This window comes from Xiphophorus couchianus, chromosome 4 (genome assembly GCF_001444195.1).
Source record: "Xiphophorus couchianus chromosome 4, X_couchianus-1.0, whole genome shotgun sequence".
Lineage (NCBI taxonomy): Eukaryota > Metazoa > Chordata > Actinopteri > Cyprinodontiformes > Poeciliidae > Xiphophorus > Xiphophorus couchianus.
The window spans coordinates 8,716,350-8,838,245 of record NC_040231.1 but is presented as its reverse complement, the minus strand read 5'-3'; the positions used below and the strand labels follow the sequence as shown (position 1 = coordinate 8,838,245).

Below are 121,896 nucleotides of genomic sequence, written 5' to 3'. Positions count from 1 at the left end.
CCCTGTGGCAGTGTTTATACACCTCAACCTTATTTCCATTTCACAACAACAAAGATCAATGAATTTTGTTGAGGGTTTTATCCAACAGACAAACACAAAGTAAGTCAAAAAGTGTCTTTTATGTTCTTTGTCTAACTGGTTGAATTGACACATTTTTTAAAGTTTTTGAGTGATGTGTTTAGAAATTATCTGTTTGTGTCCTGTTGTATCCACCCAGCAGTACCAATTGTTTGTAAAAATCAAAGCTTTGAAAAAAAAAGTCAGCAGTCATACAAAAATACTGAGTAGGTAGACATGTTTTGGATGGGTTCAAAGGGCATTTTCTCATGTTCAAATAGGAAGCAGGTGTTTCCTTGCCTTTGTAAATAGAAATGGTTTTATTACAAGATTTACTTGCTAGGCCATAACCCTGGATATCTCAGAAGCTATAATGAGATAGTTGAATGCAATATGATGGTTGCATTCAACTGCTGAGCGTGACATTGCTGAGGCCCCTTTCTCATCAGATTAAGACCACCACAAAATCTCTTGGAACTCCATGACTATTCAAATGTGATTATATTACAGCCCAACTCCAGTGTAGCAATAATGGCACTAATATGTTCTTAGTACTATAATTAAATTTTTCACTTTTCGCTTTTCTTGCTATACTATCATGATGTTATCCCCAAAACACATAGGCAATTCACACACACTGCACAATTTTCTAACATTTACAAGAATATTCTTGTAAATGTCCACCATCAGTTTCAGCCTTGCTGTAAAAGTGCAATCATCAGCTTATTAGAAGCACATAAACTCAGGTGGATTGGTTTTCTAAAGTTCAATGCATACCAGAGCATATCAGTAGCTCCTTTTAATTTGGTGTAGTATTAAATGTACACAAAATGTAAAATCTTTTGTATTGTTGTATCTTCCCATGCGTATATAGTTTATCTTTAGGTACTTCACAAATAAGCAGGTCATTTTTTGTTTTGAGAGATGGATGAAGATCGTGGTTTGTCTTTGTGATGGACTCACACCCTGCATGAACAACTTTTGAATAGTGGACAGAAGTTGGCAAGACTATGATAATTTATATTGCACAATCCAATTCAGATATTGAATACTGAGATGCAGTTCTAAATTTCTCATAATCCCAACCCTGTCCTATGATTTACAATATCATACAAAATGTCTTGAAAGAGAGAGGTCTACTCAGACTGAGAAGTATGATTTGTCATATTTGAACATTGCGGTTTGACTAGAATATTGCATTAAAGAGATATCAGCCAGTTTTATTTGTGGATTGTGTGGTAGAAACCACCCTGTAAAGAATTAGAATTAAATTTGTTGCTTTACTTTGGAAATGCTATTGCTGTTCTGCAGTTGAGCAGATACAGACATTGTTCTGTGGCTCTGGTTGTGAGCCAGCTCAAAATTGTTTTGTTGCAGTGGAAAAAAAATATTAAAAGCAGTTGCTTTACAACAGTGCTTCTGGCATGTCTGTTTTCACTGACAGCGGGCTGCAATTTTAGACTTGTTTTAACATAACATGTTTTTAGAATAAACATAAAAAGAATACAGAAAAAAACACTGCAAACTAAAAAAGACCTTTGAGTAGTTCCTTTGGGGGCGTGCCCTACTGACAGAAGTTTTTTTTTTTTTTGTAGATCAATTTGTTCTGCAATCATGTTGTGTACTCATGCACTTATTGACATAAAATGCACCTCTTCTAAGAAAGCAACTTAAATAGATTGGAATTTCTCATGAGTGATTTTTACAAAACTGTCTGGAAGTAATATTTTATGTTAGCCCCAAAACAGCTGCCATTGTGTTTTATCTGTGTGATGAAATCTGCAGCCTGCAGATCAAAATAGATAATGCTATTTTCCTAGTACTGGCCAAAAATAAGACTGTCTGACTGAAAATTAAAGGTGTTAAGCTTGAGAATAATAAAATTAAACAGAACTAAAAGGTTTCATGTGATACAATCTCCTTTCACAAAAGGCTGAGACGTCCGTTTGATTTGTTTAAGGGAAATGATCGTATGAATGAATTCAAGACATTGTATTTTTACTCTGAAATCCTAAGCAAGGTAATAGCCATGCTGTAGTGTTAAAAGAGCAGAGTTGTTTCACAGCCTGATTGTAAGATGTGATGATGGCATCTGTTTTTCCAACCAGTTGGCTATGGGATTTGTAAGCATTAACAACCGTCTGTTGTTATGACCAGAATAGAGGATCTTCTTTGGACAATAGTGGAAGATGAGTAGATATTCAGAAACATCTGAATACCTTCCAGTGGGTATGGTAGGTTTAATATGACAGTAGCTTAAAGGCTTGTGGCATAGCTTATGAAGAATCTCTGAAAACACAGGGAAACATTAGGTAGATTGTTAGGAAGCATGTAACTCTGGTTATAGAGATAGATCTCGAATACCACTACAACATAGGACAATCAGGCACTAAAAGCTCATTCTAGCTTAAAGATACTTGTCTGTAAAGTACTATCAAAAATAGCTTTGAGAAAGATGCATGTGGGGTTGGCAACTAATGCTTGTCCAACTGAGAAGTCCCAACTCTTCAACTTTAGTACCATGCATGTCTCAGAGGTCTCAAGTTCCATTGAGTGATAATTAGTCTCATTTAACATAAACATGCCCAAATATCCACTAGCAGCATCTCTTAAGTCACACCTTGGCTGATTCACAAAGAACAGGCTACAGAAAGACTATATTGTCAGTGGTTCAGCTTGAAATGACAAACAGAAGGTTCATAGGAGTTGTGCTGGTCCAAGCTGATAGCAGAGATCACTGCCCTTCCCTGCAGTGGGAGTGACAGGCTGCAATTTTTTTCTCCTCTCTTCATTAGCTATTTACATTAGCACCTAATGTGTGGATCACCATCGCCACTCAACGTGAATCCAACCAGTTCAAAAGGAGAGTTGCTTGGAAGTGTTCACGGCACCCCAGGAGTCGCCGGGTGTTGGACGCCTGCGGGGTGGTGGGTGCTGAGAGCAGGGGCTTGTTTGGATCAGGGACTGAATTTTCCTCTGAAGATGAGGAAACGGTTTATGGCACGCTCCCATGAGAGTGTCTCCTGCTCTTTGAAGCTCCTGTCTTGGTGGCTGCTCTTATCTTTGGGAAGGGATTATTTTATCTCCTCCTGTTTCTTTCTTTTTGTTCCTCTTCCCTTTCTTGCTCTCCAAAAACTCAAATCTGGTCCAAAGACCTCTGTGGAGATCATCTCATTGCCCTTCCCATTTCTTTCCACTCTTTTCCAATTTCTCCTTTACCGTCTAGCCACCGCCACCCCCAGCCTTCTATTGCTTTCTCAGTTGCACCACACATTATTTTTCTTTCCCCCATATATCTCCTGTATTCTGCCCTTCCAATACATGACAGACTGTGTAATTAATGAGCATCATAAACCTCTCTTTCTATTAGCTACCCATTAGTAAACCTGGCAAGCCTGTCATTTTGGACAAAAACACACAGCTCTTTCATTTGATCCCCACATCAAAGGAGAACCCCACTGTTTTCGGCTCAATACACTAATTGTGTCCTCGTTCTGGATGGGGCGACACCCCCACTGCTTCAAAAAAGCAGCCAGTGCTGACGGGAGATAGTAAAGAGGAGTACAGAAGCAGAAATCATTGATTATACAGGCCTAATTTTGGAGGAACCTTTTGTTGTAAAAATTATCAGACATTTAGCAGAAGGCCTAAAAGTCGGAATGCGGACATTTATCTGCACACCACCGAAGAGCTTGCTTTTACTGTGGGCATATTTTAAAAAATAGGACGTGCCAGTGGGCTTCAGGCTCTGTTAGAGGTGTTTTATATGCCGCTGTAAAGATAAAAAGGAATTTATAAGCGGGACGGAATGGATTCCCCTACTTTACACTACAAACAAATAATGCAAAATCACGAATCAGCAGTCTGGTTAAGATATCTTTCATCAAGAAATGCTAAAAAAAAAAAGATTATGGGTGTATATGTTGCTTTTATGAGTCTATATGACCTTTTTCAAAAATTTTAAAAAATATTTTGAAAAAGATTGAGAAATACTAAATCTAGATATTGGGCAAAACACAGCATGCAGAAAAGCAATAACCAACAAGCAGGCTGTTTTTCCTCTTCTTAAAGGCCTGACACATCACACACTGGGCCACCATAATAGCCCGAGTCACTACGATGGCAGGAATCATCACTTTACTTCAGTCACTATTGTCTTCTGCCCTTTGCAAGGCTCATGCCCTTTTGTTCCCTCACATAAAGGCAACAGTCACATGTCTGAGTTTTTTGCGACCTGCAGCTGCTCTTCTCTCTCTCTGCTTCACACTCTCTTCTTCATCTTCAGGAAACACTCTCCTCAGTGGCCTCGGCAGGCATCAGGTCCCTAAAATTGTTAGAAGGAACAACCAAAAATCATTAGATTCCCCCCTGACTCGTGCCTGACTGCCACCATTTATTTTTTCAAAAGAGTATGACAAATTATATGATGGAATGAGTCAGTATTGGCTACGGAGGATTTTCCCTAAGGGCGATCTACGTTAATCAATCAAGGCCACCTACATCAATGAGCAGCTGCTCCCAGTGTTTAGATTTATTCTATGGAGACAAGGGAACACAAAGGAATTAAAAACTTGTCTCTTCTCTGGGTTTGATAAATGACTCAATAAACCGCAGATATTTGTTCTCCGATTTGATAAAGGGCCAGTATAAAATAATTCCATCCCATGATAACGTGGATTGATTGTAGGTTGGGGGTGGGGGGCCAGGGTATCTTCATGTCCTTGGGATGGCTTTAAACCCTTGCCACCTCCGCTTTCACAAGCATCAAAGGCAAGAGCTTGGAAATAGGGCTCGCAAAGCCATCTCTCCGTTGGCCTCTTCAAAGGACAGGAAGTGTGTCAGAGGGACAGGCCTTCTTTCCCAGAAAATTTGGGCAAGTTGCTATAATAACAAGCTCATCTGTGTGTCTATGGCAGTCCAGTTCAAAGGATAGTTAGATTCCTCTTGGTACAACATGTGATGGTGAAGTTAGGACTGCTACTGAGTCGTAAGCATAGAAGGATGATTTATGAACATGATTCCAGTGAATAGACTTAGATATTAAGCTTCTGTATTTATATTGTACCTTTCACCTTTCCTCTAGTTTTACTAACTTTTACAAAATATGTGATGGTGAACAAGGCATGATAAAGTTTTCAATGTAACTTTACTAAAAATCCATCCAGCTCTCATTTACTGTAGTTGAAACTTATATTTTCCATGTGTGTATGAACTGGCTCTTCATCTACTTAGATGTATTTTCTAAGAAGCTTGTTTATCTAACTCATACAACACCAAGTCATCCATGGGAGCTCATGGGAGGTGAGGAGTCTTTATTTATTTGTTTATTTATTTAATCTGCTTAATCAAATAAAGCTAAATCAGTCTGGTTTTGAAGTGCTTTATCTGGAAGTAACATCAATGATCCTCTCTAGCTCATCATTGGAACTTCCTAGCCATTCCCAAAGACAAATATAATCTCTTCTGCATGTTCTGGCTTTGTTCCTGGGTCTCCTTTGTGCAGGGAAGGCCCAGAAAACCTCTGAAGGAAGATGCCCAGAATGCCCCAAGAAGTTAATCTTATTCTGATGTGGCAGAGCAACAACTTTACTTTGAGTCCCCAGTAAACGATGAAGCTCTTACAGAGGATGCTAATTTCAGCCATCATGTCCAGAATATTATTCTTTCTTTTCCATACCTAACGGTCATGGTAAAAGCTTTTTGGATGACCTGCTTCTCTACTCTTCCTAACTGGAGCAGAGCCTGCATTACTGCAGATTAATCCCCAAATCCATTTAGCCAAAAGATGCCGACAGAGCTCTTCAGAATCTTCATAAAGCAATGATTAGACCCTATGGTTCCCTAACAGATACACTCTCCTCTTCATTACTATGTGTTGAAATTCTGATTCCAAAAACAAACATTCACAAGCTAATTTTAGAGCAGTAGTCTTCAAATCCAGACACTGAGGACCAGTGTCTTGCAAGTTTTAGATGCCTTTCTACTTCAACACACCTGAGTGAAATAGAGGTCTGCAGAGACCTTGACTGCTACTGAGGAGATAATTCAGCCATTTGATTCAGGAGTGTTGGATGGTCACTTCTAAAAATTGCAGGGCACTGGTCCTAGAGTAAACTTTTCACAAGAGACTGAGAAGTGTGACACCTTAGTAGTTAGACCAAACTTTCTGTGTCTCTATTTAGATAGACTCACCTTCCACTTGGTGTAAACCTTGGTAATGACTGTCTTAATATGTCCTTTCCCTGGCTAACCTCCTGGCGAATCTTTGCTCAGTCAGACCGCTGTTACCATTGGACTCATTCCTAAGGCAACTGTATTTCCATACATACATTCCATACATTTCCATTTTCACCCTATATGAGCCCTTAAAGAGCCTCGAGTCACCTAGACTCACCTTCCCCTTTGGCTAACCCTCCACAGTTACAGTTTGTCTTGGCTTGATCTCCTCCTGAAGATCCCAAAGAAGTCTGTTCTGCCAGACTCACTGTTGCTCTTAGCAACCTCTCAAAGCTGTGGAAATACCATGCAACTTTCCCAGTCTTGACAGATTTAGAAAAGAGTAGGTATTCACTTTAAGAGACTGGTTCCTGTTCTACAACTGAACAACTGTGGATCACATACTTAACAACTGTGCTTGATGTTGGTTCACGCCAACATGATTTTCAGACCAACTGAAACCTTCTGGACTCTCGTGGAAACTCTTTTTTGGGCAACAGTTTGAAGTTGGAACAGCCATACCAATAGGTGGCGTTACTAGAACATATTTCCAGGATTTACATCGCAGCTGATGTCTTATCCCAACCTCTCTTGATCATTGTCAGTGATGTGTTCACACTACCTGACTGAATTCAGGTCCACATAAAACATTCAAATGTTTGCGACTGAAGTTGGGTCAGTTCAGGTTCCCTCACACACTTGCAGCCACCAGTTTGAAAATAACTGTTTTTTGTTCTGATTAGCTTTGCTGACTGACCACATCTAGAGTAGACTGGCTGATTAGGAATTGGGTGTAAATTGGACCAAAAAAATGGGCAGTGTTGACCCAACTCAATGGGTCTCTGCTTCACCAATCCTACTTGAGACATTGATGAGAATCATTTGTTCTCCATGCTAAGTTCGTGATGTAAGAGGTTGAAAAAGAGTCCATGAGCTGAATTCATGAATTCCATTTATTATACCAAAATACAGCTGGTCAATTCTGACATGCTACCTTTAAGAGCTAACAGTCAAAATGGCAATGAGCAACAGTTGATAACTTCTTTTGTTAGCCTCTGTCTAAGCTACGCCCCAAAGAGGGCGTTCCCTAGTGTGTCATTTCCTCTAAGCAGAGCTCCCCTTTGCATGTCATTTCCTGTAGGTTTAGCTTAGCAACTAGCTATAAGAGATAAACAGAATTGATTTATTCTCACCAACATGAACAACTGTCTCATGGTACAGTTCAAGTTTAAGCATGAACAGAGAGGTCTGAAACTGATTTGTGTGAAACTAAATTATTTGGTTCTTTCAAACTCATAACTAATGCTGAACACATATCCAATTCCATCTAATGACTTATTCTGATCGCTCAATTCACTTATCTTGTCTGACAAGCTATGCTTTATAACACAAAACATGCTAAGATGTGATAGCAGATCATTTCAAGTATTTCAGTGCCTTAATAAAAACTCCTGGGAGCCCAGTGTAATCATGAATAGTTCATTTTTGTAAATGAGCAAATAAAACACTGGCTCATTTAGTTCTGCCTAAGTTTTGCTTTCTATTTGAAGATGTAAAATTAAAGATTAAACAAATCCAGCAGGCTTAAGATAAATTTCTCCAAGGTGCTTTCTGTTTGTTGAATATGCTTTTGTAAAGGATTCTTAAACAAGTCAAATAAATTATTGTATTCCTATTAATGTATACCTTTTGGCATCATTCTTGGTAAAAGTAGAGTAATTCATGCAAAGTTAAATAAGTAATTAAAAGCAATATATTCTTGTTATCTAATTGATCAGATAAAAATTTGCAGTTTTTGCTTTTAAAATGATTTTTTCTTTTGTAAATTGTCCCTTTGATTTAATATAATTCAATCTAATCTATGAAAGATTAATGTAATCTGTTCTGTCTTCTTTATTAGAAAATGTGTTGTAGTTAGAGTTATGATTCAAAGTATTTTAGAGGAAAAGGGTGAAAGGAATCGGTCCTTGAATGCAAAACCTTTGAGCATAATTAACATAACTTTTGATCTTCCACAGATACAATTTACAGAAGACTTCTTGGGAGAACATCTGGAACCTTAATGTTTATGGTTGGCAAGGCGAAGCCCACTGTGTGCAATATTACTGTCACACTGAGAGACTGGCAGCCTGGCATGAAATGGCCCAGTAGCTGCTGTCTTTATGCTGTATATCTGAAGACATCAAAAGCATCTTAGCTTGCTTTCATCTGCTGCCTCAGTCCAATAAGACTCTTATTCTCATGTCAGAGACCTCAAACAGAGTGATGAGCGCTGTGCACTAATCCTGATTTGATTCTGACCTCAAGAGGCCCAAATGGGTGCATAATTGTTGACTTGATTTATCTAATTCTAAAAGGGTTATAAATTCAAATGCAATTCAATTGTCATGCAACTTTATCCTCCTTTGTTCTCAGAGCCAGCTAAAGGTTTTATGAGGCCCAACACTGAAGGTGGGTCCTTGTCAAACCCACCGGAAACTGCAAAGAGCCACTGACCTATTTTATATTTTTGTGCAGGGACTATTTTTCCTTTTTCAAATGTTGTTGTATCACACATTAAATAGATTCATAAAAGTTTGGAAGGTGGAGCTTAGACTGACCCCGTGTTTACAAACAGCATTTTGCAGACACATAGAAACAATCAGTCATGTCTTTGTCACTTATCATTATTTGCTGGACTGATCCTAAATTGTGTTTTTCAAATGGTGAACACAATGGATCTATGTTTAATCTGTAAGATATAATTAAACATTTCGAGCATTCATAAATTGTTCACTTTCATGTAATTGAAGCTATTATAAAGAGCTGAGTAGAGCTCTTTGTAATAGTATGTCAATACATAAGAAGTACATTTTGGTGCACTTATGTTTCTAGTCTACAATTAACTCTGACAACAAAAAACGTGACAGGCTGCACGTCCGATTGGGGCCCCGGGTTGTGACCCCTGCCTGGAACGTGACCCTCCTTTTGAGAAAACTAAGACTATAATCAGTGGGTTTACGCTCATTCGCTCACACTCGGGGTTGATATTATAGTCGTACAGTTAAAAATGTAATCGTTTTGATGTCACCTCATCAGCGCTTTAACGAGACTGAAGCGGGGTGAAGCTGCACAAGCGGCATCAAGTTACAATGAGAGACTCAACTGGTTCCGGAATCTGGATGCTTTGGCTTTGTTACCGTCAATTTTGAGATTTTGAGCGTGAGCCCCATTTTTTTAAGGTCAAGTAGGTTAGCTTAAAATAAATTTTAAAGTTTCAGGGGTTATGATTAATATTTATGCCTTCAAAAATAAAAAAAATGAAATGCTGTTAATTCAATTCTGGTTAATCTTAACTTTCCGCTCGGTTATGTGACTGGGTTTATTTTGAACGCGCCGACAGGAAGTTGTTCAGCCTATAATCTTGCTTGTGTCTATTGGCGGCAACGCTTTGGATCAAAGACTCACTCTGCTCCTCGGTCACACGGTCTTCACTCCATGTAGTGCGCTCTCGGTCTCCACGGACGCTCCGCTGTCTGGATATCGCAGCCTGTTGTTATTTCATTGGATTATATTCTTCTGATGGTTTTCAACTCCAACTCGATGTATAGAAATGGGTAAACTGCACTCGAAGCATGGTACGATTTCTTATTCCCGATAGGAAAAAACACAGCAGTAGTTGTTCCAACTGCGCTTTGATACTTTCTAGTAACACATTCATTGTTTTCCATTTTTCTGTCTTTCAAGCCACTATTTGTAAACCGAGGGAGAGTCCAGAAGGTAAGCAGACTTTATTTCTGCCCCCCTTCATAGTGTACTTTTAATATTTTCAGTCAGTTTGTAAATGGAAACGTTACACGTAGAGTTCGTCTCTTAGAGAAGAGAGTCCCGTTTTTCGGAAGAATGAGTTCTGCTTAATAAATTATTGTTTTTAAGCGTCTAACATGTGTTTTTTTGTGTTTCAGGCGACAGCTTTGTTGTGAATGCCTGTTTGGCGAAAAAGGGAGTCGACGACTGGCTCGTGAAGCAGAAATACTACTGCACGAGCTCTCGCCTCGAGCAACAGGACTGTCACCATAAGAGTAACTGCGGACTGACTGCACGGGTGAGTTCCCCTGGCCACCTACGTTCACTTATTTACTGCCAACTTACTCGGAAAATTCGGTATAAGTTGTATCTCCCTTTTCCCACTTGAACATGTCTGAGTAAAAATTTTAGAAACAATGTTTAATGTCGGTTTTTGAAACTGCGATCGAGTTTATCACCGTTTCAGCACGAGGCTGGTTTTCGCTCATACACCGGCTTGCAACAGTATTCACACCCTGATAGGTTTTCCACATTTTTACACGTTAAATTTACTTTACTTTATTGCTTTTATCGGAATTTTGTAACACAAATCAGCACAAAGAAGAGAATAATTGCTAGGGATGGTTTTCATGTTATTTAGACAAATAAAATTAAAGTAAAATAAAAAACGCAGCTTGTATTTATGAAGCCCACCTAAGAGATGGTATTTTGTAGAAACCCCTATATGCTCAGGGCACATCGGCAGACTGACATTTCTGCCCATTCTTCTTTCGAAAATACCTCATTCTCAGTCAGATCAGTGAACATCAATTTTGAAGTCCTGCCACACATTCTCAATTTATTTGAACAAAATCATTTTAGTGTAATAATTAGCGTTTCTGATCTGCTGGAACGATAGACTGTGACTGCACTCTTAGGTATTTTGCAGCCTCTGACAGGTTTTCCTCTAGGTTCCAGGGGTGTCCAAAGTCGGTCCTGGAGGGCCGCCATCCTGTGTGTTTTAGTTCTCTCCCTGGTTTAACGCACCTGGATCCAATGATGGCTCATTAGAGGCCTTAGGAGAACATTGACAAGCTGAGAAGGTTGTTACTACAACCAGGGAGAGAACAAAAACATGCAGGATGCCGGCCCTTGAGGACCGACTTTGGACACGCCTGCATAGTTACCCTGTCTTTAGATTCTCATATCAACTCTGCAGCTCCTCCAGAGTTACCGTGGGCTACTTGACTACTTTTCTGATTGATGCTTTTCTGAACGGTCAGTTTAGGAGGATTGGTTTGTATTTTTCTGAACTCTTCCTATGAGACGTTTAAGCTTTTCCAAGCGTGACCTGTTTGATGTTTTTAACAGACCATTTGTATTTAAACTGAGATCATTAGTTTCTTTTCTCTTTAAAGTTATGTGCAACTTTTTGTTGGCCCATGACATAAAATCCCCACAAAATGCATTTTATGTTTGTGGCTGTAATGTGACAAAATGTGAAAAACTTTAAGCTGCTATGAATACTTTTGCTTAGCACTGTAGTTGTTTTGTACTGCAACAGTGAATGCTTACACTGCTTGCTTGAACTCGCATTTACTCGTGCATGGAACATTGATGATGTCAGACTCTAACTGATCTGAGTCTCTCTCTCAGTCTCTCTCTTGTAATTTAGTTAACAATAGACCCAGGCTGAGTTGAAAGCATTGCTGTGTGACAGTCCAGTGACAAGTATGGATTGTAAAGGCTGGGGAGAAATGTTGGAGATCATGCTTGTTTTGTATTTTGGCAGTGTGGTAAACACTGTGCCGCTGTTGTCAAGTAGGGAGATCCTTTGGAATTGCTTCAGAGGAGCTTTTAAGCCTCTTTGGTTAGAGATGCCTTCCTCAAAGGCATGCATGTTTCAGGAATTGAGACCTGTTAAGTAGAAAAATGGGAAATGAATTCGCCCACCCAGGATCCAGACATTTTCATCATAAATCTGCTAGTTTATTAAACGTAGAGCCAAATCCCGGATCTGTTGCATTCTAAATAGACGACACACTGTTGTTTGATGCTGTATAGCATCATTTAAATTTTTGGGTCATTCCGTAAACATGAACATGTCAGCACCTACTGCTTGATGTAGTAAACTACTTTATTTTACCCTATTTTACTCTTGCATCACTTATGTCCGAACCCACCTTCTGATGCTTGCAGCTCTTCTCAACTTAAGGTAATTTAATGCAATAAAATGCAACTGTATAACAAAGATAGTGAAAACAGCTACTTGTGCAAGGCATTTTGGTGAGCAATTGTTTGCATAAAAATTGAGAATGTGCTAGACAACAAATATAATTTGTAACTATGTACAAAAGTCAGTTCTAAAGTAGAAATACATGAATTAGTTAAGCACAGCTTGAATAAATTGGCACAATTATGCATTTTTCTGTTGGGCACTACATCAAAAAGAAATCTCTAGTATAAAATCATTAATTTGTTTTGTGCTGGAAGCTGCTTTAGCATTACATGTGTTCTTAATCATGAAGTAAAATTGTAGATAGTTTTAGGAGTTTTTTTTTACTGGTGGTGTTGACATTATTAATCGGGATTAGTTATTGAAGCAAGATCAATCTCAAACCTCAGTTTTATGTCTTAGTTTTTGATATATTTTGAAGAAACTTTGTTTTTTTTCTAAAAGCTTGTTGGCAGGAGTACTACTATTCCACATTATTTAAATGACTTGAGGCAATTTGAACATTTTAAACCACAGTATTACCAAGCACAGACAATAAATAATGAGCACAAAAACAAACATCCATTCCTTTGTTCCTCAGCATATTCAGTCGCTTTCTATTTCCAGCAGCACCGCCGTGTAAAAACCTTTGGCCAATAGTGGAGGGGGCGTCGACTGTAAACTTGTTGGCATGGAATCTCTTTCTATAGAAGTTTCCTCTTATTAATTTCCTTTGTTACAGACTGAAATTCTTGTGTCAATCTAGCTTTCTGCTGGGTCTCTCCGATTCACAAGATGATGTAAACTAAATATGTAGATTTAGGATACTTTTTAAAAGTTATTAAATCTATAATACATCAGGTAATCGTTTGTGTTTCTCCCTATCGGATGTCTTAAAAGGTTATTGATTCCTGCATTTCACTACTATGAAATGTATAATTTGCAGGGTCAGTCTTACTTTTATTGATTACTTAATTAAAATTAAATGTAATAATCCGTCAGCCTTTGATTGGTATCTACCAATTTATCCCTTATCATTAAATACCTAAAAACTTAATTTTTTTATTTAAAAATTTATAAAAAAATTTCTAGTTTCTAAAAGAAACTAGATTTTCTAGTTTTTTTTAGATTAAAAACAGTTTGACGGTGCAGTACTTTTATGTGTAAAAATCCTTAAAGAAAAAATCTGAATCAGTCAAATTAAAATCGACAGATAAAACCTCTGAAAAACTGTCAACCAGGAAAGTTTAATCAGTTCACCTGTAAATAAAGTGATTTTAATTGTATTATCTATTCATTAGGGGAAATATATAAAGATAGTTATCAAAAAAACATTTAGCAAAAATATTATTTATTTCCATTTTGTAATGTGTGAAGGATTTATTTTCTTTTTATGTGTAAAAGTCAAATCTAAAAGCGCTGTTAGAAACAGGAGTTGAAATCTCGCTCCAATTGAACGCAAGTCTTCTCTTGGCTTTGAAAGTTGTCGGTGTTTCATGGAATACCTGGTGGGATAGTTATTTATAGCCACTGTTCTTTAAGCTCCCCTCCCAGTTGGACCAGGGTTCAGGAGAATGTGGGTCGGGTGTCACCAGTGGGGTGTCCATGCTTGAAATTCTTCTGAGCCGATCTTTGCCACACTATAATCCCAAAAGGAACAATGCTGACTTTAAAAGAATGTTGAGGTTGAGAGATGTGGCTCACATCAACAGTTTGGCATTGTTGCAAAAGTATTTACACCCCCTTAACAGTGGAACACGGTAGTGGCTTCATCATGCTGTGGAAATGCTTTTCTCTCACAGGGTTTTTAAAATTGAGAGTTGGCAGAAAGAATCAACAAAAAGTGTTTACTGTAAGAGATTGTAAGCCACACTTTTCACATTTTTAACTCTAAAACATTTTCAAAACCTTTTATTACGTTCCAACCACTTTGCAATTATCATCCAGCTTATTTATTGGGATGCCAATAAAACCCCAGTAAGTTTGTACGTTTGTAGATGCAATCAGTCAAAATATAAAAAGCTTAAAGAGGTGTGAGTACTTTCCCATTCATAAAATCCACATAGAGACTTGTTGGGCAGTGAGTGGTGTAAGCAGGTGGATAGTGAACCTCAATAAGATCAGAGTCATGTGAGCCTCAGTGACGTGCAGCACGGTGTCCACATCCATACCCAGCCGTAAATCTGATATTTGAAGCTTGCAGAAGTGTATCGTTAGAGGCGGATAAATAGCTGAGTATTTTCACTTCAGAAAACTTTTCAGCTGGTTCGGTTTGTTGCTTCTTCTGGAAGTAATCGTCAGATGTTCACATGAGAAGCTCTGTTTTAATAAGCCACCCTCTACTATTCTGCTACCTCCCCCTTCCCCACTCCCTTTGGTTCTGCCTTCTTCCCCTCTCTGCCTTCCTATCCTCCATCTGTTTGTTGCGTTTCTCATGTGCCCTGTGTTGGTTGCGGTTGATGACATGCGACTGCATTTGAAGTGGGCCGTGCAGGGAGGTGTTTGTAGTGACACTGATGGCTCCTCCTCTCTGTGAAGCTCCAATCTGTGTGTAGTTTAAAAGAACCCTCCACACTGAGGCTTCCCAGCCTGCTGCTCTTGCAGTTCCAAAAGCTTAGATTTTCCTCTCCAACAGAAGTTTGTGAGCCGTTCAGACAAAGAGCAAAAGGTGCATTTGACAACAGAATGCAATTCAAAAGCGGATAGCATCGGCGCTCTGGCTCCCACCTTCCCTGATTCACAGTTGGTTGCATTGTCTTTGATTTTTTTAGAAGCAATTTTTGTAAAGTAGAAAGACCTTTTGGAAATGCTCCTAAAGATTTTAAGCACATGGCAGGTTTGTGTTGTGCTTTTCCTTTCCAGGTTGTTTTCACAAAGCTGGGGCTCTTGTCTAGAAGCTGAAAGCACCTTTCAGTTTCAGACTCCTCTTCTTCTCCCTCTTCTCTTTTTTCTCCTCTCCCAGTGCATTGCAATTTCTTTTCCCACCGACTGGCCTCCTGTGCATGCTGTGTGACGTATACCCCTCTCCCACCATGCTCTACCCCCTCTGTGGTCCCAAGGGGCCAAGGACCTGTTGTTGCTCTTTGAAGAGGCTGGGAGAAAAGTTTGGAGCCACTCTCTAAAGAGAAGAAAAGCCCAGCCTTTGGGAGGAGGGGTAACACCTGGCCATAGGGGCTATGTGATTTTTTCTTTTCCCATCGTGAGAAGATGTATCTGAGGTCTTGGGTTGACATCAAATTAGCTGGAGGACTGGGAGGGTCCAGGATGTTGAGGTGGCTTTAATGTCACATCAGGCGTTGTATGTCACATAGTTTACTGAAAGCTGAAGGAGTTTCTCTTTCATGACAAAGCAGAGAGGATTACTGTCAGTTGAAAAAAAATCTTATGAAATAATGACATTAGTTTTGTGTAAAATAAAACTGTCCAGACTGCACTAAATGTTTCACTGATGTTTCAGAACCATGTATTTAGAGTTTTTATGCCTGTCAAATTAGTACATTAATGCATTGGAATGGAATTTTATATGAAAGACCAGCACAAAGTACTGCATGAATTTGAAGTGGAAGTACTTTTCAAATCTTTTTTTAAGTAGGAATCTGAAAAGTGTGCTGTACATTTATTTTTATATCCTCTTAGTTTGATACCCCAAAATAAAACCCTGTGCCTAGTTAGTAAATAGTTAGTGAACAGGGTCCATGTGACTCTATTTACACCTAGTTAGTAATTAGAGTCCATGTGAGGGCTCTTGTCAAATGAGACCAAAATTAAATACTATCTTGGATAGAAAATTGATTCTGCACAGATGGGAATTTGTGGTAAAGCTTAAAAATTGTTCTTCATAAAATGCTGTCTATCCCAGGTGATCGGGGTTGAGCAATTTTGCAAAGAAGACTGGAAAAAAATAGCAGATTTTAGATATGCAAAGCTGGTAGAGACACAGTCCCAAAAGAGTGCCAGTTGTGTTTACAGTGAAAGGTGCCTCTACAAAGTGCTGTCTCAGGGGGGCTGAAAACAAATACACCAAAGTTTTAAGGTTTGGAAGAGTAAAAAATGTTCAAATCATTTTCCATGTGCTTCACAAATATGCGATAGTTCGTGTTGGTTCACCACAGAAATTTCTAATAAAATACATTGAATACATTGGTTTCAAAGTGTGAAAAATCTCAAGCAGTATAAATAAAAAAATAAAATATATCAATATTTTTGATGTTGATAGAAAGTGCCATCTTTCAATTATACATTTCAAGCATTAAGAATAGGCTACAGTCATAGACATTTTTGAGGTAAGGTATTTCAAATACAAGCTTGTATAGAAATGTAGACCTGAATCTGTTGAGCTTAGCTATAGAAGTCACTTAATGTACCTCCATTTGTGAAAAAAAAAAATCTTCAGCTGTCACCGAATGTAGCAACCACAAATAAAAGTGCAATTTGGCACATTATCAGTCTGAGACGAATGCTTGTGTTTGTGTATATCTGTTCCTTGCGTGTGCATGCAAGTGTGCGTATGTCTGAAGTCAGCTGTCCGGATGCACTCCAGAGATCAAAGGCTTCTTTGGGAATGCGCTCTGAATCTCAGGGGATTAGCAGCTGAGATTGTGCTTTGTCTCCCCAAATATATGCTCAGTTTGGAGCAACGGATAGCTGTTGATCAAAGTGTCTCCCTAGCTAAAGGATTTTGTTGCACACTTGAGGGTGATGTTTATTTCAAAACCCCTAAAGAACGGATACATTCTGAAGATGTTTTCATTTATTTGGCTGGACTGGATTTTTATTTTATATAATATATTCCTTTGTTGAGTGGAGACAATGGGTTAAAGGAACAGAAAGGGAAGGAAAGTGTAAAACGTTTAATCCAATAGATTTGCTGTTATTTCAGTCAGTATGCCAAAGGGAATTCATACTCCTCAAACTTTCTATTTTCTGCCACATTATAACCACATAGTCCAAGGCGTTTTATTTGATTGACCAACAAAAAGTCATGCAAAACTGTGAACTGGAAGGAAAATAATATCTGTTTTTCATAGAAAGATTTGAAAAGTTTGAAAAGTCAGCTTTTAATTTGAGCTGGACCAATTACTTGCAGGGCTGCAGAGATAAATAGTGTCAACAAACAAATGTGTTAAGAGCTAATAGATATGGATTTAAAAAATCTGGCCTTTTTGCAGTCGTAGCAGTAGCAGTGTGAATGATTTTCTTAGGACTCACTTTACAGTAGAACAGTCAAACAAAAACATACAGCCAGAGCTACAAGGTAAGAGCTTAGATCAAAGCATACTGATGTGTTAGAATGGCCCAGTCAAAGACCAGACTTATGTCCAATTTAGAATCCAGAGCAGGTCTTAAAAATGGCTAATCACAAACTCTTTCTATCACAACTAACAAAGCTTTAGCTATGTAGCAATGACGAATGAGCAATTACTTTTTCTCTTGATGTTCAAAGTTTGTAGAATCAAACGACTTTCAACTTTAAATGCAGCAAAAGGATATTCGGCAATGCATTACTCAGAGAGACTGAATGCAAATACACACCAAACCTTACAGATATTTTTTCCTATTCAGAGCTATGCACTACATTGTGTAAAAATACATGGCAGTTTGTGGTTGTAACATGATAAAGTGTCAAAAAGGTGCAGCAAGGGATCTTTCCAGTTAGGCAAGGCAATGCAGATCAGAAAGACTTTTTGGACCTAGCGTGCCTTTAACACAGAACAAAAAGGCAACACATCCATTTCCATCTGGCTCTTTTCCTCAGTGGGAGGGACCTAAACCTTTATTTCAGTTTCAAAAACTTTCTTAGCTGCCAGAGATATTTATTGGCTCCAGATCTCATTGGTTGTGATGATGACATAAAAAATGCTGATTTTTGCTCCCTTTTGATATGATATTATAGGCTCCATAATAAGGACAATGACTGCTTGCAGTCTGTTGGTAACATCATAGTCTCTCTGTTATTTCATCTATAAAATCCATCATCCGCTTCCAGCTTTCAAGCAATATTTGCTTACCCTTGAGAGATGTGTTTAGCACTCTGAAAAGTTTTATGTTTGAACACTGTTAAAATAGTGTAAGGAGGAAAAGAATCAGTCTTTAATATGTTTTCTTTTAGTAAATGCATTAAATGCTCCGCATAGGTACGTCTTCTATTCTTTGTACTCAGACCTTCAGATATGTATAAGATTTCCTCAAGTAATAGCACACAGATGCATCAGTGTGAGCTTAGGTCATATTACAAGGAGGGAGAGGGTTTTGTTTGTGTGGGTCTGGGAGTCGCTCTAGGTTAGCGGGGCCTTTATGGTAGTTCTGGGCTTTCTTTGGGAGTTCAGTGCTCATTTTAATTAACCACATAAATGGCTCTGTTGAAGTGGATTTTTAAGTGTTTAAATCCTGAATAATTCTCTGCTGTTTGTTTATCTGACTCCCCTGTGGACCGCGCTTAGGCCCATGCGGTAAGTGCTGAATAATTGGACCGAGAACTCAAAAGTGTCTCTCAGATGTGACGAGATGGGCATCTGCATAAAACTGCTATCAAGCTCTCATGAGACTGAGCACATGCAGAGGAGCATGCATGCACAATGAAATCTGGAGGCAGTCCCAAATCTGAATCTGCACATTACCCGTGTGTTTAGCCTAATATGCGAATCCATTTATCACTGCTAACAGAGTCCCAGCATGGATCCTCTCCTTTTGTTTGTTTTACTAACAGGATCTAGGGAAATGCCAGTGATGTGTGCTCCACAGTTTCCATGAGCCCTGGTGTATTCATCCTCCTTGTGTTTGCATGCTTTAGTGACCGGGGCTTTGAGGCCACCTGAGGTGGAGGGAATGGAGGAAGTAAATTTAGGTAAACAGATGTTGGAGAGCATTGTGCCTCTCCCTGACAGAAGTTCAAGTCCGTTTTGGCTCTTCCTGTGGCGCCAAGCTGGGAAGAGGTCTGGATTGTCTTATACGGGATGTTTTTAGCTGAAGGAAAATTAAACAGAAGATTGGCCCTTCTGAAAGGAAAGCTGTCTGTCCCTGGTGGATTTACACCCAGAGGATCTCACTCTCCAGATGAGGTAGAGCAAATCAGTCCACTGCTCCTGAAAGGGTTCTGTGGCCTACCATCAAACTCACCAAAAAATTTAAACATAACTACAAATCCAGGTCTATAGTGGAGCTGGACAATAAATCTATAATAATGCGTATTGTGACAGACATCTGATCAATGTCAATAGATAAAATATCTGAAAGAATATTCAATAAGTCGAGAACTGCACAGTATTATGGGAGATGTAGACAGAGGATAGGCTTTACCCACTCAATCAACCCTCTCAAGGTTGGTGGCATCAACTATCTCACTCACTCTTTGGTTACCTAGCAACAACGTGTTACCTTACCTGCATCATAACTGCTTAAAAATAACAAAAACAAAGGTGTGGAATGAAAATGGTAGGTAAAAAAGGAATGGTCATGCCTTCACTTTGGTAGTATTTTAGATATTTAAAACAAAAAACTCGTCAGTAATTATCAATATCGACTGCAATGGAACGCTTATGTCATTATAGGTTTTTCATTCTTCTCATCTAGTCACTGTCTTAAGACAGATTTTCATTTTTACTGTTTTGGGATCTAACGGACTTTTAAAAATGGTTGAAACCCCAAAAATGTTCACAGCCATTTCTGAAGATTTTGAGTGCAGGTTTGCTTCTGGAACTTTTCTTAAATATCTAAAATTAAAAACAGAAATGTTCTTCCCTCTCTGCTTCACACAGGGAATGTGACAATGTAGCCCATGTCCTGGATACGTCTGTGTGTGGTGGCTTTTAAAGCACTGCCTCCAGCTTTTGGTCACATCTTGAGAGTCTCCACAAACCTTTCAATGGTCATTGCTCATAACCTACTCAAGGTTTTGTTTTTTGTTTTCCATATTGCTTATGCTTTTTTCTGTAGCAGTTTTCCTTCCATTCAACTTTCCAGAGATAGGCTTTTAAACGACACATTTAGCATCACGTGTAAACAGCTTGCAAATTGCTAATTAGGAGGGGTAAAATGACCACATCTGTATTAAAAATCCTTTATGTGTCTTTAGATGTAATATTAAAATTTTTAGTGAAATTGGATTTTGTGTAAGCCATATTCATCAGAATTAACAGCAATAAATGTTTTAATTATTTCACTGTGTGTAAGTAAAATATATGAACTTAGCTTTAAACTATTTTCTAGTGATCTTTTAATTTATTGAGTTGCACCTGTAAGTCTGTTTTAGCTTTCATATTGTCAAACTGCCAAATGCAACTGTGGATGCTCCATGTTCGTTATGGTGAACATTGATTCAAGCCACTAATTCCAGTCAGCTATGAATAGAAACGCATATCTGGCACCCACACACTTGTATATAGAAGTTGATGTGTCTATTTCTGCTGCTATGTTTACTTGCTAACTTAAAACACTCTGTAATTACATAGATTTTAAATCTACAGTTTAAAGGTCAGATGTGAGGGATGTTTTGAGGTGGTGGCTTGTGGCTGGCAGGACGTCTGCTCCAAACATGGTGTGTGTCAGTGCATGACGGGGTGTGTCTGTGTGTGTGCACAGGCAGTAAGGAAGAATGTGGCCACCTTGGTGTGTAGGTTAGTCCCATCTGGCTAGCATGAACACTTCAGAGATTTCATAACTGCTACCTACCACATTGAGCTCTCCAATCTTAATTCAAGTGACAGGGTCTAGCTGCAGCCTTTGTGTAAACTTTACTGTGAACTGTCATCTGGAGCATTTGTAGAACATCTGATTATATCAGTCAGACTTTCTGATCCTCTATTGCTTCTCTTTTTGAAAATCTTATAGTCTTGGTAGTAAGTAGTATAAACTAAGACTTAAAAACTTATATTTTGACAATTTTAGCTATATGCTTAATGTTCTTAATGTCATTACACAAAAAGTGGAAAAGTAATTCCTGTAACTTTGTAATCAGGTGTCTTCCTTTAAAATGGAAAGTTATTGTAGGAAAATCTTAGTTAACCAACAATTGTAACAATATGCACAGAAGACCTTTTAGAAAGACTTATGATGCATGGCCTGACAAATCAAAGAGGTCTGCCATCTAATTTGGTTTTGGGAGAAGGTGCCAGTCACTTTCTTGATGCCCTTGAGATACTTTTCCTTGCTTATGTTCCTCTGACCCTTTACACCAGTTGAATCATTTGCCTGACCCCACCAAAACAAACTGAGAGAACATGGAGATCTTTGACTGATCACCCACAACAACCAGATGTTTTTTAGAATCATAGTCCATGATGTCAGCACTCAAAAACTTGAACTTTTGGACTTCAAATCTGTTCTGTTTTTGTTGGATTTGTGACACACACCTGGACTGGACTGTAAAATTATGGTTTGTACATAATAGCTCCATCAGCGAGTCATGATTCTTTTGTAATTGCCACACTAGCAGAACCTTTTTAGGGGGATAAGATGAGGTTTCATGCAGTAAATACACAGAGCCATAATGCTTCATTGTTGTTAAGTAATAACTGGGTTAGTAGTATTGGATGCTACTAACCCATTTGCTCACTCCTCTCTTTCGTAGTTGTCATCACAATATCCTTTGTATGCTAATCTCTAATTGGCATACAAAGCATGAATGCATTTGTAGTCAGCTACTAGATGTATCCTGATTAATACGATTGTACAGACAAAAAGACTTGTGCAACTATCCAATTTAGTTGTTGTATATCTAGTAACACGTTTTGCATTATTTTTGTCAATGATATTAAAGGACCATTCAACAGAGGGTGTTTTTCTGAGTAACGGTTGCACTGGTAATCACCTGCTTGCAGGCGCATTGTACATTTGAAGTAAAGTAAGTGGATGTTTTATTTAGACTTATTCAAAGTTAGTTAATAATGTATCAGAAACCTACAGTGGAAAACAAAGAGTTGAGTTGGCACACACCGGCAAGAGGCCTTTAGACCTTTGATCTCAAAGGTTCTCTTTTCACCTCTCTGCTGATATAGAGCTTTGATAAAATGCGTTATAAATCTTAACTGCTGTGGTTACATATTTTTCAAAGGCTAATAAAGGCTATTACATTAACTAACAGGTAGGGCTTAGCGCCTCAGGGGTTTCCAGAGCTATAAAAGCGTTTTTGTTGCAGGTGTTAAAGTTTTGTAAATGGGTCGTTAAAGTGTTGGCCAACTTCACACATAGAACACAAAAAAGCAAAAAGGGAGAGAGATTACTTCAAATCAGCATGTTTCTGAAACAGAGAGATGAGTGCTTTAAATCTCTGCTAATATTCCATGGAGCTTTTCAGGAGGCAGCCTTTGATGTGGGTGAGGTAATGTGACCAGGTGTGTTTGCAATGTAAATTCAACGTGGAGAAATGATTAGGGACTGTGCACAATCATTCTGCAAAAGGAAAGGATCCAGTATCAGCTTCTTGTTCATTTTGAAAAAACCCCCAAAACAAAACAAAAACAATCAATTAGGAGAAAAACAGCTCATGTCTTCTAAGTCTCTTTTATGGCAATAACCCAAGCTTAATTTAATTCTTGCTGCAATATGACTGGATGCATTGCAGAGATGACTTCAACAAGAACAACACAGTAGCAAAAAAGACTTTTGCTAATAATACCTCAACTGGTACGAGAAGGAAAGTGTCTAAACTATATACTAAAAGATTGGACAGTTTAACATCTGCTAACAATGTTTTTACAAAGACAATTCATTAGATTTTTTTATTTGACACCAACAGGTGTTTAACCTATTTCTAACTTTTTCTTTAAAAATAAATCAACATCTAGATTTTTAGTGAGGCACATATCACCGTGTATTCATTTTAAAATCATTCCAAACCATTTATAGCAGATTTTCCATGTTGATTTAAATGTTCTGAAAAAGATTTAAGATGTTAAATAAAAGTATGTCCAACATATATATACAGAGTAGCTTCAAAGATCAAAGTTTTACTCTCATGAGTTAAACTAAAGAAATGTGTTCATGATTTAGCCATAGGAAATAGACGAGGTGAAAATGTCACACATCAGAGAGTTTGAAAGTAAAAACTGCTGGTGTTTTTAAAGATGAATTCAACAGCCTTTCTCACTTTTACCAAAAAATATCTTGATGATTCCCAAGACTTTTTTGAAAATGTTCAGCGGACTGATGAGACAAAAGTGGATGGCTTTGGAAGTTGTGGGCACCGTTACATCTGACATCTTGCATTTCACAGAAAGAACATCGTGCTTGCAGTCAAACAAAAGGATAGGAATGTGATGTTATGCAACACCTGCATGTCTACCACTGAATGGCTCCAGAAAGGAAAAAAGGTTTTTGGAGAGGTCTGATTGAGAAGCTGTGTCATGACCCTAAATGGGCTGTTCATCATCAAAATCCCTCCCAAAGCTGCTGAGTTAAAATAATTCCTCAAATTAGAGTGAGTCAAACTCTTCCTCACCAATTTAAAAGACTCGTCCATGGTTGTTTCAAATTCTCAATGGGAATCTTTGCCACTGAGAGTGATACTTAGGCTTAAGGGACATTTACTTTTCACATAGGGCAGCATTGATTTGAATAGCTTTTAATCATTAATATAAACCTCTTCTGGTGTTTACTCAGGCTATCTTAGAGTGGCATTAAAATTTGTTTAATAATCTGAAATATGTACTGTAAATGTGACCAAAAAAAAGGCTAAAACAGAAAGAATCTGAGGGAGCAAATGCTTTTTTTAAACCTTTATAAATTCTATAACATAATATGATTGCATGCATCTGTATTTGTGTGTGTGGGGGGTGTGTGCGTGTGTGTGTGAGGAGCATCCCAGCATGACCTTAACAGGATAAGGCCTCAGGCATGTGTGGACTCCTCAGACCCTTTTAGCTTTGTGTGTTGCTGACCATGTACGCTTTAATCATGGAGCTGCTTACTCCAACCTGCCTGGTGATGGATCCCAACTCCATGGCTATAATTTCCTTCCTGGGGTGCAGGAAGAGAGGCGAGTGTGATGTGACTGAAGGGTGTCAAGCATGGGGCCACCAAGTCTGGAAGGAAAATGTCCCTCTTTGAAGTTGCAACATCAAATCATAATGCTGGATCTTATTATTGGAAGGAAATTGGATAGGTCTATTAATAACGTGCTTGTTTTTCTATTTAGTTTAATTATGGTACTTTACTATGGAACAGCAAACAAGATATATATATATTTTTTTAATCGCCCCCCCAAGGGGTCTTTTTGTGGGCTCTAGTGTCCCTTTTTTCAAAGTAGGCTGACAGGAAATGGGGAAAGAGAGGGAGGAAGACATGCGGTAAACGTCGTCGGGTCCGGGAGTCGAACCCGCGACAGCCGCATCGAGGCCATGTTGCCTCTGAATGTGGGTCGCGCTAACCACTCCGCCACCACGGCATGCCCGCAAACAAGATATTTGAGTGGGAATTTAATCACCTAATTTTGGCAAGTTGCTTCACAATAAAATGATCTATCTTATGTTTTGATCAACTGAAAGATATTCAAGGCACAGCATCAAAACATTTACAATACGTGACCTCTGGAAAGGCTTTGAATTTCTTATCAAAGGCATAAAATTAAACTTTGAAACAGAAAAGATAAAATTAACTTTTACCTGCACACTGCAGATGATATGACTGTTGTGCCTTTTACCAGTTTGTTGTACAATTTTGAGCAGATGTAATGTAATACCTTGCCTCACTGGATCACATGATAATAAGGCTAGAAAAAAATTCTGATTTATATTATGTTGCTGAAGAGAAATGCATAAAGATCAACTTGTCATGGCTGCCACTGTGAAGGTGTTGTCTGAAAATCATCCCAATCTCCTGTTCCACTGTGTCTCGCGTCAGCTTTACTACGCTATATGATTATCTGAGATCTTTATTTCATGTGTGAAAACGAACCCCTTTGAAGCTTCACTCAGAGGCAGTGCGTTGCTTCACCACCTCGCGTCAACACCTTCTATCTTGGCTCCATCTCTGGGCGTCATGTTTTACTGCTACGTGGCACTTTGAGTAAGGCTGTTTAATGTTGCTGGAAGGTGAAGAGTGCTCCAGTTTAAAGAAGTGGGAGAGCAGCCTGGAGCCAGGTCTAAACTGCTGCTTGATGATAACTCTTGGTGCTTTTTTCCCTCTCTCCTTGAGCTACATCAGTACTCTTACCACATTTTGCAGGAGGGGCACCACTCCAGATTCCAAGGGTCGTGTTCCTTTGAAATTACCACTGGTGAATAAGTTTACTCACTTCCTCTCTTGAGGAGTTTTGTGAGATATAGCAAACCTATAATCTAATTTACAGCTGTAAGCATAATAAGAGGTAAGTTTTGTTGCTTTATAGATTTGTGTGCACTTCAACCATACAAAAGTCCACATACAATACAGCTGTTTGTTCTATTAATCAAACAAAATCAATCAGTCATTATATTTGCTAGGTGCAGAAGATTATTATTCTAAGAACAAACACAATGACAACTTCAGGCTACATGGAAGACCATATATCATGATTTTTCAAAATTTCTTTTCACTATGTACCTTCCAGTGGTCATAAAAAAGCACCAGCAAATTAATAAAAAGTTATAACATTATTTTTGGCATGCCAGACTTGAGCATCAATTCATTACACATTGGCCACCCAAGACTAAAGTGCTCAAAGTCTCCAACTTTAATTTGTGTTTATAAAAGGAACAATTTTATGGTCATTTATCTAGTGAGGAAAATAAAGTTATCAAAATGTTAAATAGCAGTAACTTGGAGACATAGCAAACAAATACCCTATGGAGGGATTTAAAAGCATTCTGTTACCAGCCTGTCTGAAATTCCCTGCATGTGGCAAAACCTGTAATTTCTACGTAATTTATGGCACAGTAGTTAGGCTACAGTTCTGACCAGCGTTTTTCCTCTGATGTGCATAGTCATACGTCAGCATGTTGCACATAATAACCCCTCATAAAAATTCATTTTATGTTAGCAAGCAATGCAGTGGTGGTTTTAACTTTTCCTTTTCACACATGATCGGTTTGGTTTTACTCGTGAGGGTTTAACTTAGCAATAATGTATATGTCATTATGTTATTCTAAGCACAGTGTCACACCACCAAAACATTTTAAGTTCAGCTAGAGCACAGATTCTTTGGCTCCAACACTGAAAAAGAAACATTTTAAAATATACTGACAACTAATGCTATAAATAATCTCCAGATTACTGATTACAATAATAAATTTATTGTTTGGAGAGAGAAGTAATCTGGAGATTACACAATCTGTGGACATCAGCAGGTGTTTTGTACTGACAGAAGACAAAAAAAGGAATAAAAAGTGCTGGAAAACATTTTTTTAACAAGTGAAACTTTATGTTCATAAACAAACTGAGGTCAGATGCTTTGGTGAAGCTCAAAATCTGAGGTGTAGCATAAACTGTGTTGCATCTTCTTTCCTCAGTTTAGGTTCCTCCTAAATCCTGTTCTTGTTCTGTGGTTCTAAATGATGATGGCATACATACTTTCACAGACATATGATTCTGGTGTATCATCCTGCACAAATGCATGTATTTGAATTTCATGTTTATCAGGTAAATTTTCAAATGTTATGTTACTGGATGGGATTTAAAACCAGCTTGAAAATAAAATTTCCCTGTTTAATATCTGGCCTGTTTGACGTAATTTCTGTTCATCTTTAACCATTGCTCTGACCGTTGGAATCCCAAAGGTGTATTCCTGCACCGGGTGGAGTACAGGGCAGGAGGCACCAGGCTGCAGCCTTAATGAGATTTTTCCTGGGTTTTTGATGGAGTGCCAGTAGTGCTGCCATTGCTCCGGAGGCCTGCCTCCACTGAGCCCTGGCGAGCGATCAGGGGGAGCTGTCGTCGGCCGCATAAATTGTCAGACTGTGTGGTGGGTCATGGAGGCAGACGGCATAGAGACTGAGAGGCCTTGTGGGACTTTCCCACAATCACACACAAGTACTTATTACTTGCACTTTAATGTACCCTTTTGCTTCAGTGACAGCCTCAGAGAAAAAACTTGGCCCACTGGAACCGTGTCTGCCGACACAAGTAAGGGAGAGCAAGAAAGACGCTAGAAGCAACTTAGTGTCCAAACTCACCAAGTCTGTTTCCTCCCAGCATGTGCTTGCTGTCTGGCTCACTTTCTGTTTTACTCTTGGTCCATACTAAGTGCAGCTTCTCTTTTACACAGAACAGTCCTGTTTAGCTGTTTTTGTTCTGGATGAACTGAGCAGAATTTCTTTCTGATTTATCTTTACACTAGTTAGTGTTGGCAAACTCAAGACTATGCTGTTTTTACCATAAGCTTAAAGAGTTAAGATTTTGTGAAAAAGTAGTGCTATCATATGTTGTCATAGGTCTGCTTAAAAATAGAATCCCTAGTGAAATATGGGAAGTTTTTTCTTTTTTACTTATTCTTTAGTAATGATTTCTTTGTATTATGTTGCAGGTGTCTATATATAAAGTGAGGACTGCAGTATAACATGAAAATTATTTTCAAAGAAGACTGAAAACTTTAAACCTAAGTTCAAATATTATTGTATTCCAGCATGTAGCTGTTAGTCATTCTTATAATTTGATGAGGGGTCAAAGTCTGACTTGGAGAAAACCAGTGTTAACTTTTGCACTCAACTAATTTGTTTTGATTAAAAAAGGCAGTGTTTGATTGCTCACTGTGGTTAGAGATTTGTGTTTTAATATTATGCCATTGCTTAGTTATTTTCACATGGAAGTTTGTTTCTGTAAATCTGTTAAACTCTATCAAACTCTGAGTTATATCATGTTTTATGATTACTGCTTCAGTCAAGCAAAGTCAGGATTATTTTTGATGCTGCTGTTTGTTTTGTTGTTGCTCCTCACTACGAATCTAATCTAATGACTTTCTAATATAGTATCTAGCTGGTACTAAAAAGGGGTGGAAAAATTGTCCTAGATTTAAAAATGAAAGCCACAGCTTTGAAATTTAGTTACTATCAGAAATGTTTTGATGGATTCTTCTTCTGGATTCTTACCAGCTTCTCATTGCTAAAAATTATTCATGATTTGACTTTGTTGTGACTAATATTACTGTAGGAGAAAGGAATGACCCCATCAATGACTTTAATTCAGTCAGTGTTATTACTGCAAAATTTACTTATATGGCTTAACCATATCCATGAAGTGGGTTATTGATGAATTTTAACTCTAGACAGCAAAGCAAACATGTTTTCAGCCCTAATGACAATAGTAGATTGTGGCCTGTGAATGGCACTGATGCACTGATCAGTGAAGAGGTCGAGCAATAAATCACTTCCTTTGAAAGGAATTTAGCTACTTTAAAACACACAGGGGCATTCTTATGAGTCCTAAAAGAAGCTCTGAAGAATCTGGCTGCCATTGAAAGCAAAAGGCTTCACGCTCTGCTTTCCACAGGCCATTAAACGCCATGTCTGGAAAATTGTTTTAGCTGGTCTCATGGGTAGTGAAATTTGTTAGTTTGTGTCCTGAACCAACCCTGCACCTCTGACTCATTGCTGGAGGTCTCATGGACAGATTTATTAAGTTGAAACAAAAAGCAGAAAGAAATGGACACCAAATCATGACCAAATTCAGTTTTTCTTACCAGCGTTGGTCTATGTCATGCATATATGCCTCTGCTGTTGTACTACTACATTTTGAGGTTTGGGTTTTCAGGGCACTGAAACTTCTGTGACCCCTGACTTTCTAAGGGTCCTACAGGAATCTGCAACTAGCTCTTTACTCTTTCCAAAGTAGATTAATGTCTCCTATATGACTGTGTGCAAGAATTATGAATTGGTAGCTACATTTCAAGTCTTGCCTTAGATTCTCAACCAGATTTAGTTTGGACGTTTTTCTTTGGGCTATCATGACATGTAATTATTATTTGGTCCAAACCATTCCTACAATGTTTCACCATATAAGAGCTGTTTAGTGCTCTTGTTAATTTTAAAACTGGACTTTACATACCTTTGTTCTGTAAAGTTTTCAATAAAGGTCAGATTTTTGGAGAACAAACCTAGCTTTAAAAAATTTGGTTACGGTAATTTGTTACAAGTCATATTTTTGTTCTTTTACAGTAAAAGCAGGAATATTAAAAATAATCACGGCTTATTTTTGTGCGGTTTGGCATTTTTTCTCTTCTGGTAAGCCTCTGCAAAAGCTTGAAATACTTGAGCTATGCCTATCAAGTGATATCATGACCTATGATTTTTTTAATTAATAATATTTGTATTTGGTGGTTGAAAATGATTTATTCTAGAAGAACATGTTTGTATGTGTGCATTATAGCATGTGTTTGTGCATGGAAAGTGTAAAAAATGTGATTTATTTTGTTATTAATGACCAATGTGAATCCTGATGTATCCCCAGTTTACTAACATTTGTACATTAGTACATTGATCTTGTCCCTTTTTCTCATGACAGTGTCTAACCTCTTAAAGGCTTTAAAACTTTTAGAAACACAAAAATCAAATTGAAGACGAGAATTTCTTAGATTTTTTTTTTGTGAATCTTCAATTTGAGCTGTCATGCAAGTTTTACATGTTTCCCTGTATTATTTAATTGCTAATATATACTTTTGCCAGGCAAAGGTTGTGATTATTTCTGTTGAATTGGGTGATTGTGAAAGTTAACACAGGTTATCTAGTATGTCAAAGTTTAGAAAGCTAATTGAAAATGTTTAGGTAGTTAGAAGGCTCGGTGTGGTTCACGGTTCCCATCAGAGACTGAGGGGTTTTGTGACGCTGGAGATTTGCTTTACAAAATATGATTTTGTGCAAATATTGGAGTGAATTAAAAATAACATTGAATTAAACCAGTTCCAGACTGACACGCACAGCACTGAGGCTAAAACTTCTATAAGTTAAACCAAATGCAAAGCAAGGCAATCTATTCTACATCTGTATTTGCCTTTCAAACTGAAGCAGATAAACATTAACCATTGCTGAAATTATAATGATATACAATATTTATAAAGAAATAGTAATAGTATTTTAACACTATTCACCACTTATGTTTAGGTCAGTTCTGTTTTAAAATCCTGAGAGACTCATAAAAATCTTGACTTGACATCACAAACAGGAAATACAACATCCCAGCTGCTCGTTTTGGTGCATCAGCCTTTATGTCTTCATTCAGCACTAGTTATTCTCTGACTGTGGCCACCCACAGCGCTACACTCTGGCCACCATCAAACCCAGAAGGTCATAATAATAATATCTGACCTCCTTCCATCCTTGATCTCATACTCTGATATGTAAACCATAATTTATATGAGGACGAAATTGACTTTGAACTTACATGGCCATTCAAGGACACCGTTAACATAGTTAGAGATCACTTTACAAAGCTAGTGATAGAAACCTGTTTTTATTATTAACTGTGTTAATAATAATGATTTCTCAAAATATAACAACAGATGAGTATTTCATTTTGATTGTTATAAAATATTTAGTGTTTATATTTTGATAAACATAAAAATTGCAGATAAACTTACAGGGAATCTCTTTTATTTATTGTAGTTATTGTGGTACCATGTTAGAACTTGAAGTAGTTTTTATTTACATCACTGTTTTAAAAACTTGTAGGCAAATAGATACAGTGTTTGTTGATTAGGGAATAAATGTCTTATTTGTTTATATTCAGATGCAGCATTTTTCCTTAAATAACCTATTTACACGATCTAGTAAAAAGTATCTACGGTAAGCCTTTTGAACTTTTACATGTTGCCTTATGTAACAAATAGAATTTTAAAAACATTTTTGGGTGATTTTATGTGTTAAATAAACAGTCTCCGTTGTATTTGGCCTGCATCCAACAAATGTGTGCTGGAAAAATAATACTTCAAATCAGCCTAAACAAGCCATGGTGGCAGCATCATGCTGCCAAGACCCTTGATCTGTGTTAGCATTGCTGTTGACAAGGAATCCAATTCGAGCAAGAATGGGCAGAAATTCAGTGTTTTGTGTGCAAAATGTATTTATTTCCAGCAAAATGTGTTTAATGCATGGAAGTTTTGCAAATACATGCTTAGGCATTGTTGTTTAACCAGCGATCTGAATCTAGGACTAGCAGACCGATTGTTTACATTAGAAATGTTGCTGGTAGATCTTTGCCTGCGTGTGAATGTTTTGTGGTTGTCAGTATGTGAGTAATGGTTTTCCAGCCAAATGACTGTAGCACCACACGGATACTGAAGCCAGATATTTTCCACAGCTAAGCCTGTGGATCACATGTCCCTCCAGTCTCTGTGGTATGCACCAACAGGCATGGTGTCCCAAGTATGGATAAAAACAACCCGCCTGGACGTATCCTTCGATTATGATAGTGAGTCACAGAAATAGCTTTACTACCGGACCTCTCACTCAGATTCCAGTACAGTCAGATACTGTGATTTAGATGCTTGTTCCGTCATCTGAAATCTAACTGCCAATCTTGTGCTCATTTTGCTGGAGTCCTGCAATTACTGTGCCTTTAAACTTTCCACTGCTGTTTAAGCTCAGCTTGCAGCTGTCAAACTTTGTTCTTATATAGATATGCGAAAGCTGTAATTTAAATGCTGGCATTTTGTTGGTGATGTAAGGGCAACTTTTTGAGAAGACTGATCTTTGCTCTTTGTTTGACATATGTAATGACTTCTTTTACATGAGTGCAAAACATTGATTTTGTATATCTTGTTTTTATTCTGTCTCTGTAGGACTCATTGGTTGATGCGTGTGGTGAGAGGATCATTGATGAACACTATCGTTTAGAAGGTAAGCCTGATTCTCATGTAAAACACCAACCCATTTCATTGATTTTGCTTCAGTTTGCACTGTTAATTATATATGTACATTAGTTTTCAGTTAGCAAATAACAGCAAAGCAAACATCAATATAATATCTCACCAAAGCAAACGTTTTCTCCCCTTTTCTCTCCTGAAAGCAAACTAAAAATAGAGTAAGTTAATAAACAAATGAGCAAGTAACATGATATCAATTTCCACTTTAATTCAGTTTTATTCAGTTCTGTTGTTGATTAAGTTGAATTAGTCTGTCACCCGTTTTCCCAACCCACTCTCTAATGTCTCCTTTAAACTCTTATGTTGCCTTCTTCTCAAACGCCCCCTTCACTTCTTATCTGCCACTCTTCAGCTGCTGTAGGCAGAGTGCTTCAGTTCCTCCATTTTTTTCTCTGATGTGATCCTGGATTAAGTGCTCTGGGAGGAGAAAGTCTCCCTCCCATTTAAAGACAGTGCTGGACGTGAGGTGCAGGCTGATATCTACCATTTAACGAGGCCGGCCCAGAATTTGGAAGAAAAGCAAAATAAATTTGGCCTTTGCTTTAGTTCAGCTTCCCTGGGTTGTACCAGAAAGAGGAGAGATAATGTGTCTTGGTCAAAGCTGTCCTCCCCTGAAGACAGATGTTGCTAATTAGACTACACTGCTCTATTCATCCCATGAGATTAACAGGCAAAGTGAAAATCTGGGAACTTTCCTGTCTTTCTAAAAGTCTCAGTCAATCAATCAACTACACCTTGATGCCTGTTACCAGCCCTTAACCTCCATTGACTTCTTACATAACAAATAATAGTTAACACATAGAGAGAACTATGAAGAACTCCTGCATGATTCACAGATAACTCAGTGATATTAAAAAGTAGAGCAAATTAAAAAAACGGCTATGGAGAAAATACAGAAAGCCAGCACAAAAGAACATCAAGGGGAGAGGAAAGACTTCTTTCTGTAAGGCAGGAAGAAGTACATCCGGAGAAAGTTTTTATGGGGATTAAAAGACAACTTTTCTGCTAAAATTGCGAAGGAAATGAGATGAAATCCGAGATGAAAGAACCCAAAGGATATGTTGCAAAATTACTACCTGGATTCATATGCAAAAGCACAAACAGCCTTTGAAGAACCTCAGTAATTGAAATAAAAGTTATATTTTGAAAGAAGTTCTTCAAATGCTGGACATTTTCGTAGTAATTTACCGCTGTCGGTGTTTATGAGACCCAGTTATGTCTAACACGGCATTTCAAATCAGCCGACTCCTCATGGTACGTGGCAGCTCTCCCAACCTGCCATGGTTTGCATGTGTGTGAAAAATAGTCCTGCACGTGTGTAGAAAGCTTGGCGGGTGCCAGCCTCTGCTGTTTTCGTCTCGCCCCTTGGATCTGATGTGCGGTCAATTCCTTGGCTGCAGTTTCACTTGTAAGGAGCCGGTTTCTGTCTGCGACGGGGAAGGGGTCAGCAAGGGAGGAGGGTGACAGCAGATTACTGTTACTCCTCCCGGAATTTCATTAGCTCCAAGATAAGTATCTCCTCGCCATATTGAGCCTGCTACTGAACAGATTTACCCTTGCACACAATGTTCCCTTTGAGCACCTCAAACGATCAGACAGCAGGACCCCAAGTGTTGCTCCTCTCCAAAAAGTTGGTAAAAGCTCCCTGGGATGAAGCCTTTCATTTCTGGCATTCTCCCCCACCCAGGTCCGCTTTGATCTTCGTTGGATCAGGAGGAAAGAAATTGGTCTGTTGTGTCTGCTCTATTGGCGAACAAACAAACAGCGTTTCAAATTTGACTTGGCTTAATTAATTAATGATTCTGTTTTACATCTGGTCTGATCCTCTTCCAAAAGGTTTGAGAATAGAACTTCAAAGTGCGGCAGGATGAGAGGATGGGGGAGAAGGGCGTGGTCTGTGTGACTTTATGGGTGTGTGCTGCCTCTGTTTACTGTGAACGTACTGCATAGGTTTTTAATCCATGTTAAATGGAGCTCATAAAGCATCCTTGACTGAGACAAACCTATAGAAATCTGCAAGGATCGAGCATGAAAATTCCTGCTTAACTGTAAGTTATGTGGACTTGTGAAGAAACCCACATATAAGTGTAAAAGAAAAATACTTTCACAATTTTAAAGGGGGGCAGCTAATGTTGCTGCTTTAGCTCTGACCCAAGATCCACCATGATAAGACCCTTGAAATATAAAAATCTTTGTAATATTTTGATCCAGCATGACAAATAGGCATCCATGTGACATTGAATTATCCAATAGCATGCCAGTGTGATCTGTCACTTTGGACATTTTAAATCAATCCCTTGTAATGAAGAAAAACAAGGGTTGCACAAATAAATTGGATTATTAACTCCACATTCATATAATCATTCATATAATTCATTGGTTATTGCGCAAAAAATATTTTGATTTTATTCCAGACAGTGCCTTTACTGAGTCTCAAAAGGATTCATTGTTCTATTAGGAATCAGAGAGACAAATATGTTAAGATTCTGGGTTTTTCCTGACATACTGTTCAAATCTTTAACTCAATAATGTGCCTGCTGTGTAAAATGTGACCATCTGATCAGTGTTTTATGACTCTGGGTCTGCCATCCTTCAATGCTGGTTTCCAGTGACACCTCCACCATGGTAGTAATTGGCACCAGCTACATTGGACTGAGTTTGTTAGGGTCATTTGCTGTCACTCTTGTTTCTTTGTTTATGCAGTTTGCTTAACTTCACTGGAAGGCAACAAACATTTAGGTCTGTCATAAAACAAAGAATGAATATATGGGGAAAAAAAAATCTTATGCTCATTGTTAGGTATGATGGAGGATGATGATGCTGAGGGCTTGTGTGTCTTATGCTTTTTAAGTCTGTTAGTTTATGTTATCACAAGGTCATTGAATTACCAGGGCATTTTAAATAGAAATGTTGTAAATTCTGCCTGAAACTGGAAAAGTGGTAATCACTGTAAAAATGTACCTTTGTCTCTTTTAGGTTATAACTAATATAAATTAGTGAGTCATATTTATTGATCCATTTATTATATTTGTAAGTTATCTCATTTACTCTGGAAGCATAAATGTGAATTCAGTGCTGGTAGAGGCACCTGAAGGGAGTTCTAGGCATCACATTTTTGAATCTTTAAAAGTGTTTCAGCCTGACCACACTCTGTCTCAGATCTGTTTTTCTCTGATTGATGACATGAAAACTATTTGAACTGTGAGAGCCAAACTGTGCTTTGATTTCCTGCAGCCTTTGAGCAGGGTCATGAATACTGTAAATAACTATACGTTCTGTGGATCTGAGCATCCCAGAAAAGGAAAAGTAATGATCTCTGATTTAGTTGTTTAGTAATGCAAAAGTCCTCGAACAGCGATTCTGCTTATAAAACATATTATTAATAAAAAAGTTGGAGAAAAAAGTCAGATTTGTGTTGTACATTTTTGCTCTAAGGCAGGCTTTAAGATGTTCTACATCTTAATTTCAGCTGCCAAACGTGGAAGCATGAGCTTACAAGTAAAACTATAAAGGGACGACATGTCCTCAGGTTAAGACTGCACCCACCGTTTTTGTCCGCAGGCTCTCCCTTTTATCTTTGTGCCCGTGCGCTCACTACTGTGTGCGTTTGTGTGTGTTGCCACAGTGGCTCTACCCCCGGAGAAGACAGACAGCTGCTGCGTGGAGGAGAAGATGCAGGAGAGGGACAGCCGGTCTCCCGCGGGGCCACAGAAACAGCTCCAGTTTGAAGTGAGTGTCAACGCGGAGCGGGAGGTTTATCACTTCCCCCTGCGGGTAAAACTGGGCCAGTGGCAGGACTTGCTCTCACATGCGCACTTTCTGAAACTGTTTCAGGAGCTGGAGTGTGCTGTGTCTGTGGAGGAGGACAACAGACAGGAGTGGACCTTTACCCTCTATGATTTTGACAACAATGGCAAAGTTACTCGAGAGGTAATATTTACTTAAAACAGCTAATTGTAGCTCTTTAAAAGGAGGTGAGGAAGTCCACCCCAATGTTTACCACCCGTATTCAGTTTTAGGTTTCAACCACTGCATTACAGAAGCATTTGTTTTATTTAATAAAAAATATCAATATTCAACCTCATCTTGGAGAATAAAAAAATCCATGTTGCGTATTAACGCTTAACCACCCCCAAATAAAACAAAGCCAGAAGAAAGTAGCATTCACTCTAGATTATAGCCAAATCCAGTGAAGGCGCTGCTCAATGTGGCCTGTTTCTGCCGGATAGAGATCTGAGAAAACATCCAGAAAAGCGTTTTTTCAAGAACAACTTGAAACGGTGAAGAGAGACTACAGCACTCTGTGTGGCTGGTTGTGCAGTTTTTTGGCGCTGCCTGTGGCTCTGTGGCTCCTGAGATGGCAGACAGAGACTTGGTAGGGGAGAAAAAGCTTTCTCTTCCACTATGATGCTTTTATTAGTCACTTCACTGAAGAAAAAAGTGAAACACAGGAAGCATTTATTTTATTGTTTATTTTTTTTGTTTACTTGATTTATGTATGAAACCAGAATGGAGCTAGTCCCTGAATAATTTCAGAGTAGTACGCTGAATATAGTTGAGTAATTTGAGTCTTTGTGGGGAAAAGGCTTAATTTTCAGAAGAAGACTGGAAGTAACTTAAGTGTTAAAGCTGTTTCTTCCAAAGTAAAATAGAGAAATGTTACCTTAATTAATAGTTAATTTACCTTATGAATCGTATACAGTTCATAACGTTCATAATTCCTGCATAGAGGAAACACAAAATTGGTGGCAGGCCAAATAAATATGGAAAAAACAAAACAAAAAAAACATAATCACACACTGAAAATATTTGTAAAGTTCATCCTTGAATATAAGATATTATTTTTATTTAAAATCTTTTTCAAAAAGTTTGTGATGCAAAAGATACTTAAAAATATTTCACCTTTCACCTTCTTTTATGTTTCATGATTTCCAGCATGTGAGCATTACTTGATACAAAAACATTACTTGAAAATAATTAAAACAAACAGATACATTTCCATTCAAAAGTATTGAGACTTCTTAATTTTTTTCTAAGTTTTTGTCACGTTGCAATGACAAATTCTAACACATTTCATTCATATATTATGTGTTAGACCGTCACTGATCAGCAAAAGTGTGAGGTGGAAGCAAACTATACCTGAGTTTCCTAAACAAACATCTGAATAGTGTGGTGTGCAAGTGCACTCAAATCTGCCCATGAAAAACATCCAGTGCAAGCAATTGCTTTTAAGCATTATTGAAAAGTTGAAAGCAAGGTGATTATATGAAACAATCTCATACAGTTTGAACATTTCAGGGAGCTGTCCAATGCATTATGTGCAAATGGAAAGCTTATGTTACTGCAAACCTACTGAAACATGAGCATCCACAAAAATGTGTAGCCCAGGAAAGAAGAAGTCGAGAGACAAATGGTGAAACTGCAGAGATCCACAGCTCTGTCGACAGAAAAGCCAACAGTTCCACACTCTAAAAATATTTGGTTTATATAGATAATGTAAAAAAGAAAGTTATAAAATTTCTGTTTCTAGTTTAACCCCGGGCTGCACAGTGGCGCAGTTGGTAGCACTGTTGCCTTGCAGCAAGAAGGTCCTGGGTTCGATTCCCGGCCGGGGTCTTTCTGCATGGAGTTTGCATGTTCTCCCTGTGCATGCGTGGGTTCTCTCCGGGTACTCCGGCTTCCTCCCACAGTCCAAAAACATGACTGTTAGGTTAATTGGTCTATCTAAATTCTCCCTAGGTGTGTGTTTGTGTGTGAATGGTTGTTTGTCCTGTATGTCTTTGTGTTGCCCTGCGACAGACTGGCGACCTGTCCAGGGTGTACCCCGCCTCCCGCCTGGAACGTAGCTGGAGATAGGCACCAGCAACCCTCCCGACCCCATTAGGGACAAGGGTGCACAGAAAATGGATGGATGGATGGATGGATAGTTTAACCCCAGTTGTTTCAGTTTCACTTGCATAATTCACAACAATAGAGGCCATACATACATATATGAACAAAAATGTAGGCCAAGCTTTTCAGGTTTTTATTTGTAAAATAATTTTGAGAATTAGGTATTGTTTTCTTCCACTTTACAATTATGCTGTACTTTGTGGTTGTCTGTTATAAAAATTTACAATAACGTCCATTGAGGTTTGTGAAAAATTAAAAAATGTTTCCAGGCCACTCTCAGATTTAGCCCCTGTTCTTCCCTACAGGACATCACCAGCCTGCTCCACACCATCTACGAGGTGGTGGACGCCTCGGTCAACCACTCTCCTGGCAACAGCAAGACTTTGCGGGTCAAGCTCTCTGTCGCTCCAGACTCAAGCCAGCGGTGGAGGAGCTGTGCTCAGGGTACCACAGGTAAGTGTCACGTTAACTCAGTGTGGGGCAGCTGCTGAGAAAAAAGGCGCCTCTGGAGTTCCATCAGTGGATCTGTGCTGACAGCTCACTCAGAGACTTGTTTGTTGTCATGCAGAAAGGCGGTCGCTTCAGGCCTGTCAGAGCTTTGTTTCCTTGCAGTTTCTGCATCGCTCCATCCCTCCCACTCAATGGGGTTCATTTTTAATGATGGGGGGTGACTGCGTAGAGAGAGAGACAGAGAGAGAGCGCCCCCTCCCCTCCCTTGCCGCCTTCAAATACCCTAAAAGAAACCTTAAGAGATGTGCCAAGTCCTTTTGATAACCACAGCCATTTTTCCTTTTTCCAGTACTCCCCTTTTTTTCCCTTTTCTCCCCCTCTCTTTGTCCTCCTTTCTCAGAGCTGTGGGGAAAATATAGCAGCGTTCGACGTAACTTTCCTCACTGACTACTTGGCAAACAAGTAGTCAGAGGAAAATATCTCAAAAAAGTATATATTCCTGAGTGTTTGCGTCCTATTGTTTTGTCTATAAATATCTGTCAGGAGATTCAGATAGAGGAAGCTTTGAAAAGATTGCCTTCATGCTAATTTCAAATCGCATCAGATCCCACATCCTAATAATACTATTGCTGAAACCAGCCTGGTTTTTATGGTATTCTGCTCCTTATAAGAGGCTGGGAGTTGAAAATAGAATAAACGAAGCACTGTTGTTTTTCCTTATCTATAGATCTTCAAAGTGAAACCCTAAAACAAAGGTTGCTTTCTTTTGAGTTTTGTGTGCCTGGTGTTGTGTGTGGGTGTGTGTGGCTTCTCTGCATTGCTCCCTTTGGTAATAGCCTCTGTGTCTTTGTGCATTCTCAGACATGTCCCACTCTAGGGAGAAAAATGACAAGTGCATCGATGATCTCAAGAGTGCGGACAAGAAGTCTCGAGCGCTCCTCAGGTAAACCCAGCTCCTCGTAAACTCTCGTTCTGGTGCCTCTGGTGTCTCTACAATATAGAAACCTTACATCTGCATCCTTGTAAATCCAAATTTCATCAAAACGTTAATTTATTTGGCTTGCATCTAATGAAACACAACATTTAGTTTATCAGAAATTTAAACATTACATAAGGTCAAAAGATATTTGAATAATTACATAAGACCTGTTAAAGTGATTTATAATAAAAATACCACCACTGAAATATTTATACGCTTCTGTCAATGTGATGAAGTGTAAATCCTGTCATGTCCTGCTAAGCATAACAAAAGGAACAAGTACAAAAAGAAAGTCTGTTACTCTTGGTCTTTGCTGAAGATCATTTGTGCTATTGAACTGAGGAAGAAGTTGTAAGTTTTTAAGGAGACGATGACAGAGGTTGCCTTCCACGGCAACAGCTTGTTATTAAAGTCCACAAGCTGAATCCGACTCCTCCCTGAAACTTTACCAGCCACTTTAACCTGGGTCCAAAGTCTGGTTTATTGGCCAGAGATGACTTACCGCACTGGCAGTGATACAAAACATTAAAACAAAATATTCAATAAAACCTCTATCTCAGATGAGACATTAAAGGTTGCCATAGTATTAAGTGCTCTAAAGAAATCCTGGTAATGGCTGTTCTGACTTTGGACTTGATAACACACAGTGGACCAACACCAGCAGATGACATGGCTCCTCAAATTATCACCATCTATGGAAACTTCATCCTGGACTTCAAGTCCCTTGGATTCTGTTGCTCTCCACTTTTGTTTCAGAGCTGGGGAGCTTTGTATCCAAATCAAATGCTGAATTTAAATTGAAAATATGACTTTAAAACACTGAGCAATTTTCTTTTTAGCAAACTAAAGACACTTCTGATGTTGCATGTGTTTTATGAGTGATTTAACAAAAGATGTGACAGCTGTAGCTGATGTTGATATGTTAAGTTCCCCCAAAACTAGATGTGCAGTTATGCATGTTGCTGATTCACATTTGTTTTTGCCACACTTTTCCTTCCACCAAATTTCATGTTATTGTTCTTGGGAAAAAGATGTTTTGTCATTTACCATGCTCATAAAAAATTCCAGTTACAGCTGTATGACTGTGGAGGCCATAGCATTGCCATCACATAAAAACACACAGAAATAGAACTTATTATGCTTGAAATGAATCACTTTATGCATAATTAATCTAAATAATTTACAAAATTAAATTTTTGATTGAAATTATGAAAATGCTTTTAAGTTATATTCTTATTTATTGTGAAGCACCTGTACATCCTTTTCTTTATGAAGATACAAATGTCCTGTTAGTTAGGAGTTCTAACCTAAATAATTTGTTTGCACAACAAAACTTCTGTTGTTTTTCTTCTGTCCATATTCAGTGACTTGAGATGTAACAGTCCCAGCTCTTTAACAGTTGTCCTGCCTCTACCTGATCACAAGCAATGCTTGTTTATCTTCCCCAAACTGCTTCCTAATGAGAGGTGCCACTCATTTCCACAGGCGCCACCACAGCGACCACCACACCCAGTCTGGCTGCCAGCGCCACTGTGTGGACGAGAACCTGGAACGCAGGAACCACTACTTGGACCTGGCAGGCATTGAAAACTACACGTCCCGCTTTGGAGCTGGTGAGTGCACCGGGGTAAAGACGGGTGGGGAGGGCGGGAGGCAGACCATGGCTCTTTGAAGCCCGTCATTACTGCCGCACCTGCTTAGAGCCATTAGGTGGGACGACCAGCCTTCTGCGCACCTCGCCAGCACAAACATCTGGGCTGAGGCAAGCACAATACATCGAGTGTTTGAGGGGAAAGTCCATCAACAGGATGGGGTGGTGTGAAGGGAAATTTTTAAAGTTGAAAAAGTTTCAGCCTTGATCTGCCAGTCAGTGATGACATGCCATTATTGTGCTGTTGTAGGAAAGTGTTAACAGGAATTCATGTGTCTGGGATCTCCAAAAGGAAAATAGCCTGAAATAAGACTGGAGAGTTTCTGCGTTGAGCTTTACACACCTAATTTGTATCTATCTATTTTGTGTAAATGTAGAGCCAGACGAGGTGTGTTTCCAGAGGCAATGTCTGTTTGTTTGTCTGTGATAAGAATTACACAAAAAGTCCAGGTTAAACTTAAGAACACAGCTAAATTTCTAACATCTGCGACTTTGGTAGACTGTGAAGATGAAGAATAGATATCTGGAAATTCAGATACCTCTTTTTTTAAACCGAAGATCATAAGAAAAATATTTGAGAAGCAACTTAATTTATAATTAATCAAACTAATATCTCTGAGTTTTTTTCTCTTTTAACTACTGCTGAAAGAGGAAGCTTTGTGATTAGGAAACTCAACAAGTAATTATTAAACTGATGAAGCATTTAACATCTACCAAGAGATTTATGGTCTTTTAGGAATCTAAAAAGAGTTCTGATACTTTTATTATTCTAGGACGTATTCTAGGAAGTTGGGATAAAAAAAAAATTAAACCAAGGTTTGGAGCCACTGTTAATGGCTGGCAAGGACATTTCATACTACACAAAAAGTAAAGTGCAGAACTCCCAGGAAGTGTTTTTACGCCTCACACTGCCTCAAAAGACCTTCATATTTGAACACCATGCAAAAAAAGGGTTCTGCTTAGAACAACAATCTGCAAAAACTCTCAAACCAAAACAGAATGTTGTCATTTTGTCTGGGAGTCAATGCAACCAATTTTCCACTTTCACTACATGCTCGTGGAGAATGAATTCAAAGTCAATGTCTCAAAATAATCTGAAATGTATCTGCAAGTTTTTATTGACGGTATGTTATTTTTAAAAGCCAACTCAGTTTACTGTAAGTGTACTTCACTTTTGTGATAAGTGAAGAACTCTCCATAGTTTTGATCTATAAACCCACCAATCAACAGCATGAACTGTGATGCATTAAAGATTTTGGTTTTAAGGTCACTGAAAGCTTTGCAGTTATATTAAAAGTAGAAATTCAGACAGCAAATTATTTTAGTATTCACTAATTCAAAATTGATGTTAAGTCAAACAGAAAGGAGTGAACTTTTCACATGTTGATGCTACAAGTATTTTTTTTAGTTACAAATGATCAAAAATCTAAAGGATCCAAAGGAATGCTATGTTATGGCATTATAGACAAAAATATTTTCTCATTAAAAAATGTATGTATTTGTTTATTTGCATTTCTTAAATGTTTTGTTAATATTGCATAAAAAGGGTGAAGTGATTAAATGAAAAATTTGCATAATGTACTAATTTGTTACCCAATTAATCATCAGGATAATTGAATACTAAAATAATTGTTAGTTTACTTCCCATGGTTTTGACTGCCAACATCAAACAGTTTAGTCAAGAAATAAATGTTTTGTTGAGAGTTGTTTGGAATAATATCATTGTCTCTCTCTCAGGGACAGGTCCTGCTGCAGAACCAACAAAGGTAGAGGCTCAGGCTCGCTCATCCAACCAGGCCCGTTCTCGCTCACATGAACCAGAAAACGGACACCCCCACTCACACCACCGCCGGCTGCAGTCGGCTGTGGACACTCCTGCTGCAGAGAGCCTTCACCCAGCCCGGCCCAGAGGCCAGGACTCCGGGCGGCATGGCATTCGCTCTCCGAAGACTCACAGCCGCACACCCCCTGCACAGAACAGTGGGAGGGTGATGAGGAGTCGAGGCGCCCCGCCTCCGCCGGCTCTGCCCTCCCAGACTACCCCTCATCAGTCAGCAGCCCCCTACCGCAAACACAAACAGCGATCCAAGGAGAGCCAAGGCTACCGGGCCTTAGGCTCTCTTGGCTCTCCGGGACCTATAGTGGAGAAAGAGCAGGTCAGGGACCTCCCAAGTGTGTTGCTGTATGAGGGTGGACTGGCACAAGTGGTGCAGCGGCATGAACATCACCACCACCATGAACACCATCACCACTACCACCACTTTTACCAGTCCTGAAGCTCTGGCCTGCCTGGGATGGCTCAGCGCCCCTGCATTACCACAGAAAACAACCAGGCCAGCAGACTCTGACTGCAGCGCTGCACCTGGCAGCACAGGCACAGGACATGGGGAGGACATGAGGGCGACGGCCAGCGTGTGCCAGGGCTGGAATGTTAAGTAACCAGTGCTATACAGAAATGTTGGTCTGACATACAGAAGCTTTGGTATGCAGTAGGACAGTGAGTAAAAGCCCATGTTGAGTAGCTGGACTGAAAATCACATGAAGGCTCAGGAGGCAACCCGGTTCAGACCCGCTGACCTGTAGATCATCAGACCAGCATCCCAATGCTCCCCAGACCACTAAGTCAAAAGGAAGAGGAGGAACACGACGAGGAAGCTGTGACTGTAATACAAAAATATATGAAGGAATATGGGCGACGAGCAATTTGTGAAAAATTTGTGTCTAAAACAGAATGACGGTGTGCGCACATCTGAGCGTCACAACACTGGTGTGTGTTGGAAACCACTGAAAGTGTGCTCAGAATTTAAAGCAAGCTCCCCAGCATAGTTTTGAAGAAAATAAAATAACCCGTAATACACTGTAGGCATAAAGGGGGAGGAAAACTTTGAAACAGTATAATTTATCCCAGATCCGCTTCTACCTCTGTTTTTTATCCGAATTGTTGTTCTGATAGAAACGTTAAACAAGCATTCATTTTCAAAATCACTTTTAAACTTTGTTGAATGAAGATAAATCATCTCACAAACTGCAGCTCTGAAAACTAGAAAGCCTCCTCTGATTTATGAACTAACATTTGCTGTACATAAGGTATTTATACTGTCATCGATTTTATAAGCTTTATTCATGTATTCATTGTGGAAACTACATTTTTATTATGACCACTAGGAACTTCAGTAAAACATGTAATTGAACCCTGTCTCAGATTTCCATTAATTTCCTCTCTGTTCTAACTTTTACACCTAACTGTAACAGAACGATGTCTATTACTCTAATCCAAAAGCCGGGATGTGGAACCAGTCTTCCAGATCCGTTGCACAGATTTGCTTAAATTGGACTGTGTTTACCGTAATCTTATTCTGTTAGAGGGTGAAGTTTTCATCAGTCCAGGTAAAGTTTGACGTATGTGTCATTCTCTTTTGTCTTCACATATTGTTTTTATTCAGCATGCAGAATGTTGGCACGCTGCATTTTGGCATCCCCCCCTGACGCCGTGTCCCATGATCTCCTAGCTGCTCCCTCTGTTTCCACCCCATCAGCCTGCACCACGGCTGTCAGCAGGTCTTTCGCTGCGCCACCATGTGTCCTCACTGCTCAGCTGACAGAGCTCTGTTTGTGATGTGGCGGGACGATGGCTCTCTCAGCTGTCTCATTCCTCTGGTGCCGATTAACCCTGGAGCCCGGCTTGCAGACTCCACTGAGCCCATAACTCATATCTCACGACTACTGCCATGCTGGCAGTAGGAACGTTCATCCCGTCCCAGTTGCCCTAAAAAGTAGATGTTGAGGGTACCCTCGCTTTCAAAGAATATGTTGCTGTAACTTATTTGTGCATTGATTTTTGCTCTTTTAGGCACATCTGAGTGTCATATTAGCAAAAAAATAAATAATAAAGATAATCACACACTTTTATTTTTTCACATTTTGTCATGCTGCAGACACAAACTTAGGATGTGCTGTAATGAATCAACACACTGTGCAATTGGAAGGTGGAGGGAAAAGGTTAGAGTCTTTACAAACACAGGCCACTGAATCAACTTTTCTAAGCAATCGCCGGAGTACCACAGGAGAACCCACACATTTATTTTTTTACCTTTATATTACCAGGATAAAAAAATCCTACTGAGATTTAAGTTTTAAAACAGTTGCATCTGATGCAAGTTCCTTACCAGTCAGGAAAGCTGGCAGCCATTATTATCAAGCAATAATGGCTGCATATTTTTCATGGTAAAAAGCCCACACATGACATAAAATATAACCACCTGGCTAATAATTTGTTCTTTCCCCCTTTGAGGTGAAAGCACTCCTGGCCCATTGAGGCATGGACTCCTGACCCATGAAGGTGACCTGTTGGTGTCTTGCACCAGGATTTTACAGGTGGAGATCCTGTAAGTTCTGTAAAAGGTCAGGTCAACATTTTTTCAGTTCACCGTTTAAGGCATTTACATACTTGGAGAGTTTTGTCTTGGAGAGTTATAGTTTTTAGATATTTTAAGGTGAGTAACATCGTAATAGCTACATCAAAGTCTTATGTGTTTCACTGATATTGGTCCAAACTAAGTCAGCTGAGAACAGAATAACTTTCAGTCCAGAAGATATTCCAGAACATAATGTGGATTATATTTGGTATATAGTTGTCTTTTGTCACTTTTATGGTTTTTTAGTGCACTTATATTTTTGGAAACTCTTGCTTTTTCAAATGTCAAGTTATGAAAAGCTTGCATACTTCAGCAGTTAAATTAAGAGGGCCGTATTAGGATACATTTTTGCTGTGCCCATGTAAATTGTTATTTTTGTGTTGCTGGAACACAATGCATTATGTTAAACAATGGATTAACTTTGAACTTCCCCACTATAAATATAAAAGCTTAAAAACTAAAATGATAAATAAACAAAGAACACTGTGATATTGACTTTAATGTGGGGAAATGAGAAACTGCCATAATGTGTCCTGTTTGTTTTGTTTCCAGCTGATATGCAGAGAGCTTTGAAGTGTGGATTGGCACAGCAGGGTGTTAGCTTCTGCAAAGGAAGGATGCTAAATGTTAAGGGATCAGGGGGACATGAGATAGTCTCTTACCAATATAGACTGAAAAAGGTTGAAGAAAAAAAAAAAACAAAGCAAATCCAGTGATAAGATACATCTGTTCCAGCGAATTTATGAGCCTTTAATGCTTATTTCCCTCCATGCTGGATAAGTGGCTCCCTTTCTGCAGAGAATCTTAGAACTTCAAAGCAGATTTGCTTTGGATAATGCAAATGATCAGAATACGCTGGTTCCAGCCTACTCAAGAACATGAAAAGGAAGAGTGGGAAAGAGAAAATTAAAACTAATTGCTGTGGCTGCCTTTTATGTGTGGAAAGAAGGGCAGAAATAAAATACTTCAATTATTGTCAAGTTCATACAATTAGGAAATAAGCTGACAAAGTGCTAAATTTCAGTGTTTCTGACCCAGTAGCCGTTTACATTAAATGTTCCTTTGAGCTGCCACTTGGTTCTTGCTTATATCTGATGAAATTATAATTAACAGGATTAAATTCAGCCTATAATCCTCATGCTGATACTGGTGAGACAGACTACTTCTAAATCTGTTTTGGACTATGGCTTGTATTCTCTGATTCATATGCCGTTTAGATGAATTTGCTGAAACTCTCTTTACTTTGTAACTGAATAATGTTTGCTCAGAGATCAAATGGCCCCAAAGACAACCAATTTGTATTTAAAGGTGACCGATGCTTCCTTAAACAAGTTAGGATAGGTCTATGGGGTATACAAAACATATTCATGATATTTTTTGAACAAAATCATTCTTATAGAATTAAATTTTAGCCTGCTCAGTTCTGCCTATTTTGAGCTTTTTTCAGAATTAACTTTTTGGGCCTCTTGCCACTTTAGATCCAAAAGAATTGCTCCTTGCCACGCCCTCCCAACTCAATATTTACTCTTGCATGTGAATATGACTGCAAACAGATGTGCAATTATACAACCGTACATCTTTGAAAAGCAGAAGGAGAGCCTTCCGCACAACCAACAAGAATGAAGCAAGTGCTTTCTGAATAGTGAGTCGACAACAAAATTCTTGTCTTTTCCAGTAACCATTGAACAGTGCATACAGTGGAAAAACTAGCTGATCAAACATGCTGGGGCTCAACTTGGGTTGCTAAGTGATGGACGGAGCTCAGCTTGGGTTGCTAGGTAATGGGCTGGGCTTTGCCGGGTTTGCTAGGTGATGGGCAGAGCCTGCTGATTTGTGACATTACATTCCAGAGGTTCACCAAGAAACATGAACCTATTGCCAAAAATCGGCTGGGTGTTTTATTTTTTCAGCACTTAGCCTGTTTTTAGAAGCAGTATAAACCCTAATGGCAACACAAAAAAGTGCAAAATGTGAATTTTACATCCCCTTTCTAATCCCAAATGACAAATGAGGAAATGGATCAGTACTTTTTTCTTTTGTTATTCTTGAGGTAAGTTGCTTTGTATTTTAAACTCCAGATAGACAAGGTTTATTCCATGGATACATCATAGTAGACTTTACTTCCTGTTCATGCTGGCACTGAAAGTCACTATTCAAATTTGCTACTAGGCAGCTGTTTTCCTTTGCACTCAAGGTGAATAATGGCTAACATTTTAATATTGTTTTAAAATAAGCATTGTAATATTGTAAACTGCTGGATGTTATGTGAATGTTAGGATGTGTTTATGAGGGCTTCATGTACAGAACAAAGGCATTCATGTAAGATTTCTCTGCATTTATATTTTTAATACCTATCAGAATTGCTTTTCAACAGAAAAAAAATGTAGTTATTTATCCAGTAAGATTTGTAAAATTTGGTATTTACAGCTTCAAGTGTTCTGAGGCATGTTCTACCAAGCAAACTAATGTTTCGTCCCTCCCCACCCTGTTAACTGAACATCCTGTGTAAAAATTAATCAAGTGTCAAACCTTCATATAAATCAAAATTCAAACTATATGAATAACTCTTTGAATTTGAATATGGAATAAAATTTCCTGTACAGTAATTTCAAAGAAATCTGCTTTTGCTTTGCTATTTCACACATACTTCACTCCTCAAGCTCTGAGGTAATCCCCTTTAACTGAACAAATGTGGCATTTAATAGGATATTCATGGAAAAAGAAATCTGTACTCCGGGGATATAATGTGCTACTAAACTTTTCTTATTTCGCATTATAAAGCAAAAGCTGCTGTCCAACTTCTTCAAAATCAGAGCCTGTCATGTGGACTTTAAGAAACGGACTCCAGACCTTTAGAGATAGCAAATGAATAAAACAAGGCTTCAAAAAGTTGCATTGGTTTTTAGCAGATCATTGGAGCTCTTTCTTTTTTGCAACATCAAAGGCAGCCACGGCTCTTTGATGTGGCAGCATGCTGTTTAAGGTACAGACTGAATGGAGAGATGTCAAGCTGCAAGGTGCCTCTGTAGTTTATGCTGAGTGCTGCAGAGAGCTGCAGATGAAAGGAGCAAACAGAGTTTGATAATGAATGTCCAACAAGTAGGACCCATCTCAGACAGTGCACGCTCAGCGGGGCGCCCCAGCTAACCTTGAGCGCAGCACCCCAAACCTTGGACAGACGCTGGAGACCAGACTCCTTCAACTTGGCATGCTTCAGCAAAAAGAGAGGCCCTCAGATGTGAGCTTTAATCTTCCTGTCAATTAAATGCTGATTGACACACGCACAGTTACACACAGGCATGGTTACATGGGCTGACCTTAAACAGCCTGCTCTGAAAGAGACGCCATTCATTTCAACAGCCAAGTACCGCTCTCTATTTGGCTCTGACAAGCTTTTTCTAATTATACAACAATCCTTTCCATGTTTGAGTCACTTTGTAGCTTCATCCTGTGCATTTTCCACGGTACTCCTGGATCCTCTTACAGTTAATGTCGTCATTAATCTAATGAGCTAATCCTCTTTTATTTGTTAACCCATTAGCTTTGGGGAATCTGGGATGACTGCCCTCTTTCCCTGTATATCCTGTAGCTTTTTTACTTGAAACCATTGATAAAATGAGACATGGCTTATAAGGACAAACATATTTTATCCATATAATTTTACAGAGACTAGAACTTATTTTTATGTTCAATGGATAACTGGAAAAATAAAATGTTACACTGAAGGTATATCTTCATGGCAGTCTTATCGCAACTCAAAGTCTTTCAAAAAAGTGTGGGTCCTAATATTGTTGTATTCTAACTGCAACAGTCAGCAGTAGGAGGGCTATATAGTTAAAAATATACTTTTTCATCTGTTTGCAATAACTTTAATAAATGTACATGTATCTTTCTTCCTAAATAAAGTCAGTAATTAGAAGCATGGTTGGATATCTTTTACTGATTCAAGAATATCATGCTTCAGGTATAGAGAAGGAATCATTGACTCATTGAATCATTGAAATCTTGTTGTACAAAACAAACTAGGCTCATTTTTACAGATGTCTACCTGTCATAGTTTTACCAAAACTGGAGTAATACTTATCTAATCTCCTTTATTTCTTGTAAACTATGTGGAGACACTCCAGCTCTCTCAAAGAGGGAGAAAAAAATCTGCAAAGTTACTGCCTGAGATAATGTTTGGGATCCAGATGTTTATTGAGTAAATCCAGCATCACTTCTCACATGCCACACTTTTTTACTGGCTGGCAAACGTTGAAATGAAAGGATTCATGGTTTTTCCCTGTCTTATACCATTTCATAATGCATAATTTATGAATATCTATGGTGAGATTTCTTTGAATGCGTTAACTTTATGAATTGTTACTGACATCTGGTGATAGTTTCATGTTAATTGCACCTTTAGAATTATATTTACTTAGAAAAGCACGGATGCATTCAACACTTATCTTACTCACTAACTACAATATTATTATATGTGTAATTTCATAAACACTATCTTACCTTTGTCTGACTTTGTCTATGACTTTTGGCTGACTTTGTGTATTGACATGTGCACACAGATTAGAGCAGGGGTGCTGTGATTGACGGAGTATTGTAATTCAGGATGTAAGGACGCTGTTGCAATTTGTATCCTAAAATGTACATAAAAGACATAAGACATTTGATAAGGTTATTGGTTCTTTCTCAAAATACTTCTAAATCTTTAACTTTGACTTTGATTTGCTACAAGATAATTATTTAATCTGCTGCAATAACTGTTTATATTTCACTATATGGAAAATGTCTTTTTTCAACTATCCTGTATTTATTTTTTTAAATTTCTTCTCCTTTCATATTTTGCATACTGAACAAAGTTTTGTTGTAGGTCATCAGTTTGTCATTAGTGTGACATCCAGCTTAACACTATTTAGCACCAACTGGAAATAAACCAGTTGAACATTTAGAATGTAAATAAGACATTTTGCCACAGAGAAAATATATTGCATATTATTATGTTAATTATTCACACACACAAAATCTGGTTTTAAATGAGTCATTGATCAAGCTGTATTAAAACTAGAAGATTTTTTAAAACTAATTTACTCTAAAATATTTGGACACTGTACACAGTATATTTGAGTAAGACTTGTTGAGTTGTGGTAGCTACTTGCACAATTTAGTCTTTGTTATATAACTGTGTGGGCAGCATTGCCAAAAAATAAGCATGCAGGTTTATTTACCAGGTTATACTGACAAAGAATATAGAGGTAGTTCTGATTACATTGTTATGAAACTACAGTATACAATTGTTCAATCTTATACTCACATCATATGCTCAGAAATGCCTAAAAACCTACTTGAAAAGTTTAAGATGTTCAGTACTTGACCAGATTGTTAGTGTACAATGCAAAAGTGAGCTGAATCTGAAGGACTTGCATGCCTTTTCCATGAACTGGAAAAGGCATGCAAGGAAAAGGCCTTTTCCATGCCTTTTCATGCCATGGAAAAGGCATGAAAAGTTCATCCCTTTTCCATGAACTGGAAAAGGCATGCAAGGCATGGTTTTGTCCAGAAACACTGAACATTATCACATCTCACAGTCCTCTGTAAATTCTCTTAAAGAAGACATATCCTCAGACATCATAATTACAATTTAGCTGATTCCAAATCTGTTCATTAATGATAGATGAGGGCAATTCAAATGGAGAAACCCACATTTTTTGAGCTTTTAAACAATTCTTCAGAATCCAGGCAAGGAAAATTCCGATATTCTTTTTAAGATTATTTATTTATTTACCAAGTGTCAGTTTTTATTCCTCAAATTGCCTCTGGACCCCCTTCTGCCATTCGAATGACAGAATGCCACGTTAAAGGTTTGTGTAGTAAACCTGACAGAAAGCACTCAGCATTACACTCCCTTAGGTGGAGTCGGCTGTTTCTCAGACACAAAGAAGAAAAGAAGCTGCTCTTTGAAAGATTGTGTTTGATTACTCCTGTCCGCATGTATGTGTGAGGATTTTCCCCAACCCCTAACAGAACATAACAGAGGCGAATAATAAACTGATCTCGGTACTCTACGGGGAGCTGCAAAGACCACAAAGAATAAATCAACATTGTTTCTGAGCCTTTTTTGTCCTGAAAGTAAACGGTGAACATTTCCTGATATTACAACCCCAAGGTTCGTTGTGTTTTAAAGGGATTCTACATGCTAGGCCAACATATGGTATTCACACCTTTTTTTTACAATTAAATATAAAAAAAAACAAATGTATTCAAACATCCTTATTTTGAAAACCCTAAATAAAAGACATCTACAACTCAGGTGGAGGAATGTGTTGAATGTCTTGCTCTTCAAAAGTCTGGCCTTGATTGAATAGGGGCAAGATGAAGGTCCTTGTTTGAAATAAGCCTTGATTAGTCTCATTTAAGGTAGGGGACATGGAAAATGTGGAATAAAGTGTTTTGGTCAGATGAAACAAAAAATAAACTATATGGCCTATTGACAAAACACTGTTTGTCGTGGAAAAGCAACACAACACAATCCACCCTCAGGGTGAAACATGTTGGTGGAAACATCATACTGTGATGTCTTCCATTAGCAGGGACAGGATGTTGATGGGAAGGTTGAAGAAGATAAATTAATAGACCAATAAATCATCATTATGTGGATTTTTTTTTTTAGCAGAGACGATGACCTCTTCCTCTTTCCACTTTGTAAATGTGTACAGTGTGTTGATCAATGGAAAAAAAAAGAGAAACTAAGGTTTGTGTTTTCAGTGTAACAAATTGTGGAAAGTTCTAGTTATCTTGCAATGTTCCGTAAACAGAGCAATATGAATTGAAGTCTGTGTTTGCTCATAACTGTCATTTTGTTGGTTTTCTGTGATGAAGTTTTATTCAAACATGCTTATTTTATTCAACTTAGCTGAAATTAAACTGTTTCTATTATAGTATTTGCCGGATCTACCACATCATGTGAACACAGTTTGAATGTGTAAGCACAAACAGGCAGAAAGGAAATTATATAATAGAAAACAGAAACAAGGAAATGTAAAAAGAGGAATTAACAATAAAAAGTCCCAAGATTCTGTGCGTTTTTCTATGCAACACTTCCATCATGTGGCTCCAACCCTAAACTACAACTAGTGTGTATCTCAGACATTCAGTTTGCTCATTTTCTTTTTTGGACAAATCTAAACATCTAGTGTTTTCCCTTTAGCTCCTCCGAAATTACTTCACTATAATTGTGCTGCAAACATCTACAAGAGGATATTGAAATGTCACTACACCGCAACAAGGGGCTTTACCAGGTGGCAAGCTTCCTCTAAATATTATGTAATACTTGCTTCAAAAAAATCATCAGGGAAGTGACATCACCGTGTTGCCTTTCCAGTGACAACTGGTGTTTTAGGGGATGTTTTAGATGCTGTGTTTCACTTGTAACCAATAGTTACTCTCATTCCACTTGACATACATGGCATCAGAGTGAGTTTCGCTTTCACATGTGGAATGAGGAAGGGGCAGGTCTTAAGCTCTTAAACATATCTGCCTAAATAACAGATGGAGAGAAAAGAGGTCAGTTGTTAAAACCTTACAGTGAGTACTATTCCTTTCTACCAACTTTGTTGTGTTTTGAAAGCCTTGAAAGGCAAATTTTGTTCATTTCTTGTTAAGAGTTTCATATATTTGTCTGATAAAATAGAATGGGATGCAGCCAGTGTGTGTCCCAACAAAAAAATCGTTCATGCTTGTGTGTGAAAGTCATCTGATGGGAAAGTTAATCTTTAAGGAGAAGTTCTCGGCGTATATTAAAACCACAATTATGCTTTCTGCGACAGGATGTGACTCCAGAGGCAGCAGAGGAACAAGCTTACTGCCACAGGCATGGGAGCTGACATTATGATGGCATGCTTGCCCCAGGAGCTTTTACTGAAACGACGTGCTGAAATTCTCCATGCGCTCTGCAGCGGCGGCTCTGTCGAACATCTAGAAAGAGTCATCGACATGCTGCTTGCCCAAGGGGAGCTCGGATGGGAGGACTGCCAAAATGTTCTGGTACCAGGAAGGGCTCTATACAGCAATGCACGGCAACTGCTTGACTTGGTTTATACAAAAGGTGCAGACAGCTGTGAGCTCTTCTTCAATGCGGTCAAACAGGTCTTGCCAGAAGCTCTGGGAGACACTTTCTTCTTGTCAGGATGTCATTCCACTTTAGATTACAAAGAAAAGCCTCAGAGAACGTCCACTGAGGAACTCTTGACTCAAAGGCCGGACCTCGTCCTCAAGCTCCAGGGTTGTATTGATGGTGCTCTGAGAGTGCTTGTTGAATCAGGCCACTTTTCCCCCACAGATTGTGATGGAATTCAGCTGCCTATTTACACTCCCTCTCAACAGGTATAGTAAGAAAACACAGCAGTCTGAAAATATGTGCTATGAAAAATTATTTGTATTATTTGCTTTTTTTGGTTAATCTTACATGTTTCATATTATCAAACAAATTTTAATATCACACAAAAATTTAATCAAAAAAATCATATTATGATTTTATTTAAGGGAAAAAGCCTGTCCAAACCAACCTACAAACAACCCCTCTTGTTAATCTTGAGTTAACTAAAATGAAAACAGTGTGATTGACTTCTATTGATATTTAAAGGTAAAGGGTTACAAATCCATTTCAAATGTTTAGTGACTCTAGCTAATCACAGTGAGAGTTAGTATTTTCAAAAAAGGAAAACATGAAAAGTAATGACACACCATAAGGGAGGCAGACCATCCCAACACCAAAGCACATTGAGGATATACAGTAGTTGAGGAGGGGAGGGGATCGCAAAAGAACCAAGAACACCATTGAAAGCACTGTAGGTCTCATTCACCTTAACTAAGGTCAAAAAAAGAGCACAAGACTGGGGACAATTCCAAAGCAAAAGTCACAGCTTGTCAAAATGAAAACCATGGCTTAAATTTTGCATTTCTCACAAAAGATATGATGATCCCCAACAATTTGGTAAAATTAGACTTTTGAGTGACAAGACAAAAGTTTTTTTGGACAATATGGGTCCTTCTACATCAGGTGTAAAACAACGACAGTATTTCAGAAAGAGAACATCATCAAATGCCTAAAGTGGTGGTGATGTGGGGCTGATGTGCTGCTTCAGGACCAGGACATATATGCCTATGAAATATGACTCATGATGGCATGAATTCTGCTCTTTACCACAAAATTTTATAGGATAATGTCCAACAACTGGTGACTGAGTGGCTCATTCTATTGTGTGACCATAATAACTATATGGAAGACTCATTACCAGCTGTAGCAAACATGTGATGGCAGTTCATAGTAGCAATTAGACTTCTTATCCACACAGAGCCATGTTGCTTTGGATAGCTTTTTTGCCTGCTTATAAAAATATGTTTTTAGTTCATCATTGCTTCATTTTGTAATTTATTTTATGATCTGATACATTAAAATGTGTCAGATCATAAAAGCAGAATAATTCTCTTAGGGCCAAATAATTTTTCACATCGCTCTTTATTAGAATAGAACAAAAATGAATAAACGGTCTTGTCTGACCTGCTAGCAATAAAGCTTTTCTCGTCTACGTCTATGGCTAAAATACATCAACACATGCATTCATAAAATACCTATTAATAGGTATTCATAATAGGTATTAGGTATTCATAGGTAGGTAATAGGTATTTATAAAATACTAATTACTGTTATGATGTACACATATGCCTGTTCCTTTGCAGTAAATGTCAAACTGGTACCTGAAATTGGTATTTCCTTCAAAGTTTTAGAGATATGACACGTGTCCTAAATGAATCAAAGATCACTAAAGTGATCCTTGGCTCACTTTCAAAGGATATTTTTGTACATTTCACCATGTGACCATCTTTCTATTTTAAAATGTTCACATGACACCTCAGAAACTTTTGTGGTTTTATCTATTTAAGTCAAGGTCTTCCCCAAATGTTAAGCTGTTTCTGTGTTCTGAATGTTTCTGTTGTTTTCACAGGCAAGACGTCTACTTGATCATGTCAGATCCAAAGGAGAGTCAGCGTCTTTGGTAGTCCTGCAGTATGTTCAGCAAAGCCTAGAATCTGAATCAAGCCTGGAGCAGACAAACCCAAGCCTGACTAAAGGTATATTGACTACAGTGATTAAATTTTCAGTTGTGGTTCCTTTTTAAAAATGTGTCAATAAAATATTGTAAAGACACAGACAAAAAAAAAAGCTCAATAAAATGGTAGTGGAGATAAGTTGAATAGCATTATGGACTTTACAGTTCAATACGTAAAGAAATCAGGTGAAATGTGAAGCAACTAATGGTCCACTCATATTGCTTCAATCTGTTTCTATTAGTGAAATAATATATTGTGACAAAACACTTCATCAAATCCCATAACACGTGAGCAGATATTAAGGTCACTGTTCATGACTGCATTTGTAAACTATAATCGGACCTTTTGTGTAATTGTTGCCGTTTTTGCTTCCATCTTGCAGATTGGTCTTTCAGCTTATGTCAGTTCAGAACTTTCCCTGCAGAAAATGACACTCTTATCAATACAAATACAAAACTCATTGGGGTTTACTATGTTTCACATTTTGTGTATCTCCTTCTTTTCCGTCAGAATTTGTGAAATACCAGAAGAAATTGAGAAGCTCTGTGTCGGCACAGTCCCGCTTCCTTAGTACTTATGGAGGGACCAGCCACATGCCCTTAGATGACATCTACACTGAAGTCCAGATGGAGCTACCGAACAACAGTGCTGATAACTACAAATCTATGGGCTTTGAGGAAATAATTGGGCCTGTGGGGTCAGTAAATGATGATGCAGACACAGTGCTGGCATCCGGGGAAGCAGGAAGTGGAAAGAGCACCTGGCTCCAGAGGCTACACCTTCTTTGGTCTCAAGGGAAGGCCCTCCAGGACTTTCTCCTTCTGTTTCCATTCAGCTGTCGCAGGTTGAACTCAGAGCAAAGGGATCTGTCAGTACAAGAGCTGCTGTTTCAGCACTGCTGTTGGCCAGACAGGGGGCAGGAGGAGATCTTCCAGTTCATTCTGGATCACCCTCATCTTGTCCTCTTCACCTTTGATGGTCTAGATGAGCTCAAACAAAGCTTTGCAGATGAACATAGGATTTGCTGCCCCAGCCAGCGTGCACCTGTTGATGTACTATTATTTAACTTAATCCAGGGTTCTCTTATGAAAGGAGTGAGAAAGGTTGTCACCAGTCGTCCAGAGGCGGTGGGTCCTGCTTTGAAGAAACACTTACACAAAGAGATCCATTTGAAAGGCTTTTCCCTGTCTGGCATTGACTGCTTTGTGAGAAAACATCACAGTGATCCAAATGAGGCTGCCAAAGTCTTAGAATCACTACAGGCAAACACAGCTTTACTTGGACTGTGCCACAGTCCAGTTCTCTGTTGGATAGTCTCACAGTGCCACAAGGAACTGCTTGGATGTGGTGAGGGAAGCCTGCAAACAATCACTGATGTTTACCTGATGATCTTACAACACTTTTTCCAGCACCACAGCACTGTTAAGAGTGCCATGGGAGTAAATTGGCTGCAGGAGAACCTTGGGACAGTCTTGCATCTTGGACAGCTTGCCTTTGAGGGAATATCAAACTCCAGTTATATCTTTTCAGTCACAGACATGGAGACATGCGGTGTTACTGAATCAGATATCTGCATGGGCTTTCTCATTCAAAGCAAGGATATGTCCCTGGCCAACAGTAAATGCTGTGAGTTCCTACATATTACATTGCAATGCTTCTTAGCTGCTCTCTTTGCCATTTTGTCAAGAAACACTGGTTGCTCAGCTATCTCTAAACTCTTTGAGCTGCAGGAAATGAAGAAGAAGAGGCTTAGAGGTACATGCTTTGGAGCTTGTCTGAATTCAACCAACATACCGAACATTGTCAAGGAACATTCTACAATGGCAGAAACACCAAATCTGCAGATCACAGCCACCTTTGTGTCTGGACTTCTGTCCCAGCGCTATCAAAAGCTCTGGATCCAGTGCAGCTCTAGTGTTTTGGTAGAGAAGAAGACTAAACAAGCAGAAAAATGTCTTTCAAAAGGCATGCAGCAACATTTCAGGTCAATTCCTCAACCTGTGCAGGGAGAGAAGAAAAGCATGCATGCAATGCCAGAATTTGTTTGGCTCATCAAGTGCATCTATGAAATGCAGAATAGCAGACTTGCTAAAGATGCCATGAGTAAGCTAGAGGCTGAGCACCTGAAATTGACATACTGTAACATCGGCCCTGTGGAGTGCACTGCACTTGCTTATGTGCTCCAACACCTAAAGAATCCTGTTGGCATCCAGCTGGACAACAATTCAGTTGGCGATGTTGGAGTGGAGCAGCTTCTACCCTGCATGCACATTTGTAACTCTCTATAGTGAGTAAAATGCTTGAATTCTTCTTTACTTAAAGGGTTTGATTAATTAATCAAACAGGGTCAATCTCAGCTTATTTTACATTTTTTCAGATAATTATTTCAATTACTTGAAATTAATGGAGGTGGAAAGAGGGTGTGATTAAAATCAACTCACCAATATTAATCCTTTGATTCACCTTGAGAGGTAGTCAAGACTCATAAAGAGTATAATGTTGTATAAGGATAAGTGAAACAGAACAGTGCAATGATGTGATTTATTAAATGGTGAAAAATACAAACTGTAAAAAGAACGTCTCTCATTACAGTAAAATACCAGCAGCTGTAGTTGCCAAAAATTTGCTCTATAAATACTGTAAAATTCTGGCAACCACAAAATTTACTGTTTTTATACTGTAAAATTCTGTGAACCACAGTAAATTAGAGACACTTTTTTTACAGTGCAGAATTCAGCCAACAGTGAAATTACTTCATACATACCTTCATACGGAGACTTGTGGTTTTGTGTTTACTGTGAAAAAAAATCTATGACAAAGCCAAGTGGCTTGTAGAATAGGCCCTGTTCCAAATTCAAAATTAGACATCAAGAATCTAAAATATCTCAAACATAAACTTTGTTACTGTAGTTTAAGCAGATTATGTGTTACTATTTTTCAAAGCAATACTTTGATTTCAGGTTGTTATTTAGACTGAATGTAACAAGTTCCATGCACCTTATATTAGCCATATTCAATGTAAATAACTATTTAAAGTAAAATTGTATAACTATGAAATTTTATAAAATAGTGAGCCTTTGACTGTTTATAAAATTCTCAATTTGCTCTGCCAGCTCAAAATTTGCTCTGTAATTGCTCATGTTCTCACTAGGTATCATAGTCAGTAGAAATTGATTTTCCAAACTGAGATTGTTCTGTTTTTTTTGTTATCACACTAGTTTTCCTTTTTGACCCTATCCATCAGCTTATTAAGTTTATCAAAGTTTGATTGTTTGAACTATGACAGTAAACAAATGTAACATATTAATGTAAACTTTCATTGTTAACAAAGTTGCATGTTGTTTTCTTAACAGCCTCAGAAACAATAACATTACAGATGAGGGCATCCACAAACTGATTGACAAAGTCATCCACCTTCAAAACTTCCAGAAAATTGCGTAAGTATATCAAGAACAGTTGCTAACTTAAATATAAATCTAACAGTGAAATGTTATCAGTTTGTATAATCACTTTGTTTATTTTGTCCAGCCTTTTCAACAACAGGCTAACTGATGCTTGCACAAAGCATTTTTCTTACCTGCTAAAGACCAGACAAAATTTCCTGTCCTTAAGGTCAGCTCATGCCATCATCAAAAATGGAACCAGACCAAAGATTAAATTTACAGTATTCACAATGCCTGTGTAATGTGATAGAATAATGACAGTATATTTTGTCTTTCAGGCTAGGTAACAATAACATTACAGCAGAAGGAGCAAAGCAGCTGGCAGAGGGACTGAAATTCAATCGTTCACTGCAGTATTTAGGGTAAAAAATTGCTTGTGCAAAGTTTCATTCATTCTGTTTTTCAGATATTATAAGGTACTTAGAGTATTTCTTTGTATTCAAAGGCTATGGGGCAATAAGATAGGCAATGAAGGAGCAGAGGCCCTTGCAAATGCTTTGGAGAATAGCGAGTCCATTGTGTGGCTCAGGTAATATTTGCTTTAAACATTCATAAACAGTTTGTAAGCTTTGACAGTTCATAGCATTTCCACTTTCTTGTTACTGTATTTCCAAAATAAAAGAATACAAAAACTAACAGTACAATAATATTCTGGCAGTCTTGTAGGCAATGGTGTTGGAAGTGCAGGGGCTTGTGCCATGTCTAACATCATCAGGAACAGCACATCACTGGAGGAACTCTGGTAAATCTTAGCAAAACGTTTTGATGCATTTAACAAGTGCAGATGTCATATGCATGAGCTAACTGTCTGGTTTGCCATTTTGGCAAATTATGCAGCAGTGCTTAAATGACTGTGCATTGTTATTTCCTTTAAAAGGTTGACTGAGAACTGCATAACCAGAACAGGGGTAGAGTCTCTGACTCAAGCCCTAAAACACAATCATCATGTCAAGTCAGTATGGTAGGTGATGCAAAACCATACCCATACACACAGTCTTGCAATACCTCTTCAACAACAGGCTAACTGATGCTTGCGCAGAGCATTTTGTTGCATTACAACTGCAGGTGTGAATCTACTAAATTCTGCTGAATATTTGCTGGTCTTCCTTCACATCAATTTTAACTTGTATGGAAGTTTGTTTTACAGTGTGCAAAGTGAAATATTTTTAATGACCAAGCAGGTAATTTTAGAAATTTTTCACAAAGCACTTTTCCTAGGTCTAGCACTAGGAAAAGTGAGGCTTGACTTTATAATCTGCATTCTGAACTGGCCAGATGAAATCTCATTATCCAAGAGTGTTTGTGTGCAAAATAAATATAACCAACATGCTTTGTACAGCCCATAGACATATCCTATCCAGCACCACTAAGTGCATAGTGATGCTGGAAGAGAATGGGGACATTACCAAACTGAAAATTAGGATAGTAAAATTATCCCAAATATCTTGGAATGATAACGAGCTGAAGGTTGAGGCCACAGGTTGCTTGTGATCCAAAAGTCAAAAACACCAGCCTTTTTTTCTTTCAATCACATTACATAACATCATGCTTTTGGATGATGAATACTTTCAGTTTCTTCCTTTTCTTTCCAGGTTGAAAAATAATGACCTCACTTCAGCAGAGATTGAAGAAATGCAGCAGACTGACTCACGACTTGTTTTCTGATTTGTTGTGATGTCATTCAGAGGTTATGTTTTGGAATATACCCATTATTTCCATACAATTGTTGATGGGATCATGTATACAGTGTGTATCATAATTTGTACAGTGTGCAAAGTGAAATGTTTTTAATGACTTTTTATTCTAATTTATTCTTATTTTAGTGTATTTGTTTTTACTGTTGCAACTTGATGTCAGTGTCATTTTGTGCCTAATGTGGAATAACTATAAAGATTTTTATATTCAACTTTTTTGTGTCAAAACACTCATTGAAAATCCCAGAACTAAAAATAAATCAATCGGGGTTTTTTTGGGGGGAAAATGTATGTGTACTTTTTCCTTTAATATTTCAATTTGAGATATTTAATATTTCCTATCAACTACTAATGATTTAACAAAATTCTAATTCTCAACTACAGTATGGTGTAAAATATAATCTTTTACATTGGCATAGTTTTATGCATGGCATAGAAACTATGCCATGCTGATTTTTGTAAATCCTTGGGTGAAAAGCAGCTAAATAAAATCACATTCATGCCTTCACAACTATTACTTGGTTCAGATATGATTGCATTCTTATGGAGGCCAGGAGAAGGAGTTGGCCATTTTGTCGGGGTCTGGGATGGGTTACCCTACGGTGGTGTTTGTACCCGGACCTGGGAGTATGGTTTATCTTTCAAGTCAGGTCTTAGACTTCCCCTTCCCCTTTAATATTTCAGGCCCTCAGCAAATGTGGGGCCTATTTCCTCCTGTAACACTCCCTGCGGGGCGTGTTACACTCCCTGCGGGGCGCCATATCCACCTTATTCCTGGAAAAATCAGGCTACATATACGGGACATTGGTGGTTCTTGGAGTCTGGGACTGGGTGTTCAGATGTGTGCTGGTTCTCTCCTAGTAGCTGCTTGGTGGGCCTGGACTCCCTGACTTTGGTAGGCCACTGCTGCAGGGTGCGTCAGTTCTCTGGGTCCCAAGCTAAATCTGCTGCTAGGGGTGGTCACTGCAATTTCCAAGTCTTTCAAGAATTTTTGATTTAGATTTAGGTCTGAACTTTTATTACGTAATTTTAGCAAAAAAATACACTTCGATTTTAATCCTCTACTGAAGCTCCAGCTGTATGTTTATAATAATTGTGGTGGAAGGCAATCTCCTGCCCTAGTCTTAAATATTTTGTTGTCTCTAACAAGGTGTTACATTGCCCTGATTACCCTGTATGTACCCCCATCCATCTTCTCATCAACTGTAACCAGCTTCCATATGCATCCCCACAGAATGAGGTTGCCACCACCATATCACACTGGGCATAGTGTGTTCCATGTGGTTATCCAAGCCATTTTGATACTGTTTTATGCATGTGTCTAATTTGATTTTGAGTGACTCAGAAAATCTGTAACATCTTGTATTCACTGTACCCTCCTGTTAGGGTGAGAAAATAATGAATTACAGTATGGCAAAATACTGGGTATGTAGTAATAATAAAATAAATATTAAGTAAACCCAAATCATTGTTTGCAAAGTTTGAGGACCTGCTTTATGACAATGTAGCCAATTTAATTAAGATTTAAAGATTTATATTACTGAATATAACTGAAAAATGCCTTCAGTGTGTAAGTATGTGTGTATGTACTTCAACCTAACTATGTTTTCCTGACATAGTGGGAAAATCCCTCATACTAGGACTTCCTTAAGTACACAGAGTTAACCAATCACAGGTCAAGTAAAAACATAGCTGGCCAATGTCTATAAGAGAGCGCAGTGACGTCACGCCATACCAACGGTGAGGTCGTCTCCTGTAAATAATAAATGTAGTCTATGTATGCTGCGTTATAGCGTATTGTTTGAAGTTTTTTTTTATATATAGAACCAATATCTAAATGCTTTTAGTTCATTTTAATTGGTGGCAGTCCTCTGCCCACATCCTTATCACCTCTCACGGCTAACTTTAGCCTGACACTCAGCTGTTTTGAACGTTAGCGTTAGCTAGCTAGCGCTTGTGCTAGCAGAGGTTATAGCAGAAGGGATTTATCATGCTTTCAGAAGCCGCTTTCTAACTGATGGATGTATGAAATGATTTGTCAGTCACCCACAGCCTCCGAGTAACCTGCCTTGTCTCGAAGGTAAGCCGTCTGCCTCGCTTGCATTGGTTATGAATGACAGTTTGGTTCATTTTAGCCATTTCCTTCAAAAAGGGGGGGCATTGACTGGCTGTTTCTGCCTGGTGATACAATAGTTTATTAGTTGGCAAGGAAAACGTTAAATGACAACTTGTACAAAATTTGTCATGTGGAGCTTTTCTGAGAGACAACATAAACAAATGTCATAGAACAACTGCTTTCCCGTTTCAGGTTGAAAATAGGTTACGCTGGTACAGCGACGTCTTTTATTGCTGTGCTACTCTATCCGTAACAATAATGAGCTAACGATTTGTCCAGATGCTGTGTCAGTTCTTGTAACCAAAAATATGTGAAGTAAACAAGTGTTTTAAATATTTTTTTGCCGTCATCCTTTTAACAAATGACGGATGCGGTGCAGGAGATATGCTGAACACTATCATATCTGAGACGTGATCAGGGGAAATCCACCATGCTGTTGTTAGTTCTACCATGCGTGGCAAAAAAAAAAAAAAAAGTCCACCGTCTGCTTCCCGACTATTTTTAGTATTTTCAAATGTGTATGTTTGAGTAACACGAGGTGCTTCTGAAAACAGAAGTGTCATACAGGGATGAATCGGCTTCATAGACCTCAGGAATTAAATTGAATATCAGATCTATCAAATATACACCCATCAACCACTTTATATAGCACTGGGTTGGAACCCCTCTTGCCTTGAAAGTCATTTTAATTCTTTATAGCCTAGGAAGAGCAAGGCATTGCACATTTCTCAGAGATATTGGTAAAACTTTACATATTACTGAGGTGCTGCATCAGCTCCACATGTATGATGTGAAATTCTTCCACCATCTTCTAAAAACTATTTTGGTTTTGCTGTATTGAGTTTTTGTCACTCTGGAGTACAGTTACCTCAGTGTGATGGTTAAAAACAAAACAGTTTCAAAGGAATTCATGTTGGCTGATTCGCTATTTGTATTAACAACCAATTAAGTGGTTGTAATAAAAGGCTTGTGGGTGTAGTATTTTGACCGTGATATAATCAAAAAGCAATATTTATAATAGTAAGATTTTCTGATTTCTGAAAACTGAAATAACATCTCCACTTTATTTTGCATTTTGTAATGAGCTAAATCTTTGAGTCTTTCTGGTATCTGTAAATTCTTTGTTTTGTAAAGCTACGAATAGCAAAATGCTGCACCCATGCGTATGGGGCATTCACTCATCCAGTCTTACCGCTTTTAGTCATAGTGAAGATTAAAGATAACGTCTTTTCTTGTGTGATGTGTTGGATTTTCTCTAGATTTATATTTAGCTTCTTCCATACATTTTAATTTTATTCTTATGGACTGCTCCTGTATACATTAAGGGGAGGCTATTTTACTATTAATTTCAGACCGCCAGTCAAGCTTGTCTTGGCGCTGGGCCCCCAGTCTGCCATGCAGCCATGAGCTCTGCCCTGTGGGAGAAGCCTAGTGGGGGCTTCAGGGAGGACTGGCGCTTCTACATGGTTGTGAAGGAATGCACTGTGGAGAAGCCCACCCAAAAGACCCTGAGGATTCCCCGCGGAAGCCTCGGCCAAGCCTGCCAGGAGCGCAACAGCCTGGGGCGCACGTTGCCCCCATGTAAGGGTAAGAAGAGCCTTCGCATCCTGGACCAGACCAACGTGGTGCTGAGCCTGGATGAACGGGACGTGGTGGAGCTGGATGAGAAGCTGGCTGAGCTGCTGTTCCCTATCACTAACTGTGAGGAGCGATGCAACTTGCTCTGCGACGAAGAGCGGCTCGAACGGGTCCGAGACATCGACTGCGGCTCCAAGGTACGCGTGCAGCTGCGCTCAGGGGATGAACCTCTGCCCGGAGTGGTCCGCTTCAAAGGCTCACTGCTTCCTGACAGAGCCCTGTCTGGAATCTGGTTTGGAGTGGAGCTCCTGGTAAGAACTAGATAATTTCTTTTAATAATAGATTAAATACTAATAAAGAAAAAAATAATTCAAGTCAGTTTAAATAATACATTTATAAAGAAGGGGAAATAACATGAAAATCAAAAATATTCTGATAACTTAAGGTACATGCAAAACAAATATGAAAATGTCTGCTTGAACCACAGACCAAAGCACTGCACAGATGTTGAACAAAATTAGGTTAAAAGAGAACTACACCTCATCAATAGGAAAGAGGTTGTGGCTTTGTAACTTAGTGTTTTATTTTAGGATTTGTGAAAGTAGGAACCTGACTAATAGAGAAAATAAGCTTATATTTCAAATTTTCTCACTATTATGTTACTTTTGTTTTTTCTTTTTCTTAAAACCAAAAGTTATACGGTATGTTAACCTTATAAGTTCCTGTCAACAAAGGAATGAATAATAAGGCCTACCATATTGCTTAATTGTGCAATTATTAGTTAATTTTGTTCATCACTACTTACAGGTAATAAATCTCTAAATTATTGTTTGTTAGAAAATATTATACAAGACTAATAAAACCCCCCCAATAAAGATTACGGTAAGTATTCATAAAATAAACTCTGTATCAAGCCATATGTGACCTAAACATACATGTACTGCTGTATTTGTGAGCATGTTCCTTTAGTGCTGAATGCATAAAATGGATGTAATTTTTTATCGACTAACTTTGCTAATAGTAGTTAACTAAGAAACCAATTGACATATCATAAAAGTGTCCCTTTATCCTTCCAAAGTCTACTCAACTAGGGTGAGACGTTATTCCCAAACTGATCCGATCTCCAACTTCCATATCTAATTGATCAAACTCTATCAATCAATTGGTTGGCCCCATTTCAGACTTTAGCTCTTTAGAACTCAAAATGTTATATCAACACTGTGTTAGAGGATATTAACTGTGACAAGATAATGTTAAGTTTGTCATCGTCTTTTCAGCCTGTGTTATGATATGAACCTACTCTGGTAGAGGCTACTGGTCGTATCAGTGACTCTGACCTGCTGCCGTAATCCCCAAACATTACGAGGCCTAAACACAAGCATGTACGTTTTTGATGCCATTGTAGAAATGTCATCAAACCTAAACATTTACTTTACTTTACTAACCTTAGCCAGACTGCTGAATCAAAGTAGATCAGGGAAATTAATGCATCCAGCCAACATCATAAGACAACAACAAACTTAGCAACAATCTTGAAAGTGTCACGATTTAATCTCCAGTAAAATTGTGTTTTCTTTTGTGTTTTGTTTTTTTATTTCAAAAATCAGATTTGACATCTGTCAGCTATAGAAAAGGAAAAAAAAATTCAGATTAAAAACTTTACAGAACCTCACTTGGAAAAAATCAAACTATACCTTTAAAGCAAAGAAATGAAAAACATTAAAAACATGATGGATGTTTAAAGTTGTTTATACAGAGTGCTGAGCTGCAGAGATTAAACTTGCAGCTATTTTTAGTGAAAGTGTCAAATGTCTTTTCATTTTTATACATCACATCTGTGTTTTTGACATCAAAAAGCAGTTCTTTTTTGGCTTTTTTAAAAAAAATTAGTTAACTATTTAAATGTAAAGTATTTTTCCTTTTTGTCCTATTGGTGTTAAATTCATTTAGTGTTTTGACTGAAATAGATGTAAGCAAACAACTGCATCATGGCAATTGTTTTTTGTATAATCTTGGTAGTAAATCTAAATCCCTGATGTGATGCAATTTGTTCTGGACCATATGTACAGCAGCAAGGTACAATGGGTTGCCTATTGTAGCACAATGTTGTTTTTATTCTAAGTCCTGCTTCAGTGTTTATGAGGGGGCTGAGACAGATAATGCATTCAAGCGCTACCTCCCTAAAATGCCATAAAAGAGTGCATGTAAGAAGACATTTTGGATAAGAATTGTTAAACCATGCAGGGTGAACAATGCATTGATCTCTCTCTTTCAGCTTTGTCTTATCTCTCTCTGAATTAAGTTTGATATTCTCTCCTTTGATGTCCCAGGAGGAGGGTCGGGGTCAGGGCTTCACGGAGGGCTCCTACCAGGGTCGACAGCTCTTCCGTTGCGAGGAGGAGTGTGGCGTATTTGTGGCGTTGGACAAGCTTGAACTCTGGGAGGATGATGATGACGAAGATTTGGTCCCACTGGAGGAGAATCAGGTTAGACTGGAGGACGACCAGGACTATGCTCCGCTGGAGATCAACTCCAGGGTGGTGCTGAGAGAAGAGCCCGAGAGAGGAACCGTCATTTTTTGTGACCTGCTGCCAGGGAACGAGAGCCTGGGTTACTATGTGGGAGTTGACATGGTAAGTATGGCTCCAGTTAAATAGGATGCTGTACCTGCTGTTTTAAATCCAGACAGAAGTGGGATGGAACATGAAAATGGGATACTTTTAAATACATATGGCTAAAATAGTTGTTTTAAATGTAAACTGTTTGTACAGCGAAGTATATGGTCAGCACAACAAATGCTGATGGGCTGGCCTATAAGTCAAGCCACTGTCACGACAGAAGAAAAGAAGACAGTGGCTGATTTTTAGACCTTTGCCGGGGTAGATAAGCAAACATGGAACTGTGCATTATGCCTAAATGTTTCCACTTTGGTCAATTTTGTCCTAAGGAAGGAGAGGTTGAAATACCTTCCAGATAAGTAATACTTTAGTGCCTTATTTTGCTTGAACATTTAATATTCTAATTGTTGAACTTAATGTGAAGTTTTCTTATTGGTCTTCATGGATGCTCCAGAGAAGATATAGAAATGCTCACACCTGCCACTGAATAGGCTTGTCAATAAATGTTATTATAAGCACGTGGCTGCTACTCAGCAGTGTCGGTAAGCATTAAAGATGGACTTTCTTTGTTTTTTGTTGACGTGGTGTTATATGTGGTATATTGCTGTTAATCTGATGATTTGTATTTTGAGTTCTCTGTTCAGTTTTCTGACATTTTACTGTTATTACAGATTGACCTGCACTGGGTTTAGGTTGGATTCTGGTTTAAAGATATACCAAAGTTTAAAAAAGTTAAACGTTTCTTTCATACTGCTCCCAAAGTTTAAAATACCTTCAGTGAGATACTAGAGAAGTGCTAACACTGCTATTGATGAGATTAATGGTGTGTGGTTGAGGTGATGCAGTGGTTAACAAATCAGATGTTGGGGTTTATCTGTTGATTCATAGTGACAGTTTAAATTATGCCACGATGGACTTTAACAGGGGAAATACTGTATATATAACATTCATTTCCCTAAACTTTCAACACCATTTCAAACCACTAACATTGTTTCCTTGCTTCAGTTTATTCTGTATTGCATCACTATCACAGTCACAGGACCAAACAAATACCACATGGCCAGTTTTGGCCCAGTTTTACTTATTAAGCAGATACTGATGTTAATACTAATATATTGTGCATCCCTACTTGTTATGTTTGTGTTTCTCTATAAAGTGCAAAATGGCAGAAAGGTGTGACATTCTGTGCAATATTAACTTTAAACAAAGTTCTAAATTTAGTCTGTCTTTATACTTTGTTTTTGTTAGAATTGCATAAAAATAATATGTTATTGATAGTGTTATTACTGTAATATTTTACAGCATATAAGTTTTAGAAGATACATTTTTTCTTTTAGACACTTTGTGATTTGTTTTCAGTTTTTTTTTTTTAATACAAGAATTAGGATATTTTGTTATCACACCTGACCTGTACTCAGTCTCTGCTCTGCCTGATAAAGAAAGTTACACTTAGTCAGTGACAGACCAGTTAAGGCTATTGTAGTTTCCTCACTTTATGATGTCTGTGTAGTAGTCATTCCATGCCATGAAAAACGATTACATATTGTGGTATTGGGTAATACGTTGACTAATATGTATGTAATATATTGACTCGTTTATCTTAGTTTTTGTCTTTCAATGACTCTTCCTTTCATTTAGTATCCATGGCTACTGTGGCGTTGTACTCATAGTGAGATTGAAGCATTTGACTACAGATTGCTAGTAGCAGCCACAGCGGCAGCAGCCCACTCAGTGCATCTGAGCCTCCCACACAAAGGCAAGGCAGTCACGCGGGGAGTGAGGTAAAGAGTTGGAGCTGTATGACCCAACAGCGTGGCAAAGGGCCAACTGGGAGCTGAGGAGAGCCCACTGCTCTGCCTCACTGTTCGTCCAGCCTCGCCCTGCCTTCTCTTGCTAGTCGCTCTGGTCTCAACCTTATTCCACATAGTCCTCTGGAGCACAAGCCTAAATTTGAACCTGAGGAGGAGGAATAGCAAGCTTCTGCTTGGAGCTTTCAAAAGAAACGAACTGAGTTGGAAGATCTGCTATTTAGGTAGTCAAGAGGAGTTGCATAGTTTGGAGTGGTAGTATGCAGGATCAAGCTAAAGCACATCCTTTAGGTTGTGCAACAAGACAACTGGTCTCACTAATTATCAGAATCGAGGGAATTTAATATTTGGGCCACCAGCACAAAGGCATCAATTGATAAGGAGCACCTGAGACCTTGTCAACGTGTTCATGTCTCCAACTCTTTTAGGACAATCCTATCGGAGACTGGGATGGCATGATTGAAGGGAAGCTGGTGTGTGATTTTGCCAGTTTGGAGCACACTCGACTTGTTCCCATTGGTGACGTAATGCCAGGTGAGTCACCACATCTGTGTCAACGTTTTTACTCCACGTCTGCGTTGCTGGAACTTTTAGTTTCTGGAAACGTCCCTCCCTCGGACGAGCACTGCGCTCCTTCTGAGCAGTCTGAGTTTGTGTTTGGTTTGCAGCGGGAACAGAGAGCCTTTTGTAGTGATGGCTGTCTTGCTTTTGAAAGTCATGCGAGATACTCTGGCTCTTTGTTCTCCACAGTGGCATATTGATTTGCTTATGCATGTTTCTGCCATCTCTCTTGAGAAAGACACACATCTATAAATACTGACATTGTAATTTATTACATTTCGCCATTTTCTTTAAAACTCTTGAACTCCACATTTAGACCACATTTAATCTTGAGTATATATAGATTGCTTCCCTGAACTAATTTTGAGTTAAACATTTTAAATATTTGATTGCATAACCAATAAAAGGATAGATTTTCTTTTTAGCTTTCTTTGGATTTTAACATAGAAAAAAGATGAAAATTCCTAGTTTCACTTACTTTGTAGTGTTGTGCCTCTAATTTGAATTTCTTTCTGTGCAGAATATTCCATGCAGGACCAAAGGCTGCCAAAGCACAGTTTTGCCCCCAGAGGCAGCGACAAATCGTCCTCTGGCCAAAGCAAACCAAAGAGCAAAGGTACAGCACTGATGTTATGATCCTAAGCTACCTGACATTTCCACAGCTTAACCAGTGATTCTAATTCTTAAAAATGCCTCTCACCCCAGAATATTATGCTTTTTATTGTACAAGTGAACAGCCACCTGCTTTTCTCATGTTTTAGAGGGTTTCACAGACTTCTGTGTAGTTACAAACCACACTTAACAATAACTTTTTACCATTTTAGATAACATCTGATGGGCAGTCTTGATAAAATAAGGATATGAGGTGTGAGTTGATGCGAATACTGCTCTTCTTTGCTGTGATTTCCTTTAGTTTGTAGTTGTTTAATGAATCTTTTTTTGTTGGATTTTATTTCCCATTGCTGTTGACACAACTTCAGATTCATACTAATCAGCTGTGCACGTGCACATTAAACCCTTCTCTTGTTTTTTCCTCCTCATGTATTTGCGTTACTTGCAGGATTAGCTCATCAGTGTGGCGGTAGAAGCAAGTCTGACTTTTACTATACTTTAAATGGGAGCTCTCTTGATTCCCCAGCCCAGCCCAAATCCAAAAGCACATGGTACATTGATGAAGGTAAAACTCGTGAGATGTTGGTCGTCTCATTGGCAAGCTCCTGTTCACCACAAGCTGCGTACTGATTGGTCCAATAAATGGGTTCTGCCTGACTGCTGAGCTACCTCTACTCTATAATGACACATTCAATCTGGTACAGTTGGCTTTTCTAACAAAGGTTTTCTTGAATATGACCTCAACCCTGTTAGTATAGGATGCCACATCATAACAATTTTGACATGGTTTGATATGAATAAAAAATTTAACATTAATTCAAATCCATCCAGCAGACTCAAGTTTGCTCTCTTTACTTCTGTAATTAATATAAGATATACAGTTCCTTGCAAAAATCTTTGTAGCCCCTGAATTTCTTTTTAATTTGTCACATAGGCCAAGACAGTGTTGTGGAATATAAGCCAAAAATCCCTTTTCAAAGCAAAAATACCATAATTACACATTTTATCACAAGTACCTATTGTATTTTCAGTAGGTTACATAAAAGATTGATTAATTATACACGTGCAAAATAAGCAACCATTATTGTATATAACATAAAAATGTATATTCCTAAAATGTTGGTTTTTTTACATTTTTTTTGTTAAATGCTATATGTAAAATATTTTTGATATGACTGCTTCCATGTTAGTGTCTAAATTGCTTGTGGAGTGGCACATTTATAGAAACAGTCATGTATTTGTATTGGAGATCGATGACATGAAGCAATTTCAGACAACAGAAACAGACTGAATGTGTCCTAAAATTCTCTGATGAAGCAAAAAATACAAATATTAGCTCATAATTTTTCTTTCTTTAACCATTTAAAAGTAATTGAAGGATTGGATTTTTTCTGCATCAGTTTATATTTATTTAGCATTTAATAGAATAAAATAACGCCCTCATTTTTGCGCAAAAATGACTGATGTTTTATTGCAGCAGTATTACTGTAAACTCAACGGACTTGAAGTAAATGTGTCCAACTAATTGTGTTGACAGTGAAGAAATCTAGATAGTAGGTTGATGCAGGAGCTTGCTACGCAGACTTTTCCACTCGTCTTGTCCTTCATCATTTCAGTGTTATTTTGTTTCATATTGGGTTGATAGGTGTTGCTAAAAACTTTTAATAATGCTAAGCATTGCAACAGACTCTCATATGCCTTATTCTTATTATGACTACAGTTGCTGATAAGAGATTCAGTGTGTTTGTGTGGCTGTTTGCATGCCTGAGTATTTATAAAAGCTTTTGTCACTGAGTTCATAATTGATTAATTTTTTTCAACAACACATCTCACTGTTTTATTTTTTTATTATTGTTTCAGTGGTGTCATCACACAATCTGGATCCTTTTGTTGTTGTGTTTGAACTTGCCGGTTCATGTTGTTACCAGTATCTTCCAGTTGTAAATAAGCTTTTCATTTTAACACCCACTGAGATTTTATGTTTTTTTTTTTTTTACATGAGACAATTTACTTTTCTTGATAGAGGAGAAAAAAATGCATGTGTTATAAAATGTGAAATGAACCCTGAAACTCTGACTGGTGAACAGATACAGTAGAAATAAATGGCCGTAGTGTTTCCATTTGGCATGACAGCAGTAAAAATGCAAGGCAGTGTAAAAGTGTTTTAGTTCTATGCTGTAATATCTCTCTATACTTTGCGGAAATGAGAAGGTCATTCGTAAATGCTGAAATTCTGTTTTTACAACTGCTTACTCATCCTGTAAAATGCTCATGTGCTCATTTACATCTTGCAAAGGATTGCTTTTGGGGCAGTGTCTTTTGTGGCAGTGTCTCATGGTTTGGATGCTTGTAGTTTGTATCATGAATTAAGTGGAAGAAGCTACTGACTTGCATTTTTTCTTACTGACGGAATATTTCTCTCTTAATCAACCCAAACAAGATGGATGAGGTGTGTCATTACTCCCCAATGAACCAACTCTTTAGAAATTTTCTAGAGCTTATGGTAAATCACAAAAATATATTTTAAATCTGTTATTTTACTTTAAGACCAGTGTGATACAGGGACATTACTGGGTATCAAAACAAATCTGCAGCCACATTTGAAAAGAAGTTATGTATACATTTATGACCATATTTTTCTGTTTGTTACTATCAAATAAACAAAATGTCCATTGTAAACCAATTTAATAGCAGAATCCATGGCAATACAGTAGACTGTGTAGATTATAAAAAATTGAATATTAGAGACAAAACATCACTAAAGTGGAAACAAAAAATCCAGTGGGAAACTAAAAGATCAGCTCAAAGCAGTTGAAACTGAAAAAAATATCAAATGCAAAAGGTTGAAATAAGTAGCAACTTTCACGGGCGCACCATACTATGTTAAATGATCTTCAAACTGGGTGAAAGATACCGGCTGTTTGTTTTCCTCATGTGTTGAGATAGCTGCAATTGAGTATTAGTGAAAAAGGTTCTGAAACCATCCTGTCATCAAGGCATTGGTTTTCACTTTCCTCCATACAACATCTCTAAGATGGTAAAGATCGACGTCGCATCTCCACCAAATGGTAAATTTTGCTCTCTGGGTTTTTCTCGGCAGTTGGAGAGGACCCTGCCAAGTCGCTCACCGACACCCCTCCAGAATTCAGTCAGTCCTCTCCCCCCACCAGAGCACCGCCCTCTTCTTCGCTGTCAAGTGACAACAAGTTCCACTCACTGCCCTTCAGCCTGAACCGCAAGACCCCCGAGAACATAAGCCAGGGGCCCATCTCTCTCTCCGTCGGGTCTGTAATGGGCGAGCAGCCCGAGCCCCCATCACCTGCTGCCCCTCCATCTCCACGGCCTCCGACGCCCCCACGAGGACAGCCAGGTCTTGAGGTGGGGTCTCTGGTGGAGGTGAAGGAGAACCCCCCTCTGTGTGGCGTAATACGCTGGGTGGGCCTGCCGCCTGGTCTGCTGGAGCCTTTGGCTGGACTGGAGTTGGTGAGACGCAACCTTTTGTTTATAATTTGACAACCAGTAACAAGTAAGCAGCTCCACCACAGCTCCACGTATCTCATATGTATCTTTTAGGGAATACCAGGGATCACGTAAAATCCTTGAAAATGCTTGAATTTTAGTTGGGTGTTTTGAAGTTTTGGAAAGTGCTTGATTCTGTATAAAGTCCTTGAAAGTGCTTGATATTCAAACTACAAAGTATTGTAATAAAGTGCAATCTAACATTTAATTTATAACCTAAATTTGGAAAACATTTACAATTGAAGCCAGATATTTTCAAACTTTCAAACAAATTTTTTCTTGATGTCTGAAGTTAAATCAGACTAAACTTTTCTTATTTTGGGTTAGTTAGAATTACCAAAATGATTTCTATTTACTAAATGTCAGAAAACTTAGTGAGGACATTTTTTTAGGTATAGTTTTGTAATTTGTTCTGTACGTTGTGTTTAAGCATTTAGTTTGAGTAGAAAGGTCTTTAACCTTACGTGATTTGTTTTGGCTATTTCAATGTAATGAATATTTATTATTCCTAATTTCTCAGTAACTTATTGTCCTGGTTAACTGACAAAAAGGTTGGTTATAGTTTAAACAACTTTATTAAAAATGAAAACTTTTTTGTTAAATTAGTGTTTTGTTTTCGGACCAGTCAGTGCATAAGGCGTGTGTGTGTGTGTGTGTAAAGTTGTAGAATACTATCACAAAACAGTGACAACAGTAATAAATGATGTCATATAATTGTGAATTGAAATGCTCTTGAATTGTTTTTATCTCCCAAGTGTGGTGCTGGAAAAGCTTGAAAACTTACCTAAAAATGCTTGTAAATGCATAGATAAATACTGTTTGAAAAGTGCATGAACCCTGGAAGACATGACAACTGACATGTAAAAGGTAAAAATTTACCTTTCTGTAAAAGGTAAAAATGGAGAAGCAAAATAGGACAATCTGTGGCTTCATAGGGGGTTTTGTCTCAGTAGTTTTCATCTAGCTGATCTCATTGACTTCCCGGTTTTTCTTGTGGTTGCTTGGCAACTTTATGATGATGAGCAGACTTGAGGAAGTCACCACACCCAACAAAAAAGCGAACAAGCAAATTTCACAAAAGGCTTCACCTTTTAAGTCATCGTAGTACTCCAGCAACATTTTTCCTCTCATTGTTTTGGGGCAAATGTGAACTTCCTTTAGAAAGCATTAGCATTAGGTGGAAATTGCTTAACATCTGTTAGAGAAAACCAGTGTACAGCCCACGCTTAAAGTAATCCCTTCCACTGATGACATTTATCGATTTGAACCTTCTCTCTCAGGAAGAAGAGTGTCCTGGATGCACCGATGGCACCTTCAAGGGGACTCGCTACTTCACCTGCCCACCCAAAAAAGCTTTGTTTGTGAAGCTGAAATGTTGCCGGCCTGACTCCCGCTTCCCATCCTTGCATCATTCCTCCAACCCCATAGAGCGGTGCAACTCTATCGGTTAGCCAGTCAGAGGATAGACTCAACATGATCAAATGTGTCGTAGCTTTTGTCTTCTAAAACCTTCACGGCTACTTCTTGTGACTTTTGCAGCATTTGGGGGCTATTTGAGTGAGGTAGTGCACGAGAACACCCCCCCACGAACTGAGAATGATGGTCTGGATGTCATGGTGGGAAAAAAGAAAGGCATTCAAGGCCACTACAATTCCTGCTACCTGGATTCAACCCTCTTCTGGTCAGTGGTCCTTCACCATTACAGTAAACTTTATTTTTAATGGTCATATTTGTTAAATATGCAGATGCCCATCAGCCAGTAATGTTGATTTATAGTGTAAATATTTCTGCGCTTTGCTGTGCAGTCTCTTCTCCTTCAGCTCTGTACTGGACACGGTTCTGTTGAGGCCACGATCAAAGACTGATGTGGAGTATTACAGAGAGACTCAGGAGCTGCTACGCACAGAGATAGTCAATCCACTGCGCATGTAAGTGTTTGTACTCCAGGTGTATAACAGTACCTGCCTGTCATAATTGTAGACAGAGAAGACTTTCTATTTTTAGGTTGCATTTACATAAGAAAGATGAAATACTTTCAAATATTGTGCCTTGCAAAAGTAATTGTGCTTCTTTAACTCTTTCATATTTTGGCACTTTACAACCATAAGCTGTAGAGTATTTTACCTATAAGACCAATTCAAAATAGGGTATGACTGTGTCACAGGAAATAATGTTGCATTATTTTATATCCTTTTTTTAACATATAGTAAGGATATGAGGTGTGTAGAGTGGAGTGTGCATATGTGTTCAGATCCCTTTTCACTGATCCACTTAAATAAAATCCCGTGCAGACAATTATCTTCAAAATATAACTTTATTGGTGGTCAATATGTGTTTAATTTCATTTTATTATAAATCCAGCTCTGTTCTGCAAAAGCCTCAGAGGTTTGAGAGATTGTAGGTAAACAAACAGCATCATAAAGACCAAAGAACACTGCTACAAAGTTATTGAGAGGTTTAAAATGCTATATGTGTCAGATAACTAAATGTGCATTGTCCTGAACACAAGATGCTCTCCGTCCAGACTGATTAAACGTGATTTATTTTGCAAAAGACTTGCAAAGTGTTCATTCTCTAGATGTAAAAATGTGGTTAAAATCTTTCCCCAAAAGATTTGAAAATGTGAATACAGCTAACGATGGTTCTAATAAGTTTTAAGTAAGTGACAGCATATAAATGCTCTCACCATTTTAAGATTTTATTCACAAAAAATCTGTTGTAGACTGTATATAAGCTTATGTCTGCTTCCACCACCAGGTAAGTTTAAGGTTTTAGCAGGTGTGTACATTTTTTAGATTTCTAAGGGCATGAATACTTTTGCAAGGCACAACCCAATTGACAGAACAGAGTAATTTTTCTTTTCACTATGTTATCAAACCTGAAATGCTCTTGTGACTGAACTTTGACCTTAGCACTGTCGCTGTCATTCTCCAGACACGGGTACGTTTGTGCTACAAAAGTGATGAAGCTCAGAAGGATCCTCGAAAAAGTTGAAGCTGCCTCCGGATTCACTTCTGAAGAAAAAGGTTGAGTTTTCCCCTGAGATGCACTGAATGTAAAAATGTAGAAGAAGAAAAAAAATATATATATATATTTATATAACATTTTGATGACCGTCTAAATTTTTGAGTTTTTACGTTTAGACTGAGATTTTTTTATCCTGAAAGTTTTTGGGATTTATCCAATTTAATAAATGTATTCAAAACATTACTAACTCTTGAAGCAAACATTTTCTGTGTCAACAGTAGATGGCAGCATTGGCACATAACTATAATAATACCAAACCTCAGTGAAGCACTTTTTGCTCTGCAGATCCCGAGGAGTTCCTTAATATCCTTTTCCATCACATATTGAGGGTGGATCCACTGCTGAAACTGAGGTAAGGGGAAAAATGTAAAGTCCTTAGACGTTACATGTATTACTAGATTATTAATGACAACAATATTGTTATTACAGAAAGAGCCAGTTACATGTAAAATCATAGCCATATAGAGACTTTCTTAATGTGTATTTAATCTGAGAAGTCGGTCTTCAGATATTATTCCTCGTGTAATATATTTCTGTTATTGGCGGCAAAGAGTTTTTCCCATTTCTAGAATTTAATAGTAGTGTAGCTATATATATTTTCTACTTCAGTAGCCAGTTTATACTTTTATATTCTAATTAATTAAATGGAACAGGAAGAGCTTGGGAATTGAAGAACAAGTTGCTCAAGTTATATAAACATGGAACAGTGGGAAGAAATAAAACCATTTTGCAACATTTAGGGTAATTGTGACTGCTGGAAAAGGTTCCTTCTTGTTTTAAAAATGGTAGTCTGCTAATTATATTCTCACATTGAGAGTGACAAGTTGATGTTTTAGGAATTACTAATTTGCATTTTACAGGTGCAATAAGTCAAATATTGAAAGGTAAGTTTATTTCATAACCTGTATTATATATTCATGACACACTGGGGAATTTATTTCAGTCGTTTCAAAATTCAGTTTCTTTACATGTAATGCCCCAGTGATTCATGCGGCTACATCAGCAGACGTTAAGTATAGTGACATTAGCATCCTCAACCAGATGTTAAGCTACTAAATGTTAAAGCTATAGAGGCTGACTGTTCAAAGTACTACAGCTAAGCATGTAATAATGGAATATTGAGTGAAAGAAAAATAATACATACTCAACAAGGCTCGCCACCAATTTAAGACTATGAATGAGGCCAGCATAAAAGGAAATATGTTTTTTAATACAAAAATATCAGCATGCTCTAATAAAATAGTACGTCCATGTATTGTGCAATATGTACATTCAGTATGTGGTTGGGGCTCCTTTTACATTAATTACTGTGATGAACTTGTGGCACTGGTGAGGTTTTAAATTTCCATAGATTCTTTAAGGATTAGTTGAGACAAGTTTTCAGGCCAATCTAGTACAGTGTTACCATCTTCATTACACCAGGTATTGATAATTATGGCAGTGTGAGCAGGTTCCAAAAATATCAAATCAGCATCTCCATAAAGCTTGTCAGGAGAGGGAAACATAAAGTCCTCTACAATTTCCTGGTTTATTACTATGCTGGGTTTGGAAAGATGACCTGACTTGGCTCCCCAAATTATTGCTGGCTGTGGAAACTTAACACTTCAAGCATTTTGGAATCTGTTCCTCTCCGCTCTTTCTGTAGAACCAGGGACATTTATATCCAAATAAAACACAAACATGACTGTAATATGAAAACAGAACGTAGCCCAGGTGAGAGGCTTATGATATATATTTTTTGCCTCAGAGGTGGTTTGACATATGGAATGTGTTATGTCCTGGAAATAACTGCATTTCCATTGACCATGTAATTGTGCAAACTGGAGTTAAGAAAATAAATTTGCTTAATGAAAGCACTCCAGTTTTGAGATAACTCACATCTTTCAATGAAAGCTTTTTGTGTTAGGAGGAGGTGGTTTAGTGAAGCTGGTGTATTCCACATAACTGCAATGGAAACACTTTTTGTTCTCATCACATGATCCACATGATCAACAACCAGATGTTATTACTGGCAGAAAAGACGAAGAAGACAACGGAAGTGGGAGGATTTCTGTGGCAGTTTTTTTAATGACTTGTCGTACAAAGAAACATATTTATGAGTGATTTTAAATGCATTTCATATTTAATGGAAACACCAAAATTTTAAAAAAAAAATTTCGACATTGGCAGAATTTCAACAGAGTTTTCTGAACATTTGTAATGGAAATGCAGCTACTGTCTCCAATTGCAGGCCACACCGTATGAATCTCAATTGAATTACTACCAATAAATTAACCTTTCAATGATATGTAGTTAATTTCGATGCACCTGTAAACCTTTGTGAACGATTGCTGATATCTGTGACCTTAGAGATAAGAAAGCAAAAAAAGATGCAACTTCTGATAGCTTTTTTTTAAATTTTTATCGCCCCGCAAGGGGTCTTCTTGTGGGCTCTAGTGTCCCTTTTTTCAAAGTAGGCTGACAGGAAAGGGGGAAGGATAGGGGGGAAGACATGTGGTAAACGTCGTTGGGTCCGGGAGTCGAACCCGCGACAGCCGCTTCGAGGCTACGTTTGCCTGACTGTGGGTCGCGCTAACCCCTCCGCCACCACGGCACGCCCTTCTGATAGCATTTTGATTCATTTTCCAGGTCTGCAGGTCAGAAAGTCCAAGACTGTTATTTTTACCAAATCTTTATGGAAAAGAAGGACAAGGTTGGAGTTCCAACCAGCCAGCAGCTGCTGGAGTGGTCCTTCATAACCAGTGACTTGAAATTTGCAGAGGTAAGTAGAACTTTGCTTTTAGGAATATTTATATTTTCTGCACTGTGTAAAATCAATTTCAACTCTGGTTATAATCGTCATAATTTTTTCTTTCCCCCTTTTCTAGGCTCCCTCTTGCCTTATTATCCAGATGCCACGCTTTGGCAAGGACTTCAAAATGTTCAACAAGATTTTTCCCTCCTTAGAGTTAGACATCACAGACCTTCTTGAAGACAGTGAGTTGTATTTATTTATTAGTCTATAGAGGTGATTCACAACTCTGTGGCATTTGATATTTAAAGAAGCATTTTGTTTTACTTAAAGAAGGGTGTGTTTGACGATGAAGGCTTGTGTTTTGTCGTTCATTCAGCTCCTAGGGAGTGCCGCATCTGTGCAGGCCTGGCTCTCTACGAATGCAGAGACTGTTATGAGGACGGGGATATCACTGCTGGCAAGATTAAGCAGTTCTGTGAAAAGTGCAATACACAGGTAAGCAACAGAGAATAGTGTTGCGACATTACTTTGAATCATCCTTGTCCAGTTGGTGGCGCCAAATCCAAAGAAACCACGTTCTCTTGAACAGAGATTATATCCGCAAAGAGGACATGTTTCCACACTAGACTGCAACAGCTTTTACTTATTATAAAATTCTAGTAGTGTATTCCTTTATGTTTTTATTCTAAATTGTTTCTTAAAAAACAAATTTGGCATCTTTTATTTCTCCACAATGATGACGGTGCCTCTGCTGTTACTGATTTAGGTTCATCTCCACCCGAAAAGGAAAGCCCATCGACACAACAAACTGTCCGTCCCAAAGGAGCTCCAGGAAGGCCAGGGACGTCAGGGCGGCTTTCCCCGCCAGCGGATGGAGCTGTTTGCTGTGCTGTGCATCGAAACCAGTCACTACGTGGCCTTCGTCAAGTACGGCAGCGCCGATTCTGCCTGGCTCTTCTTCGACAGCATGGCGGACCGTGATGGTGGGTGTGACTGCCGCACAACGCTTTGTTCTGAAGTAAAGTAACTAAACTCGGGTCTAAACAATTTAAGTATTGTTCACATGTTGGATATCTTCTGAGGCAACATGTAATATCATCATGTAAAAAAATTAATAATTTTTTTTTTAATAAGCTACAATGGTAATATTGGGGAAACAAGTTGCACAATAATCAGAACAAAATAGTTGCATATCACACAGAAGTTTAGATTGCTTTTTTTGGTTTTATCCTTGCAAGCCTTTACAACTCAATGCTCATTCTGATTCCTACTTAGTATTTTTATATATTTCAGTATTTTTCCTATTGTTTTGCTTGTTTTTAGAATATCATTGAATCTATTCCCTAAATTGACTCCTCTAATTTGGAAGAGTAATTATCATATCGTTTATCATTTATCGTGATAATTCTTTGCGAAAAAGATTTTGATTTGTGTTTGTCACAACAAATTCGAATTAATGTTGTTACACCCTCCAAAAGAATGTCATTTGGGATTGTAAGTTTTAGTATTTTTCTTTTATTATTATTTTCTCCGCTGTTTTTTTCAATGAGAGCATCAGTACATTTGAAAATATGATTAAATCCAGTTACTGTGTGCAGCTTAGTGATACAAATCACATTTCTTTATGTGACTGGCGTCCTAAAGAAGTGCGTTAGTAGTGGATAGGTTTCTAAAGAGCAGTATTTGTGCCTGTGGGGCTATGATTGCTGTGCCATGCAGTCACAGTCATATGGTTACCTAAAAAAGTAAGAAATATTTCTGATTGCCACTTTTATCATTATCACTATAGCAGTACAACATATTGTGTTTTAATTCCATATCACCCACCCTACCTTTACAAAGACACAGTGCTGTTTCACATTTTTACTGCACAATTATTTTAACATTATCCTCATCAATAAAACCTCCAATAGTTTCGATGTTTTAAAACCTACCGCGTCCTGAAAGTTTAATGTAAATAATTTAAGAAGAGGTTCATTATTTTAACAAGTCTTGCTTTTTAAATGCATAGCTTTATAAGTAGTTGTATACATGTTACTGATCAGTTCTCGAAGCGTCTAAATTTAACAGTGACTGTTAAATCTTGTGTTGCAGGAGGCCAGAATGGTTTCAACATACCGCAGGTGTCTCCCTGTCCTGAAGTGGAAGCCTATCTGAAAATGACCCCAGAGGAGCTGCACACCTTAGACCCCAAGAGCATCCAGGGTCAGGCGCGACGTCTGCTCTGCGACGCCTACATGTGCATGTATCAGAGTCCAACCATGAGCCTTTACAAGTAGATTCCTCTCCCTAAAACCTCCGCCTTTCATCCTCTGCCGCTCCATCTCCACTCCTTCAGGCCTGGCGGTTCAGAGAAAGACCAGAACTTTTATGGCCGAACTAATAGAAGAGAAGCTGTTTGCCAGCAGGAGGCGCTGTCTGGTGTAATCCTCTCCCTCAAAGCCGACTCATTTCTGGAAGTTAGGGAGATGGACGAAAGAAGGGAGAAGCCTATTTGCACTGTGCGTTATTTTAAAGTATTGTGTTCCTTATGTAGTCCTATGTAGCTTTCATGTGTCTCACAGCTGAGCATCGGCAGTGGTTAATGAAGCGAAAGTAGGCATTATGAGGATTCACTCCCTGTTGAGGGAGGATGGAGACGACGGGCTGTGGGGCGCGTTGCGTCGCAGTGGCTGACTAAACATGTGCAACAAAAACAAATCGAGCCTGTGGGAGGACCTTGCTCACCTCATTTACCTTAAGAAAAGAGGAGTCCTGCTATTCTTAATCACTGTAATACATGGGAGCTTTCCATATCGCACATTAAGGAAGCAACACAGTGTGGAAAACCTCACCCAGCCTCTACGTGCTGTTCTAAAAACCTTGTGCAAAATCTCTTAGTAGCATAGATTTCTCCGGGTAGTAACAGTATAAATGTCAACTCGGTGTGCAGTCGCATTATGACCATGCTCTTTGTGAACTGGTTTACATATCTCCATATCATCTGTAGAAATGTCCTTCAGTGTATCATTTGCAGAATAAGACAGAGCCTTTGTAAAAGTATCGCGTTTTGCCACAAACTTCAGCACCTTTCCGCCATTTCCAAGTGGAACTATCAGGAAACGTTTACGGGTTTTTTTTCCATACACTCTCCCGTTTGAAAACCTGAGTGCTAATTTGTTGGTAGGGAGACATCAGCGTTTTGTTACGGAATACAAATTTGCTCCTCTGCTGTTGCTCTAAAGAATGGCCTGCATTGGTAATGCAGAGTAGGTGGTAGATAAATGCATGAAAGGAGACTTGTACAATGGCTTCTATTGTAAAGCTGCTTGGTGGACCGCTCTGTGCATTCATAGGGTCAATGAGGTGAAAAACTGGAGAAGTCTGGCTGTTTTTCCTCTAAGTCGAGAGTGCGTGGTGTGAAGAAATGTAGTGTCTCGCTCTTTGTGTTAACGAGGAAGTCTGAATTATGTTTTATGTTTACAAAGCCTTTCTCCCCCTCTCCTGCCTGTCCTGGCAGGGCTGATTTCCAGCAGAAGCAAAGTATTGACTCTTGCTGCCTTTAATGAAAGTGTGACGTGTGATACTTCCAGCCTGGCCCTAGATAACAGAACAGATCTGATCAAATATTATTTATTTAACTCTAATCCTAACAAAATCAGAAATAATTAAACAGGGTTGATGATGTTGGGTACTCTTTGGCCTCTTTCACTGTATATTTAAGTGAGTGTTTGTACTTTATGTTGTCTGATAGCAACTACTGATTGTTAACAGGGACTCAGTTATCAGTTAACAAAGGATGAGAAATGAAGAGGCACAATGGGTGTAACCTTTGAACACCATATATCTGTGTATTTAAATAAGACATTTTATTAAAGAAATAAAACTGACAAATATTGCTTTGATTATGTTCCACTTTCAGAAAACTGAATTTAGATCCTATGTGGTCAACTGTTTTGTACCACACACAGAAATCAGCAAACTACAGATATCAGCATTGGATAAAAACAGCTGAAATCAGATTTTACATACACTGAATAAAGCCTTTGTTCTTCACTATGAAAACAATAAATGAGGTCAGTTTGGGTTACAATAAGTATTTCTATTTGCTAAACGGCAAAAATAATAAGTCGGTTTTTGTAAGCTTAAATTTGGCTTTTTATGTTGCTTGTGGACTAACAGCTTATTCATGACTGCATGGCATTTCAGTCTATTTAAGGAAAGTTACTTGTTTCACTTTGGATAACAACACTCTGCCCAACTTCAGCCAGTTAATTTCACAGTCTTTTGCTTTTAGGTTGATGCACATATTTCACCCCAACACCTTCATCTCTTGGACACAGAACTCGTCTTTTCCCTGAAAAATATGGTCACTAGTTACTGTGTTCCTTATTGCGTATTATTATTTGAACCCATAAAAGTCACACCGTCTGGCATCTGGAAATTGTACCCAAGGAAGCACCAGACATGTGGAGGTCTACAATTATCTTCCAGAACTCTTGGCTGATGTCATACACGTCTTGGCAGATGTGTGTTTGAGTGTGTTGCCTTAAAATACATCCACAGGTGTGCCTTGCAAACCCATGACATCATCATCGGAGCTTCCCTAAATAGCTTAAAGGCATAGACACTTTAGTTTATGTCATCTTCTGAGTTTGAAGAAAGTAATAAAAAATAATGCCGTTATTTTTGGCCTTTCCCATATAGAAATAATTTAGGTAATCCTTGCTGATCTAATAATGGAAACGTTTAGGAAACTTTACTGTCATACTTTTTATTCTGTATGTGAATATTTGGCTTCAGCTATATGTATGTATGTGTTTGGATATTTTTCTTAACCTAATCATGTCTTAATCATGGATTTAAGAGTATAAAGTCAAAAGGAGGTTGAAAAATAACCAATCTGTTTGGCTCTGTGGTCTTGTCCACTGTCGCAGGGATCCTGACAGAACACACTTCCTGCACTGCTGGAACTCGTTGCTGATTATTCGCTGGCAGAAAGCTCTGAGTAGAGGTTGGGGTTTTTAATGTTTTTTTTATGTTACATCTGTACAGTGTGACATATGTAACGGGTGGAAGCTTAATGTCAGTGATGTTCCTGTAAATGTTAACTAAATAAAGCCCATTTTGATGGGTATGCTGGATGTTGCAAATACATTTAGGACTTCTTTAGTGTGGCTACAATTCACCTTCGAAGAAAGGAAACTTTTGCCTTCAAGTTTAGCTACTTGTGGCTTTTATTGCAGTTAGCTTTATTTAATCGATAAATTATGAATCATCTGGCCAATAAGTTAAATGCTGCATATGTTAAAATGTATATCTATAGTAGCAGACTGTCTGGTGTTGAACAGAAAAAGTGATAAAACTCCTGTTTTTTATTTATTTGGTAAAGAATCCCAAAGGAAATGAAAGTGGATTTCACTTTACCCACAAATAAAAATATGAAAAGTTAGTTAAGATTTTGTATTTACCCCCCCCCCCCCCCCCCCCCCGTTATTCCAATGACTCACACTGTCATCTGTGAGCAAATGTGTGTAAATCCAGCTGCTCTGTGAAGGCCTCGCAGGTTTGTCAGAGAACATTTGTGGTCAAACAGTCATGAACTCAGCAGGAGATTTACTGAAAGTTTTAAAACAAATTTAATGCACTTAAAATTTAACTTTTTGGCCTACATGCAAAACAGGATGTGTTGTGGAACACAAACACCTCACATCACCCCGAACATATTATTCACACTTTAAAACAAGATGGTGGCAGCAACATTTTCCAACAGAGGCAGGAAAGTTTAAAAATGGTATGGAAAGTCAGAAAAAGTTAATTGATGAGCAATCCTGAAAAAAAAAAAAATATATATATATATCTATTTGAGGCTGAGACTGAATAGTGGTCCATCTTTACCTTCCAAAAACAACAGTGATATTTAAAGTGATAATTTGGAAAAAAAAAAAAATTCAGTCAAAGTCCAGAGCTAAATCTATTTGAGAATCTGTCCCATTCCCAAATAATCTCTATACAGCTTCAGCTGTTTTCAAAGAAAAACTGACAAAGTGTATCTGTCAACAATTATTGTTTTAACTGTACTTCCTCTTTTCCATTAGGCATTATTTTGTCTTAGTCTTTCATATGTAGTTCTGAATTAATACTAATATTAGCCATTATTTAGAATATGTGTGTGAATCCTTCTAAACTTCTTGTACATCTTTATTTCTCTCTATAGAGATCAGATTACTATGATGGAGCCTACTTGAGGTCTTTGGATGAAGATCATCCACTGAGCTGTAAACACAATAACAATATGATCACAATCTGTTTTTCTAACTGGAGGATAACAAAGATTAGATGTTGTCTGTTTTGCCCACTTGGCGGGCTTCAGTCGACTATCTGCCCTGTATGTTCAGATTAAATCTTCATCCAGTGACCCAATTCCCCAGACGGTCTCTGACAAAATGATACCCAGGGATAAATCAGTATGTATTACCCACACTCTTCACCGCCCCTCCCTTGCCTTCCCCTCAGGAACCCTTTCTAACACCTTACCCTGTTTAGTTTGGAGTCAAACTTGAAACCAGCTCAGCAAGCTGAGTTCAGAAGTGCCAGATAAGTATTTGTCAACAGAACAGCTGGCGCACAATGCCCTCTTGTAGCTTTATGCCACAGCATATGCCAGCCGCTCGTAGTGTGCGGTAATTTAGCCGGGGCTGGTTTCTACAGGAACAGATGGGCTCGAGTATTGTTATTCTCACTCCAGCTCAGGGTCCCTGGGGGGAATCACTAAATAAAATCAAAGCAGATGGACCTCTCTGGGCTAGGCTGTGTTTATGATAAACAGCCACCACAACCGGTGTCCATCCAGCACCTCAGCCCCGCCCTCCTCACAAGCCAGCGACAAACGGCGGCACTACGGTCTGACCTCACCTGCTCTGAGCTTCGCCCAAACAACCGCAAAACCCAAACACGCAGATTTGAAACGAGAGGAAATACATTATGATTGTCCATGAACTGAGGAAAGTTCCAGTAATTTCAATTTCAACAAATCTTTCTTGACCTTAAACTGTAAAATTCTCTCAAAACAGAAACTCTTATTTTGGTGCAGATTTAGAAATGTTCCCTGTTATTTCTCACTGACAGAGGACTGTTTTGTTCTCTTTTAACCTAATCTAAAAATTTCACTGCTGCAGCTCTCACTTCCATACCATCAGACACAGGCCTTGGTGGCAGTGTGGTCAAAGCAAACAGCATTTCTTAAGGCTCTTTGGTGTCCCAAGTTGTTATACAGCACATGGGAATGCAAGGCACTTCACACTTAGCATTGAACTCTACATCTGCTTTCATTCCCATGGGAAAAGACAGCAATAAACAAAGAAATCCTATCAGCACAGGAGGAAGGTAAATGTTTAAGGCCACTCAGACAACAGGAAAGCAGTGATTTCCGGCACTAAAGATGAAAAAGAGTGCAGCATGAATGTTTTTAAGCGAATCAGTCCTAACCCAATATACCACTTCGATGTTGTTTCAACTCCATCACGGTAACTGGTTTTATTTACTGTCTTCAAAGGTCAGTTTCTGATGAAGTCAAAGTGGTGTAATCAACCTAAATGTTTATTGCCAAAAGTATTAACTCTGCACTTACTCGGTCACTTCAAGCTGTCTAAAAATCTGAGCTTTAGATGTTTTTTCTTTTCCTTCAGGCCTCAGAGGACAGTTATTTTTCACCATTATCTTGATCGGTTTCTTTTCCACAGACGCATGCCTCCTCCAAAATTACGCCCAGGCATTAGGCAGATCTATCCATTTGATTCATCAGCAGAAGGACCCCGCTGCCTCTGGCCTCTGTGTTGTCAGGACACAAAATGAGCGTTTTTGTCACCACCCTTTCTCACCTGTCTTCTAGTTCTCTTGGTTCTACATACGAAAACGTGCTAATAATCCCATTTGTGTCTGATTTTGGTTTGAGAAATGTTACAATAAATCTTGCATATTTATGAAAAGTAAAAATAGGATGATTCAGGTGTTGTGACTATCTTCAGTGCAAAGTTAAAAAAATCACTAATAAACTTCTTTGTTGGGCAGATAAGTTATCCAAATCAATAAGATGCAACTTAAGTATCTGCTGGTTATTTTATATAAGAAACACCCTCAAAATAAGGTGGTCTGGTTATTTTTTGGGAGCTGTTAAAAATGTGGGAAAAGGGAACGGGCAACTATGACACACATGGTCCAGTCACCATGGACCTTGAGACTGGACATGTTGGGTGAGTGAAGCACCCAAGATCACTACAGGGAAAAACTTTGTCTGTGAAACGTGATGGTGTTGATGTCATGGTTTGTGCTCTGTTTGCTGATCCGTTCTTAGACGACTTAATATCATTTAGGCACAATATGTTTTGAAATACAATATATTTACCTACTTACAGATTTTGTTTTTGTTAAGATAAATGTTTCAGATCATCAAACAAATTTTTTAATTAGACAAAGAGAGTAAATTCAAGAGCTGTTTTTTAAATGAGGGTTTTATTAAAGGATCAGTTAGATTTTTGGCCTTTACGTTTGTAACCCTTTTTAAATCTACACATGTTATTGACTTTGTTTTTCATCTGTTCTTGAATTTCTTTAGAATGAATGATGATTTGTTGCTTTCTAAGATCTTTTGTCCCACTTTAGACTATTATGCAGGTTCAATCAATCAATAAATCAAATTTTATTTGTATAGCACATTTCAGCAGCAAGGAATTTCAAAGTGCTTTACATCATAACAAACACAAAAACACAAAGTCATGCAACATAAAATCAACAATCAAAACATTACATTAAGTCAAATGCCATAATTAAATTTGTAATTGATTACGTTTCAAATACAACTCTAAACAGGTGGGTTTTCAGTCAAGATTTAAAGGAAGTCAGTGCTTTCATTTCTATTTAAGTGATCTTAAATTTTTAGCATTTCGTCAGTTTCAAACTTCCAAAAATGTGATCAATCACAATTAATACCTGACTTAACAAGAGAAAACTTTTTTTTTTCATATTATGCCAAGTTGATTTGGATAACTTGATTTCCTTAATAAAGAAAATGGACATCTGTAGCTTGACCTTTTAAATCCTCTTGTAGCCCTAGTCTAAATCATAATGTTTAATGAAAAAAATTAAAACACACAAAAGGTGAAAAGCTTTTCAGGTTTAATGTTTGTCCATGTAAAATACATTGGAAAGCAAATCTGTGCAGAAAATGAGGTAAACAGTCTTCCCAGCAACTAGGTTCTAAAAAGGTGTTGTAGTAATTAATGTAAAAGAAGGTCACATATACAACTAAACACATGTTGCACAGAAGAAAATGAAACTAAAAAAATAATTATTTTGGTTTGTGTTTTATTTTAAGATGTTTTTGTTCCGTTTACTTACTTTTATAGTTCATCTGTGTTCATGTGTTTGTCAACCACTAAGGAAAAAAATACCTTTTTATGGAGGGTCACTGCATAACTGAACCTTAAGTTTTTGCAAACACATAGAAACTATTGCACCAAACAATTGACCATTTGAATGTATTTTATGGTTTTTACCTGACTACTCTGCGAAGCTTGAGCTGATCTAAGTGAAAAATAAGTCATTCTTCCGCATTTTCAGAAAGGACCTGTACACTTGGCTGAAGAATTAATAGCCCCTAAAGCAACAGCTACCAGATGTTGTTGCTCCTGAGAGCCAGGTGTGGATAAATTGCATATGCAGTATGTGTGTAAAATATTTAAAGTCGTATCTCTCACTTAAGGTGGGAAGTGTTTTTATTGCCCATCACTGCTTTGAGTACGATGAGCTGAGAGGCCGGCGGCCCCCCCTGTAGGGCCTACGACGGTGGTGCTCAGCACCTGTGGTGTTAAGAATATGGATGGTGAGGCTGAAAGTGAGACTTGGCATGAAGCTGTGTTGCAGTGGGGTTGGTGTTGGGGTGGGGGTCCCTCCACCTGCTCACCTTCTAATTCCTGCCTGGCTGCCACCTTTAACACTGCATTATTTACAGGTGCCTCTGGATGAGGACAGAAGCCACTGTCTTCTTTAAACATGAATCGCCCATGCATGTGGGCGTATACATGTGTGTGTGTGTACACAATCTATTAGAAAGCGAACATCTTCCTGTCTTACCAGCAGGTTTCAAACAAATTATTTACAAAGTTTATACTACAACCAGCAGGAGCTTATATGTGATTTATCTGAATTATATGTGATAAAACAGCACAATGTAGATCATAATTATGAAGTGTAAGAAAGATGATTCTACATTTTTCCGCAGCGAGTCTATTGGAAATGTCTCTAGAAACTGGAGATTTTGCCTATTCTTCTTAGCTGAAGCTTTGTCACATTGGAGCAAAAGCATCTCTAGAGATCAATTGTCACGTTTAGCCACAAATTTTCAATCGGACATAAATGTGGACATTAACTGGGGCAATTAAAATAACTTGATCTAAAACATTCGATTGTAGTTCTGGGTAAATGTTTTGGGTCGTTATGCAGTGAAAATGTTAACCACCACCTGATGCTCAGGCTGGTGTGTCTTACAGGTTCTCTTCTAGGACTGGACCATTCCTCTTCCCATAAATCCGAACCAACTTTCCCCTCCCGGGTGAAGAAAAGCATCCCTACATCATGATACAGCCATCACTATGTTCCACTGTGAGTATGGTGTGTTTAAGATGATATGCAGTGTAACCGGATTACCCTTTCCCACATGCATACTGTGTTTTCTTGGTATCCACATTTCGTCTTGTTCTGTTACTTGGGTATTGTTTAACTTTTTTAAAATTTTACCTTGGATCTTGGAGATTGGAGCTGGGAAGGACTTCATAGAATCCTAGTTACCAGAGGGAAAACAATAGGATTTGCTATTTGTTTTGGTTTAAGCCAGTGTTAGTAGCACAAGCTGATAGGAGTCATTCATTTTATGTGTTCAAGCATCAAAATAATATATATAGTAATAGATATTGTATAACACTTAGTACTCCTCTATTTTAATGAGATACAAACCACGAGAAGCACCAATAAATAGCTAATAGTGGCAGTTTTCACCACATTTTGAATGCATGGCAGCCATACTAGATACTCTGGGTTCCTCAGCGATCTCCTACTTGTCGGAATTTCAACTTCTTGTTTTATTTTCCAGCTTGGAACTTGGATAATCTGACTAAGTATAAAGAGAACACATAATTAAACTAAGAGACAGTATGTTCCCTCATTACACAGTCGTGTTTTCATTGTCTGCATATATGTGTTATTAAAACAGAATGCCCCCCTGGTTAGACTCTTAAGAGTAGAACAGGACTTTATGTTCATTAGTAGAGTAGCTGTAGAATATGTAGAATGCAGCTGATGTTTCTATGCAGTTAAAAGATATTGATTTTAAGATAATAAAGCTGAAATTAGGTGAATAATTCTTTTCAAATGGTTATCCACACCCTTTATAGCTCATCTGAAGACAATAAATAATCCACATCTTTTGGCCAGAGAACAGTGAATTAAACAGTAAATTTCTTTCTTTCTTTCTTCCTTTCTTTTTTTTTGAAATTATAAATACTCTTATCCACTTGGCCATCCATGCTAAATTGAATGAAGTGAACTATGTCCTGCTCTCCTTATCAATTACCTTTTCTAATCTCTCTCTTTACTCTTAGAAAATTAAGTAACAGTGGCAGATCAGGCAAATTTAATCAAAGACACTTTTGATTATCAAATGCGGTCACATGTGGATCAAAGTACAATTGAATTATTGTATTGTTCTGAGGGTGTGTCATTACTCGCAGCAATGGAAGATTCCTGTTTTGTCACTTTAAGACTAACGTTAATGCCAATGATTAAAAGAACTACAATTTAAAAAATGTATTTAGCTTAACTTCCAGGCTGTTAAACTACCCTTCAAAAAATAAAAATAGTGAACACAAGCAACCTATTTCCATACAACGGTATGTTATATAATTTAATTTCTTTTTACCATGAGTCCCAGTTGGCACAGTCTCTGTCTTGCCCAGGAAAACGACCGTTTGCTGGATGGATGAGGTGCTCCCTGTACAGATAAATGCATAAACACTCCTTGTACCCAAACAAAGGCATCAAGCAGGCATTTCATTAGACCATTGTGTGATATGGCAGGCTGCTGCTGTGAATGTATTTATTAGTTTGCAATACATGCCTTTTCCTGTTGTTCCCGGGGCAGTGGATAATGCTGGTTTTGTTCACGGCCCAGTGTGAGCGGCGCCTCAGCTGCCAGCTGTCAGGGGTGATACCGTCTCATTTGGATTCCCAGCCTGCTCGCTGAATGGCTAATTAGATTTGCCATTTTCAATCCACTGATTGCTATACATAATAGGACAAAGGAGGTGACAGCATGTAGCATTCAGATTCAACTGTAACAATTAATAACTGCGGTAATTAACATGTGTGTTGGACACCATTGATTGTGACATTACCTGCAGTAAGGATGGCCCCGGCCCCTGCCGATTCATTACAGAGCACAGATATAGATTGTTATTAATAAACTGCTATCTGCAGCTCAGAGAAGGTTATTAATTACACAAATTAGCAAGAGCAGGGGTAATCAAGTTAAAGCGGTTTCATTCCCAATAATTGATCTAATTTTTACTGACCACTCCTGTTCCATGGTGTCACACAGAGCCACGTGAAGAGAAATCACCTCATTAACAAAAGTTTAATCCTAATCATAGTTCTTTGGTCTGCCAGGCTTTAAGGTCATATCTGAATGTCAGAACCATTTGGAATTGATTGCTGCTAAATTGAATCAATGTCATGTTTGGAGAAAACAATAACCCCTAATGGATGAGGCAGGCTTGCGCAAAACAAACAGAGTTGCTTGGAGGTGTGGATACGTGCGCATAGGGAGTTTGGGTCGGTTCTGCCACTTTCATAATTCATTCTGTCCATTGTTAGAGAATTGTCAGGATTGTGGGCAATTAGCAGCAGCTGCAGGGGCCTGTGGGTGTCGATACAGAAAGGGGAGCAGACCGGGATCAAATAAAGATAATGGTACTGATTCCAGCTGATAAACTTTGCGTTCACACTTTTTTGCGTAGTTATTTTTAACATCTATTTCTGTTACCATACTTTTGACATCCATTTTTCTTCTAAAAACAATATTTTAGGAGCATTAAATGCAGTTGGTACTTTGTTCAAACCTAGTGGTTACATAATAGGTAGGTACCATACTTACCAGCACTTACTATGTATTTGTCTGAGAGGAAACTTACCTGTTATTTTCCAGAACTCACAAGGTACATTTGCACTAAGTGTTATGCACTTTTCCAGATACTTTTCTTGAACTTTCTATATACTTTATTAGCACTTTTTGTGATCTCACAGGGAAAGTCTTTGAATTCTAATGGAACTTGTTGGTTACTTTGATTTATAATACTGTGCATTTATGGGTCTAAACAGCTCATTTCATTGATCGTACAATTTATTTTCTAGGACCTAGCACAATGCCAACGCCATGGGTCTGAACTCCTGCTTTAACTTCTCTTTGGTCAAATCACATCTGTATTAACATTTCATTCATACAGCGACACCAATGTTTCTCCATGCTACACCCAATTTAACCAACCAGTTTAAAAGTTAAATTGGGTGTACCATGTTTTATAGATGTTTAAATAAACATCTATAAAACATTAATATCTTTCAAGAAATAAGAAAAAGAAAACAAAGCTGAAATAAATAAAACCAGATCAAGCTCATGAGGTAAAGTTGTGCAAGAAACTGATGCAAATAAAAGACTTAACTCTGCCACAAATGACAGAAAAAAAACTAAACTTTTCTTTAGAAACTGAGTGTTTACTTTCTTTATCTGCAAAGAGATCCCTACTCCATAGTTTAGTAACCACATTTTCCTTAATGTTATAAAAACTTCTTTAGATCCATGTTGTAAAAGACAGAATTGGGCCAAACAGAGACCACCCCAACATGTGCAAGTCAGACATGCTGAATGTACTTCTTAGCATGATGCATTGGTACTTTCTGCTTTAGGCTACCTATTAAAATGCTTCTCACCAAAAGGTCAAGCTCCATTCAAACCTCGTACAACTGGTAATTTCCAAACAATTTTGACCAAATGGTGTTGCCGTAGGAGCTAAGCTACGGTTTGGTGAGTTACAATGGTGCCCTCCTGAGTACATATAATATATGCCTGATGCATATTTAAGTGTAATGTTGATTGTATGTAAAGCTTGTGCATATTAACTTAATAAGTCTATTTTTAAAATGCCAATCATTCACTTTGCATTGGCCTTTTAGCAATCTATAGCAGTAATTTAAACATGTTAACTATTGCTAAATGATAATCTAATGGAACATTGTTCAATATTGTTGATTTTTTTCTTTATGCTGTCACAGTTTTACTGTGTCTTGTCTTGGAGGTAGTAAGCAGGCTTTTTCATTTCATTGGAATGATGTTTATATATCAGAAAACTGTTTAAGTATATTCTGGGAGGGCAGAATAACAGCATAAGTTGTATGTGGTTACTTAATTATACTTCTGTATCATGTTAAGAGGTGTATTATGAATGCTGTCATTCATTAAAATTATTAGTATTTAATTAGACCTTTAAATTCTTATGCTGCAACAAGTGTAATGTTGCTATGAGCTTAAATCAGATATTCTACTAAAACCTGAACATTGAAATCAGTAAACCTGAGCAGGACATTTTTCTTAAATATACATATATAACTTGAAGTGTTTGTGAAAAGGTCTAGATTTGCCAGCCAAAAATAATCCTATTTTAACTTTTCTAAAAAAAACAAGACGTAGTTAAATTACTATTTTCAGTTCTTCAGGCTGACTCGAGATATAGGTTAAAAAAAAGTGCAACTCCAGAGCCCTCTTCACATTGCCACTACCTCTTTGTAACAAAACAATCCCTCCACATTAAATTTCTTTCCCCACCACCACCTGGCAAAACAGCAGCCATTTCCATCATCCGGAGCGTGTGAAAATTCACGCTCATTTTTCTCAACACATTCTTTAATATGTGCTGTTCTTCTTTTCCCCTTCCACTTCCTCTCTCCTCCTGCATATGAAATCCTTCCATTCTTTGCTGCCAGCACCCAAAAGATGCATCCAATCATCTCCAAGCGATGGCAGTTACAATTTTCTGTGAACAATTTGCTCCCTTAAGAGGAAAATTGCTTTCAATATAAGCTCCCTTTGAAAGACAACAACAATAAAAAGATACAACTGTAATACCGCTGTCTCTGTCAGCACTTGTCTGGGACAGCTTCAGTGGGAACGTATGACTGGGGGATGAGGTGCTTACAAGTCAGCCTTGTAATATCAGCATCTGTGTGAAGCAGTGTTGGCAAATGAATCCCACTTTGAACATAACAGCTTGGCATCACATGAAAATGACTGCCATGAGCAGTGGCTGTCAGATATGCTCCTGCCACGGTGCTGGGGAATTGTCATTTATTATATGTTGTGCCTGCCTCTGTCAGCTCGCGTTGAGTGCGTGTATTGATTTGCAAGAGCAAAAGGGTGCAGAGGTCACTTTGATCAACACTCTGCAGCACACAGGAATCACACAGAGCTGACATTCCATTATCTGAGACAAAAGGGATCCAGAGCAAAGAATATGTTAAGGAACAGTGGACTTCAATACAGCAATATGACTATAATTAACAGAGAAATGGACTGCTTGTGTTGGTGCTGTCTGCTCCTCGACGCAATTGGGGTGTCCCTTTGATATTACACGCTCAACCTTCTGGCTCAGCAAGTCTTCTATTGGCCCTGTTGCTTTGTCAAGTAAAATAAGCTTCTTTTATGCACTTTAAGATCACTTGGGAGACCAAAGGGGAAAATGACTAAAGGCATTTGTTTAAGATGACTAAAATTAATAGTGTACCGTTATATTAACATGTTTTTTTTTAGTTATAGAAAGAAAATAGTTAGGCATTCACGTCGATGCTGGGTTGCAACAACTGACAGCACAGAGTTACGCTGGAAGAACTTGGAGACTCCCAAGTTTAAAAAAAGCCTTATCACTTTTAAGTCCTTGAAAGAGTCTACAAGTTCTCTAGTAAAGAACATAAATGCCTTAAGCTAATAAATAAAACTCAGAACGCAGAATATACACATTACCTGTCAGAGCAGTGTCACAAATGTAATGAATGGGTTTCATCTCCAATTACATGAGAAATGTTTTGTTTTTTAACTCAAGTTGACAGACATCATGTCTAAGGGTGCATTCACACCAGCACAGTTCAGTCTGCTTTAATGAAACTCTAGTCCGTTTGTCTAGAAAGTCCTGTTTGCTTGGGGAGGTGTGAATGGACAATCAAACTCTGACGCGGATTAAAACAGTCAACTGGTCTGCCTAAAAGCCTAAGTCTCGATTCCATTAAAGTGAACTCTGGTGCGGTTCGAATGCATATGTGAATGCAAGCGGACCGAATGCAAGTGGACCATAGTGTGCAGGGTGTTATGGGTAAATACAACCAAAACAAAACAAAACAAACTCACTAGTCTAGCACTAGTGAGAGCAATAGTTGTGGTCTTCTAACAAAGACAAAAGAAAAATCCTGCAACCACTAAAATTTGATACACCTCTATTTTTGTTTACATTTTGTGACGAAGGAAGTTGTCTTCCTCAAAGGTTTTGGTGTCGTTACCTTCTGTGGTTTTTGGTGCAGCGCCACCACAGGCGAGAAGGGGAAGAAGTATATCTAAGGGTTTGGTTTGTTTGACACATTGCAGTGTGAAAGCGAATTGCAGCAGCTGAAAATGTAACAAATGTTGCATTTTTGGTCCCCATTCAAACCTTGTCTTCTGGACTGTCAGGTAGGAAAAGTAAACTCAGTCAACTCTTGGGCTTTTACAACATTTGGGCTACGGTTCCCCACCAGTTGTTGTACTTTTACCCATTTTTGGTTGGAATTCAAACCGCAAGCTGGTCTAAAGCTGAGCGGGAAAACTTTAAATTGTAAGTGAAGTGAAAGGTTTGCTATTGATGCCAGTAAAACACTATGACATGGTGGAAAAATCTTTGCTTGAATCATGTTTTCTCCTCAAGGGACTCTTTGAAAGGTAACAGACCTCTCTGAACAGACAGCAACAATATGCTTTTCTTTATTAACAGGTCACTGGCAATAATTAGGGAGATGATTTCAGGCGTAGGTGGTCGCTTTGATTGTCCTCTTACACATGAAAAGTGTCTCATTGCTCTTCTTTGAGCCTGCTTGACTGGCGTTATTGCATGGGCAGGCCTTGCTGCTGTCTTTTCCTGCCTGTCAAAGTCATGAGAGGATCACTTTATCATCGTTTGTCTGCCGTGTCTGACACTATTGAGTAGGAGGGAGCCCTTAGGGAAATGGGCCAGGCTGCTGTATTTGCTGTATGCTCTTTCTCCTTTTTTAACTTAGTTGCTAGCCTGGCTTTATCAGGATTGTTATTTCATTCTGTCAAATTGCTTGGAAAGGCTTGTCGCGTGACTCGCAATGACCAGCCAGACTATCCTAATGTGGTACTACTCAATATGATAGCTTGTCAAATCGATAGTGGGACAACTCTGCTTTTTGAGACCTTGCTGTGTTTACAGCCAAATGATTTTCATCACTCTGTCGTGTTTATTTTCTTCTTATTACAAGTTTTTATTTATTTCACTCAAAGTCTAAACTATATTTACTGCTTGAGAAGAAATGTCTGAATGTAGATGTATTATTTATAGGAAGATTATTATAGCAACATTAACATTATTTATAGCAACATTAACATGCACAATTTGTCTTCAAATATGAAATATTAGCATGCTCTTTGCAAACTTTTGTTAACTGTTCTGGCATTGGTCCAAAATGTCTGACTTTACCACAGTGTTTAACATAAACCCTTGACTTCCATTTCCAATCAAATTAGCTTTCTTCAAAGTCATCCTTACTGCCTGCAAATCTGGTTTCATTTAATCTGGCTTCAGTATTTTAATCTAATTTTTAAGCAAGATATGCTGGATGAAGTTAGCATTAGAGCATACTGCTGTTCTCTGGAAAACAAAGCAATTTAAAGAAAAGCTCCAGAGTGAGACCGGACAGCGCACGTGTGACTATGGAGATAAAGCTTAATGATACCATATAATGGTACAGCCAGTTCCCAGTTATCAGAAGTTTGACTGGAGGAGCGTTTGCATGCATCTGTCCTAGTACAGGCGCATCATATATTACACACTGCACTGGACCAATGCACAATGCAAAATTGATTAATATTTGCTTTCAAAATGACACAGCTTGATGCATGGGGGCTCTCCACATGGAAATGAACACTTTAAAGGAGATGAATAGCCTCAACAGAGGATTGTAAAGTTCAAGCAGTAGATTTGCATATTTATATTAGAGGTTACTGATAATAAGCAAGGTGGAAGGAAGTAAATGCAATCCGTTTGTCAATGTACAATTCTTACATTACAAAAATAGGTCTTATTAGCCTCTGGTGCTGATAAGCTGAATTACTTGCTGCACTGATGATGTATTGGACTGCATTTTGCCTTCATAATGCAATTTAGATAAAGATGAGCACAAGACAATTGATGATTCAGGTACGAAGGTTAAGGGAATTCAGTCACATTATCACGGTTGTCATATAATAGCATATTATATGTTTATGTGACTGCCAGAGTACCAGAGGTGTATTGGTGTCCCTTTTCATCCAAGTGTTATGCCAGTAAGTCCAGTAATTTTTCCCCTCCACAGCAGCAGTGGAGTTTGTGTGTATCAACTCCACAACAACGCTACAAAAGTCATAAAGTTTTATATTTTAGTCTGAGACACTTATACCATGATGTCACATATTAAACACAAAATGACAAGACAAGACTTGATAGTTTCATAAAAGTTGAGATAATACTCCTAATGTCAATAACAAGTTTATTTATATGCCACATTTAAAACCAACAGCAAATGATCCAAATGCTTCACGTTCACCCAATAATCAAAATAGATAATAAATAAATAATAACAAAAGTAAATAAAACTGAGTTTAGACTGCTGAAAACTATTTAGCTTCTTATACACAATCAGTCATAGCCAGGGAAAAGAGATGAGGTTTTAGTAGACCATATAGTTAATATGGTGCTAAACTATTTACAACTTTCAAAGCGAGCGGTAAATGTGTTACATATGGAATCATGGTGCTGGACCAGAGATGGTTTGTCACTGAATCAAAGCATTCATAAGATTTGTATTTCATTTTCAGTTAGTATTTTGGAAGGGAAAAAAAGTGTTTAATGCACAGCAGCTTTTAAAGATGGTTCATTTTAAACAGCAACATTTCCAATTTTCATGATAACCTCCCAGATGAGGTTCTGAAACAACCAACATGCCAAAGAATTCAGATTTTTTTAATCTACTTGCCTTGCAGTTATTATTCCATTTTTGACAAAATGTGTTTCACATAGTTAGGTTCAGTTAAACTTTTTCATAAACCAGTAAATGCCTTTGAAATAATAAGTTTACATTTTTGTTATTGCCTACCTGAAAAGGAGAGAAGGTGACTGCTATAAAAAAAAGTTACAGGTAGAAGCTTAAAATATTCAGGTGAAATTACAAAAGCAAACAGTGGTGACTCAAGTGGTTGTCTCTGACTGTTGACTTATTTAACTACTAAATAAATGCATATTTGAGTCACGCTTCTTTCTTCTTTATTCCCAGATCAAGTGTTGCATTTTGAAGATAAGAAGCACTGAAAGTATCAGAAACCAGATATTCCTCAATAGCTGGTGCGATATGAGTAATGAGGAAGGACATATGTTGCATGAAGCTTCTGTGTGAGAAAGATGATACCGCCCAAACAAAACACAATATATGTGTAATCTAATATGTGCCATATGTTGACCATACATATGAGACCTCCCATCTTTTTGCTAAAGAGAAAAATGAAATCAAATATCACCAATGAGGAGGGCCAATAAAATTAGAATGATTAACAGGAGTGCAACACACACCTTTTGTTTGAATGGGCACATTTTAATGTTTTCCTCAGTCATTTCTTTCCCCCTTAAGCTCCTTAGCAGCTCATTATGGTGTGGTTCATGCTAAAGGACTTGGCCAGGAGTACAGGTGTTAAAATGCTTTTGGCTCTAGCAAACAGCCCAGAAGCAGCAGGAAAGTAAGTCTCCTCCTCTGCTGCACCAATGTTTCAGGAAACTGCAGATATATGTGAGCTGCGTACTTACTTCCAAATGGGTATGCATTTTATGTTCTGCAATACAACTTGGCATCATTTAACACATCCTTTCTGTAAATGCTAACTGTAAACAGTTACTCTCACATATGAAGCAGAAATCAGCCCATGCTGCACAGAACTGATTTAGACACACAAGAGAAAGCCCCACAAAGTGGACACATCCTTCACGTGTTATCCACCATTCATATCTAATAGGAATGTTATTTTTTCCAATTAAAGTGGCATAAAATCTCCCAGAAGAGTAATGGAGATTTGATTTAATTTTCTACAAGTGCTGTAACAATTGTAGAGTCAAACAGTTTTTGTTGGCGTACTTAGGGATCGGATCCCGGCGAGGACAAGAGAGCGGTTGAGGCCCTGTGCTTCAGTTGAGCCATAAATCCCCATCATTTTAACAAGAAGAGACAGGAACCAATTTGTGAGATTTATGTTTTTTTTTTCTTTTTTTCCCTCTTGTTCTCTCAAATATGAATGAAGAACAGACATATCTGTGAGGCAGTGATGAGTGCGCTAAATCCAATCAGAGTGGAAAATGAATTTTAACGGGCTTGTCGTTACAGTTTAAGCCTTGTAAGGAGCTTCTCCTTCTGTCATGTTAATTCAATTCCCCATCACGATGATCTCTGCAGAATGCAGAAACTTCTCAGCCATAAAACGGCTTTAAGGGCAAGCGTTGCATGTTTGAGAAGGAAAGATATGTCCTCTAATTGAATAATAAACAATGTCTAAATTGCATTATAGTTCTTCAGGGTAATTGGATTAGGAGGAGGGGAAAACTGCAAGCAAACCTCATAATAATAGCATATAAAGAAATTGATTGGTAGCGGTATGCTGGTCATTGATGGGACAGGAAGAGTCTGTGCTACGCTGTGGCCTTGTGAATGCGGCACTTTCACCATGCCTTGTCTGGAGTCGAGCTTTCACAGCTCTGCAAATGAGCACAGACAAGCTCACCCACACTTGGATGCAAACACTCGAACTGTGAATCAAAACATGAAAAATTAAGTGTCAGATATTCTATGTGGAAAAACTCCCTGTTTTCTCAGGCTCCTGCTCCAGTTTTTGCTAACATTATTACAACATGATCTTTGAAAAATTCATTCCTTCAAGGTTCAGAAAATTATATTAAAGATGAAAGCATTTCTGGCCTAATTATTTAAATCCATCTCTCATGACAGAGGTTGTGTTTTTATTTTTTTCTCTTCCAAAGGAAAAAAGGGAAATCACAAAACCATTAAACAATGTTAACTTATTGAGGTGGAAGAAAATGTGAAGTGCTCAATCCGATCATTACGCTTGGGGAGTCGTATAAATGTGGTGGAAATAAATCAATGAAGGGAATGCACCAACTTTAATTTCAGCAAACCTACTAATTTACTCGAGTCAAACAAAGTCTGCTGTGAGGATATTATCACGCCTTCAGATGGAAAGGTGGTTTTGCAATCATCCTGCCTTCTAACCACTATAATATGCACAAGTGAAAACAAGTCAAGACATCCTGTAGTGAGCACTCACACTCCTTCTAAACACTACTTTTCTTCAAAACCCTTTAAAATCTCATTGACTGACATTGCAGATTTAGCCACAACTACAGCAGATGGCATCCTGAATATTAAGAATATTTCCAGGACCTTGAAGGGAAGCTTAGAAGAGAAGTGTTGCATGAAAAAGTTGACACAGCCACATCACTCCTGTACTTTTCTCCCTCCACAGACGCAGTGCATCCTAGAGTCGATTTTAAACTTTTAATGTTTGTTTTTAAAGTTGTTAATGGCATTGCACCTTCCTGTTTATGTGATCTTTTACAATCACCTTACCTAGAGCTCTTTGGTCTGCTGATCAACATCTTCTGGAAGTCCTCAGGTCAAAGTCCAAACAGCGAGGTGACCGTTCGTTTGCTGCATGTGGTCCAAAACTATGAAATTCATAACCATCAATCTACATTTGTTTAAAGCTGAGCTTAAAAACATAAATATAGAACTGCTTTAAACAGATAGTAGCAGATAGTAGTGCTCGGTTTTTATTCTAGCCTGTATTTTTTATTACTGCACTGATGGAAAGCAATTTGGTTTAGTAGTGACTGTTTTGAAGTGCTGTGCAGCTAAAATTTGATCGACTGTTTGATTGAAAATATCTAATTTTTTCAAAATTCAAAAAATAGTAAGCAAGCTCCCCTTTTTAATTAATAGGACATGAATCTAACAAATGTTGAAAGAACATTAGCATCTATTTATCATAATGTGAGTGTTTAGTGTGACGTTGATGCGAGTTTCAGAAAGTCTGCCTTTGATTGGTTGAACATGCCCTGATGATTACTCCTTCCCTGGGAATCAGCTGATTTATAAGATTTACAGGTTCAGATTGTTTTGCAACAAATGTTTTTGTTTGGTGTGTGCACTTTGCTGTTTTAATGCAGTTTAGTGTAAAACTCCTGCTAAATTTTTGTATTTTCCAGTTTAACCCAGTTCTGAATTCAGAGTGAACCACTGCCTGGACATTCAACAAGCAAAGCCAGAACCAACAGTCCATGCTGATGGAACCGCTCTTGGAAGCTGACAATCCCACCAGACGACAGAGTCCCAGAACTGAAAGAAACTCAGGTTAGTTCTGAGAAATGATGTGTTTCCACAAGCTTGAATTCCTCTATTTTTACATTTCCCAAACATCTGCATCTTAAATTTACAGAAGACAATAGAACTAAAAATTAAAGTCCATTAAACTTCCATTTTTAAACTCTAGAAAGACTAGTAAACTTTTGATAAAAGTCAGACCTTTAATCAGTTTGAGGAATGCTCTGAATGTTAAGCTTCCTATAAATAAAGTTCCCCCTTAGCTGTAGCACTACTTAATTAAATCTTCAGAAAGTAGACCTTGGGTTAATCAATAATAAAACCAAGTCATTGATTACATTAATTATTAGTATTTATCCCAAGTATTCCTTGACTGCAGTGTATTCATCATAGTGATGTTGAAAAGATCTTAATCTAAGAGATATAAGAGTCTCTCTGTATCTGTAAAATTGTGAAAAAGATCCTGATTATTACTTTACGGATGTAACTTAACTGCTACAATATCCTTAGACTATAAATCTTCTTGCACTTCAGAATTTATGCTTTGTCTCATACACGTACAAACTCTGATGTTACAATAAAATGCATCTTGACCGCAGAGTTTCCATTTCCCAGCGGAGGAGTTGAGGCAGACGTCCTGACAGAGTGAATGCCTCAGCTCTACAGTACTCAGCTGCCATGCCGTGTCGTGCATGCCGTAATCTGGTAATATCAATCATAATTGTGTTAGATGTAATCCATCAGACTTTCAGTTTGTCAGGGTCAGGGTAGGAAGCAAGGCCCCACTTGCCATCAATTATCAGACATAAGAGAGTAAGAGGATGGAGCTCTCCTCTATAAATAATATGGTGTGGCCCCGGCCCTGCCGATCGATGCCGTACAGTTCCACTGTCATGGCTTTAATGGCAGCTGGCTTTCTTGGCTACGTGGATCAATAGCGTGTCTCCTCGGGGCTCAGTCTGGGTCCAGGTCACGCCTGGTGATGGGGGCGTAAATGACACCTCTGTTGTGATTGGAAAAATGCAAGCCTTTTGGGTTATTTAGTGCTACCACTGGGTGTTTTTGTTTTTGTTTTGTTTTTTCTGGCAGAGCCTGTGGGGGGACACCTGTTGGGATGAGTCAAACATTTCTCTTATGATCCGCTCCACCTCATAGTAAACATCTTTTATTTTTGAGTGCATCATTATAAAGATTTATGCAACTCTTTAGTTTTTAGCTTTTCCATTGGTTCTAGGTTATATAAACAGGGACGACTGGCTGTTTAAATTCTAAACAGGCTGGTTTGAAGTGATGTCTAATTGAAAAACATGAAGAACCACAGCGGCTCAGTTTGAATGTCAATGGATGCAAGAATGACAGGCAGCACAGCAGACAACCAGGCCAGGGTAGCTGGGCCAAAACTTACGGGACACATAAACAAACACACACACAACCCTTATTCTCACGGTGACACAGACCAAAACTAAGTGAGATCATGTACAAAACAGCAGCATACACATAAAACTAAAAATGACAGAGGTAGATGGTAAAAATGCTTTGCCCTCAAAGAAACAAAAGCAGGCACATGAAAATCAAGATGTTTGCAATAAGAGCACAGTTCTGGTTGCATGAAAATATCTATAACAGTTTGTTAACTTTTAAGAGGCTCTCCTTCAAAACAAACAGAAATAAATCATTAATGGGAAGGTTCAAAAGGGGGGCTGAGAATTTAAAAAAAAAAAAAAAAAAACTATCATTACAACAACCGGTTCTCAAATGTCATGTGAAAATACTGCAGCAGTTTCTCATGGGTGAACTGATAGCAGCAAGACACGAGTTGTTGGTGTCACAGAGAGGCCACAGAGCTGACACAAATCTGTCCACTTTCCTGGCAGTTGTGGCCTGAAAGAGCTGGTGTGTGAGAAGTAAGAGAGATATTGATCAGAAGGCAACTGAGAGTCAACCCAGTTCTATGAACTTTCTCACTAAAGCCAGACAACATAGAAAAATGAGAGGGGCCATCTTTTATGTGTAATGTCAGTCTGCATTGTGTCTTTCAGGTGGTGCTAAATGACAATTAATTGAATCTTGAAAGATTTTCTACTGTGTTTTAGCTAGACAAACATTCTGATGTGAGTGAATCAGTTCATAGTGATGACTCACACTCTACTGTGTTGCTGGCAGTTTGGGCAAAGAGGATGGTGGGTCTGGAAACCTTGCAGTGTCAGAACAAATTTGCTCTACAAAATGGGGGAAAGAGCTGAACATTCTGCTTGTTGCGTAGTAAACTTTATTCAATTAAATAAATGATAAATATCTGCTTCAGGTGTAAAAGTGGACAAGGCCTGAGACATGTAAAGAGTCAAAGATTATGAGGACAGAGAGAAAAGAAACAGGGAAGGGTTAGGGCTAAAACAATGACAATCACAACAAATTAAAAGAAAAAAAACAATATGTACTCATCAATTTACTAATTTCTCAGGTACAATAGTTTAGTTGCTTGTTGCCACAACTATCAACTTAGCCATTCCCATAGCCCATCTCAGTGCTATAGGTGGTGAAGACAACTGTCTGCAGTACAAACTAAGCACCAGAATGGTGAAAAAAATGGATTCCAGGGACTTTCCATGGTGTAGAGGGGTTAGACCGAATATTTTGAAGATGACAGTGAGCTAACTGTGCTCCAAAGCTCTTCACCAGACTTCAACCCAGTAGATCAGCTTTAGGATGTGATGGAAGGGGAGAATCACATCCTAGATGTGAAACTACCTGCTGTCATGCAAATAGGCCTTAGGTTGCAGGACTCTAATATCTTGTTAAATCTCTAACATGAGAAATGAAGGTGGTTTGGGTGATTGGCCTGGTACTAGCAGGTTGTGCTTTATGATATAAACATGTGGTGTGAAAGAATATAAAAGTAGAAACGTTGTACCTGGAAGTCCACGCTAGCCTGACGTAGAATGCAGTATGGTTTTAAAGTAAGACATCCAGGTCTAAATTCAGTCCAGAAATGGTTACAGTGAATGAGTAAAAAACCTGTGTAAATCAAGTTTAAATCCTTGCTCCAGAAGCTACATTCATTTTCCATTGACCTCTTTCATTTAGAAGCAATTGAGAGGAGGGTCTGCTGCTGTGCTGCTACTATCAGCCTTGGTCTGTCCTGGAACTAATGGAGCTTCCTCTGGACTGCTTTTCCCCTCAGATGGGCACAGCTGGTGGGAGATCCGCCACCTACTGTGGGGTCACCCCTACCCTCCCCACCACCTGCACAGTTTCAACCACATCTTGACTTGCACCTTTGGTGTGCTGCTCAGAGCTCAATCCTGACAGAACAACAGCAGTGCAGTGGAATTCCAGGCACTGTCGGACCTTCAGAGAAATGTTGATGTCACACTCTTTTTTAAATTGTTCTCCCATAAAAGCCATGGCGACAGACTAGTTTGAATAATATGACCATCCAACAAGACAATGAGATTAGCTCTGCAGGCTCCGGGTCTGAGGGTGGTCGGCTCCACCTTGCTAACATTTTACATGACCTGTGAAATGAGTTCTGGAAAAAAGGACTCAGGTCATAAAAACATTACAAGAGGAACTGTGAAGCAGGCAAAAAGAACTATTTAATGTTTTGTTCAACGCAAAAAAGACCCTCTTTTCTATGGTTTATCTTTTTCACAGTAGTAGCGCTGCTCAATCAAACTTTAAAGTTATTATTGTAAACACAATGTGTGGTGCAAGAACTTTGAACAAATATAAATGTTAAACTAATTTAGAATTACATAATAAATCATTTTTAAAATGTGTAATATTTTGTAAAACTATCACAGAACCAACCGATGTGAGAAGCATCATACCTCTGCAGTAACAACCTTTTGCCAAGAAGACAAAGGAACTAGAAAGGGGCTACTTTCCACTTTGTGCACAGCGGAAAGTCTGCGTGTGTGAGAAGGTTATAAAAAAAGTGTACCTTCACACCGTGCAACTTGTAAAACATGGCAAAGGCTACACCCTTTGCAGCCACACAGCAGGATCCAATTAGGTCTCTTATCTTGTAATTATGTCCCTTACACATCTGCATTCCAGAGTTTTTCGAAAAAGCCTGCTGTCCTCTTTCTTTCTAACAAGCTCTCAAATTAATTAGATTGCTCTGTAATTGAACCTTTTCATGGGTCCCTTGGCAGGCAAAATATGCTAAGCTAGATCTGTATTAGCAGAGCATCAATCATAGCTGATCAACTGATAAACTGTTGATGACGGTAGGAGCTAAGTGGTTGCACCTTTATGTAAATGCAGTGTCCACCTTGCAGCAGATGCAGTTTAGATCAGAGGGGAGGAAATGTGTCCCAGGGCTGGCCACTGTGGGGCACTGCGCTACAGATCACTGAATGTCACCACACCAGAGTCCACAGGACAACATAAACATGTTCAAAATGGACATGACTGTGTGCTTAAATGAAGCGTACACAGAAAAGTTTCTGTTCTCCCATACAGTGCTAGATATCTATGTTGGTGTGTCTCAACATCTAAATCCAATTCAGATAGTCACTTAAATAATTAAAACATTTATTTAAATACAACATTTTAAAAGTTTTTTAATATAAATTGCGTCACATCTCTCCTAAACAATTGCTGATGTTAAAGAATGTTTATCTTTACTTGTTCAATGAAAATAAAGGCAGCAGAAAGCTGACATGCAAATACCTGTTTGTGCCTTATAGCATGAAAGTGATCACAGGTTAAACAAAGTCACAAGTTCCAGTATGACAAAAAATAATTATCAGGTTCATTCAATTTCCACAAACATGCTTTCCATGAATGTCAATTAAATCAAACAGACCTTGCATAACCTGACCTCTATGTGCCGATCACAAATGGTTTGAACTTGTACAAAGTTCTAAAGGTTACATACAGCTCGATAGATAAGTTCCTAAAAGGAAAAATAGTCAACATATTTGAATGACAACTTACAGTACTGCTTACCTCTGTTTTAGTTTACTTTGTTGCATTAATTTAATTTAGAAAACAATTTTGTTTTTGAAAAAAACCCCTCTTGTAGTAAAAACAAGCATCAAGTAAAGCATGCCTAGAGGGTTTTTTCTTTGTCTGAGTGCACAGTCGAGGAGTCAAGTGTTCTCACAGTTTAAAATGTTCTTGAGACTTAAGAGGGGGAGACGTCCTTATGCTGTGAAAGTTGTCCCAGTTATGCAGAGTGGAGTTGAGTTGATCAGAACTAGGAAAAGAAAAAAATAAGAGCGCTTAATCAAAGACTCTGCAATGAGGTCTATGGTCACTATGAAGGAGCAACAGAAACTCACAGCCCAGGTGAGACAATATATTGACATGGTAAATGGCCTGTACTTTCATAGTGGTTTATCAAGCCAAGAGGACTCCGAAGCACTTTACACTACATTCACTCATTTCCCCATTCATAGTCTAATGGTGGTAAACGACACAGTCGCCTCAGCTGCCCTGTGGGAGACAGACCCAACACTGGGTCCCAACACACCTTTTTCAGGTGACACAGGCTGAACAAGATTCAAGATAGAGGAGTATAACATAAGACAATCTGGGCAGAAAACTTGATAAAAGTTGCAAAAGATAAGAGACTAGGTTCGAGTTTCATCCTCCTCCAGGACAACAGCTTGACTGAATCTCAGAGACTCATTTGGCCAAACAAAATGGAGAGATAGCTCAAAAGACATGAAAGTGTGAATGATACACTAGGTATCATAGTCAGGGATATCAGATTTTATTTGTAAATCCATTAAATTCTTTCACAATTATGCACTACCTTCTGGGCACATAAAATCCCAACAAAAGAAATACTCTGAAGTTTGTTGTAATAGGACAAAATTTGAAAAAACTTAACGTACGTTAATATATTTCTTTAGGTTTAACAGGCACTGTACATCTGAAACTTGCCTTGAATTTCAAACTGAATCTTTCTCCTTCTTTTCAGCAGCTAATATCTCTCAGGAAACTGGTGATTAATAATTGTTAATGCATGTGATCTCTAACCTGAAGGTTGTGTCACAGATAGTCACTCATGTTTCACAAAGAGCTGGACAAGCAGGGCAGGGGATCTGAAGGTGAGTGGAAGGGGCAGATGCTTTCTTGTGAGGCTGAGCTCACTTTATTAGCATTGATTCCCTTTTTTATGTATTTTGTCGCAGCTAATGCTATTGATCAGCACTGCCGCTGGTCATTGCCCCATTAAAAATTAAACAAATACTTTTTTGTGTGAAACATTTACCTTTTAAAATTAATCTGACATACTAGCAGAATTGTATTATGTGAATAGATGAATTTCAATCATAAAATACTGATTTTAGAAATTAGTTTATGTAGCTGTGAGATAAACACAGCTGCTAATTTAACCCTTTAGGAGAAATTATAAAAGAAAAGAAGTTTGCTTTAAAGAGTCATGGTTGGTGTGGATGTCACCTCCCCCTTTGCCCAGCCCCACACGGCCCAGCATGCTGACAATACAGCCCAAGGAAGCAGCTATAGAGATCGAGCGGAGTTGGCTTGTCCCCTCCGTCTCAAACAGGACCCCCACTGTGGAGGAGAATAGTAATTAGCATGCTAAAGGTAGCGCAAATGGAAGACCATCTTTGAATCAGCCCTGAACCAATTTTCCCATTACGAGAGCTACTAATAGGCAGAGTAGCTCCGTGTTTATGCAAGATTATCAAGCATATGGGACTTAGAGGGCAGATTCAGGAGGCTAACGTGTGTTAAGCTGTGGGTCAGAGAGTCAGAAAGGACCAGAAATGGAACATCACATGTACAAAAAAGATTTTTACTATAAAAATAAAACTGTTAATTGTTTTTAAGCTAAATTTGATAAAAATCAAAACAAAATAGCAGAGAAATTAAAAATTATTTGCATTCAAATATTCTGCTAACCAGTCACTGAGCAATCGCAGCAGGGCTGCTCTTATCACATTTGGTTTGGTGTCCTCTATATTTGTAATACAAGCATCTTCAAAACTTAGATCGGCACAGATCTGTTAATATTTAGTTTTGTAAGTTTTTATTTGAATAATATCTGAGCAGCAAGCATTAATTGAGATACAAATACAATATTATACAGTTTATGAACCACTGCTTTTTGGGAGACATTCACCACACAGTTTTTGATAAACGAATAAACCAAAAAACAGATTTTTACAGATAAAAAACGGAATTACTTTGCACATGCCAAACTATTGCTTCCTGCATTAAAAACCACAACTCAAGTTGTATTTCTTGTTTTCTGTCTTGCTCTATTCTGGCTCACTTTCTTTTAAATATCAGAAATAAATTACTTAGTGAGCAGAAAAGGGAAAATGAGCCAACAAAAAATGAGAGGAGTAGCCTAGCACTGCTTTAGTCGCGGTGACATTTTGATGCTAAATTATCCTTAAATCTATGCATAACATACAGATCCGGAGGTTTACTGTAGCTGTACAGAATACAGGTAAAGAACAAATGTTAAAATATACACAGCAAAAACACTAGAAACATTAAATATATAGCACAACAAAAAAAACATTTTTTACTTTGAGGCCATTAGTAAAGCTTAGCAGTACTCCACTGTGTAAGCTAAAGCGTTCTTATGGCGTCTCTGAGTGACATGCAGATGCAACAGTTGGTTTGCTGTAAACATGCATTTTATTGAGTTTAATAATTTGCAAATAAAATAGCAAAACAAATAGAGGATCTAACTGTGGCTTTGATGATTGTTTAATTTATAAAGGGAAAAATTGTTTATGAGCTGAAATTTATTTCAATCTCTGAATTTCCCAGTTATCATACAATGCTGGTTTTAAGTCAAATGGGAACACATGGCTGACTGAAAGAAAAGATGTCTGTTGAGATGCAGGAACTGTGGTGCAGACACAGTCCGAGTCTCTTGTGTGACATCCCAAGCCTTCCTCATCAGCTTATGGTAATGTTGCGAACAGTGTGACTGCTCCAATAGAGAGCCAGCTGACAGCCACTACCATGGCCTGCCTGTCACCTGACACCTGCCAATAGAAAGGGGGAGGCCCACACACATACACACAGCACATATATTACAGCACCCACACACACACGCACGCACACCCCCGTACACGCACCTGATAATCATTGAATTATACACAGTGCGCCTCTTTCACTAACCTCTCCTCTCCTGGGACCCAGCTGTTCATGAAATACCTCCCAGTAAGGCGTTGGGGATGGAGGAAAGGGGCAGCTGGGGGAGGCAGGAGGGAGGAGATGAGGGAGGAAAGGCACGAAAAAAGAAAAAAAAAAAAACATCATGCATCACTGACTCTCAATACCATGCACATTTTTAAGAGAGCCAAAGTGAAAAGATACAATTTCACTCAATGAGGCGGGCTCCAAAGCCAGGCACAAAGGAGACAAGATAGTGCAATCTAGAGGTCACTGACACTGCCTCTGCTGTAATTACTACACTTCCTTTAATACTTCTGCAGCGCGTCCACCCCTGGCTCCCTCCACAGCACCTCCACACACTCGTCTCTTCCAGACAAACATGAATGTATCAGTCAGAACAAGGGTGCACTGTATAGCTTAAGTTCAACACTGGCTTCATTTATTCAGGATTTTTATTAGATAACAGAGGGGTTGATGACCCTGCCCGGAAACATATCCCTTCTCTTAACTTTTCGACTCACTCTGGTGGCTATCAATAGGTGTGAGAGATACAAAGCAATAGCAGCTCTTTGGTTTCTGGTAACATGGCTTTGGCACTTATCTTCAGACTGCAGCGCTAAGGGTCACACCAGCTGAAATTGGTGGAACAAAACTGAACACACACTAACTCAAGTGGACATGAAAGGTATGGCAGACCCACAAGGCTGGTAGGGCCCCCACAGCAACTTTAAATGCTGTTATTTGGCTTTATTCAGTTTGGTCAAAATATAGGTCTGCTGCACCCTTTCTTTAAACTATGGGGTTACTGCAAGATTATCCCAAACAGCTCTCAATTTGTGATTGAAGTTCAAACTTCCAATTTTCAGAGCCTGTAGTAAAATTTCAAAAGGACTGTTTGTACACTGCTTGACATTTTAGCATTTTTCAATTCAAAGTTTGTGCCGCAAGAGATATTAGAGAAGTGAGTGGCAATGAATCACATCAGAAGTGATGCGCCGTATTTGTCTTCGGTTCAGTTTTGATGTGTGTGCTTGTGCTGCCATTTTAAAGGATTGCAAGCAGGGTAAAAAAAGAAAGGGCTGCAGTCAACAAAATGCATTATGCACCGTGCCCGGGCCAACCACTTAAGATATCTTTGAAGATGAATCAATCACTATATTATAGTGGAGGTTCACGAGGTGCCTGGCTCATGATCGAACACTCTGCACTTCATAGCAGTCTACAGGGCATTGATGCTCTGATTGATCGCAGAATGGAAGTGACTGGAAAGAAGAAAAGGATTACGCTTGTCAAATGTAGTCAATACACCAGACCGGTGGTCAAATGTTTGCAGTAAATCTCAAATAGTGTCTGCAAAGCTAAAACGGAAAAACAGGCAAAAAAAGGAAAAAAAAAATTCATTTGCTCGGAGAACCATCCCCAGTCAAACTGACAGGCCTGCAAATATGCAGTGGGATGAGTAGCCTAAAGCTTTTGGAGATTAGCAATGCTTTATACATCAAAACAACTCTTCCTATTATCTCAAGGGGGACCTGCCATCCAAAACTGAACAGATTAAACTTAGACCAAAGAACATAGTGCTTCATACAATCGATGTGCATTATTGTTTCACTGCTGCAAAATTGTTTTTTTGAAACTTTTTTTTCCTTGTTTTTCCCTTGGCAGTGCTGGTATTAGGTGCTGCTTCATTTGAAGAAGTTATGCAGAAACGTCAAAGCATCAAATCCCCGCTTTGGCAAGAGGATTGTGGAAACAGGTAATGATATCTGCAGATGAACTAGAGCTCTGCAAGACTGTTACTGAGCTTAGTGTATTCAATAGCTTGAGTGTTATTTACAGAGGGGTTTTCTTTTATGGAAAAATCAAGGCGTGATTGATTCAGGTTAATGTGACTGCAAGCCAGCACCATGCAGCATCTCTGCGCTCAGGTTAACAGAAAACACTAACTTCCATAAAGTGCTATGGAGATAAATCACTGTTATCCTGACAGCCCTGACAGCAGTTTAAGCAGCGGCAATCATCGGAAGCACCTCGGGAGCCCCTGTGCCGCCTTTTGCAAAAATGTCATTCGGGGGGGTTGATGGAAGGGGAGGAGACGGGTGGGCTAGCAGAGCGACTAGAGGGGTAAAGATGAGGCGGGTGTCGCCAGCAGAGATGGTCATATGAACAACCTATCTCACTGCTGGGGCTTTACATAAACATCCCAAAGCTGTAAGCAAATTCTGTTGACGAATAAAGGCAATAAAAACAGAGAGATGTTGGCTGGGCGACCGGTCCCCAGTGGGTTCCCTTCACACCGCGCGCTCACTCACTCTCCAGCTCACAAGAGTGAGATTATGGTGTTTGCTTTTATCTGTCAGAGATCAATATTTCAAACGTCCGATAAAAGAGGAAATTGAACTGGGAATAGACTGAAGTGCTGTAAAAGTACAAAGCACAATTATCAAAAAGCACTTAAACTGCCTAATAGGATACACATATTAAAAATTCTCAAATGGATGTCTCACAGCCATAATGAGAGCGGGCTCTGGTCTCCCCATCCCTGTGGCCTCGCTGCTGTCTTTTGATCACAACATGCTTCTCTGCTGCATGCAGCCACACTGGTCAATGCTCTCTGGAAGTAAATGAACCCCTGGAGGTTACACACACTGTGTTTTAACATGGTGCCATTAGGTGTGATTGGGCACTTTCAGCCTTTATGGGAAATGCATTAGAAATTTAAACTTTGCATAACAACACCAGCTCTCTGGACACAAGGACACGTAAGAGGCCCCTGGAAACAAACCAAAAAGTACAGGAGTCCATAACACTCTTTTGTTAGAAGAATCTTGCTGTTTAGTTTGTGTTAGGGTCACTCTGCTGCCAAGAACTCTACTTGATGCAAGCAAAGGTTTAGACTATTGAATCTTTGACAAGAAGTCTAAATATAACTGGCTTTCTGTAAGGTTAAAAGTTTATCTTCAATTCTAACTGAAAACTTAAAACTCAAAATTTCCGCATATTTAAATTCATTCCTATAAATTTAAATTCCTTGTGGATTTTCACTAATTCAGTGTTCCCACATACTTTCAAGAAAAATGGGGTCATATTTTGCTAAAGTCAGTGGAGTTCTCAGTTCTGTATGGAATATTTCTTAAAACATAAAATACTAACATCCATGAATTCATGAATAAGTTGACGTCAGCGGCCAAGCTTTAAATATAGAAACACGCCAGTTTCTTTAAACTCTGTCTTCTAACAAACTGCAACAACTGACTAGAAAACTTCATATGAAGCATTTGAGAGCGTTCTGAGGATATGGTGTGTGTCAGAGAAATGGGCAGGTAAAATAGGATCGCGTATGTAAAAACACATCTTCCACTTTCAGTTGTCCGATGAAAGAAGAATAGAAAAAGAACTGTTTACAAAAATAAACAGAGATGTTGATACTGTCAAAAAATAATTTGTGAGTCATTGCCTCTTATAACACCAGTATTATCTTATGTTCATCATAGACATAATACAAGGGTTTTGCCTTACATTCTTTAATGCAAATTTATTGAAAAGAAGAATATCAATGACATTATATAGAAAGAAATTCACCAGGGTTTTATATTTAGAATGTCATTTAAGCTGAGGATAGCAAACCAACAATGCTAATTTCCACTATGAACATAAGGGAGGCCAGCTTTTACTGATGGCTGGGAATCCTCAGATAAAGCCGTCCTATTACTCCCTGACATGAAATGAAACACCCGCCCGTTCTTCTCCTCCCTATCTCAATGATCCTTCATTAGAAACCTGATCAATAGGCTCTCTTGATTAAGTGGGATGAGAGACACTCATTTCATTTTCGAGCATTTTTACAAATCGATGGCAAGATTATCTCCAGACCAATGACAGAGATGCAAGGAAGGCACTTTAAAGGCAGGCCAATAACACAACAGCATCATCTCTTAGCATCTTGTTTTACTCAAACACCCCCCAGCCACTCGCCGACAAATATTTATCAAACAGTAACTATGCTCTTCTATTTTACAGCTTACACAAGCATAGGATTATTCCACATAAACAAATGCACACTCTGACTGCACACTTTTACATTCAGTTATGGGACTTAATATAATTGCAGCAGGAGGCTGCACTGGAGCATCAGCATTAGGCAAATGAGTTTTTAAAGATATTGAAAGATTTAATTTGCAGATACCTCAGATTCATTGTAGGAGGGCTAATTACTGTTGATTGAAACTGATTGATGCTTGAGCAGCTGTAAATGTGTCAACACAAAGGAGCTCACTGCGTCTGCTGATGTTGAATTCCAGGAATCTCATGGCAGCAGCGTACATATACAATGTACTCGTCCGCTCCTAAGCAAGCTTTGCCGATCTGTCAGGATGACTGTTTAAGAGTTCAGTCATATTCAGTAAATTAGAATATGAATCTGTACTGTCAGATTAGAAGTACCTTTTGAAAATACCTTCCTTTATGGAGGTACTAAGCATACTTTTCAGTAAGTCAAACATTTCTGCATGAAATGTGTGTTTTTTAAACAACAATGTTGCATTATCATTTTAAAATCATGGTTTCATTACCTGTAAGAGAAAAATCATCATAATTAACAGAAATAACCAATCGTGTGTAATTAATCTACATGATGTGCTACACTTAGTGAAAAAGTTCCTGAAATAAATAGGCCTGTCAATAATATTCTAAATTATTAAGTGGTTTTACAAAAACTCTCATCTCCCTAGAGCCTTTTTCACATTTTGTTCTGTTAAATCCACAAAAAATGTTCAATGTCTTACCATCGGCTTTTATGCTCTAAGCCAACACATAGTATATACCAGTGAAGAGAAAGGAAAAAATATATGATCTGACAATTTAATATTTCACAAACAGAATCATGAAAATATTAGTAGTGAGTATCAGAAAAATAAATAGCATCACTACGACCAAGTAAGACATCAGACACATTGCGAAGAATCTTAAAGCATGAGGAGTTTATAAATTTATATCCATGACTCAATAAAGTGTCAATTAATGGGAATTCAATGACACAACTACAAATCAACAAAGACATGGGGGACCTGGACGCACCTTGTTAGAGAAGCTTTTCTGCTTAGGTAAAGCTAGATGTGGCAAACAATTAGCATAGCACTCCATCTTGAAAGCACTTGTGACATGAGTGATGTAAAAACCTGAAGGGTTGCCCAAGTTATGTGCAACTTTGTGTTTATCTCTAGACTCTAACACAAAGTTATGTTACAAAGTAGGATGAGGTGGGGGTGAATACTTTTGCTAGGTACTCCAAAGCTGACTTGACCCACAAAGTCCAGGAAAGAAGAAAAAAGGCCCAATGGAGGATCTATGTCGTTTCATCAGAAATCCAACATTTTATGAGTTGCCCTGTTAATAAGAGGGCACTTGAGTCCCTTCTGGGACTTCAATTAACCTCTGGGGCAGTTTGGTTTGCAGCTCAGTGACTGTGGCTTCAGACGCTCCTGGTTTCTTGCAGTCCCAGCCAGCTGACAGTCAGCTGAACAGACTCAATCGATGCAGAGAAAAGAGATTTTTAGTGAGGCCGTGTGTTTTCTCCCATCGCATCACTCTTGTCCTCCTTCTGTTGCCTTTCGGCTTTAATTTTTCCCAAGATTCAAATCACATTTTTGATATTTACCTTATATGATAGAAATCTGAAGAGAAAAATCTTCAGGGAAGAATCAGAGTCAGAGTGCTGGCCTCAAGGGCGCTGATCTGGGGCTCAAACTAATTTGGAAAAATAGAAAGGTCTTACTGTGTTATTATCATTTGTGCTGGTGCATTTGATACTGAGCTGCTGCTAGAAGGTGAGCAAACAGACGCCAAAGGCAAAAGGCGACATTTTAAAGTGATATTTCACTTTTGTGGACTGTCTTCACTTAAACAAAAGTTCAGAAACATATAATATCCTACATTAGCTGCCCAGGGGATCCACCAACTCCAGGTCCTAACACAAGCACACTGTTGATTGGATCAGAAAAAAGCCATTTACAGAGCGGTGGAAAAGCTATTGTGAGCATCACTCTGTTCGGGTAACTTTTTTCTCTGTTTGAGCATAACAGGATTTCTGATACAAAGACTGTCATCTTGAACATGAAGAAAAGGGACTGGGTATAATCCTGAACTGGGTCAGATCAGTGTGGGAAAATTCAGCCCTCAGTTCAATAAATTCAAACCGCTCCATATTATGAGACGTGGGATAATGCAGCTTACACACACTGTCTCGGCCCCTGTGAGGATAATTCATTAACTTTCCTAATCCTCTCATGTGGTGTTCCTGCAGAAAAAAAGATGAAAAAGCTCACTGAATATCAAAAACAACGATTTCTGAGCTCCTCGCCATGGCCCTATTACACTTTCACAAATGTCTCTGCAAAAAGAGGATGCTACATGCTCCAAGCATGCACGTCTCGTGTTAATGAGCTTCCAAATACATTTTCGGCAGCTTATGGCTTCGGCGCACCGCTGTGGGATGAGAACAGCTCAATAAAATATACACAGGAGGTCGAAACGGTAGGGAAATAAAAACCCCTTTTTGACAATGTTAAGCCTCACAGCTGCTTTGAGGCAACTGAAGGGTTTTTATCAGCTCTTCAGATGTTGGATCATAGGGCACAGAAAGCTTTCCAAGGGTAAGCAAAGTCAGAGGAGTCACTACTGTACCAAGACATGCCGGCACACCGCATCATTAAAACCTGTCACTGTGTTTTATCTTTGCTAGTGGTGAGGAAATATTTTGAATGTACGCTACAATATGTTGCATTTGCATAAAATGTCTCATTATAAGTATTCCTTTTCATGCTAAAATCTATATTAAAGTACAATATGTTAATAGAGAGAACTCTTTCAAAAAAATATTCAAAACTCTTGTCTTAATAAGTTTTTCGTACCTCACAGTAAAACAGTGCAGGTAATGACTTATTCTTAACTCAGATAACCAAACCTGCAAAAAAATGTAATCATACACATCTTAGTCAAAACTCTGCTCACCAAAATAGACAAGGTTAAAATCCTCAAATTTGGCTCAAATTTGTATGCATCTTTTTTCAGTTTAACAAATGTACCCAGATTTTTTGCAAATTAACACAGGAGCTTCCTGAGTGTAGAAACATACTAACAGTTAATTTTTTATCCACACAATGTGGAGAGTTAAAACAATGTGTTTGTGAACTGATTCTTCCTATCTTGGAAGTTGATCATTCCAAGTTCATGGCTTTTTATAAGTTTTGTAAGTGTTGTTATGAGATATACTGGTGATTATTTTGGGTGTGCATAAACCCAAAGAATGTCATTTTGTTGACATTGTTGATGATAAATAGAGAGGCACTTTAGGTAATTCCTCTGATTAACCAACCTGGCTCCACTGCAGATGATTGAATCAAAAGCACTTGTGCATGCAGGTAATGTCACAATCATCTATCTAGTCAGTCCATTAAGGCTAAACATGGAAACTTCAGCTTCCTGACAGTACATGAAATTCCGCTGGTGTAAATACCACCAAGCCTTTTTAGAACAAATAATCCAATATATATTTTTCAGTTTGACATATTACCACCTTTACCCATGAAGTTGGAGCATTGTATTTCTTCCCTGGCTTTTCCTGTCCACATTCATATCGGCTCTCTCTAAAAGGCCCAACGTTTGTTGCTGGTCGATTGTTTTTAACATAAAAGATGATTATATAGCCCCCAGGCAATAAATAAGTGAGTAAATATGTAGACAGGAAGCATGATGACAAATAACAGCACTAGCTGCAGCTCATTAATTGTTGACAGCTTCTGCAGGAATGCTCTGTGGCCTGTATTTCTGTCTCATTACCACGCTGGTCTGCACTTCCTCCCTCAGACCTTTAATTCATCTGTTATAATTTGCCTCTGCCTGCCCTTTGATTTATTGCAAACTAAGTTGTGTGGTAAGATGCCTGATTTATGGCAGCCATTGAGCGCCTACAAATCAGAGAATATTTTCATTGATTACTTCAAATTGTCCAATCTTTGCTATGTTCCTGGGTCCTGATTGGGCGGTGTTTACAGACTGCCTGCTTCTAAATTAAAAATCAATAAGAAGCCAGAATCAGAGTGGTTGGATGAATCCAGGCCAAGGCAAACGGTTCTACCTCAATAAAGCCTGTCAAATAATGAGCTAGCAACTGAATTCTGGGGATGCTTATATTGAAAGCATTTATTTCTCTAGCAAAAAACTAGAACTATATTGAAGAAATTATATATTTATTATAAATTCAACCATCTTCAAATCAACTCAGTGTACAAAAAGGGAAAGTGATAAAAGAGCCATTTTAATCAAAAACATACCATGAAAGAACGTTTCCTTTCCTCTGTCTGAAACATTATTTTGTGTTTTTATATTATATTTTTCCTGATATTTTTCAGTTAGGTTAGGAGAACTGTTATAGTTTGGATTAAAACTTTAGATGTAGAAAATTATCTTTGTGTCCATAATAATTAAGACACATATCCTTCAGAAAACATTTAGCTCTGGTGTCTGAAATATTTAGATACTAAAACTATGTTTCTCAAGAGAAGACTGACTTTAGTTCCAGTTTTTATCATTCCAGTTTTATGAGTCATACATGTGAAGAGATGGTGACTTAAAACTTTTCAGCTCATGTGAAAATCTTTTTTTCTTCAAAACAAAAAAAAAAAAACCCTACACATCTTTTAGCAACAACAAAACTTTGTTTGTCTTGTCTGGTTACAAACTTCTTACTTTTCTGCAAAATCACTGGTTTTATGTCTGCCTCTGCTTCCTTACATTGATGAGGCATCAAGTGAACTAAATAAGTGAATCACACTGGTTATTTTTTCATCATAGCACCTGTTAGTGTTTGGGATATACTAGGCATCATTGGGTTTTACTTGCTGCGTCAACTGAGTAGGCAGCTTGTTTCACTCCTGAATATCCCCACCGAGGGATAATAAAGGTTATTTCTATTTTATTCTATAACATTTTGTCCTCAAAGTTTAAGTGTGAGAAACAGCTAAAACTAGACATGCCTAAAAATGTAAGGGGGTTTGACCAAACTGTGATGGTCAGAACATGTCCAAAACTGAAGTTTTTGTTGGGTGTTACCAGTCTGGAATGGTTAATATCTATAAAAGCGTGGCCCAAAGACAGAACTGTGGTAAACCAGGGTCATGGTCGAGCAACACTGATGCATGTGAAGGAGTGAAGGCCGGCTTATGTTCTTGAACGAACCTCTAAGGCAATCAAAAACTGCCTGCACTATTTAGGGTAACAAATTGGGCAGAATACATTTCCCTGCCACACTTTCATAGCTTTTTTGTAATAAAAAGCAAACCCAAAAAACCCATGTGTCCTATTCCCTACAATTATACCGTATGTTGGTCTAATGTCCCTCTTACAGTCTTCCAGTATCCAAATGGTTTCCTAAGCTAAACAAGGTACCAGAACATACTTGCCCATACCAAATAACAGGCAGGTATGACTGTAGCATAAATGGTTGTAGTAATATGTCAATGGACTGTGAAACTGAAGCCAGTATGCAGTTACTTCTATGTTGTAGCTTTGGCCCTTTGTCATTGTGAGACTCATTTTCCTGACAGTGACCCCAGCTTTCACTTGCACTTTTGACATGGGTTGACTTCCTGATACAAGGTGCGACGGATAATTATAGAATGCATTCAGGGCAGCAGAGGTGTGCTGCTGTCCGGGCTGAATCTAATGCCGTCACATCTGTTTAACTTCACCATCCGGGAGCACCTACAGGTCTAGGAGGGAGAAAACAAAGACACAGGGAGAGGGAGACAATGCCGGTGAGACTGGACAGGTTTATTGCTCTGGCCACTGGCATCTCAGATGGTATCGAACAACAAGGGCAAATCTGTAGAGGGGGACGTGGGATCAGAGTGTGTGATATGAGTCTGTGATGACAAGTGCTGATTTATATTGAGGTAGACATGGATGTACAGAGCCCTGAGGGAGACTCACCTACTCTCGCATTAGTGTCACTGTCAGAAAGGGACAATGAGAGGGAGAGAAAAAGTGTTTTTTTTGTTGTTGTTTTTTTACCCAAGGTACCCACACTTGCTGTTGAAAGCATTCCTTTTGCATTTTCAACACACCTTTATACCTTAGTGCAGAAGATGCTGAATGCTAAACTTAACTGATCACAACCAAATGCAGATGCAATAAGTAGGACGTTTCAAGTTAGGAGGAAGTCAGGCTATTACCCAAGACCTACAGAATTATTTGTTTCACACTGTATTATTTCTACTTTCTGTTTAGTTGATGCTCTAAATATACTTAGTGAGATCCATGAAGACAGAGTTCATTCTACATCTGATGAACTCACAGCAATAAACATTAAGTTTAAGACTGACATCTACAAGAATGCACTTTGATCATTTCTACCCTCTCCTTCCACTCCTGATAGGTAAGCTTAGAAAAGGAAAAAAGAGACAGGTAGGTATTGTGGAAACTTTTCCTGAAAATTCTTTTTAAATTATTAATTCAATTTTATTTACACACCAACTGGATGGTTCATTGGGATTCAAGAATTTCGTTAATCTGAAATCCAAATTTCAGATGAGACTAAGGTTGAGCTTTTTGGCTCCAGAAATTGAAAGGTGGGTTTGATTTAAAACAAATATTTAAAATAACAAAAGCTCACTGTTAAATATGATGGAGGATCTGTGATGCTGATGGTCTGTTTCTCATCCAAAGACTCTGGGATCCTCATTAGAGTGAATGCTAGCATGATAACTACATACGACATCTTCCAACATTAATCAGTCCCCAGAACCTAATCTATAGAAAGCCTGTGTTGTGGTGACCTTAAGTGAAAAAGAAAACAATAAAGGACTCCAGGACTGGAGAACAGGCAAGGATCTTTCTTTCAATATGCTCCAAAATTTTAAAGGCTTACAGGAAAAGACTATGTCATATCCTTTTTGCAAAATAGCACACACAATGTATTAACATTAGCAATGCCTAATTGCTAATGTTCTTGGGGGCACATATCAAAATTTCATTCTCAGATACTAAATTGTTCCTTGTCTACAAATAAATAACATGAGATGATGTCATAACAAAAGGAGACATATCCTGTACTGACTCAGCAGGATCTGATGAACTCCAAGCCGTTGATCCCAATACACATATAATATTGGTGACTCAAATGTGACACACATCTTTCAAAGAGATGACAGGATTTCATGTTCCACAAAGTCTCCTTCCTTTCATCATGTACAAACCAACATAAAACATGTCTTTCAATACACCGTCATACATGGTGAGCACGTAGGAGAGCTAAAGCAGGTCTGAGAAAATCACACCAACTGGAGGAGACGAAAAAAGGTTGTGTGCATGCGCGAAAAGGTGTGTGTGTGTGTGGGCGCTTGGGGGTGGGTGTGTGTGTGAAGAAGGAACGGAAAAAGACGGACAGACAGACGGACAGTGGCGTGAGAGCAATTACCCATAGTAACTTCATCTGCTGACATACACATTGCAGGATCATTTTAAAACTGCAGGTCTGAAATGGGAATTTTAGGCTCAGCCATTAAAACCTAAGAATTCAAATAACTTTCTTCATTGAGAAGTTTATAGATTCCACATTACAAATGACCTTGAACATAGAAAAAAAAAGATACTAATGAAAAAGTGCTGTCTGGGTTGGAGTTACAGAGTAAGACTGAAATGGTTTAAAAAGGCTGATAAAGATTCAACGTGAGAACTGAACGTTACAGGACTCCAGTGTCTTTAAAGGTCTGTGGTGTGCGTTCTGGAACATTATTAGATGAAAG

The 121,896-nt window shown here is 38.4% G+C and overlaps 3 protein-coding genes and 1 long non-coding RNA gene across 6 annotated transcripts; 3 read left to right on the top strand and 1 right to left on the bottom strand.

Annotated features, from left to right (window-relative positions):
* Positions 1 to 4,169: 4,169 nt before the first annotated feature.
* LOC114143794 (uncharacterized) lies at positions 4,170 to 6,729 on the bottom strand. The gene is made up of 3 exons (XR_003595319.1): positions 6,452 to 6,729; positions 6,250 to 6,368; positions 4,170 to 4,381 (listed from the first exon to the last, which is right to left on the bottom strand). It is a non-coding gene; the product is annotated as an uncharacterized LOC114143794 (long non-coding RNA).
* Positions 6,730 to 9,708: 2,979 nt separating this feature from the next.
* nkd1 (NKD inhibitor of WNT signaling pathway 1) lies at positions 9,709 to 44,896 on the top strand. The gene is made up of 10 exons (XM_028014964.1): positions 9,709 to 9,890; positions 10,000 to 10,032; positions 10,218 to 10,357; positions 31,932 to 31,989; positions 35,641 to 35,744; positions 35,850 to 35,945; positions 38,213 to 38,360; positions 39,219 to 39,300; positions 40,822 to 40,949; positions 42,725 to 44,896. Exons 1-10 carry the CDS (start codon positions 9,866 to 9,868, stop codon positions 43,261 to 43,263), a joined length of 1,353 nt encoding a protein of 450 aa, XP_027870765.1. The 5' UTR covers positions 9,709 to 9,865; the 3' UTR covers positions 43,264 to 44,896.
* A 7,857-nt stretch (positions 44,897 to 52,753) lies between these two features.
* On the top strand, positions 52,754 to 60,855 carry nod2 (nucleotide-binding oligomerization domain containing 2). Of its 2 annotated transcripts, none has more exons than XM_028014963.1 (11): positions 52,754 to 52,959; positions 53,223 to 53,778; positions 55,401 to 55,527; positions 56,017 to 57,793; positions 58,860 to 58,943; positions 59,035 to 59,118; positions 59,228 to 59,311; positions 59,395 to 59,478; positions 59,608 to 59,691; positions 59,827 to 59,910; positions 60,542 to 60,855. In XM_028014963.1, the coding sequence occupies exons 2-11, from the start codon at positions 53,269 to 53,271 to the stop codon at positions 60,612 to 60,614; spliced, it is 2,991 nt and encodes a 996-aa protein (XP_027870764.1). In that variant the 5' UTR covers positions 52,754 to 52,959; positions 53,223 to 53,268; the 3' UTR covers positions 60,615 to 60,855. The 2 variants fall into 2 exon arrangements, with proteins under 2 accessions (XP_027870764.1, XP_027870763.1); XM_028014962.1 differs by having other exon boundaries at positions 52,754 to 52,980.
* Positions 60,856 to 62,366: 1,511 nt separating this feature from the next.
* Positions 62,367 to 84,332, top strand: cyld (cylindromatosis (turban tumor syndrome)). Of its 2 annotated transcripts, XM_028014613.1 has the most exons (17): positions 62,367 to 62,723; positions 64,112 to 64,648; positions 66,668 to 66,970; positions 69,192 to 69,297; positions 69,845 to 69,940; positions 70,385 to 70,501; positions 73,037 to 73,419; positions 74,736 to 74,901; positions 74,995 to 75,136; positions 75,261 to 75,383; positions 76,390 to 76,481; positions 76,768 to 76,834; positions 79,111 to 79,243; positions 79,350 to 79,458; positions 79,593 to 79,711; positions 79,983 to 80,199; positions 81,311 to 84,332. In XM_028014613.1, the coding sequence occupies exons 2-17, from the start codon at positions 64,163 to 64,165 to the stop codon at positions 81,493 to 81,495; spliced, it is 2,844 nt and encodes a 947-aa protein (XP_027870414.1). In that variant the 5' UTR covers positions 62,367 to 62,723; positions 64,112 to 64,162; the 3' UTR covers positions 81,496 to 84,332. The 2 variants fall into 2 exon arrangements, with proteins under 2 accessions (XP_027870414.1, XP_027870415.1); XM_028014614.1 differs by lacking the exon at positions 70,385 to 70,501.
* Positions 84,333 to 121,896: the final 37,564 nt, after the last annotated feature.

Excerpts from the sequence above, each read along its gene's own strand:
- nkd1 (XM_028014964.1), top strand. The coding sequence starts at position 9,866 with ATGGGTAAACTGCACTCGAAGCATG. Across the intron at positions 9,891-9,999 it reads TAAACTGCACTCGAAGCATG|CCACTATTTGTAAACCGAGG; the intron begins GTACGATTTCTT and ends CTGTCTTTCAAG. Across the intron at positions 38,361-39,218 it reads CTGTGCTCAGGGTACCACAG|ACATGTCCCACTCTAGGGAG; the intron begins GTAAGTGTCACG and ends GTGCATTCTCAG.
- nod2 (XM_028014963.1), top strand. The coding sequence starts at position 53,269 with ATGGGAGCTGACATTATGATGGCATGCTTGCCCCAGGAGCTTTTACTG. Across the intron at positions 57,794-58,859 it reads CACATTTGTAACTCTCTATA|CCTCAGAAACAATAACATTA; the intron begins GTGAGTAAAATG and ends TTTTCTTAACAG. Across the intron at positions 59,119-59,227 it reads CAAAATTTCCTGTCCTTAAG|GCTAGGTAACAATAACATTA; the intron begins GTCAGCTCATGC and ends TTTGTCTTTCAG.
- cyld (XM_028014613.1), top strand. The coding sequence starts at position 64,163 with ATGAGCTCTGCCCTGTGGGAGAAGCCTAGTGGGGGCTTCAGGGAGGAC. Across the intron at positions 76,835-79,110 it reads GATCCACTGCTGAAACTGAG|GTCTGCAGGTCAGAAAGTCC; the intron begins GTAAGGGGAAAA and ends TTCATTTTCCAG. Across the intron at positions 79,459-79,592 it reads CACAGACCTTCTTGAAGACA|CTCCTAGGGAGTGCCGCATC; the intron begins GTGAGTTGTATT and ends TCGTTCATTCAG.